This window comes from Telmatherina bonti, assembly GCF_933228915.1.
Source record: "Telmatherina bonti genome assembly, chromosome: 11".
Lineage (NCBI taxonomy): Eukaryota > Metazoa > Chordata > Actinopteri > Atheriniformes > Telmatherinidae > Telmatherina > Telmatherina bonti.
The window spans coordinates 24,642,711-24,764,606 of NC_136629.1; the positions used below are offsets into that span (position 1 = coordinate 24,642,711).

General features: G+C 37.2%; 5 protein-coding genes across 6 annotated transcripts; 2 read left to right on the plus strand and 3 right to left on the minus strand.

The window, feature by feature from the left end:
* Positions 1-16,245: 16,245 nt before the first annotated feature.
* mlip (muscular LMNA-interacting protein) lies at positions 16,246-55,546 on the minus strand. Of its 2 annotated transcripts, XM_079249005.1 has the most exons (12): positions 55,382-55,546; positions 46,042-46,167; positions 40,335-40,472; positions 37,907-39,502; positions 36,890-36,961; positions 35,757-35,834; positions 35,602-35,685; positions 35,443-35,478; positions 31,979-32,026; positions 30,741-30,803; positions 30,495-30,617; positions 16,246-18,540 (listed from the first exon to the last, which is right to left on the minus strand). In XM_079249005.1, the coding sequence occupies exons 3-12, from the start codon at positions 40,431-40,433 to the stop codon at positions 18,319-18,321; spliced, it is 2,421 nt and encodes an 806-aa protein (XP_079105131.1). In that variant the 5' UTR covers positions 40,434-40,472; positions 46,042-46,167; positions 55,382-55,546; the 3' UTR covers positions 16,246-18,318. The 2 variants fall into 2 exon arrangements, with proteins under 2 accessions (XP_079105131.1, XP_079105130.1); XM_079249004.1 differs by lacking the exon at positions 46,042-46,167.
* Positions 55,547-66,449: 10,903 nt separating this feature from the next.
* lrrc1 (leucine rich repeat containing 1) lies at positions 66,450-91,221 on the minus strand. Its single transcript, XM_079249309.1, has 14 exons — positions 90,765-91,221; positions 81,900-82,017; positions 80,642-80,720; positions 79,143-79,232; positions 76,431-76,487; positions 76,266-76,329; positions 75,539-75,613; positions 73,955-74,099; positions 73,454-73,572; positions 71,730-71,813; positions 70,218-70,333; positions 69,694-69,866; positions 68,411-68,553; positions 66,450-67,291 (listed from the first exon to the last, which is right to left on the minus strand). Exons 1-14 carry the CDS (start codon positions 90,921-90,923, stop codon positions 67,133-67,135), a joined length of 1,581 nt encoding a protein of 526 aa, XP_079105435.1. The 5' UTR covers positions 90,924-91,221; the 3' UTR covers positions 66,450-67,132.
* Positions 91,222-93,781: 2,560 nt separating this feature from the next.
* Positions 93,782-98,683, minus strand: eloal (elongin A, like; the record flags this gene model as incomplete). The annotated part of the gene is made up of 11 exons (XM_079248774.1): positions 93,782-93,843; positions 93,991-94,097; positions 94,593-94,707; positions 94,968-95,148; positions 95,976-96,073; positions 96,163-96,330; positions 96,404-96,497; positions 96,579-97,479; positions 97,573-97,685; positions 97,772-97,828; positions 98,603-98,683. 11 exons carry the CDS (start codon positions 98,681-98,683, stop codon positions 93,782-93,784), a joined length of 1,977 nt encoding a protein of 658 aa, XP_079104900.1.
* Positions 98,684-99,238: 555 nt separating this feature from the next.
* On the plus strand, positions 99,239-102,494 carry klhl31 (kelch-like family member 31). Its single transcript, XM_079249139.1, has 3 exons — positions 99,239-99,353; positions 100,090-101,289; positions 101,375-102,494. Exons 2-3 carry the CDS (start codon positions 100,121-100,123, stop codon positions 102,105-102,107), a joined length of 1,902 nt encoding a protein of 633 aa, XP_079105265.1. The 5' UTR covers positions 99,239-99,353; positions 100,090-100,120; the 3' UTR covers positions 102,108-102,494.
* Positions 102,495-107,840: 5,346 nt separating this feature from the next.
* On the plus strand, positions 107,841-118,571 carry gclc (glutamate-cysteine ligase, catalytic subunit). The gene is made up of 16 exons (XM_079249138.1): positions 107,841-108,416; positions 109,270-109,382; positions 111,090-111,272; positions 111,552-111,665; positions 111,846-111,904; positions 113,548-113,684; positions 113,844-113,918; positions 115,084-115,200; positions 115,867-116,005; positions 116,101-116,213; positions 116,303-116,395; positions 116,475-116,579; positions 116,716-116,797; positions 116,880-116,989; positions 117,437-117,557; positions 117,648-118,571. Exons 1-16 carry the CDS (start codon positions 108,267-108,269, stop codon positions 117,827-117,829), a joined length of 1,893 nt encoding a protein of 630 aa, XP_079105264.1. The 5' UTR covers positions 107,841-108,266; the 3' UTR covers positions 117,830-118,571.
* Positions 118,572-121,896: the final 3,325 nt, after the last annotated feature.

Sequence of the window (121,896 nt, forward strand, 5' to 3'; positions counted from 1 at the left end):
GGAGTGTGGGATAAATGAATGTTTATATTTATTTCTTCTGCAAAAACGTCACCATGAAGCATGATGGGAAACACTGATTCTCATCCTGCAGGAAGGGATGGAGCTGCAGCCATCTTATTTGCCAGGCTAAGAGTGTGTGCAGGAGCAGCTCTCCACAGGTTGAAATACTATCTTGGAGTAGATGTTCAGCTGCCTCAGAATCCTGGACTTGAGCTGGACAGAGAGGCTACAGAGCCAAACTGGACCTCCATATTGCAGGATGCTTAATATGGTGGCACTGCAGAAACTGAGTCTCCTCAGAGAATAGTTCCTCTGCTGTATTTTTTGGAACACGGTGGAACCATGAAAGGGCACTGTCCACGTGCACTCCCAAATATTTTAAGGATGCAGACTGTTTAATGGATTTAATATGTATTATGAAAGAAGCTGGTGTGTGTTTTGTGGTTCCAAAGATGACCTCCGCCGTCTTGGTGGGATTCAGTATAAGGACATTTTAGTCACACCACTAAACTACACTGATCATACTGTCAAAGAAAGTGTCTAGATTCCCCTCCTCAGTCAACAGGAGCCACAAGGTCTGTGTCATCAGGGAATTTGATGAGATTGTGGTCAACTGCACTGATGACACAGTCATTGGTGTAGATCAGACATGTCCAAAGTCTGGCCCCCGGGCCAATTGCGGCCCATGGTCAAATTTTTACCGGCCTGCGGCCTCTATCATAAAATCAATAATATGCGGCCCGCCAGCACTGTTGACCACAGTATAAAATACATGTGTACAAAAAAGCTATTTTACTTTTCACCAAAAGATGGCAGTAGCCCTGTGGCCGCACCCTGGCTGCCGTGACCCTTGCGTGATAGTTTCAGCCACGTCCATTTCTAACATGGCGACTGTAAACAAAAAACGGAAAGTTGACACGAGGGCCGCCGCTTCCAGGACAGGTGGAAATTGGATTATTTTTTCACTGAAATACGAAACAACTGTGTCTGCCTAATTTGCCAAGAGACTGTGGCTGTTTTCAAGGAATTCAACATCAAGAGGCACAACCAGACAAAACATGCTAGCTACGACAAGCTAACTGGGAACGAACGCAGTGAAAAAGTGAAGCAACTGGAAACTGTTTTAACGGCACGGCAGAGCTTTTTCACAAGAGCCCGTGACTCAAATGAAAATGCCACAAAGGCAAGCTACGAGGTGGCAACGCTGATTGCAAAGCACTGCAAACCTTTCACTGAGGGTGAATTTATTAAAGACTGTGTGATGAAAATTGTTGAGAAAATTTGTCCCGCCAAAAAGCAAGAGTTTGCCAATATTTGCCTGGCTCGTAACAGCTGCAGTGTGACGCTGAGCATCGCAGTCGGCACCAACAGCTCCCTCTTGTCAACTTCTACCGCCAGCTGGATGAAGGTAGGTTCCAAGCAATTCAGACATTTGCTAAGAAAATGCTGAGCTTGTTTGGCTCCACATACATGTGTGAGAAAACATTCTCCGTTATGAACATTAACAAGAGCCGCATGAGGACGAGACTGAGTGACTCTCACCTGCGTGACGTCTTACGCATCAAAACCACTGCTCCTGAACCAGACCTGGACTACATACTGCAGTCAAGATCCCAGTATCACCCTTCACATTAGTGCAGGCAAGATATTTGTTAAGTCCTCTGAGTTGAATAAATTCTTAAATCTCAGTTAATTAATTTTTTTGTGATGGTCAAAATCACAGTTTAAATATGCTGTGATCACTGTTTTGAATTTTGTTTACAGTGAGCATATAATAGTGAATAATATGTAATGTTTCACATGAACTTAGATATCCTTGATAGTTTTCTTCATTTTTTGTGGTTGTGATTTCGGTAAAAACTTAATGGAAAAAAAATGTAAAAGTAAAAGTATGCCATTTGCAATTTTTAAAAAAAATCCAAAAAACGTTCATTTGTATTTAATGTTAATGGTTCAAAGAATGTCAGGCTGAATAGTCGGCCCCCACACATTTTCACCCCAAATCTGGGGTGATAGTAAACAGATAGTAGATAGTAAACAGTAAAGGTGGGACTCCATTGAGCTTTACCAGCTTCTGTCTGTTTGTGAGGAAGGAGTGATACCAATGAACAAGACTGGGATCAATGTCCAACTGCTGCATTTTGAAAAGAAATATAGCTGTTTGGACTGTAATGAAGGCGGTAAAGTCAAAACATCGCACTCTGGCATATGATTTTCTTGTCGTGTCCAGATGTTTAGAAACAAAATGGATGAGTGTAGCAACTGCCTCTTCAGTACTGCATCCATAAACAAACTGATAAGGGTCGAGTTTGAACTAAACCAATTGCCTGTAATTATCTTTAAGTAAATAGCATAACACTTTCATCATTTCCATCATAAAAATGATGACTTGTTTTCAATGTACAACGTTATTCGGAACAATAACAGTTTTCCTGAATTAAATAATCACACACAAGTATTTAAGTTAAAAAAAAGACATTATTTTCCAGTAAACACTGTCAAACAATAAATAAAACTATTTACAGTTATTGCCAAACAGTGTGCTGTTTAATGTCACAAAATAGTTTCTTTTTAAGAAAGAAACTTTCTTTTTAAAAAAGAAACAATTTTAAATGAACACTTAAACAAAAAGAAGGTCTTGAGATCTCGCATAGAGGTCGTTGAAATGAGTTTCCTCCACAGGGTGGCCGGGATCTCCCTTAGAGATAGGGTGAGGAGCTCGGTCATCCAGGAGGGGCTCAGAGTAGAGCTGCTGCTCCTCCGCATCGAGAGGAACCAGTTGAGGTGGCTCGGGGCATCTGGTCAGGATGCCTCCTGGACGCCTCCCTGGTGAGGTGTTTTAGGCACGTCCCTCTGGAAGGAGACCCCAGGGAAGACCCCAGGACACGCTGGAGGGATTGTATCTCTTGGTTGGCCAGGGAACACCTTGGGATCCCCCTCCGCAGAGTTGGCAGATGTGGTTAAGGAGAGGGAAGTCTGGGCTTCCCTGCTTAGGCTGCTGCCCCCGTGACCCAACTCCAGATAAGCAACGGAGAACTGATGGATTAATGGACTTAAACAATAAAAACTACTATTCACAAATATTTATGTGCAAGTAGCATAAATGCAATGTAGGCTCCTTCTCCTTGAGCCATTTCTCTTATGTTACTGTTTCTTGGCAATGCACTCCATGATGTTTGTTGTGTCCAGTGGTCTCTGTGCAGAACTGGCCAAACTTTCTTGGAAGTGTTTGCTGTGTGTACGGATGCTTAGATCTTGCCCCAGCATCAGGAGGATGAACATGGGTGGCTAAGCTGCTTTATAGATTTTTGGCCTGGTATGCTGGCAGCAAAAGAATAATGGGGAACTGTCCTGCTGTCATGTGGTGGCACAGGTACTGTGGCAGGGGACTCTCTGGGTAAACAACATCTTCTTCACAGCACTCTTAAGCAAGATTGCCCGCTGTCTCGGTTGAGCCAGCGCCTCTGTACTCTGTCGGATGTGGTAGAAGTGCTCCTCGGGTGGCTGAGGTACAGCTTGGAGCAGACTCGACTCCTGGAGAGGATCAGAAGCAACAAGCAGGGCTGGAAGCAATGTGATGCCCTGCGGCAGGATGGCCCGCTCTTGGTCTTTCACCCTGCTGTTGTGGCAGATGATGAGGGTGGCTTGATTTACCTCATCCATCTGTATGAAAACAGTTACACTAATGTGAAAAAACAGCAGAGTAAAATTTTAAGAGATACAGGTTTTTTATTACAATTCATAGTTTTCTTATAAATAGATTAATATGTATGCCTAAATACTGAAAATACAATAACAATCTGCAGTAATAGTGACTGTGTTTGGTCAGGAGTCCAATGAAATGGACTGTCTCTGACACCATGGACCCCAGCATGGTGTCAGAGAAGCCAGGGGTAGCCAACTCCAGTCCTTGAGAGCCACAGTCCTGCAAGTGTGGGGACTTTCATTGCTGTAAAATACCTGACATACATCAGACTTGATTATTAAACTCATTTTTTAAATTATTTTTTTATTTTTTGTTGTTCTTATTGTTTTGATTGAACATCTCATACCGCTGAATTTCATCCTCTTAACTGTTTTCCCCTTGTCCTCATTCCCTCACTTCTCATCCCTTCACTTTCTTCTATTTTTTGTTTCTTCCCATTTATTTTCATCTTTCTTTCTCACCCAACTCTTTTGTCCAGCATTAATATGTAGATTCAGTAATAGAGAAATTAAAATAGCAAAAAATAATTCGAAACACTTTGGCAAAGCAAATTTGTCCGGCACGACACAGGAGCCAGATCACCATTCTGCTTGCCATGATGCTGTATAATTCATAAGTCAGCTAATTAACCATTGACCTGAGTCAGCCATTACGGGATATTATTGGTATCGACCGATAAGTATTGGACATCAGCCATTAGCCAATAAAATAACAGGTGCTATGTTGTGATGAACCTGCAGGAATATCATGTTGTCACCTGTGATTTATACGACTGCAGTCCAGCGAGAACTGCCTGCTGCTGTAGAAATCACTTTGAGCTGTTTGGGTTTCAGTTTCTTGGAGATGATGTGGAAATGTATTCCTATAAGGTCCAGTATGATGTAAAATACAGCAGCAATCTATCTCACTACCTTCCACAGAATACCACCTGATCTTTTCCAGAATGTAGAAAAACTAAAAATGGAACAACTGAAATTATGTGTGCTGAAAAAGACCAGCTGTATCCAAAGTACATAGAAATGATCATATTTCCTTTTTTTTATGTAATAAATAATAAAACTTGTTTTAATGAATACCCTCATAGTTTAGGAAAGGGCTTTATGATCATAATGGACAATGTTGTTAACAAGCAAATTTTCAAAATTGCCGTCTGAGCTATTCCTGTGTTAAGTGCATCTGATATATGCAAAATAAAGATTTAGCACAAAGATATAATAATTACCAGAGTTTTAAACTGAAGGTAAAGTCAAAAGTGACCATTTCTGTGAGTTGCTGCAAAAAGCTTTGGTTAAGTGTCAGATTTGTTAAACAACAAGGCATTTAGTGAAGCAATTAAATGAATAAATGTGGTAGAGCGTTACAGAAGAGAGGCTGAAAAATCATGGTAATTATATTAAGTGATGTATTGTTTTACTATTTTCCGAGCTTTTCTATAGTTGTGGCATCCATATGAGTTTGAAAGTATTATTGAACTGAATAACTTTCTTTATACTGCTTGCGTGGAGCTCACAAAGATTCCAAAGTCAAAGATGACTTATTTTAGATATCAGACTTCTTTTTTTTTTAAACCATAAATAAGTGTTGAATGTTTTTTTTTCTTGGTAAACTGGGTCAGGATCTCATAAGGAAATTAATGAAAAATTGTATAGATTGCCAAAATTGATAACGACATTGATATTTGATATGAATTCCTATTCAATAATATACAGAATCATCACTCTCAACAATAGCCTGTGTTTTTCCATTTTTTTCTTAAAACAAAAAAGATTAATTGCTTTTAGATATTTCATTTAGTTTTTTTAGAAACATTGGAAAGTTTTGTTATAAGAGGATGATAATATAAAAATGACTGACGACAACAATTAAATGAAAAGAAAGGAGAAAGGACGTGAGTTAAACCAATAGAGTAGTATTCGTGTTTGAAAATAGAATCTAAGAAAAGCTTGACATTTGACAATCTAATTAATTCATTATGATTTTCATACAATTCATTCAAAGCTGCTTTGATTTTATGTAAAACTGATTTTACCAGAGTAGTTCCAGTATTATTTGAGTTTGCATTCATCAAGCATCATTTGTGAAAAAAGAAACAAAATGATGGAAGATCAGTTTTTTTTCAGTATTTTCTTTTTTTCTTTTATCTTGCTATGATTTACTTTAGACTTTGTGTAAAATGTGATTAAAGCAAAGTGCAATATTCAGTTATAATACTGAAAATATTACAACGGCAGCATGTGAATTGTTTGAACAATTCACATGAATGTTTTTGCTTTTTGTTTCATTGAAACGGAGACATACTCATTTTGAAATAGATTTCAGGAAATCTTTTAAGATTAATTAAGACAGGGATTTTACCATTGTTTATAATGTTTGGGAACAAAATGAGATAGTTGTTGTTTGATTGGCTTCACTTCTCTCAGCATTTAAGGGTTTCCTCTGCTCCTTTTGTTCTACACCATTCTAAATGCTGTCAGTAGATAACACGTTCAGTGCAGTATGCTGCAGGTATTTTCAGGAAAAACACCTGCATTTGTATGTATGTCCTTGTATCTATAGTCTCCTGAAAACTCACATAAAACTAATGTAACCTGTTTGATGGAGTGAGCTGTTCCTAAATTTGTCTTTTGTTGGTGTTGCTTTCACTAATGCACTGCTGTAATAACACAGATTCTCTTTTGTAAAGTCTGCTTTCTTAATCACCTGTCTTTAGTCCAGAGGATGCATCGTTAATATTACACTCATGAAGTGTGTTCAGTGATGATATCAATCATATCCCCTAAAAACTACAGCAATGAAGCACCTGTGTCATTTATTACAAATGAGTTGAATATTGATAGTTTGCCTAAAGCAATCAATTATTTCATTTTTCATGCACTCTAAAATATAAATTATTACATATCTTGCTCTTCGTTCTGACCGCAGTTTGAGTTTGTCCAGGGGGGACAGTATGTGGCAATATTAAAAACCATTAAATCAAAAATATACAGTAAAGGTTTTTTCAAAAACCCACCAATGCACAAAATAACCAGCGAAAGCTGATGCACAATAGACAACCAAAAGTGAAGGGTGACACTCTTGGTGAGTCAACTAACAAAGGCTTACACAAGAAATAAACAAAGCACAAGTTTAAACACAGCAGTTCAAAGATAATCAAACAGACATCTCGATCACTAGCTGTGACTGAGTGGCAAGTTGTGACACCAAGTCCAAACCAACCACAGGTGCCCTGAATGTGGGTTGATAGCAGAGCTCAGAAGGGGGTGGCAGAGATCCAGCTAGGCAGGTGGGAGCGTTGGCAGCCAATCACAGAGCAGCAATGTCACATGGTGGCAGCACTGGAAGGAATCCAGGGGCAGCCAGTTCCACGGAAGCACATGCGCCGTCTCCATCTGCATATACGTAGTCCACAAGGTGACATGCCAAGGGCTGTAACGCTCTTCAATACTGGAGTAATAAATAAATAAAATACATGTTTTGATGAACATGAAATGGTCACATAGTTAAACATTTTCAGCACAATTATCATAGAAACACATAAAATTACCTCAATACAAATGCAGAAGACGGATATGAAGACAGAAGGAGAGTTTCATCCATCCCCAGCATCAGTTGTGTGTATTTTGTCTGTTTTAAAGGGGATTAGCTTTCTTTCATTTGATGCAGAACCAAAATAGCACCAGGAAATGACAGGGCAGTGTTGAGTTGTATAGCTGGCGAAAAAAAAGGAACAAACCAGAGAAGTGGAGGAAAAGGAAGAAGTTGATTCAAAAACACAATGAAAGAAAGGATCCATCAACAACTGTTGACACGGTGGGAGCATTTGAGGAAACAGTGTGAGTGTGTGAAAATGTGAAAGAGAACTCAGAACAATGTATGGAAATGTGAAGGCAGCGACATGTAACAACATTTGAAACAGATGTCCCCAATTGTGTACAAAAGGGAGAATAAATGCCTTTACCCTTAAATGCTAAAAGTCTTTAGCTAGATCATCAGTTTTATCAGTTTCTTCAAACAAGTTGGCTGTTTAATTTCAGTTGTCACATTTGACTGTTTTTTGTCGGATATTGTCTGTAATGACATGACGTTTCATGATAGGTTTCTGGTTGTGTCTTTAGCTCTAGTTTCCTGTTTTATTTTGCAGTTTTTCCCTGTTCACTTCCCTTGCCGTGTTTTCTGTGTAGCCTTTGTTCCTGTTCATAGTTTTCACCTGGTCTGGTTAGTTCATCCATTTCACCTGTGTTTTGTTTTGTTTCCCAGAATTTATAGTCCTTGGTTTCAGTTCTGTTTGCTGGTTCATTGTGTTTTCTTGTACTAGTGTTTGCTTCAGTCCAGTCCAGTCCAGTCCAGTCCATTCAAGTCCAGTCCAGAGTTGCATCATTTAAACTTCTTCATTCTGCATTCCTGGTGCTGTTCCTGCATTTAGGTCCTCACCTCCACCACATACTGACATCATCACAATGTAAATTGTTGCTGAGATGATGCTTCATAAATTCTGAATTATGATAGAGATTAGAATATGGTAAAGATAATGCAGATCAACATATAGAATTGCATTAGATGCTGTATTTACTGACTCTTGGAAATCTGATGTTTACCAGAATTCAGGTAATTTAACATGAAATATTTGTAAGCATTGACTTGGCCTTTCTGTTTATACACTAGTGTAAAAACTTATATGTTCTGGTGGTTGTTGTGTTTGCTGTCTTGTCTGTATGTTAAAGCTGAAATATTTGCAGCAAGGCCCTCTGTGCATCTGTGGAAATTTTCCACAAAAGGCCCTTGTAAAATCTCAATAAAAACACCAGCAGGTGAGATTCTGTATGAACGTTTTGGTAATTATTCTGGAGCAGGGATAAGAAACTGTCCTGGAGGGCCCCTTTTCTGTAGGTTTTAGACATGTTCCTGTTCCAGCACACCTGATTCAGATTAAAAAAGCTCCAACAGCTTGTTGTCAAATTCTGTACAATGACTCATTAATTCAAGTCAGGTCTGTAGAGACAGTGAAACATTTTAAAGCTGCTTGGATGCAGCCTCAAGGACCAGGTTTGCCCATCCCTGTCCTGGAACATTTCCTGTTGCTGTGCACATGAACATGTGTGTCTGATAGTGAGAGTCTGTCATCTCCTGCAGGAGGCTTTCTATTGACACCTACAAAAGATTCAACATACATTTGGTAAAATTCTGTTGTGTCTGATCTAAAAACAATTTTTTAAACAGAGTGGTGCCTCACTATCCATTGATTTGACATGTTAAAAACTAAAAAAAGACAGTATCTTTAGCTCTAATTAGACAAATATCTAATAGCTTCCATGTCATGGAGCCGATACTGAAAAAAGCTTTTTATAACCTTTTATTTTTAAATGTTCGAGTGAGATGTGTGAGAGTGATTTATGTCCAGATTCAGGAGATCTTCAAGCTGTCCAATGTCTAATACAAGAAAGAGCCCATCCCTCGAGAACCTTGAACATTATCAGCAATGTTTTAAATTAGATTCTGAAGTGGATTGTGAAGTGAACTGAAAATTGATGTAAAAAACCTAAAGCTAAAATTTCCATTAGTGAGCTGCGGCTTCAAACATGTCACTAAAGACTTGAGAAGACTTGATAATGTGCTGATATAGCTTTATAATATGTACTGTAAGAAAAACTTCATTACTTTGTCTATATCATATCATGGACAAAGTGAATATAATTAAATAGGATTCATTCTATTTAAAGAAATGGACTGATCAATGGATCGGCTGACTGATTGTCAACACAGATATGAGTCAGAATCTTTACAAAAGCTTTTTTGTTTCGTTTTCAAAAAGCAAAACAAAACATTGAGGCCAAGTATGTTAGCGTGGTGACTCTGTGGCTTTAACGGACAAAAGGAAACTGTTATTATCGCTTCTTTTTAATTACAGTTAAATCTATGAAAAACATCCCTCCCTCTCCATCGTTTATGCTATCAGAACTAAGATAAGCCAGAAGAGACTTTGGGAGTTTGTAGATGTGAGATAAATGTATGATTGACAGAATGGATGAGAGATGTTATGCTGTTTAATGAGATTATTGAGTGTATGCTTGTACAGATTCATAGAAAATGGACCCAAGATGGATTCTATATTTAACAGGGCCAGAAGAAGAGGAAATCTGGCTTCATACCACTTAAGAAGTATTAACTTTAAAGCAGGATTTAAACCAGTGAAACTTGGCAGCTGATGCGAACAGGATGGAGTGGTTTTCTACCATACTACACTACACCACCACACTAATGCTAACATGAGGTTTGGATTGTTAGCTCATCTGCATGCCTCTGGGCAAGACACTGAATCCTACATACCATGACTGAAGGGAATGCCAGCGCAAATCTGTTTACTAATCAACAGTGACAACTATCACACGGCTAAATTTCCCCCTAAAAGCTGTCATTTATGGTCAAGTTCATGATCATTCAGTTGCTTCATAAGATAAAACAGGATATACCCAGTAAATATACCTAATAATTCATTAAGTAGTCAACAATTTTTAGTAAATGAGTAGCTAAGCAAATGTTGTGGCCCCTTTTGTAAAGTGTTATCAATTAATTTAAAAATATCCAAATGAATCAGCTTGATGAGTGTTTTTGTGTGCATGCTCACATTCATGTTACAGATGCAGGTTAAGATGAACAGCTAAACTAAAATAATTACCTTGCAGGAAAAAAAAAACAGCAAAAAGTTACACTCCGTAAAGGACTGTGTTGCAGTTATAGAGAGAAAGACCATTTAAAAGTAACTTTTATTAAGTTCTATAATAAGTGTTTGTGTTGTGTGTTGTCCAAACTGATGTGCGTGTGACGAGGTATAATTGTTTCCAGTGTATGTCTAGCATATGTTGCATCCTGTTTTGTTAGTAAGCTCAAAGTATCATATAATGTAGGCTGCTAATGATTAAATATCATTAGCATTGATGTTAATATTCATGAATATTCAGAATAATGAACCCCTCCAGCTTCACAAACTGTGTAGTTGTGATATTTGTGCCCTTCTTAATTCTTGCTGGAACCATATCTTTCAGAATAGAGAGAATTACATGAGTTGCTCCTTTTCTCCAAAAGTTTATTTTCTCCTTACCCACAGTCATCCTTTTCTGCATGGCTCTGATGCTGGAACAGGTGTTGCTAGAATGTGTATCCAAAAATAAACAAGCCAATCCAGATAAAGCCAAGCAGTTTTGAATGAATGAGATCAAAGTGGCTTATAAGAAGCATTACTGGCAACCGTGGAGACGTGTGTTTGCCATAAAACTTTAGTGCATCTTGCCAGATGGATTTTTTAAACTCTGGTTGGTTTTTAAGATGTGCATACTCCTCACAGCATTTTTATAATTTTTTATTTAAAGTATGACATAATTCAGGGTGAAGTAACCAGAAAATTTTGTGAGTTTAACCAGAGTACGGTATTGACCAGAATAAAATCAGAATATTACTGTGCACGTAATAGCTGTTTTCTCAGTGCAGTAAAGGGAAACCTAGACTCTTTACATTTTTTTGTCCCTTCTAAGGTATTATACTAAACCTTGGACCTCAGGTCAACAATTTCACTATATAATTTCTGTGTATACTACATAACTTTAGTCCTGTAGTGGGTAGGAAATTTAATTTTATTTTGCTCAGTATTGTATTTTTCTACATGATATTTCTGTTTTTGATGGAACAAGTTTTTTTTTTCAGTATAATTGAGTGTTAGTTGCAAATGTATGTTATAAACATAGGTGATAGAGCAAAAAGAAAACAAAGTTTTTATTACATCTTCGTAATTTGCAGAATCTAAATGTATGAAACTCCTCTCTCATCAATGGCTTACAAACTGCGTGGAAGAACTTTCTCTTTAATATGTCCAAATGCACATACATGTTTCTATCCCCGTGCATTTGGTCCTAAAATTCATAGGGTCACTCCTTAAAGTTTAATTCTAACTCTCACCTGGACATCAGCAGTCTTATAGAATTGCATTGGCGAAACATCGTTTATGAATCCTTGGTGATTAGAATGAGAGTAGGCCTGAGGAGAAAAGTTTTATCTATGCCTCAATCCTTCTTGAAGTAAAAGGAGACACTTGAAGGAACTTAGGCTATAAGGAAAGTCAGAGCTTTCCACAGTTTGCAGGATTCACCCTCCAGGAACCTTCATTCTGTAGACCTACTCGGAAGTCCATCTACTAATTATGTGCAGGCATTCTGAACCACAGCTGAGCCTCAAGCACAGTTGTTCTCTCACTGATACAAACACGTCAAGCTTCAGAACAGCAGCAGGAATATCCAATATTCACTGTAGGAGGCTATATATAGACTGTAAGGAGGCAGATTTGATGTGTTATGAGGATGTGCTTCCAACAGCAGCTGAATAAACTCACCCTTGCCAAGACAATGGTGGTGCACTTTTGTAACTTCATCCTTAAGTCCATGCTTTCTACTTCCATCACCATCTGGTGTGCTGCCACTGCTAAGGACGAAGGGTGACACCCAGTCTGCTGAGAAGCTGAAAACCTGGCATCTTTCCAGGACTTGGCCAGAAAAGGTCATTGTCAATCCCTCCCAACCCGGCCACAAACTTTTCATCCTTCTCCCTATGAGTAGGAAGCTGCAGTCCATCAGGACCACAGCCTCACATCTTAAGACCAGCTTCCCATCTGCTGTTTGCACTTCTCTGAGGCCTGCCTCGACATAAAGACACATGTGCACACACGTACACGCACATACACACTGACACCCTTTTATTTTCCTCTTTTACCATCATCACCACTCACACTCTTTGCACTGTACTTATAATTATTTATCCTCACATCTGTCTTTATTTTTCTGCTAAATGTTTGTTTTTGTCAGTTAAACTTAGTCTGTTTTTCACGGTGGTCCATGTAAATGCAAACTTGTTGACATTAAAATCTTATTCTGCAGTAGACTTTTATTGTTTCTTGCACTAATCTCACCTTTAAGTTTCTCTTACTGTGAAAGATCTCTACAAAAATAGTTTGAATGAAAACATCACAGAAGTAATGCTATTCTTCTGCTGTTGCACTTTAGCATATAAGTTGATATTTCTTTACACCTAAACATTTTACTTTATTGTGCATTTAGAAAAATAATTGTGAGGAAAAAGTACAATATTCACAGATAAAATAATTGATCCAAAACTATGTAATAATACCCAAAAAGTCTGTTTAATTCATTTGGAACCAGGTTGTGAAAATGTGTTCAAGTGACTTGCTTTTTGTGAGAAAGCAGCAAGAATATGCTTCCTCAACAGATTCAAACTAAAGAGCTGAAAGTGGATGTTGTGTTTGCTTAATATTCCAAATTTTTTGCCAATTGACAGAAGTATTTGTCAAATATGTCTAATCTTTTCTGTTTGTGAAAGAAGCTGAACAAAGTTTGACTGTGTCTCCTGTGTTGAAGCCAAAAAAAAGAAGTCAGTTGGTTTAAACGTGCTCAGGTTGTTAAAAAATCACCTTGACTCAACCAGAAACTCCCATGTCATCATCTCCTGAAATCTGAGTTATTTTCTATGCTTTTGCAGATGTTGATGACTATTTTTAAATATGTCATCAAGCGGTGTTAATTTACTTGCATCTCTCCCAGAATTGAAAAGCTTCAAGAAGTCTCTTCATTTACTTTCTGCCATCCTGTTTCACGTAATAAGGCCTTCAGTGAGGATTAGGGCAGGTTGGTCCAGCTGGACTGGATATAATTATAACATGCTCAGGAGGCTTTTCATCTCCTTCGGCCTGAATCTCAATTCCACACTCCTGTCCACTAAAGCCCTGACAGATGAGACCAGAAATCAAATCCAACAGCAGTCCAAACCCTTGTATAGTGCAATTAAATTGTAAACTCCATTTCTAACATTAACATGAAATTCAAGATACAGCAGTGTGAGAACTTGCCAAATTATGCTCAGACTTTTTTCTCTCTTTTCGGCTCAGTGTCTTTAGACAGCTGAATCTATTGGCACCTGCTGCTGAAAACTGTTATAATTTGGTTCCCAACTAAGACTCAGCAACACACCAACAAAAGAAGTATTGATTTCTGTACGGCAACCACCTGAGGCATACAGCAGAATAGAATGGTTAAAATGTAAAATGTGAATCTCTATAAACTGGTTACCCATATGTATTGTTATCACATTAATAGTGATATAAAATATCAATATTTCATTATAACATTTACCTTAAAATGCACCACCCTTTTATTTCAGCTATCGGCTAAAAGGTTATTAATCTAGACATTTAGATCAATCACTCATTAAATAAGTTTGTCAGTCTTGCTCTATACAACCTTTATTACAAACCAAGGAACTCAGACAGCAGTTCAACTGATATGAATATTTATTTAACTAATCTACAGGCTATATGAGCTTAAATATAAATGACAAAAATAAAGAAGTAAAATAACAATATGAACTGAAAATATGTAAATATGATTTTCAGCCCAAATTCATGTGGTAAAGGAGTGTGAAAGTGGAAGAAGAATGAAACATTATTCAAACTGTAGTGTTGAATAATTAATGTTCAAAAGGAATGAAGAAAGGATTTCTGAATTTGAAAGAGCTAAACTTAAAACTCTGATTAAGACATAGGTCTAAGTTAATTCCTGAGTAGAAAGATTAAATCAGTAGCACCACTTTCTGACCCATCAACCGTTTTCATGGCATTTATCAGAGGGAATTGGTTTTCCTTGGAATGTTCCCTTCGGAAACCCACTCACAATCAGTTAGATTGGACTCATCCAGGACTCAGATGCCCCTCTTCCCAGCTGCAGCTGGGTTGATGCCGTCTTCACCTGGTTTTTTCCCAAATGTTTGCAAAATGCTCAAGCAGGCTGCAGCCGGCAGAGATGCAGGTACATTATCAACAAAAAATAATGTAATCCATCTGTCCCTGGTAGTTTGGTCTGCTGATGAAGGGAGAGAAAAACCATTGTTGGTTTTAGCAACAGACAACCGAGCAGTGGACATGGGAGCACTGTTTCCACATCTTGTTGATAACTGCCCAGCAGGTGTTTTCAGGCATAGAAGAGGTGTGTGTTTAGGCCTAGAACATTTATTTAAGGATTTATGCAATTACATCCCAGAGATTTTGTCATGCCCAGGAGCAAATAAAAGAAAATGTGCTTGCGAGACTTCAGCCTTGTGGACAGTTTTGCTGTGAACAAAGGACCCAGAAGGAAAAACTCGACTCTTCAAACTCTTCAAAAGAAAGGCTTCTTGGGGTGTTATCACGTCCGTCCGACACCAATACCCAAGTTTTAACTTGAAAAAGTGCAATTTCCAGGTGATGATCCCTTTAACACCAGGAGTGCTGCAGTCAAAAACAGCAGAGAACTACGTGTTTGATCAAATATCCCAGATTTTTTTTTTTTAAAAAAAGGTAACTATTAATAATTTGCACTGTGTGAAGTGCAGGACTGGAGCTTAACAGGTTGGAAAAATCAAATGTCACTTCAAAGTTTAAGCTTAGATTTTAAAGAAACATAAAAAAAGAAAAGCATTGTATTTTCCTTCCATCCATTTCTGCCTCTGGTTCTCAGATCATTTCTCCTGCTCAGTCTCTCTATATTCAACTCTGAGTCTTAGCTTGGTTCTCCATTTCTGTCCTCAGCCGGAAAAGTGTGGAGTGTCCTCTCCAGGTCGGGAATGAGGTCTTGCCCCAAGAGGAGGAGCCCAAGTGTCTTGGGGTCTTAGTCGTGAGTAAGGGACGGATTGAGCACAAGATCAACTGGCAGATCAGTGAAGTGACTTCCCCGGTGCCGTGATGAAGAAGGAACTGAGCCATAAGGTGAAGCTCTTGATATACCGGCAGATCAACATTCCTACCTTCACCTAAGGTCACTTGTAACAACAACACAAAAAGAAAAAGTTTGTGAATACAAGTGGCTGAAATTTGTTTCCTCTGCAGGGTGGTCAGACTATCCCTTAGAAAATGGGTGAGAAGTTCAGTGATCCAATAGGAATTCAGAGTAGAGCTGCTGCACCCGCACATTGAGAGGTTCCGGATGAGGTGGTTGGGACATCTGGTTAGGATGCCTCCTGGAGATTGGTGAGGTGGTCAAGGCATTTCTCTCCTGGTGGAGATGTCTGGGGAGAAGCAGGACACACTGGAGGAATGACATGTCTTAGCAGGCCTGGGAAAGCATTAGAATCCCCCAAGCTGGCAAATGTGTCTGGGGAGAGGGAAGTCTGAGATTCCCTGCTTAGGCAGTTGCTCCCATAACCCAAACTTGACTATATCCATCCATCCAGTAGAAATAGATGGATGGATGGATGGATGGATGGATTGTCCTAGATTTTTTTTAGTGATTTAAAACAATAAGGGACAACAGTGTATGACACAACATACTGTAATATCAATAGTTACTCAAATCAGATTATAATATTAAGTTGTTTTGTTATTAATAAAAAGAAAAGCATAAACCACAAGGATTCTAAAAAATCAAATTGGATTGCAAGAAAATTTAATATAAACTATAATTTTTTATTATTGTTTTAAACTATTTTTCAGTATAAATAGACTATTTTTCTATGCCTACTCTCATGTTTAATAAATAGTCTTTGGTCATAATGAATGACCAACAGTGGTATTACATATTCTATACTTTTGATGTCTTTTTGTTCAGAGGAACTTTAAGACAGCACTAAAAGAATCAAATTCATTTCCAAGAAGACTACTAATCGCAATTTGCTGTCCTGCAAGTCTGAATTTGGACAATGACAGTTTCTTTAAGGAAGCTGCTTTAATTGCACAAAGTAACACAAAGAGCTTTTGTCCTTCATAATTTCTTTGCTTACATACTGTTTTATCTTGGTGGTGCAGAAATGAAAGGTTTGTCCATCAAATGAGTAAACATGGTCTCAGATTAAGAAACTGTTTGAATTGTTGCACAAATTTTAAATGTGACTGGCAAGTGTTTGTACATCAAGCCTGAAACAACAAAATGACAATTCTGTGGACATGTGAACTTAAAAACATGCCATTCAGTACTGCCCCTTTTAGCTTTAGCTTTACACCAGAAAATTTTGGATTTCTAGTCAGGAAACAATCATGTCATCATGTCACCACCTTTTAATTGCCTTTATTTAACTTGGACTGTATTAAGGAAAAACGCAAAGTCCTTAATTTACTTAATTTATTTGCTTTATTTCACTTACTTTGTTATTTCCTCTTGAAGCGGTCTGATGGAATTGTAACTCTGCAAAGATTTTCTGTGCAGCAAGTTTGCAGGAGTGTCAGCTCTTTATTGGTTAACAGCTGTTCACTGTTGTCAGCCTCTTTGTCAGACAAAGTGTTACATACAGTATAAGTCAATATGATACAGCAAGCTCACTGCAGGACACGGCAGTTCCAGGTGTCCTTTGTTTTCCTTGTCTACACATTTTAGCTTTTTGCAGCCAATAATGGAACAACAGACTAAAAACATGTGACTGTGATTGGTGAATCATTTAGCTCTGCACAGCAACACAATCCCCATTTGAAACATGACATTGAAAGACAAACAATAATGTTACATTTGTACTGCAAAATACCTACATAACTGTTTTATTGATTTTGTGACATTGATCATTAATTTCTCACTGTACAACTGTGAGATATTGATTTAATTGTCTTAGAAGGTGCCACCAAAAAACACTGAAAATCTTTTCACATTGATTAGATTTCAGTGAGAAGCCAGCATTTAAAGATCAGAGACAAGCAGGCAGTTAGTCTGCCAAATAAAGCTGCTAAAAGCTATTTTTGTCCATCTTTTACTTAAGGAGTCATTAAGTTCAGGCATTCTAATGTACATGGTGAATCTGTCTCTATTTGTTAAAGTAAACTTGAAAACAAAACAAGCTACAAGAGAATGAGAAGATTGACAGACTATAGCAGCTGCTCTGAACCTTTTCAAGTCATGACCCGAGAACAATGAACCTCCCCACCTCCCTCCAATCCTGAGATTCTCACATGTCTCAGGTGTTGGTGCCTTCTATAGATTAGTTGATGGTGCAGCTTTAGGTGATCCACTCTGACAGTGTCTCAGCTGGCTAGAATACTTATCTGATACTGATCAGCTTTCTATGTTCTTTTCTTGTGATAGACAACAAAACCACTTCAAGATGTTTCAGTTTGCAAGCACAAAGCTCCTTTTGGTTAGATTGTTTCTAATTCAGTTTGATATTTAATGCAAACACATGCAAACTTTAACTGTAACAAATACAACCTATTCTATTCAGGCAATGTAATGCTTAGACCAGGGGTGTCCAAAGTTGGCACTCAAGATACTGTTGGTACTCAAGGTACCTTGAGTACCGACATTGGACACCCCTGGCTTAGATCATTCCCCATGTCATTTTATTTTTGCTAAATTACTGACAGCTATCTTAATAACATCTCTGGAAGTCCTGCACCAAAGTTTGGAATTATAAAACTAAGGAGTTTAGAAATTAAGAAAAAAGCTGTTGCAAGTAGTTGCATCATTTCTTATCAACCCTTCATGTCAGCAACGATAAACAATCGTACAGTATAACTCATTTCCTAACCTTGGTAAGGTGCTATCTTGTCTTTGATCAACGTCTTAGCAGATTATCGTTCAGTGAAAACGATTAGAAAATGTACTATTTTATATATGAGTCTCAAAGGCTTCCATATGCTTCTGAGCAGTGCTGAAAGATGTCAAAGCTTCTTTGCCCAGATGATTGATCTCCTCATCGGGCTCTTTAATGTGCAGCTCACACACAGAAAATGAACCTCTTTTTTCAGGCGTCCTCTCCTCGTTCAGCTTTTTCCCTCTTGAGCTTGTGTACAAATCTGTCTGTTCGTCTTCAACACTCGTATTTTCTCCCTGAAATAGAAAATAACACCATGGACTTGAGGTTAATGACTTATATTAAGACAGACCAGGGTAAAGTGAACAATATAAATGTTTAAGCACAGAGAAATTCCCAGAAGATTAGTTCATTCACATATCTGGTGTGACTATTTTCAGCATGCCATGAAATTGCTTCTATTTCTTTTGGACACTGGATCAAGCTCAACATTGGTTGTGCGTTTTAAGATGATTGACAGATCTGGATCAGATTTTGACAGCAGCCCAGATGTTCTAAATTTGCTCAGTCTATAGCAAACATGAACATTTTAATCAACACATAACAGGGAGGTATTTTACTGAGCAGTTTTTCATCTTCACAAGGGTATGAACATTTCAAAGTGTTCGTCTGGTAAATACTCAATTACAACATTGTGCCATGGTGGACACTTTTATATCGAACCAACGACTTTAGCAGCTCTAAGCAATAACATTTAAAAGCCTAAATCAGTCAGAAACTGTTATACTGAGCACGATTTCTGCTCTGCAAAATATTGACTGAGATTTTCCTGCTGGCAGAGTTCTATGAAATACTATTGATTTCCATCCAGAAATATACACTGAAGCCTAAAATGATGACGATTTACAGAAGTTATATAAAACAATCATTTCGTTGACAGCCTTGTCCAACATATGGACTAAGTGAGAATGACTATATGGCCACATGAAAGCTGTCTTACAGGCTGGGTATTTCTAAATTAAGATGTAACATGTTATATGTAGATGATGTCTGCATCTTATTTTGTGTACAAAAAAGATAGGAAGCCACAGAAATTACCGAGTAGATCGTTTCTGTGATGAACAGACCAATGTTGCAGATGAACCATTAACTCTGATGTACAAAACATGAGTGGAAAAACTTTGCCAACTTTCAATGTAGGCCATTTTTTCAGATGACCATCTGCTGCATCTTCTTTAGGACACTAAGTAAGGTTTAGACCTGTTTACTTTTCTTAAATTCAGATCTAAAGTCAGGAAAATCACAGAGGATGACTACACTGGTAAAGATGCTCTGTTCTTTGTGTGTGTGTCTCTGTGTGTGTGTGTGTGTGTGTGTGTGTGTGTGAATTGCACCACCCAATTTCATGATAAACCTACATGATTGGTATTTAGTATGTTACGCTACCTCTAATAGCGAAATAGCATGTGGATCATAACAGTCTGAAAAAATCTATGTTAAAATTCTTGACTTTTTTGGATTAAGAGGCTGTCCTCAGGGGTTTGCAGAAGGTAACAGTACTGAAAGTGAGTGGCATCAGAGCAAAAATGGCAGTGTTAGTCATCATGGGCCTTTGTATTGGTTTAGCATACTTCTAAGTGGTTTAAAAATAAATAAATATCGAGAAAGGTAGGGTTTAATCTTATGCCCAAAGGCATTTGCACATCAAATTAGAGAGGAAACCAGTAGATTTCTGCCTGTTTGATGTACCACTGAGTATCATTGCTAATGTATTTCTTTTGAGACTAATTTAATAACACTACTTGTATAAACACTTTGTGAATTGTAAAGGCGTAGAAAATGTCATTTTTATTATTGTGTAAATATGCAGGCATGCAAGCATCATGAAGAGGAGAATAAAACATCAATGACAACCTGAACAGCTGAAGTATTAGATTCTGCAAACAGAAACAGTCAGTCTTGTCAGATTCCAAACATTTAACAGGAAAGGTGACACAAATGTAAACATGCCTATTTCCCAGTTTGATTGCTTTATTCATTTCTATGTGTGCATTTCTGGCATCAAATTCTAAATTTGTTTGCACTCTAAAAATAGTTATGAACATCATTTGCTCTGTACTTGTGTCACATGTTAAAACAAATTTCCAAGCAACACATCAGACTTTTAATGAATTTTAAAAAATAAGAGAGAAAAAATAATTTAATGGAAATAGGGTTTGTTTTTGTTAATCACTATTATTAGTAATCAGCAGTATTATTTCATTATCACGACTAATATTTGTGTGTTTATTTGCTTTTTTGTCACTTTCTCCCTTAGCACTTTTATCCTCACACATCTGCTCTTCCCCTGCCTTTTACAGATCTTTTGACAAACAACTTCTTTTTTTTTTTTCATCAAACAACACTGGATAATTGCAACAATTACAACACTCACATCTAGTCTGACATTTGAAATGATGTGGCAATAACCAGTGTTTCAGCAAAGAAAGCAGAAACAAAGGTTGGGACATTGTTCAAGAAATTGAAAACCAACCAAGCAGAAACATATTTTTCATTAGTTTGTTGGGGTTTTTTTATAGCTATACTCTTTCATTTTGCTTTGGAGACATGCCCCAGTTAAATCAAAGTAGAGGAAGCTAAACTTTCAGAATACATACAACTTAAACATAAAATATTCATACACTGTGACTCTGATGAAGACTGAAGATGAAGAAAGATGCATGAAGACAGATGAAGAAAGATAACTAACAAGGACCGAGACAGAAGTGCTAAAAGACTAAATCTGTGTCACAAGAGACAGTAGATATTGAAAATAGCAGAGTGAGTGTGTTGGCTTTCAGATGATGGCTTAGTTTCACTAGGAATACCTTAACAGCTGACATTGATAATATTTTAACTCCCGATCACCTACCTATCAACTTGACAGGTACAATGTAAACATCACTACCCTTCACAAAACTAAGGCATTTCTATAGAATTAAGTTAAACGAGTTATGTCGGTACGTACATTGACAATATGTAAAGGTCAGATATCTACAAAAGAAGGTAATAAGAAAATACATAGCCTCATTTACTTCTAAAAACCACATAAGAAAGCTGCAAAAAGAGAAGAAAATAAGTTCAGGTTAAGCAAAAGTCTGCAGAAACCAGAGGAGGTTTCACAGTTAAATAGTTTATCTTTTTATTCCTTTGAAGCTGACATATGCACATATTTTCTATGTGAAAAGCACTTTTCTTTTTTTTAAGATTAAGAGTTGCGGGGTAATTTACACATCCATTCTCATGTGGTGCAGGACTCACAGCCAAGTGAATGTCACTGTCTGTATTTTATCTTTATTTTAATGTTCTCAAACACACTAAATGATTTCACAGCTGTATGCATTTTTTCATAAAGTGAACACTCATTAGAACCACCTAATTTGATTTTCACAAAAACTAAAAAGAGACATTTTGTGTTAAATTAAGTGAGCGTCTTCATTTTTAGTAACCACTAAGTATTTCACTTGCAGTGATTAAAGACTCCTGCTGTGGAAAAGGAGGTTGCAGATGACCATTAAAATGTATTGTTGTAAGAATATTTGTCACACGATCAGTTTTAGGATACTCCATGTCCAAAATACCACTTTATTTATCATGTACTGTGTAAAATCTAGGTTTAAGTTATTTCAATATGTGGCGGTCACTGAGTAGCTTCAATGAAATCTGACTTCCAGCAGCTTGGAATTATAAGACTGTGATAACACATAGCAAGATTGCAACCACAGGTCCATTTGTCCGTCTTCCTCCAAAAGCATAATTTCCAATAGTATTAAACTTCAATCCAATACAAATAAACTTTAATGCCATCTCAAGATGCTTTACAGACAGGGAAAAAAACCACATTGAAAGCCAATTCATAATAGCCTATTAAAGGAAATCAACAGACAGAGTTGAGTTAAACTTGGTCTGACTCCAATCAATCCATATAAGTGCAGTAAGTCACAATTACATTTTTACTGACAGTATTTTAATGTGTTGCGTTTTTGGTTGATGCAGATGTTTCCTTCATGTTTAACAGAGTTCAACTAAAATGCACAAAATTACAAAGAATATGTTTAATTGAGCTCTAGTAGTCTTTCTCTTGTTGGATATTGTGGTGTGTTTTCCCACAGTTTGTCTTTGACTGGGATGTAGAAGCTTGTTCAGTGGCAAGATCATAATAAAAACATCTGTGCAGTTTCTGCATGAAATGTGGTCCATGGTGTTAAACATCTCTCTCGTAAAGTCCTTGTTTAGATCATTTGATTAACTGATCACGGCCTCAGTCTGTCTATTAATTATAAAGTGTGATTACTGACTGACATTACAAGACTGACTTTGCTATTCTTAAATGAAATCTTCTGTTTTCTGTTAAATCTGTGGGATTACGGCTGATAACAGCTGGATCAAATTGCCTGGCAGACAATGGGGCTTTCCTTTTGTGCTAAGATGAATAATAATAATTTGAAAGAAAAGAATGTTCTTTCTAGTTATTCTCTTGATTAGATTTGTATGCAGGTATGCATTTTAAAGTCACGGAGTCAAAAGTACATGTCCCACATTGCACAAATTTATATGCATTTGAATAGACGGTAGTTAAAGCTGTTTTAGTTGTTTCCATCTGTATCAAAGATACAAAACTATGCAGATTGTATCCAAATGCAGACATGACAGAAATAAATTAAATATTGAATAGTTAATGTAATTATCACACATCAAATTACAATATAGAAAAAGATTTAAATTTCCATTTCTGTTATAACTCTACATGGCACTCATATTACTTTATAAGCAGACTCAGTAATGATGGTTAGTTTACTATGTGATAAAATGATAAATGATATGAAGAAAAGCCACAACGGCTGTATAGCTCACAAATAGATGACTGCGTTGAGAACAGGAGGAATTGTTTTGCACACCTTGTAAATATTGCAATATATAACTCCCTTTGGTTCCAGTTGTAATACTCGTCCTATGAAGTTGCATGTTGCAGCTTGAAAACTTAATATTCTACAAATAGAGCAGGGAAATAAGCTACATGTATTATTGTTTGTGTCTCTGGAGAAAAATGCTGTCCTTTCTCATGAAAAACAGTGATTAGCATCAAAGCTGTCATGAAAAGTGACATTGTAAATCTCTTTCCTCCACAGAGCGATGCTGAAAGCATGTAATTTCTGTGACGGGTAAATAATTGAATCTCATCAGTTTTGTAAGTCAAATTTTTGAATATTTTGTTGTGAACTGATTCAGTCAATGTTCCAATTGATGTTGTATTTCTTTAATACAAACATCAAGGACTTCTGGTGTCCTTGGGGTGTATGCTTCAGCTGCTCTCAGTCGAACCAGTCACCCTAGCTCTTCCCATTCGTCCTTTAATGTGCACATCCTGCTCCTAAATATTGATCTATATATGAAAATGAAAGTTTTGTTACCCAGTCTCATCTGTCCTGAATCATCTGGATGACAACAATACTTTATTGTCTGGAAATAACAATGTTTTCTTTAAATCAGATGAGTCACATAAACAAATGTGTTTTTTTTAATGTGAAAATAGTTTCTTGTATTGTAGTAAATGTTCAATGCAGTTTTGATTATCAGCAGCTCAGAAGCTAAGACATAGTTTAATAGGCTGCAGAAAAGTGACATTGATTCACAAACATTAATTCTTAATATCCATGTGACCCAAAGCAGACCCTTGTGCCAGTACCAGTTCCCTAATGCTTAAAAATGTACATATTTTACGATGCTGCAGCCAATGATAAAAACAAAGAAAAAATCCAATCCTCGTTCTTAACTGGCAATGAAGCTGCCATTGTGCTCCAGGTTTCATGAAGGGTTGAAATGGTACATGGAAATAGAAATGCAATTATCTAAAGATACATAATGTTAGGTTTTGTCCCTGACAGAGTTAGCTACTGGTATGGCTACTAATGAGCTGGTACTGGTAACAAGGAAGCTGTCAGTATGCTGTCAAATGTCAAAACTACTTAAAGGAGCCAGACAGTGAACTCATGTAGAAAACATTTACACTGGATTATCTATTGTCTCAGTCACAGAATACCATGTACAAGCTAGCAACTAGAATGCCAATGCTTGAACATCTGGCAGCTAAAATTACAAGACAACAAAATTGTCTGCTACTTTGGTAAGAAAGCAAGTCGCTTCGTAACCAGCACTAATATTTTATTAACCAGTTCATTTGCTAAAGCCTTCAACCACAAGTATAAAGTCTCTGCTGACTGCTCAGCAGTCTTCATTTTGGCTCTTTTACTATTTCTGAGCAGCATAGGCGCCTGTTTCATGGCTGCTTTGGAGCCTAAGAACCTTTGGACAATACCAAGCACCTATATAGGATTAATGGTAAAGTCTGGCTGACCATGCATTTATTCCACATGCTCGGAAGAGTGGTGTTAGATTTATTGTTCTGGTAATGTTCACTGGTGGATGCTAGCTTTGACAAGTGAAGATTTAAAAGGATACCGTGTAACTTTGGACCCAAACATTAGCCTAATGTAAGTAATAATAGATGATTTCTGGCGTGAATATTTGGTTTAATACATATCAATGCTCCAAGGGGAGCTACCGGCCCATTCAGAAACCAGACATTGTAACTTTGAAGGAGCATTACGTCTCTTGTGGAATCATGTGACCCTGAGGGCTTTGTTTTACCTTTCCCTGTTTTGAAAAACAGAGGGCTCTGCTTAAACTACTTTTTCCTTCTCCAACGATAGTTTGCGATGGCTAAACATAGTGAGAAGGTGAAAACAATGTCCGAGGAGGCAAGAAAGAAAAAATGGGAAAGAGATCGCTCCACAGCAAAGACACAGTCAACCTTGGCAAAGAATTTGCTATTGGAGTCCGAATGCAAAATCCACTTTCTGTTTGCCTCAGTTTTATTCGACCGGTAAGTTAGCTCTTCACGTTTCAATAGCCACATCGATCGTATTATTAGCTGTTCTTTGTGTGCTTTCCTTGGTGATGATGTGTGCATAAAGTGCAAAATGACTCATTTGCCAGTGGAAATCCATTTACTGGCCACACTATTGTTTAGGCTGCAGGATTCAAATTGTGTGAAAAACATAGCAGCTTATAGTTTTCATACGCTGTTCAATAAGAAGCAGTACTACTGTAGCGTTCCACAGTGTTTTTAACCCTGGTCCTCAGGGACCACTGTCCTGCCTGTTTTAATTCTTACGAACTCCAGTACACCTAATGCAGATTAACTAAACTGCTAGCTAAGTTCTATGAAAACCTGATAATGAGCCATTGATTTCAGTCAGGTGTTAAAGTAGGGTTACCTACAAAACATGCAAGGCAGTGGGCTCTGAGGACCTGGATTGAGAAACACTGGGCTAATGTCTTCACAACGATGAGTTATTGGCATGAGTTTTACCAAAGTTACTGTTTCATCTGATACTCAAAACTACAATTTATAGAAAAGCCTGTTTAATTTTGTTACAGTGTCATGTGGTCTGTGGGAAATTAAAGGTTTAGCGCCCCTAAAAGCCAAAAGTTACACAGTATCCCTTAAAGGTAAAGTATGTAAGATTTTCAATATTTTCAAAATAAATTAACTAAAAAAATAACAACAATCATAATTAAATAGTTTTTTAAACATGTAGGTTCCAGTCTGTCCATATTTGATGCGTTATTAAATTACAAGTTTAATTAATGACAAACACCCTTCTTGAATGTTTTCTGACCAGTAAAAAAAACAAATACTTTTTTCCACCAGTAGGGTGAGTATAAGTTCAATTATTGCAGAGCGGCTCTGAGCTACAGCTCACAAGCGATTCCTGCCCTCATTGGAACTAGAAGGACGAGGGGTGAGGGGTGAGTTTTGCTCATTACTGCCAACCTGTGGTCGTTTGTGGAGGTAGCAGTTTTGTGGTTTTGCTCACGACCTGGTGTTTGTCACCTGGTGGTGGAAAGAATCGCCTTGAAATCTTACATACTCTGCCTTTAAAATAAAAAAAATTACAAATTTGTGATCAGGAACTCCGAAAATGAAGTAAGTCCATCATTTCTACAAGTTAAACCTCCAACATACCAGTACTCCCAGCTGTGCCCATTCAAGCTGCAGCAATATTGAAGACAAAGGCATGTTGAAGACGCTCAGAAGAAGGGAAGGAAATATCAAACTAGCTAGAAAGATGAAATTCACACGGATAGTTTATGAGGCAAAAAAAAAACAAAGTATTTTATCAAGTTTGTACAACTGCTAAAAACATGAACGTCGCGCTTCCTTCAACAACAATCAAGAATTGTTGAAAAGATGGCTTCTCAAGCTGGGCTGTAGCACCAACAAATCAGATGCCATAAAAAGTTAAATCTGCCTCGAGCTGCTGCAGGAGTTGTCTCGTCCACTAATGCAGATGTAAATGCCAGATTCCAGAGCTTTGTTGGCTGATTTTATAATTTATCTAGGATCTTGGACTTCTGAGGAAAAACACACAAGTCTAACTTGCTCCAGCTGTTAAACAGCGGCCCATAGACATAGCATAGCTACTGTCATTGCTGGCCTGTTAGTAGAGCAAGTGGTTATCACATGATATCCTTATGAGATGACTGACATCATGGCCCGTGATGTACTGACTTGTCCAGGGTGTAACCTGCCTCTTGCCTGTTGATTGCTGGGAGAGGCGCTGGCTTTCCCATGACCTTTAATTGAACTAAGCAGTATAGAAAATGAAATTGTGAAAACAAAACAATGCGGTGAAAATGATCATTGAAGGGATAAAATCAGCTAAAGTTTTCTCAGAGGCTGTGGATGAAACTGCTGATCTAACAGTGAAGCAGCAGGTGTCTACCTGCCTTCATTTTGTTACAGAAAGTGTGGAGACAGACGAGTTGTTTGCCGGCATTTATGAACTTCTCCTATTCTGTAACTGCAGGTGCACTTCCCCTGTTTAAAGATGTTTCAATGAGATTTCTTTTTTACTGACGAGTCATACATCCAGAGGACAGTGATACGATGGAGCATGTGTCTGGCATTAGGGCGGGGCTCCAGGCCCATGCAGGGCCAGGAGCCTCCAGTGCAGAACATTTACTCCACTGCACATCATGAATTTGGTTATACATGATGTTGCCCAAAACGTTTCCCCTTGTCACAACTTTATGACAGTTATTCGAGAAGTGATCACCTTGATCCTCCTTACAATCCAGAGCTTTTGACTACAGTGCGCTACCAGACTTTCTGAAGGATTTCACTTCAAGGACTTCACTTAGCCCCTTTTACACTAAGGAAATAATGCTGAAGTTTTTCTCTCCATGGAAACAGTCAATGTCACACTCCAAAAGAGTCAGTTACATTTGCAGACAGCAAGACAGATGATCGACACACTCAAAGAAGGTATCAAAAGAATTCGAAGATATCTGGGAAAACACAACAACAGCAACAAATGGTCTGAGCTTCAAAAGCCAAACTGAGCCAAGGCCAAAAGAAATGCCCCATCGGCTGGATGATGGAGGCACTCCACCACACAGCTTTCAAACACCATAGGAACTTTACCAACAGCAATACTTGGAGATGGCTGCACAGTGGCACAGTAGTTAGCACTGTGGCCTCACAGCAAGAGGGTCACTGGTTTGATCCTTGGCTGGGGAGGGGTTTGGTCAGTGGCCTTTCTGTGTGGAGTCTGCATGTTCTCCACGTGCATGCGTGGGTTCTCTCCGGGTACTCCGGCTTCCTCCCACCATCCAAAGACATGCATGTTAGGTTAATTGGTTACTCTAAATTGCCCCTAGGAATGAGTGTGAGCATGAGTGGTTGTTTGTCTCTCTGTGTGGCCCTGCGATGGACTGGCGAGCTGTCCAGGGTGTACCCTGCCTGTCGCCCAAAGCCAGCAGGGATAGGCTCCAGCTTCCCCGCGACCCTGAATTGGATTAAGCGGTTCAGAAAATGAATGAATGAATACTTGGAGATTATCAATAAAGGCACAATGTCCATGGATTTTGTCCTTCTGCATTCAAACACATTCTCGGTGTTGAGGGTTTTGTGTCTGAAAAAAATTACTCCAAAAACATCACACAGTTTTTATGTTTATGATTTGGATGAAATCAGAGTCACACTGCAACTAGCTTCTTGCTTTGTACACACACACACAGTACACACCAGCAGAAATATGGTGCTTAGCATGCTTTACAGTCTGGTACTTTATGTAAGAGAAGATGCGTCTTCTCAGTAGCACATCTAGAAAGCAAGTTGTCAGTAACATGATAATCTCTCAGTGCTAATACTGGCCCTATTCAGTGGGTCACCAGCCTAGATCCAGATCTCTCTATGTGAATATAAATCTGAAACAATGATCCAGTAGGTAGCTGGATGTAGACTGTGTCCAAATGTCCACCCTATTCCCTAATCCCTCATTTACTGCATAAGGCTACACTATACAGCACACTACATAGTACACTCCTTTTGTTGACAATTAAGACAAAAAGCTAGATATTTTCTACTTGTCGCAGACAACCTGCTGTCACCACAGCAACCATTATGCGCCGATCCAAATCCAATCCAAATTCATTTGAAAAGAAAAAGATTTTCTTGTATTGTATTTTATTCTTTCTTTGTTACATATTTATTCAACAAATAAGGATATAAAATCAATGATCTGTAGTTTTTTTCTTAACTTGCTTTGACGTTTGTGTCACTTCCGCTACTTTGAGCTGCTGCCTGCAATGCATTGTGGTCTACATTGACCCATCTAGTGACCATTGATGCTCACTACTTTTCAAGATGCATTGTGGGTAATTTTTCACCAGTCTGAATTACAGCTGACCTAACTGTTCTCTGAATGACTATAGATCTGTCTGCAGCCTCATCAGCAGGATTTAGGACTGCACTGGGTAAAGTGAACTTAACAGGAGTAGTTCAATTCATTAATACCAAAATAAAAAGAAATACAGTTTCCAAAAGTCCTTCTATATCAGTCATTGGTAAATTGTATTGCTTCCAACATGATGGCAAACCAGACAGTAGCTACTCCAGCTCACCAGTTTAATTAGTTTGAAGATAATGTCTGTAAACAAACCAGAAGCTTTCTGGCTTTTGAAGGTAAATTTATCACTCAGGAAGCCAAAGAGTTGAAAAAACCAAGAGGAAATAGAAATGGAAAATTATGAGATACTGCCATGAAACTGGCACCGACTCTTTCATCAAATACAGTAAAATCATGTTTTCTGGGTAAAATGTTCTGTTTGTTTTTTTGTTTTTGTTTTTCATGGTAAAGATACAAATGCTGTTCACTGGAACTATAAAACAATGTGGGTTTTTTTGCTTATTTGTTTTGTTTTTTGGTTTGTTCTGATTCTATGGTTTGGGGATTTGGGGGATTTATCCAGATATTCTGTCTTTTCTTTCGCAGTTCAATGGTTTGATGGTGTAAAATTAATAAATTAATGACTTCATTATTCCCTTAAAATATACAATACTATGCCTCATCTGAACAGTTTTCTTTGTTTCTATTTTTTCTTAATTATGATATAATTTGATGGAAATCTGAATTTTTTAACTATTTTAGCTTATTTAATTAAAATCCTCATGAAACAAATGCTTTTTTTCAGACATATCCTTCAGTGTCAGTGAATGACTCTTGGCATTTTTATTTTCATCATTTATCTCAAGGCCCTGTTTCTGCCTGATATCAACATGTCTCTGATGAGACGATCACGAGTAGACAGCGCTAAGTATGCCAATTTAAACTTGGTATTAGAATGACAACTTGTGCTCCCATCTCATTTCTCTGCTTTGTTTGCACCCATCACCACAGACAACCACCTGTGGGACCATGTCTAGAATAAATGTAAAATTAAGCCATAGCACAGAGATGATGTGATGGAGGCAAAGTTAAACAAATAAAAGGATCAGGTGACGTTGATGGTTTGTTGTGTGTGCATCTTTGTTGCCTTCAAGACCAAAGAAACCTGAAAGTCTACAGTTTTTATTCTGACCCTTCTGTGCAACAAAGCCTGAAACAACAGATACTGTTCTGCTCTTTAACTTTACTGCCTGAAACACATCAATACAGCTTGTAGACATCTTGTAGCCTGCAACAACAGAGTCACCATTCTGACATTTTACATTTAGTGAGGTTTTCTGGTAGGTCAATAAAATGCCAGGACCAGAAATATGCCAAAAAGGGATGAGAATGACTGATAAGAACAGGACAGATGTGAATATCTTCATATCAGCTAAAAATAACACCAATATATGAAAAATTCCTCCAACCCTTACCTTTTTCTTTTCAGTTAGAGTCTGCTTGAGAAACTGTTGGAAGGAATTTGGATTCAATTTGTCTTCAAGTTTTGCTGTGAGAGTCGAAATGGCTGTCGTTGGGCGAATCACCCCAGGTTTAGTCTGATAAAAGAAACCCAAGGTTTGACAACATTAAGGGGTTAAGTCAGGAAGGTGGGTTTCCAAAGCACTCGCTCAGAAATCTTTTAAATTCAGCAGGAGAGGCTTGATTAGATTGAATGATACCTTTTTGGGATCCATCAGTTTTTTATCTTCACGGATGGACGGGGGCAAGCTGCACAAAGATGCCTGAAAAAAAAAATAAGGAAAAATGATTGCAATCCCCTTATAGCACTGAAATACTGATGCTAGAAAGCAGAAAGTACTCCAAGAATCAAGAAGGCATGCAGTCTCTTGCCATTGATTCCTTTTTAACTTATATTAGAAGACTACTTGCTGTTAAGTTGGTATTATGATGCCCAATGCTTAAGAAAAGAAAAACAAATGAAAAATATTTAAGTAAATGAAAATTACAATAAAAAATAAATAACAAATGCATTAAAAAAACAACTGAACTATAACTAAAAGGAAAACTGAATATGTTTATAATATACTTATAATATATTTATAACTGACTGCTGTCATGATGTGATTAGTGAACAGTTTATGTGTAAGTTCAGGATTACAGAGAGGTAATTCACAATTTACAAGTAAAATAAATCATTTGTGTGGCCATACAAAGGGGAAAAAATGATATTTTAGTGACATCCTTGAATCATGTGTGAATGTAAAGCTGAAACAAATTTCGTAAACAAGCCTTTGAAACCACAAACTGTCATGTATTTCATGTCTGTTTACTTTACTGCCTGTTTAGACTCATGGTGAGGTGAATCACAGAGGTGGAGCAACAGTTGGAAAAGTCAGCGTAAATAGGCAAATTAGAGCCAACAGGCTTAAATGTTTTCTCTAAAGTTTGGATTTTGCAAGCACCAAAAGACTTCAAGCATGTCTAAACCTGTAATTAACAAGCATTTATAAAACTGTGAAAACCTGGTCATAAAACATCCACTAAGCTGTATTTCGATGTATTTATGTGCCACATGGCGAGCTCTTTTAGCTCCTGTTTTGGAGTTATAGCCTGCACTGTAGAAAATCACGGATGTTCCTATCCCTCACACAAAAAACCTCTGATGTTTGGCATGATTTCCGACCTGCTGAGCTGTTCCCTTAACATGGCGAAAGTGCTCCAAATTTCCTCAAAGGAGAAAATCTTTGATTATGTAAATGTTGCTTAAATTCAGATTATATGTTGACATGCTGTTCAGGATCTGCCACATGAATGTGAGAAAAGAGAGCATTCATGTGATAAAATATTGATTGTTACAGGTTGTCACCTTGTTTCCAAGGGGGGAGGAGGGGACACAGTTCTGGGAACAAAAAAAAACCCACATGCTTTAAATTTACCAGACGAGACTCAAACTCACATATTTGGTTTCACGCCCCAAGGACTTTGGGAATGATGAGTTTTTATGCTGCAAGTGAAAAAGAAGCATGAGAAAGAGCATATCTTATGGGAATGTGGAACAGTTTCACTAGCAGGACTCTAATTCAAATGGTGAAGGTGGCTGAAAACAGAAAGAAAATAAGTTCTTGGTAGAAATACTTTAGGGCTCTCTTTTATGTTTCTCAACAAAATAAAATTGCAATTCTGTTATTATTATTATTGGGGGAAACAAATAGGTTATTGTTTTCTAACTCATGGAATTTTTTTCATCTTCAACATGTTTTCCTCCTCCTTGGTTAAATTTATACATGACTGTCATGTAAGTCGTGAATTCGGACAAGTGTTTACATTCATATTTACGCCATGGTGTCTTTGATGACACTTTAAAATACTTGTTTTTTCTGGAAACCACAAGAGCCTCTCTCCTTTGATGAATAATGAATTTATTTTTCAGCTTGTGGGCGAGTGATTATTCGCTCAGAATTCACTTTCATACCATTTCCACTTCATGTGTGAGTAAACTAAAGAACAGATGATTTCATTTATAGCCTGATGGTTACAGCAGCTTTTCTTTTACAAATTTTTTCTTTTATGATTTACAGTTTTAGTTGAGTTTGGATTTTTAGTCGCAACTCATATTCATAAGTGTCATGAAGCTGCTGGTGTTCGAACCACTAGAAAGATAAAGCATTTGAGGTCACGTTTAACAAACTTGGGTGTTTGCGAGTACTAAAACTCATTGCACAGGCAAAAATAAATGAACAAACTGATTTTCTAACAGCGTGCACTGAGGGCTGCATCTTTCAAAAGTGCAAAGTTGGCATCTGCATTCAGTTAGAACGTCTATGTCAATGAATGGGGCGTTCATGCATGTTTTGGAAGGAGAAAATATAAATATATTGATTTAGTACCTGCAATGGGATCTATCCAGACCGATGCAATCCTGCACATAATTCTGTTTAATATGTCTCAAAAGGATGTGCAAAGAGTCTGTGTGTGTAATTGCACACATGCCTGTAGTTATCTTCACGAGAAGGAGTAAAAACAAAGCAAGGAGATGCGGAGAACACGTTCTTTTCACCCTTGTGTAAATATTTTTGGGATAAACAAGGAAACAGCCATCAAACATATTGCTTATCCAGCTGTTGCTGGAACTCATGCTAATGGATTGGAGAAGAGTCACACATAGGCCTACCTGTAAATGACAGATATTGCATGTTACAGCTGGGATCCTCTATCCCATCTTTTAAAATGTCCTGTTCAAGTCCTAAATGCGACAGGTTGCCTGATGGTCACGGTTATTAGGTTTCCACGCACTCCTACCTCTTTTATTCGTTTATTATATGCTAAATTTTCCTTTGCTAACATCTTTATACCTTTTTTATCATCATCCCCTGTTTGCAGTATTTTACCGACACCATTAACTTTTTCATAAATTTGCTGCCATGCAGTACAAGATAATCAAAGTGGGCCATGTCCATTAGTGTGTGACAATACAAAACCACTCAGTCTGCTGCCTATGCTCTCCTTGCTTAGTCACCTATTCAGCATGTCACACTTTGGTTAAAGCACAGTAGCCAGTAGAGCTCATCACTAGTGGCGTATCCTCATAATAAACATCATATAACATAAAGTGATGTTATGTTAGAATGCAACAGTTAAATGCTTTTCACACACATTAAATACTTTGAAGAACGATTGCAAAGAAGCCGACCACAAGCGACGCATGTCAAATGTTTCGTGGGGGTGACATAGCAGATAAAAATATTCTCAGCTACAGAGTATGACATGAGAACAAAGTCAGGGAAAGCACATCTGGCTACGCCAAGGACAAATCAAAATCTCAACTCAACTTTACAGGTGCACTCCCTCAGGCTGTCTCCACTGGAAGGTCTGTTCAATCCTTTAGAAAAGCTAACCTTTATTCTCATTTCTTTATCTTTTGTTGGTCTTTTCTGAACCCATTTTTGTTTTTGTTTTTGTGAGCCATTGTTATCAGCTTATTTCTTGCTGTGTGATATATACTCCAGTAATCCATATAATTATCATGACCCAGCATGTCATGCAACATCCTTTTAAGCCATAAAATAATCTATTTATTTTTAATATGCATAATTTATTCAGTTTTTATATTGCATATTTCAATTCAGGGATGAGAGGGATGTGAAGTTCATCTCAGAATTAGCAGGCAAGAGGCAGGGAACAACCCAGACTGCTATATTGGTTGGTTAAACAGGGGGCCTACAGCTGTAACTCAAGCTGAACACCTTTGCATTGTGGTTTTGATCCACTAGCTCAACAAATGTTTCATCATTAATGCTTTCAGATTTGCAGGAAAGAGTTGCATCATTTGCCAAAGTTATCCATCTCACCTTCTTCTCTATCTAACCTGCTTTATATGAAATCAGGACTGTTAGAACTGGATGTAAATGTAACTTTTTTTTTGTCTGCCCAGAATAAGTCACTCTTGCAAATGAGACTGCTTACTGTAATGGAACTATAAATAAATGTTACATCAAAAATTTCTTGCTTCTTCTCATTATTTCCAACTAGCTTCAGCTTCAGATGATGCACCATTTGCTTTACCTCAGAAAGGAGCAATTAAATCATTTTCTTGTTTTTTTTTTTGTTTTTTTTTTGTTTGTTTGTTTTTTTCGCTTTGCTGTTAACATTATTTCATTGCTTATCTTAGCAAACAATATATAACAATGTTATTGTACCAGTTCTTCATTTAATGGTTTTTCGGCCCAACACCATTATTTGGCACTTTTTCCTTCTCTATCGGTCAAAAGTTAGAAATTCATACTTGTTATTGAATCTATCAGCAGTTCAGCATAAACTGAAAAACAAACATTAGTGAAAATTAGCCATATAATGAGAAGCTGAATTGAGTGACAATGATGTGCAGACTACCAACAGTTCACGGTTGAACTGCAGACAAGGGAGAAGTTAAGTTCTTCAGCTCAAATATCCTTCGCCAATTTGGTGTGTAGTCTGAGCTCTTAGACAATTTAACACTACTGCTCCTATGCTGTAATAATGTACTGTCAGGGTCACTGAGTACTAAAAATTTCAACACAGGCAGACTCTGAGGAAGTAAGGGGCACAGTAGAGTAGAGCACTGTCACTATACATCCCTTAGGTGATCAGCTTGAATAAAGCAAAGGGAGAAAGGGGAGCTGCTGTAGCATGCAGTCTCACTAAAGCATGCTACAGACATCAGATAGAAAACCTCAGAAAATTGTGTCACCTTGTGGATACAAAAATACAGTATGTCTTCTCATAGTGTAAAACCAGTGGGTTGATTTTGAGCTAAAAACTTAAAAAAAAATAAAACCAAACCACACCAAAAAAAAAAAAAAAAACAATAAATAAATCTTAAATAAATAAAACCAACAAACTAAAAGTTTATGAGACTTGTGCAGCAGAAGAAATGTATTTTACCCGGAAGCCAGCACTGGTCATCGGTGGAGTTGAGGTCTTCAGGTCCCAGAGTGTTTTTCAATTTTAAAAGAAAGAAAATCCCATTAGATTAAATGCTTTACGATATATCAGCATTTGTTTTACTGTATATTATTATTGATAATAAATAAATGAACCCACTGCTGGAATGGAATTTGCCAATATCTCATCAATAACTGCATAAAGTTCCTCTGACTGCTGCCTGAGTTGGGCAGGAGAGCACATCTGTCGAAAGAATAAAACTGTTAATAGATTTCTGTGCCTGTAAAAATCAGCAGCAATGTATTCAGTAATACCTCTGCATGTGTGTCCTCAACACATGTGTTCAGTGTGTCACAGGGACTCTGCACTCTCTCCACCTGCTCATCTATTACCTGTAAATGCAAACAGTACATTTCAGACTCCCTGCAAGGATGGGTGTTTTCTACGAATGAAACTCCACAGTTCATTGCAAGATATCTACTTCTATTCCTATCTTATTGTGTATTTTGCAAAGGATTCCTTCATGTGCAGCTCTGTGTACTTCAGATACATCATTTTGGAAAGAGAATAATAAAATGGATTGCCATGTTTTTATGTCTCTGAGCTTGATTTCCCTTTTAAAAATCATTTCTTTGTTTTTAAGAAGCCCTGCATAACTTTCAAATATAAAACTTCTTGCTTCTGACTCTTTTTGATTGCACAGTGTCATTTATTATGTGAATTTCTGAAGCAATCAAGCAATTTGCTTCACTGCACCACATGTGATGTTTGACTTTTGTCAGAGAGCCAACAGTTTTGCCTCAGCCCCCAAAGAAGAGTCGTTTCTTTCAGCTCCTTTTTTGTTTTTTCTTGTTTTTGTTTTGTTTTTCGTTTGTTTGTTTTTCACCCAAGCTACACAGTCCAGCGGCCAGACCAAGGTTAACGTCACAAATTAAATAAAACAAGAAAAATATCAAATATACTTTAGTGCAAATTATGGAATAACATTTTATAAACAAAGGAAACAAATGGCCTGGTTTATTTATTTGTAACTGAATGAAGCGTGTAATTAAAAAGTAGACACGATGTGTAAAACAGTGATGTTAAAGGTCGTAGGTCTTTTTTGCATCATTCAGATGCAACATGGAAGCATGGTTAAAACATCTGAACATTTATCTTATGAAAACCTTTGGACAGAGAAAACTGTCATTTCAGTAATTACTCCTACAAATACTTGAGCAATCAACAAGCAACAGAACCCTCTGGCATAGCAGCCTATTTCATTGGTACTTTTTTAAAACCTTATTAGAATTAATTGCTTCATTTGCATTTTAAGAATCCCCTACGCCAATAATTTTTATTGCCTCTAAAGCGAAATAAAAATAGTCAGACTTAAAACAGTCTCAGCAGATATTTAACAATATGATAGGATGAATTAGTGGGATTAGAGTTAAATATGAGAACTCACTTGCTGATCCAACAGAAGGGTATTTGTGGGAATTGCAGCGAGCGACTTGTAGCTTGACTTAATCTTGTGCATCTGGTGTTTGTGGAGAAAGAAAAGTTGACAATTTATATAAAAGCATGAGATCAAATTTTCTGCATTTTCAAAAAAAGGTAAACCTTGAAAATGTCACGAGAAAAATCACTATGTGCTTTCTGTTCCTTTGACCATGCCACATATCACTCTGCTGAAGGGCTTCCAATCATACTAAACAACCAACAGTGAAGTAGCAAAATACTGAAACACATTGGGCTTCTTTCAAAACGGTACAAACAAAGTCATTTTCCAAGGCTGTAAATGCCAAGAAATACTTTGATTGTGAAGAAAGTACAATGGATGTGTGCTGATCATTTATATCCCCCTGGTTGCTTTAAATAAATTTAAATCCTTGTGGCCATTAATTAACATTTTACTTTGTGAAATTACTCAACTTAAGCTTTTTAAAGCTGTGTTTTTGCAGCAAGATAGTTGTAAATCATTAGAATTATGTGGAAATTTCTGCAAGACACTAATCCAGGGCTCCTCAAATCCGGTCCTCAGGGGCCACTGCAGGCCAAACTCCTGCAGGTTTTGTGTTTTCCTGCTTAAACACATCTGACTCAATTTAACGTGACATTTAGCAGACCTTGACGAGCTGTTGTTTCCATACTTTAGGACAATATGTGTTGAACAAGAATTGGACCCACACATACATAACTAGAGAGGCATCTTAAACCAGCAGGAAAGTGGCCCTTAACAACTGGCATGGGAGTCATGCACTAACCGATAAAATATAACAAAAATCAATAACTGTTCTTGCAAATACGAGCAAAACTTTACTACGCAAAGACTTTAGTGACATTAGTTATAAGCTACACCATGTCAGAACAATTTTTCAGAATAAGCAAAACATGTTAAATGATAATCATTTTAGTATTAATAATTGTTTTGGGTTTTTTTTTTTTTTTAAAAAGTCATGTGTGTGACAAGTAAAGCATCTACCTTTCTTTTTTTACCCTCCCTGTCACTGTAGTCTGAAATTCTACTCCCCGGCCTTGGGGAGGGCGTGGAGCGCAGAGATAGAGAAGGAGATGGGGTGAAGCCTCGGGCTGTTGCAGCAGGAGAGGGCGTTGGTGTGGGGATGCTGGTGGGCGATCCGGAAAGAGAGATGGGAGTGTAGCGGGAAGAAGATGAGCAGTGCGTTTTTTGAAAAGCCTGTGATGGTGTAACACTTCTGGAAACTGGACAGTTCCTCTCTGAAGTGCTTTCTCGCACCCTGCTGGGGTTTTGGGAAAGAGGGAGATGAGATGCTGCGTCTGTGTGAGGGTAGGAAACAGCGATGCGTGACTGAGAAGGCTGAGGATGAGGAGGAGAGGCAGGCAGAGATCTCAGTCGCTGAGATAGCAAGTGGAGCTTTGACAGAGATGAATTCGGTTGGCGAGTCAATTTCTGGGGTGCAGAGGTCTCCTGCTCATTAATAAGTTTAAAGGAGGGGGAGATGAGTTTTTTAGAGTTATCATCTGAGTGGGCCTTGAGAAACATGTGTGTGTTGCTGGGCTTGGAAATGGAGCTGTGTGTACTTGCAGATCCGGTTTTTTCATGCTTCAACTGAGAAACAGATTTGGAGTTTGAGAACAGAGGCAGAGGGCTTTGGGGGAGTGTGTTTTTCTTTAACAGTGGAGGTGAAATAATATGCTCCCGTCTAAGATCACTGCTTGAGCTTATTTGTTCAAAACCTTTATTATTCTCATGAATCTGAGGGTATGTCCTTTTGTGCACACCTGACTCCACTACTGGGGAAACAGTGGTGCACCTACTGGGTTCCTTGTGAACACAGCTTTGACTATCTATAGATGATGATGAGGAGAACTGAGAGGAAAAATGGAGGGGAGTGGAGGCCACACTGGAGGCAGCTGAGCATGCATTGCAGAAAGACAGGGTCACAGGGTTAACAGGCCAGCAGGGGGTGTAAGGCCTCTGTAGGGTAGCAGACAGGACAGGAAGACGACCTTTCCTAAGGATGGCCGTGAGGAGGGAGAGGCGGGTGAGAGGAGGCCGGTGCCGGGGCGTGGGTGTCTCTGGACACACAGAGGAGGACAGGCTGTCACAAGATGAGAAACAAGTTTGAGGGATGTTAACCAAACTAGAACCAGGTGCAAGAAAGTGCCTCTTAATCTGGATGACAGCAGGAGAAAAAACTCCAGAGCAGACAGACGAGCAAGATGAAACAGTGCGGCTGAAGGAGACAGGAGAGGTTACAGAAGAAGGCGGCATGGCAGACCAGCTTCTTTCTTTATCCAAGCCCTCTGAGAGGATGGATTCCCTGGATGAAGCCGGAGTGGGATACAAGTCTGTGGAGAATGTAGGACTTGTCCTGTCTTCTGACATGGAGGCTGTGTCCGCAAAGCAGCCGTAGCTAGCGTCAGCATGTCCAGAGTTATCCCACTTCTGCCAGGAAATGCCCCTTTGTTTAACAGCAGCTGTTTCCATGGAGACCATGCCTTTGGTTAGGTGGCTGGGTGTATTTTCGGACCAAGCGTTAACAGAAGGAGAGGCTCTGGTTAAAGGGAGACTCGCATGATCATGTCGAGAGTTCAGCTGAAAAACAAAGATGTTTGTGTTATTCTTTCGACCCCCCCCAAAGGAAATGACCTCAAATAAACTCTCCTGGGGAATTCATAAAAGTTTCATCTGCAGCTCTACATTTGTTACAGGTTCAGTTATGGAAGATTTATGAGAAAACTTCAAAGAAAACGGACTGAAAAAGTTTCAGTGAAAATAAACTCATCAGAAACAATCCACAATTAAATGTAACACTATACTACTATGACTATATATATATATATATATATATATATATATATATATATATATATATATATATATATATATATATATATATATATATATATATATACATATACATATATATATATATATATATATATATACATATATATATATATATATATATATATATACATATATATATATATATATATATATATATATATATATATATATATATATATATACACACACACAGACACATATATATATATATATATATATATATATATATATATATATATATATATATATATATATATATATATATGTATATGTATATATATATATATATATATATATATATATATATATATATATATATATATGTATATGTATATATATATATATATATATATATATATATATATATATATATATATATATATATATGTGTCTGTGTGTGTGTGTGTGTGTGTGTGTGTACTCACACACATAGCGCCACAGTTATAAAAAAAAAAGCAAAAAAACCATCATTAAAAGGAATTTACAGGCACGAATCATAAACATATTCACATTGTAACATGTCAATTGAAGCCTTTAATTGTGTTGATGACATTACCAACACTAATGTTGTACTTACTTTGGGTTCAACCTTCTCCTGCATCATTTTCCCCCTTCCTCCTTCCAAAACGTCCTTGATGAAGACAATCTTTGCTTTGAAAATCTTCCCGTCTGACATGTTCTCCCTGGCTGTCCTCTCATGGGACAAAGCTATGTTCTGAAAGAAGAAAGTGAAGCAAATGTTTAGGTGGAACCGAGCGAGTGAAATCCGAGAAAAGCCGAGGTGAAATTTAGGGAGCCTCTCTGAGCGAAGGGGGTGTGTTTGGTTACACCACATGCCCTACACATATAATTCACATGCACAAGCACATGTCCTGCTGACATTTGTGTAGCGCATGCCTCATCTGGAAGGCCAACCCAGGCTCACTGTTCACACACAACTTTTGAATGTAAAGTATTCAGAATGACAGCCTGTTTATTTTAGAGTCAGTCAAATCCAGTCAACTCTTTCACTGCTGTTGAAGGTGCTTATCATCAAGTATAGGCTACTTTTCTTTCATACAGCCAAAACTTGGGTGAATAGCATTCAGAATAAATACAGACATTATCTTTAATGCTGACAAAATAAACTCTCAAGTAAATGTTGTTGTGGAGCAATGTAAGTCGAATATAAGCTGTAATGGACAGAGAATAGCTCAGAGGTCACTGAAAACAAGGCAGAGGACAAAAAGAAAAAGAATCTTCTGTACAAGAGAAGGAATGTAATGAAATCTTAAAGATTCATTCATTCCTTCATTTATATTGTTATCGACATTAATATTGGTGTAAAGACTTTGTCAGCTTGTTCATTAAACTAGCTTTGCGAGATACATTCTCAGTCCAATTCAAGGTTGCAACGGGTGCTCACACGTAACCCCACCACTAACAGGAGAGGCAGGATAAACCCTTTACAAGTTGCAAGTCTTATTGTTGTTGTTGTCATCATTATTATTATTATTGTTGTTATTATTATTATTATTATCCATAATAATAATAAAAATAGTGTTAGAATAATACATTGCATTTATATGTGCTTTTCAAATCCTTGATAATAATAAAGAATTTAAAAAAATTAAGATCTTCCATCCTTGCAGTCATCGCATCAACAAACCTGTCCGGCTTGGCTGCACTGCTTTTGGAGTCTGCTTCTAATGACTCACAAAGTTCTCATCTGATCATGATTAGACAGTAGCTAGATGCAGTCAATTCAAATGGGCCTGACTTTTTTACAAGTCCTCCAATGAAAATGACAAAACAGATGATGTGTTCTTTAAACCTAAGATCTGACCTATTTTGCCCTACAACCTGCAAGCAACAGGAAGGAAACATGACTCCAGTTCTTGTTTTCTTCCAATGCAAACATCCCCATCATGGATGCCATGTTGTTGCACTGGTTACATGTAATTAAACACAACATGCTTATATGCAGTGAGTTTTCCAGTGTACATGTACAAGTGGTCTTATGTAATATGCATAAGAACAGGTACAAAGCTGAAAAATATAATTGCTTCATGCTTTATTATTGAGACAAACGCCCACATTTATGATAATCTTCATTGTAAAAATAAATCGAGCACCACTTTTCTCAAGACATGCTTCAATCTTCTGAACAATTTACAGATTCTTATAGAGCTGTTCTTTTGCTGTTCTATGAATAAGCATCAATTAAAAAGAAAGAAAGAGAGAGAGGGGCTGTCAGAACTGTTGATTTGGATATAAATGACAGCTTTTGTCAAAAATGTCACCATGTGCCTAAGTGTCAAAAACTTGGAACTTGTGAATCATTTAATGTCTGTCATTTCTAAAGTAGTATTGTTTTAATGAGGGTATGTATGTATGTATATGTGTATATAACTGTAATGAGCTGAAGTTTCAAAATCTTCTAAATCAGTTGCCACAGAAAATCTGCTTTTGTGTTCAAATGCACCGTAAGTTATGAAGCAGGGACGATACTCAGATTCAAAATGTTTACTGCGCATTTTTACTATGCAGAAAATTAAAATGCTTTACTTACCTGTTTTCACGTCAAGTTATTTAAACAGCTAAAGGCAGTCTCTGATGAGCAATGGGCCAAGGACAAATACTCTATTAAGATTTCAATTTGAAATTAAACGAGTTTTCTGTTGTAGATCCCTGTTTATGATGGCCCTTGAGAAAATAATGTAATATATGTAATGTAATCATTGAGATTACTCTAACAAGTTTAATACTGTGACAGGCAAACATTAAGGACAAATTTTTTGACTGTATGTCATTTTCTGTGATGACTGAATGATTAAACTATCAGATCCAACATTTTTAATATCTTACATGTAACAATATATGTTTTATCTTCATCTTTTTGTCAAAAGCAGTGAAAAAAATAATGGCAAAAAGAAAAGAAGAAAAAAAAGAGTATCGTTTTAGGGTCTCTATTTGACAATATTCATGCAAGTCGACCCATCACAAGTCATAAAACTTTTTAATGGGCATTCTGTGATTTGTTTTGGGGGATTTCTGGGCCCGTTTTGTTGCATGAAGTTTATGGAAGAAAAATCTTTGGTGTATGTAGACATTTTTTTGTGATGTTTAGGTCAAGCACCAGCAAAGATCACAGCAGAATTTTAAACTTCAGCTTTCACTTAGGGGATATTATTTTTTATGGAAACCATCCTCTTATTAACTTTTAAACAGTGGGACAGAATTTTCCAGAAATTTGCCTCTTCAATATTTAATTTTATTTTTAGTATTTTTGTGGTCAAAAGATTGATAAGGACATTCAACTTTTTCATGTTAAGCTAGAAGCACAAAGAGAGCAAGACAACAGCCAAGCCATTGTAATCTTTTGTTTGCAATGACTGTGGGTATTATTTGTAATAAATGACTGTAATAAACCCTTTAAAATATTTCTGGATAGGTGGTCATCAAACCCAAAAATCCCAAAATCCAATCACATGGTTCTTTGTCCATTTCTGATATTTCCTCAAAAGTTAGATAAATCTACTAATAACTTTGTTAGTTATGCTGCTAACAGACAGACAATACATGATATCTGCCTTACCAAGGTAAATATGAAAATTACAAAAAAAAAAAACAACATACATATATATATATATATATATATATATATATATATATATATATATATATATATATATATATATATATATATATATACATATATATATATATCAATAAATGTTCTAACATGGATTTCAGTGAACAAAATGTTTAAATCTTCTTCACTTATACCCCTCCCACATACTTTCACCCAGCAATACCATTCAAAGCTCACATTCAGATATTTTAGATTTCATAAAAGAGTTTCTTGATTGAAACATTTTTCTGATCATTCTTGAACTTTTCAAATTTTCAGCTAATACAGCCAACATCCTTCAGCATAGAGGGTTCAGCAGAATGGGTCCACATGCTTTTTCTTTTGCAAAAGTATTTTCTAGTTAATAACCATGTATATGCTTTTTTTTTATATATGTTTTCAAGTAAAATACTTTATAGCATAGATAAAGTTAAACTTATGATTATTATTATTACTGTACTAGGACTCTCCTTGAAGTTTCAGCAATGACTGATCAAGTCTTTACATCAAAGTGCAGAGGCCAGTTACAGATTAGGCTGCAACACTTTGTCAAAGTTTATACCTGCGATGTACTAAGCCTGCAGCCACTTCCTGCTATCCTACCGGGCAGACTTCAATGTCTGGTGAATTTGGAACTTCCCTCTGTGTGCCAATTAGAAACATGGCTATGGAAGTATTTCTATAGGTGGTCTCCTTATGCATAGTCTTGCGTCAGTATTTGGAATTTGCAATTCAACATTTAAATTTTAAGGTGTTGCAGAAATAGCTACAGATGTGAAAGGAAAAAAAAATTACACTGGAAATGGAATTTAGATAAATAAATCCAAGAGCAAATTGTGCAAAAGTCCAATGAGGCCAATTTAGGTGGCAGTGGATCCACTCTGGTACACAAACTAACAATGCACATTCATGATAGGAAACCATGTGGCTGAAGAAAACATAGTCTTTTCCTGTGTTACAGCTGCTCCATCATATACCATCAGTTAATAACATAACAGGCTCCCATTCCTCAGGGTAATGACAGTGGGGAAAGTTGAGAAAGTAATGGTGCCCCCCCCTCAGTGACAAAATCTTTGAAGTCTACATGCAAGCAGCCCAAAACTAACTCCAGGCACCAAGTACAGTGCTGCTCTGATGCTGATGCTGGATAAACATCCATCAGCACTATAAACCCTTGAGCAATCAGCACCAGAGGGGGTCAACATTAGCCTCCAGGAGTGGAAGCTTTCAATAGCACTTCTGCATTAAAGTACTAAAGGGAAAGTAAAGGTGGGGTCACCATTTGAAAAAATCCCTGATGTATGTTCATCTCTTGAGATTTGATGTTTTGTTTTCTTTTTTTCTGACATCTGTGTAAAAGCGTTAAATTCATATTATCAGAGCTGAAGAACCCAGATTAGCGCCTGTACCAATCTGAGGTCACTCAGATATCTGTTGATACAACCTGGCCTGCAAATTGCAATTTCTGGTTTTTAGTGGCACCCTGTAAGATATTACAAAAGTTTCAAAATGGGTTTTAAAACTGAAAACAACCAGTTGTTGAGGTGGAAATTCAAGACTAAACCTCTATCAGTGAAATTTACAAACTCAAATTCTGTATTGACGACCTGAAGCTGAGTCAGACTGGGATTTTTGTTTAACCAGTCATGCTTAAACGCTACAGGTGAGAATAAGACTGATTACGCCCAAATAGCGAAGAACTTTTGTACACAAACTTTAGATATGATTAATCACTTGAGACAAGAGTCATTTTAAAAGGCTGAGAAGTTGATTAATTACATTTTCTGCCTCATGGACCTTTTGGAGTTTGGGCTTTACTATCTATTCAGAAGGTGTTAAAGTTCAGAAAAATCCCATTTCCATAGTGTTGTAATCATTATTAGCTGTTTTGTACACCATCACATCCATACATATTTCCTCTCTCAGTGGAAAGTGTTAGAAAACACTTTCCACTGCATTACAAAACTATGTGGAAAACTTGACGAGAATGATCAATTTTACAAGTAAAATAAACAGAAAGAAATTGCTGAAATTCAAGTTGTCATTATTTTTAGCCCTTTAAAGCCTGATCTAAAAAACAGAAATTTCTTCTGTTTTTCTTTTCTGAAAGTCTTTATTTGGCCTTTAAACGAAAAGTAAACAAAACAAAAACAATTTGCATATTTGTATTGTTTATAACTGTGTGATATGTCAAAATTATTGCAGTGGAAAATTTTTCCGCTGGGGATAAGACAAGTTTCAGATTGTATACAACAGGTTTTTGAGCAAAGCTTTTCCCATAAAGTTAAGCAATAGGTTTCAGATACTGTCAAATATGATACATTCAGCATTAAAGTATTAAACAGACGCCGTCTAGTAATTCAAATTCCTAATCTTTACAATTTTGTTACAATTACTGGGCAAACCAATAGAAAGGTTGTTTTAATACAAATTAAATGAGTTGACTCATCTCCACTTCCAATGAATGACTCTTCAAAATAGCAGGTATGTCAGGATTGGTTATGGGTAAATATGGACGACAGAGATGGTAAGCATTAAAGATGCAACATCACACCTTAATTGGCACCATAACCACAGCACATACATTTATCCTGAACAGTTATCATTTTATGCTGAAATAACAGCAGCAGAATGCGGCACTTTGTGACTTTCTGTGTGTGTGCTGCTGTGCCTTATCTGTATCTCCTGTCAGATTTTCAGATCTCCTCTCCTCAGCAAGAATGCCTTTAATTGGTCATTGTTGTAGCACTGGCAGAAATGTGTAAGTGGGGGGCTTAGTCTGCTCTCCCATTCATACCTGTAAAATGGAGGAGAGAAAAAATATTGTCCTTGTGTTAAATGTTTGGAAGAAAATAAAAAAGTCCTTTGTAGTTGAGGGGTTACTTGCAGAAAATGCAGAGTCAAATATGAAAGGACATCTCTAAAGAATGGCTCCACACTTCAAGGATTACATAATATTTTAAGCCTTCAACTCTCGACATGCTTTCTCACAGCTGAATCTCTTTCTTCTTCACAGTGTTATGCAACTCCACCCTGCCACTAAGATCTATCATTGCACATACACACGCACACGCAAACTTGGTAATTAAACACTCTTACGTTCAAAGCCACAACACAGCCCAACACATGAGGAGGGTTACGTTGTACTGAGCTAATGTTTCCATTCTGTCCTTAAGATAAATATGGCGTCACAACAAAATGGATATGTTGTATGTAACTTCACTTTGGACTGTCAAGGAAAATATCAGAATGTGTGGTGCCGTTCTTGATTAAATCAGAACTCATTCCGCGGTAAGCTAAACAATTGAGATTTATAATGCACAGACTAAATCAGTTTTCTTTACTTTATTAATCATTAATCCTATACAAACAGACTATGAGCAAAAGTAGCAACATAAAACAAAAGTGATGTGAAGAAGAATTACAAGTGAACACTATTGGACTGAAAAGCAGACAAGTTGTCAGTCTTGTAACTCCACACCCTTTAGCTTTCTAAAGGGGACCTTTTTTTGTTACAACTGGTGACGGTTTGACAAAAATCTGTGTCTGTATTCCTATTTGTAAGCATTTTGTATAGACGAAGAAAATAAATTTGTGTCCAAACCAACCATTTTTATGTATTGTGACAGTTACACAAGCTGTTAGGAGACTGCCCTGTCTCATTTGCACTGGGAGCAGAACACACTGTCTTCAGGCTGTGGTGCTAGTTTCACTGAAAGATGATGTAAGTTTTGTAATTATTTTAGCAGAAGAAAAAGATGCCCTCAGCAGGCTGTCGTAAAAGCTTGAGCTTGTATGCTGCTGGAAACTGAAAACCTGGTTTAGGACAGGGCATATCAAGTAAGTATAAAACGTTACAAGTTCTGCTTTGAATTATATTTATCTATAACTGGTGACATAATCATGGACCATATTTCTAAAAAATGCTTTTGTAGTCATTTTAGGTATTTTGCCAAAAGTGGTTGTGTCTTAGGGCTCATTGAAGCTCAATGATAAATATGAATATACAGTATATAAACTATGGGACCCCTCTGTCTGTCTTCTGTGTTCATTTCCTGCATATTTCCATGTGTTTTTGAAGAGCTTGCAAATGGGTACCCAAATACAGCAAATGGAGCACTACTGGAAATTGTTGTGGAAGGGTTTTGCTGTTCAGCTCACATGTGATCAGCAGACAATAAGACAACAATAGAAATGGAATTTTAAAAGCAAAGTTAACCATCACTGTGTTTGCCATTGTCTGAAACTTTCCTTGCAACTAAGACATTAACACTGAAGTGTGCATTGCTCTCTTGTGGATATATTACATGCCAACATAATGCACACTTGGGTAGTATTTGGGTAGAGACGTTTGTTGGTATTTAAAATGGACTATGTATGTAATTTGATAATTAATGACTGCTTAGAGATATGAACTTCATTTAATCTGGCAATGGTGCCCCCTTTCACGGAAAAACCCGTTGTCTGCGAGATGTATGTGTAAACGTGGTGGGGAAGGCTTCACCTTTCCACATCAATCTGCATCCACCAGCTGTAAGCCATTAAGACTAAACAGAGAACCTGATAGTTGGGCAGGTGTGCCTCCTCCTCAGTCCTTTTCTTTTGTTTCATACAGTCACATTCATCATACAGTCACATTCATCAATGCAGGCAGCCAAAAAGTACTTGCACATTGCAAATATGATGAATATTAACTGAACAATTTGGTTGCAGGCAAACAACACCACATTTTAATCAGAAGTTCTGTTTAGGCAAACCGTCAAATTATTGAATAAAAAAGCATTACAATATTGTCACCGGGCCTGCACGGTGGTTTGGTGCTTAGCATTGTGGCCTCACAACAAGAAGGTTCGATCCTCAGCTGGGGTGAGGCTTGAACAGTGACCTTTCTGTGTGGAGTTTGCATGTTCTTCCTGTCTATGCATGTACTCCGGCTTCCTCTCACCGTCCAAAGCCATGCATGTTCAGTTAATTGGTTACTCTAAATTGCACATAGAAGTGAGTGTGAGTGGTTGTTTGTCTCTGTTTGGCCCTGCGATGGACTGGCGAGCTGTTTGGGGCGTACCTTGCCTTTCGCCCGAAGACTGCTGGGATAGGCTCCAGCTTCCCTGCGACCCTTCATCTGGTTAAGTGTTTAGGATAATACATGAATGGATATTATCACTGCACAATTTTACAAAAGCACAATCTCCTCAGTTGGGAGTACATCAAAAATATGTAAATGTGACGTATATTTGGTCACATAGCATTTGTTCAAAAACATTTTTAAAAAATGGATTAAGTTTGTGGGTCCTGTACTGACCTTCTGCTTATGTCATGGTAATATTTGTTCATTTAAAAAAAACTGTTGGATTTAATGTTATTTTAGACTGTTCACTTTGCATGCTATTTTATGTTCATGTTTATGAATGTAGGAAATTTTATCTTGCTATTTTTTTGTTGGTTTTGTCTTTTTCTTTTTCCTTGTCCAGGGACTGAAGATGTAAAATAGCTCTTTTGCAACACATTTAAGATAATGTACATTGATGTACAATATCACTGCCACATAAACCAATAAACTGAAACCCATCCAAATACAAAATGAATTATAGATAAATTATTATAAACAAACACTGCAGTGGACAAGGTGGGTTCAGGATGTATCCTGGTTCTTGCCAGATTCCTATTCTTTCTATTCCTATTCTTCCTATTCCTAGAATAGTTCATATTCTTATATTTGTGTCAATTTAAAGCAAAGCTTTTAGCATTAAATAATGTTTTTTCACAACACCTGTAAAATATGTTAAATCCAAGAGCACTGGCACACTTGTGAAATTTAAAAAGAGCTCAGGTAAACTTTGATTTGATAAAAGCGACTCTTTCTGCACCGTTGATGTGTTCTGCACTGTGAATGTGGTATTACAGTCTCTCAGATCTTACTTAGCCAGTGCACATAATTACAGTCAGTAGCATTTATTATGGGTTATTCCTCAGCCTGGCCACCCTGCTGAATTTTTAAAAAGGTGAAGCTTCAAACTGGAAACTGGAAATATTCACCTCTACATGACATACACACTCAAAAATAGAGGTACCAGCTTGTACCTAAAAAGGTACAAATGCTTGTCGCTGGGGGTGTACTCTTTTGAGAGACATTTCTGTACCCTTCAGTTCTGGTCTAGTTTTGTACCTTATCAAGTTCAACCTCACCTTATCAAGTCATGTTTTTTTATGTTTTCCACAGGATTAGGCCTGGTCCATGCCACTTAGCAATATTATCTTATCTTTAATCTAGAAATAATCTTCAAAAACTCAAAATACTGACCAGCCATACACTTAGTTTGCAGCACCTGACCTTCATTGTCTGGTGTAGTAAATGACTGTTAAGTAGTACTACTGTCATCACTCAACTCTGCTCTAATTTGTAACATTACAGCCATTAACATTACATTTTTCAATGCTGCAGGTACCCTTATGGTCGAAATGGTACAAATTTGTACTTTATGTCACTTTGAACCCTTTTTCATACTCTGAAGGTGTGCTTCTGGTCTCTTAAAGACCAGTATTGTACTTTTGAGAGAACATTTCTTTAAAATGTACCTATAGGTACAGAAATGTCCCTATCTTGTTCCTCTATTTTTGAGAGTGTATATCAAGACTTCTCTTATAGGATTACAAATGGAATAAAGTCAACTTTAAAATAGAAAGCTAGCATCTTGACATTGCTGTGGTGAAGTGTGCTGAGGCACTTATCCAGTGCGTAATTTAGTTTACTACAGTGGCAACATAGGTTCCTTTGCCATTAGGATTCAAAGCCATCAGGCGTGATGGGTGAAAAAGTCCTCAACTTTCCCTACTGCAGCAATCACAGCACATACTCATCAAAAGAGCTTATCCTGCTTAATTACACCTCTTCTCTGCTAATGCAATCAGGTCATCTACGAAGTGCAAACTGGAGTGCAAGGCCACTGAAAATTCCTTCTCTAATCAGTTTATCAGCGTAGGTTATTGCAGAACATACTTGATGCCATTTTAAAAATTAATCACACAACTCAGGCCACTGATATTGACATATTCAGTGAATTTAGGTCCAGTTTCATTGTAGGACACAAGTTGACCAAACTTATATCTTGTAGTAACAGCTGATTGTAATAATGGGAGAAGATAAAAAAATAAAAAATAAAAAAAAGTAGCTTCAAACCTAAAAAACAAAAAGGGAAAAAAAATACTATCTGGTCCATCACATCCTCTGTGAAACATGTAGCCTTGTGTTATTCCCCCATTTCTAACATATTCATTTTAGTATGTCACCAAAATAGTGGTTTACATTAGATTTTTTAAAACAGTATATCCATGATTATATCCATGATTCTTTTGCTTTTGTTTTCACGTTGTTCTTTGCAGCCGTTCACAGCTGTCTTGTAAAACAGCTGATGAACCTTCCCTCCTGCTACATAATGCAGCTTGTGACTCTAGAACCATGTGTTATTTTGAAAGCATTTTTGTCCTTGATCTGATACTTTTAAACACTCAGTACATATTTAGAAAATCAAAAGTAAACCAGTGTTACTGTAAGAGGTCATGGAAGCATTTTTCATGTTAAAATGAGCATGAAAGTTTCTCTTTAGAATTCGGTCACCATTAAAGAAGTCCAGTGAGAGCCATGCCATAGTTCAACATTTTAATAGACCCACATCAGCTGCAAATTGAAATGCATGGCTTATTAAGGGGTTTTACAGCTGAGTACTAATTAAGTGACTTAATTAGACCCTTGTCATGTATAGTTCTTAACCAGCATTGCTTGTATCCCACTTTAAGGGCTTTGGGCCTATTCAGTTTATTTTTATACATCTGGCATTGATGCCACATTTTCACATAAGGAAATACAGCAACTATAACAAGATGAGAATTATTTATCCATGAGAGGACAGAGTCTTTAACTGGCGGGAGAGAGCTCATACTGCAGGTAGGATCCAAGATGGATGCCCAAAGTCAAAAGTGGGCCCATCACTGAGAAAGCTGTAAACGTTCTGGGTGTCTTGAACTTAATGAAACCCAGAATAAAAAGGAAAAGGAAAAAATAGCTTTAATAAACAGTTCTGCACATTTGAAGAATGAGTGTACTAAATGTATTATGTCATTCTATCCCCCACAGCTTTGTTTGAGGATTTTTAGTTTAAACAAAAAAAAAAAAAAAAAAAAAAAAAACAGGTGCTAAAAACTTAAATATTTTCAATAAAAGCACTTATTAAATCCACTATTTCTGGTCAGACAGACCACTTAGATGTGACAGCGTAGCCATGTTGGGCCTTGTGGGTATATTTTGGGTTATTTGATTTGTTCATTAATTTGATTTTGTGTTGCAGGCCTTGGCTGATGGCAGACTGGGGACTGCTGGCCATCATCTCCATACACCACAAAAGCCCCAAAAGCTTACTGGGATGGTCCCTGGTCCATCTAACCTTTAGGGCCATCTATTTGCTTTTTGTGTCTTATTTAGTTTAGTTAAGATTTACATTTGGTGCCTATAAGCCGACCACTTTAAACTGCTTTCTATCAGCCGGTGGCGCATAGCCATCATGCTCTTGGGAAAATAAATACGGAAAGTAGAGCAGAAAGAGTTCTCTAGAGGAAATGACTACGTATGTCATTGGTGAGAATAATTAGCTGATAATCCTATGCTTCTTAAAAGCTGTTTACCACAATACTGCCATGTAATGGCTGAGTTTTGTCTAATATACTGAAGGAATCCAGGTTTTGTGTGAGTTCTGAGCTAGAAGTGTTGATGGTAATGGTATGGCAATGGTGTGTTTGTTACATGGGCTGGGGGGGTGGGGGGGGATTTTTTATTTCTGTGACTTAAATACTGTTTTGTTATTTTGTTTTTATAGTATGTTTTGCCTAGCACTATGTTTCGGTGCAAATAGCAAGAAGTATTGTGACAAAAAACCACTGCAACAAAAGCAGCAGTGGTTTTTAGTCTTCTTTTATTTATTTTATCTATTCATTTATTTAACTATTTATTTATTTATTTATTTTATTGCAAAAGCAGCTGATAATGTAATTTAGTGACATGTTACTGAGAGAAACTGTCCCAAAAGAGAGTTGTTGTGGACATCCATACTGAATGCTATGATGCCAAATGGATTCAATGATAATTTCCATTTTAGAAGTTGTTTCAGATGCAATTAAGATGACTAATTGGTTGAAGCTGACACCTGTTTAGTTTATAAAGGTAATGTTTTAGGTAATTGACCTTGTCAGAAATGAGGACTGATGAAGGCTCTTTAGCATTTTTCTATCTGTGATGTAAGCCAAATAAACAGCTCCATGTAAGTACATTGTTTTCCTGATCTGGTTACTGAGATGTGTGCTCCTCTTTTCATTTTTGTGAAATGTGAAAACTGTTTTAAATAATAAAATCATCATTATTATCATTTAAATAAGAAATGATTATTCAAATTATTTTAAAAATGTTATTTAATCTTTTCCAGTATTGAAATAAGTGCCATGGTTCAACATTAATCACCCTAAAGCTGCAGCTTGTTTAAGCACAACCAACAAAGTGAGGAAAAATGTTGCAAATCCATAGAAGTTTGAAGTACAAAAAAAATAAAAAATAAAAAAAACTTGTTCTTAGTCTGGGACAAAAGGCTCAGTAATTACACAATAAAACAATTTATCATTTCTACTTAAATTCGTTTTTAAAACGGAATGACTTGTCCAGTCAGGCACTGCTGCCCTATTATAAAGCTACATTTTATCCATTTTTCTTCATTTGTGTGCAATTTCTAGTTTTCTTGTCCGATAATTTCTTTAAATGTACCTCAAGCCACACATTATTTATTCTTAACAAAGGCCCCAAAAAGAAAACTGTATTTCATGGCTTCATTGACAAGGATTCTCTGGATCATAAAAGCAGCTCATTGTAAACTTTTTTACCTCAAAACTCTGCTTTTCTGACTCATTTTGATGGTTTAGTGACATTTCTCATGTACATTTCTGTGGCCATCGCTACCCAGCAATGCCAAAGGGTGATGGACTGCACTCTAAGCTCTGCTTCCAGGAGGCTGTGTGGCATGACAGGTGAGTGTCATTTTACACACCACATCCCAGCAACGGGATGGAAAAACATTCTCCACTTTGAACATAAACTGTCATTGTAGTGTAGAATAGTGAAGCCATATTTGCTTAATTCAAGCAAAACAGAATTCTAACTTTACACTTTTAATTAGGATGCATATGTGCAGTGAGATTATCAAAATATTTTAAATATAAATACAAATTCCATGTAAAATGACAATGACAAGATTTACAGCTCAGAAATAATAACTTTTTGACTTGGACTGTTCATTATGCAATTGATAAATAATACTTTTTAGTATTTTAAACTAAGGACTTTCATTTTAATGAAGTATTTAGTAGTTGAGTGATAAACATATTTAATTTAGGTCATAAAAAAAATCTCAATATTTCTACTTTTTTCTGTACTTGATGTGTTGATGCTAAATGTGAGACCTCAGACTTCTTGGAGCTGTGATGAGTTGCAGTCATATCCAGTGTATCAGCTCTAAAAAAAGCAACTCAAACACATTCTTCAGCACAAATAGCCTTCTTATAAACTTGTTTTTATCTTTATATCATTGCGAAACCACCTTGTTTGCTCTTCCTCTGTAGTCATAGCAGAATAAGTTTACACCATCAAAGATCAAAACAAGCACTACTTGCCCTGGAGAGCTCCTCACTGTGAGTGTTGCTGGGGCCATGCCGTCCTCATAGTTCACATTTCTAGTTGGTGCAAGTTTACTGTGTTACGCATCACCTCAAAGCACTTGTGCCCTCTCCCATCTATTCCATGTGGCACGTCAGACCCTTCTTAAAGTCCAAAAAACAGGCAGCACTAAATCCCTTTCTGAAGGAGACCACCATGTATTGGGGTTTTCAGAGGGCCTAACATAAACAGTAACCGACAAGAAAATGACAAATGTACTTTAGGGGGAAAAAAAAAACAACTTTTCTACTAAATGGATTCAACAGATGTAACTTTTTGTGAAATTTGTCTTTTCCCCTCATTATTCTTAGCCCATTAAAGCTTTTATTTCCAAACATTTCGCACCAGTTATTCACACATTGTCATCTGTGCTTGCTATTCAGCGCACACTTCATTTCTATAATTACAGCTTTAAGTCTGAGATTGCTGAGCTCCATGATGGTAAAATGTATATTAGTGTAGTCGTACTCCATTGCATGCATAAATAGATGGGTGTATCACCAAGTGAAGAGTTTAATTACAGACAAGCACAAAACCTCTCCCTCCAGAGAAGATAGTGCATTCAAATATAGACCATTTCCTGCTGCTCTGAGCACATTTAATCCTCTGAGGACTTCAAACACTTATTTGGATTGCAAGTCTCATACAGAAGGAAAGAACTAAACAGGAGAACACATTTCATTCATGTAATTTTCAGTGACAACAAATACATTTAGATAGATTTAGATAGATAGATAGATAGATAGATAGATAGATAGATAGATAGATAGATAGATAGATAGATAGATAGATAGATAGATAGATGTCCACTTTTAGCTCATAATTGTTTAATTTTCTTAAAAAACAATTTGTTACATATACTTTAATTTTCAATCCTTATAACCCCTATGATAGTTCTAGTAAGAATTCAGATACATCTGAAAACAGTTGTTATTTTACCCTGGGCTGATGGGAATTAGCAGTTTGAGCATCAAGTAACAGTTTGACTATAATCTGTCTGTGTGTTTATGTGTGTTTTGCTGGAGAGGGGGCAGTAGCTGGAAGGTGGGACTGTACTTCAAACAACAGTGCAGATTCAGTGAAACTCAAGTTTTTTTTTTATATATTTTTCTACGTCTTAATTTAGTATTATGCTAAAATATCCAGTCCATATATTTTAAAAGTGAGTACAGAGCAGTAGAGATGTTTAATTTCTTTCTATTAAACACCTAAGTGGATGGTCAAAACCCTTTCAGTAGAAAAGTACATTTTCAAACCTTCTTACCTTTGTTATACTTTTATTCAAATTGTCCATCTCCCTCTTATTCATTTCCAGTCAGCAGTCCAAGATTCATAATCAAAACTTTAAATGGGATCAAAGCAAAAGTCCATGCCAGTATGGAAACAAGGTCTTCACTTTTCAGCCCCACTCATGAAGTTTAATGTGTATCACAGCTGGTCTGTGTGCACGGACCAGCCGATTCCTTTTTATAGATGCCTAATGGCTACAAATAGCTTGCAGACAGCAGTCTGCATGCTGGGAACCAGAAACAATGCACACATCAGGAACCACAAGCAGCACCTCTGAGGAAAATCAGCCCTTCCATACTGCCATTTTTTTTAACAAGCATTTATTTCTTGCATTATTCACAGAGAGATTTATATTAAAATTCAGATATTAATCAATTTTGCATTTCATTAAAGATGAATTTAGTCTTCTTAGATCAGGCTACACTTCTTATTATATAAAGCAATATTAGATTCTTATTAGATTGCCAGATAATCTAAATCTCAACTAGGCAGAAGTTTAATGTGACAAACATGCGTGTGTGTGAGTGTGTGTGTTTCCAGTAATGAGTTATCTTCTAGCTTGAAACGAATTCTATTACTTGCTTGTTTGTCACTGGATCGACTTTTCCGTTCCCTTATCAGTGAGTGAAAGCAGACCTCTGGAGTGGCTGCTAATCCTTTACGCACACTACATTCTTCATTCCTGTCACAGCTGTTCCTGTCTGTTCTCACCTCACTACTCCCCTCCCCCCGTCTGTCTGTGTCACGCAGAGAAAATTACAGTAAGACGCAGTGCAGTCAACATTGCCGCCTCCCTCGTGTTTCCTCTTGTGTTGCCTGTTTGTAGGAAGGCTGTAATTTAGTATTCATCCAGAGGAATTCGAGATAAAAAGTCTTAAATATCTGAAGTGTAAAGATATGGAGTATGACATTGTTCCTGCAACAAGTCTTAAATTACAGTCTTAAACTAACAGCTATCATTTTATCCATTTTGTAATCATAAAATTATTCAAATTTTCAATTCATTCTGGTGGAAGCCACTCAGACTTTATTTTTGATTGATTTGTTATCAAAAGAATTAAAAAGCAAAGCTCTAAGTTTGATTTTTTTGTATTTATTAATTGCTTTTCTTTACCACTTCAGGGTTGTGGGGCATTGGAGCCATCCCAGCCATTAGCAGGACCCACTCAGTACATTGCAGGGCCACAAGAGACAAACAGCCGGTCACACTCAATGCTCACTAATACAGAAAAGTTAACGTAGTGTAACAAACTAACCTAACATGTATGTCTTTGGACAGTAACAGGAAGCCAGAGTACCCAGAAAGAACCTATGCATTCATGGGAAGAACAAGCAGACTCATACAGAAAGGTTACTGTTTAACCCCGTGGTTATCATGGTTGCCAGTCTCAGTGAGTAAATCCCATTTCATGGGGAAAAAAAAAGATACAAACTATTTTTTTTTTAATGTTTTTTTCTATTTTAAAAATATATCATGCCCTGCGATGGACTGGCGAGCTGTCCAGGATGTACACTGCCTTTCACCTGAAGACTGCTGGGATGCGCTCCAGTTTTCCCGTGACCCTTCATTGGACTAAGCGGTTAGGATAATGAATGAATGAATGAAAAATATATCATTGTAAATATCATGAATGCCATGTGCTTTCCTCCTCTCTCTCTGTTAAAAGGATGGTCAAGCAAAGCAAAAATAAAACCCTGCCATATTCAACTCTCTTAAGTGTTCGCAATTGCTTGTGAGATTGTGACAGGGTTTTGATTTTGCTACTTGAGTTATGCAGTTCTTTAAATGGATCATGATATTGTGATCATCATTTTAATAAGACATGTGCGTGTAATTTATGTTCCATATTAAAGCTGAGATACACAGGCACACACATGCACAAAAAATAGTTTACTGGTTGGTTGAAACCCTTTAGATTGTGAGTTAACAAGTTTTTTTTTTGTCAGTTTCTTAGCAGGTATATTTCACCAGACGAGTCGTGGTTCTTATACCTTGGACAACGGGGCATTTGTGAATATTTACAAATGTACAAACTTAAATTTGCGTATACACAAACACACACAGATGCCAAAAGTGCAGAAGTTTAGTGTAAGCTATTTACATATTCTTTTTAGTTCATGAAAAAATATTTAAATATTTGTTTGATATCAGTATGCAATGTTTTGGAGCTCTCAAAAGATTATTGAGTTTTGATTAAAATTCTTCAGTCATACAACATTTTTGAAGAAAATGGTGAGACTGCTGTTGTGAAAAGGGTCATTTGAAGCTTGAGCAAAATAAAAATGGAAGATTTTATGTGAATTATGTGTTTTCAATTATTGGATTAGTGTTGAGGACATCTTTCTAATATGAAACTGTTGATGTCTTTACAAACATATTTTAGAATCGTACTGGCCCCCGGAGGACAATACGTAGAGCTTCCACAGTCTATATAATGGGGTTGAAAAAATGTAAGTAACCACGTCATAAGATAATGATCAATATTTATAGGGATTTGGTGCTGAGATGAGAAAATGTGTTTTTCTGGAAGTTCCTTAGTTCTATGGTGGATTTATACAAGCAATAATACATTTTAGTCAAAACATGCAATCCACCAAATTTATACGGTTCTTGTGGAATGACTCCAATGCATTAGTTCAATTCAAACCAAATTGAATAGATGCCCAAACAAATAAAAAAAATTATAGAGATAAAAATAAGTCAATAGTGGGGTGGTGGGGAAAAAAGTTATTCGGTCCTATCCACACATTAAATGCGTAAATTCAAGCAAATTTATTGGTTAAAGCTAAACCGGACCTTACAAAGTTTAATTGTAATGCAAGTGTGTCCAAAATTGGTCTGTGAGAGCCGATGGCCTGCAGGTTTTCCATGTATTCCCATTCCAACAAACCTGGCTCATACAAAATGGATCCATCACCCAATGAAGTTCTGCACATTCACTGATTTTTTTCATTCAGGTGTGTTAGAACAGGGATACATGGCAAACCTGCAGGATCGTGGCCCTTGGGTTAACACCCCTGTTATAATGCATAGTGTTTCAGAAACAGGCCTTAGAGTAAACTAGGATTAGATCCGATCTATACTAGTTAAACTGGCACAAAAAGTTCATTTCCTAATCTAGTTTTAATTAGTTTCAGACTACAGAGTTATGTAAAACTGATAAGAAAACCTTGGAATAGAGTCCAAAAGGTCATTAATGTTGTGAAACTCAAAAATTAAAACAATGGCAGCGGTAAAAAGAAGTAATTCAAAATATTTGTATGATAAGATGTTATTCAAACTAGTTGTGCCATGTAATGACATATAAACCAATTAAGGGGGGGAAAAAAGCATTTGGAAATATGTTGTGAAAACAACGCAAATAAAAATGGAATCACAACTAAAATATTTCTTTCCTTCCTTTCTAAAGAAATTCCTTCTGGGTTTTTTTTTTTTGTTTGTTTTTTTTTTTAAATACTAATTTTTGGGAACTGAGTTATTTGTATGCCTAACTTTTTTTTCACAGGAAAAAGTATTAAACAGGTTACAAGATCTAGCCCAAAGTGACTGTGTTTCCTTTAGACTTCCTGCATTCAACTCTAAACAGAGACCCAAGAAGTGAACTAAAAAATTGCATGAGCAAAAATTTAAATATCTAAAAGAGGAACATGAAATGAAATGAAAATTAATTCAAGTTGATTGAATATGAAGTTGGGAAAAAAAAAAAGCTGCAATGTAGAAAAGACACTAATGGCACAAGTGTGATTAACACTCATATCAGATCATACGAAGAGTAAACGTCAATTTTTTAATTAAGATATGAGTGAATGATGAGTGAATTTCATTGTCTACACACTATATTTAAAACAAGCTTGGTTCTTCAATCATGTGGTTTCTATTTTGTACACAGCAAACACAATCAAATAGAGAGCAACCAACATCCTCCTCCTCCTTTTCTGAAAGCGACTTTTCAAACTGAAGTGCCGCATTGTGGAAACGTCACTTAGTGCAACTCCTTCTCAGTCACGGCTCAAGCAAAGATGTTGGCTTAAAGCATTTCCGTTATACATTCAAAAGTGTCCTGGAAAAGTTATTTAATCAAAATAAATAAGTGAATTCTTTCTGTCTACAAGCGGTCCTGTCACAGAGCTCTGTGATGCATAATAGTCAGTATTTAAAGTTTGTATATCCCAAACATTTCATAGCAGAAACTAAACCTACCCTTTTAAAAGATTAGTTTAAGAATAATTTAACCTTGATTTCAGAGCCTTGTCTCTGAAACTGGTCCTAAAAGTTTTTATTTAACTGTTTTTAACAAAAAGTGGGAATGGCCCTGTGATGGACTGGTGACCTCTCAAGGGTGCACCAGTGATTGCTGGGATAGGCTCCACTTTACCCGACCTTTAATCGGACTAAGAGGTTTGAAAAATGAATGAATGAATGAAAAAGTGGGAATGTTGTGCATTTTACGTGTTCATTATCTTTATCACACCAGTTCCGTTCTCTTTCTCATGTGAGAATAGTTGAAGCGGAAGTAATTGCCACGTCAAAATCCATGTTCCCTGGGGGTTCTCCCTGTTGACGACTTTGCTCACCTATGTAAGATAACCATAGTTTGAAAGGAAATTGCAGGATTTTTCAAGCTGGGTCTCATTTTCCAGTACATCTATGTGTAAATTATTACAAGGCATAAACATTTTATGACCCCTACTGAGAGACTGTGAAGCTGGAAATTGCTTTATTAACATCAACCTAACCTTAAAAGAGAAGAATAAAAAAAACATCATCGGATCTATTATTTCAGGCATGCAAATCTGGGAAATAATATAAATCAGTTGCTTAGAGACACAAGCAGTTTTGGTGTTTCAGTGGGTTCATTTAGACAGCAGGCACATTTTTTTTCTTTGATTGTGCAAGAGCAACAGGGAGAAAACCTCTGTTTACATTTGGCAGTAAGTACACTAACATTTTGCCTTTGAGTAGACTGCTGTTTCCTTAATGTCATATGACTCTACTCTGGTACGTGAGCTCCAATTCTGATTAAAAGTGGGGTTTAAATAAAAAAAAGTGGCCACAACTCTGCTTGCTCACATGTAGGCACAACTTATATTTTTTCTATTGAAATGTATTATATATAGAAATAGTTTCAAAGAGAAGCTTTGAAAGTGGGAGCAACTTGCAGAAACACAGAGACTTTACAGCGCACACTCTGGGGCTTAGTTCCACTATCAGGGTAAAAATAAACAATTTTTCTCAGAAAATCATGCTCCTCAGAAGTTGTGCTTCAGCCTGCAGGGTACAGAGTAATGCCATCCCTCCTGTTGTGGTAGCTTTAAGGGTTAGCCTCTGGGTTGAAATGATTCTCACAGTGATAGACATGCATTTGGTTGTATGACATCTGTCAGGTAGTGTACACATTCAGTTTGTAAACAAAAGGTATCATAAAATCAGTAGATCCCAGCTAATACTGGATTTATAAAGCAGACGCTGATCTATAGTTTTATTTTATTCTATTCTATTCTACAGTCATTTAGTCGACGCTTTTATCCAAAGCGACTTACATTTGAGTGAGAACAACACAAGCACAAAATCAAACAGTATAGGACATCATAGGAAGGTGCAAGTGGACTGTCCAGTTAGACGCAGGTCCTTACATAAAGTGCAACAGGCTTTTTTTTTGTTTGTTTGTTTTTTTGTCTGTTTTTTTCTTTTGTTTTTTCCCCTCCCATCCCATAATATCACCTACAGTGATACACGGTAAATAAACCTTCAGATAGATAGATAGATATTTCTTTATTTCAGACAAAAAGAACACAATATAATCAACAGGTTTAAAAAAAAGTTGAAATTACTATAGTCTGAAAAAGAGCAGGATGAAGTAGATAAATAAGTAGACGTGGCTGTTTGCAATGTACAAATGGTACAAGACTGTTCTTTTTGTAATAACTTAGCTGAGGTTAATTCTCGTCATTGGGTGTTACAACCTGGGTGCAGCATGGCTTGTAGAGCACAGTGGCGTAGTTCTCTTTCAGTTCTCTCTGGGTACTCCAGCTTCCTCCCATCCACAAGACATGTGTGTTGGGATTAATTGTAAATTGCTTTGATTGAAAGCATCTGCCAATTGACTGTAGAATAGCACACAAAACAAACCTGTTGCAGGCTTAATGTGGGATGATTAGCGTTTGCAGTAGTAATAACACTGTAGTACAAAAACATTCATGCAGACACAAAAGTTTTGTGTTGTGCCTCATTGGTTTTATTGTTTTCACAACAAACCTAAACATCACTGTGGGATAATCTCACCATAAAACCAATAAAAAACACAATATATTTCTACTTTATTGAGAAAATAATCACTGAAGATTCAAGCTGTGGACATGAGAATATCCAAGCTGTCACATCAATCATAAAATGCAGTACATATACCATTTCTACATTCAAGGCTTTAAAAGCTGAATTAAAAAATTCCTCCTGCAGTTTTATTTGGTTTGTATTTAAAAAGAAAGAAAAAACATGTTCAAATACAAAATTATGTTCAACCTGTCTTAATACGCAGCAGGATTCAGACTCCCTGCTGTGCAATCTGCTCAGCCATGTGGTATTTTATCTTAGGACAGATTATAAAAGGTCTAAGAGTTTCACACTGTCACAGGTAGAGACGCTTTAATAGCAGCCATTCATAGCATACACACAGTGGAGTGAAAGAGAGGTAGGCAGCTTTAGTCACTGTTAAATGAATTATAATTAGATACTGTATATCATTCAATATTAGTGCACTTTTTAGTCTTTGTTCAGAGAAGTTTGGCAGGAAAAACCGTTTTTATACTGAAAAAAAGCTTTAAAATTCATTCTGCTTGCAAATTGCTTTAATGTACGTAAAACTATTAGCAGCAGTTATAGTTTACAGACAAACAACCTTACAGTAACAGTAAAAAAAAATAAAATAAATAAATAAAAAGCTCATTCTGACAATACGTTTAAAATAATCCTCCATAGTTATATCTCTGAGAATGTGTGTTTCAAACACTGCAGCCGGATACTCCTAACAGTCTCTGTCCTTCATGTACGAAGCTCCAAGTTGAGGCGAAGGTGTGTAAAAAGCACTGTCGCAGAAGTCAGAGTGCACAAGACTGCCAGGGCCGTCTAAGTCACGAAGCAGCTCTCTGCTGGGGATTTGCGTCAAGAGCTCCACATCTTCATCTGAGGTAGAGGGGTGGGTGAGGATGATCCGGGGTATCTATGGGATGATAGAGAGGGGAAACAAGATTGGAGGAGGAAATAAAGGAGCAGTCATGTGGCGTGATGGGTTTAAATGTTTTGGTTTTCTTTTGTTTTAGTTTAGTTTTGTTTTTAACTCAGAAAAAGGCAACAGTGATTGGTCATTTGAAAAGAGGAGAAAAGGAAGTAAAATGAAGTAACAGTGAAGGTTTTAATAAGAGATTTAAAGGAATCGGAAATTTGCTTACTGCCATCGTGTGTTTCTCCCTTTGAAGTGAACCCTTTTTTAAAACCTCTGCCTGCAGTTCTGACAAGGTCCTCTGCAGATCTCTCTCCAAGTCAGACTAAAAAAAAAAAAAAAAAAAGAAGAAACACTGAATGGAAAGCAAACACTGCTAGAATTTTTTTTCTTATCTAGAATATCTGACTTGAGACATGTTCTGAAAACAATGTTCATGCTGTCATCATAGTAAATCACCCACAAAGCTGTTGCCATTGCAGACAACCACCTCGATCTTCTTGGACAAACAGTCTCCCGCGCTCTCCAGCTGGGACTGTTTGCTTCTCATGCCTCCGCTGTCTTGTCGAGGCAGCTGTCGATCCGTTGAGTCTGGAGGATCCTGAGGCACGTCTGGGTCACACAGCTCGTGAGGTAACACCCTTTCTCTTACCACTTTCATTTTGATGCAGCTCCCAGCATTCCTGAGGGCACTGACCGCCTCATGGTGGGTTGCCCCCTGCATGCTGAGCCCGTTGACCTGGAAGGGCAGAGGTCAAGGCATACAATTAGAACAAGGGTGAAAGCAGCAGCGTGTGTTAGACATGGAAGTCAAGTCACACACCCAGCAGTGGGCTTACCACAAAAAACAAGAATAACATGTTAAAAATTTATCTCATCCTCTGTTTCCTATGTGTCTCTTATATTGGTCTTAGTCACCCAGGGGGAATCTAGGCTGAGTGTTGGTCTTATGATGCCCCCCACTGGTGACAGGAGACGCAACATCTGGTAATTCTTCTATTATATAGGACACAATGTCTTGTTTCAACTAAGGCATATTTTACATCCTGACTTGTATATTTGCCAGTCAATGATTCAGAAATTCTGAAAAAATGAACCCCCCACCCCCCTACCTCCAGCAATCTGTCTCCAACATGGATTCCAGCCTTTTCTGATGGCCCCCCTTTAGCTACTCGGGAAATAAAAATACTCTGAAATGAAATAAACAACACGGATGGATGGTTGTAACAACAATGTACTCAAAGCTTTTCCAGTTGGTATATTTGTTCAAGTTGTAAGTCGGCTTTGATATTACCGGTATGACCGTGAGATGCTTGAGGCTGCTGCTTCACACAATCATTCAGAGTCAAACATAGATGCTTGAATGGAGGATGAGTTATGTTGCAAGAGATTGAGTAATACAGACTCCTTCATCACTCACCTCATCATGGTCTTTGTAAGGCAGAGAGCCTTTTCCACCCGCAATGCTGATTCCCAAACTACCTCTCTGGCCAGATACTTTGATCTGTAACTAAGAGAAGAAAAAAAAGTGTCATCACATGTAGAAAGCCAAAATTATTTGTAGCTGCAGTTTTGGTTTAATTGGCAGTGCACCAGTTCACAAACTGGATTTAAGCAAATGCAGGTTTTCCCATTTGAAATTAAAGAAAGATACCGTATGAATTTACTTTTAATGGCACTTGGGAAATGAGTGGCTCCTGAGGAAAGGTCTTCTCGGGCACAGAAGACGTAAGATACCCTGTGACCGATGGGATCTTTACATTGCTGACAGGGTCTCCATGGAGATCAGATTTCTCATGAGGAGCTCTAGGATGTGGAAATTTCCTGCCTTCTTGGGTTTCACCTCTTTGATGGTGAAATCGACTTGATGGTGTTCCACTCTCTGACAGCTGCCCTGCACTAGTCTGGTGACAAAAAATAATTTGATGCTTTCACTGTGTGCCTGCAGGGTACATCAGTAAAATCTAATCTTACATGCAAAATATAAATAAAATGACAGCTCGTCAACCAGCGAGTTTTTCCAGACAGTCTTTTGACACATCATGCACAACGACATGTCGATAAGTAGAAACCAGCAGCAGGTCATTACTAAACATAACTCTTCAGATCAAAAGCAATCAAAATAAGCAGCGTGCTCTGGCTAAGCAGAACAGGAACTGAAACACAGACCTCCTCAGGTGGCTCATTTTCCTCTGCGCTCTTCTCTATGCTGCAGCACTGACCACATGCACGGTCGCTGGCAGGAAACATGTGCAGACACTCTTTGCTTGCCACCCAGCTGAAGCTTGGGATGGCCCAGTTTTGGCAGCTGCTCCTGAGGGACGGGTTAGTATGAGGATTTTGCAACTCCTGGAGATGATCAGAAGGCACCACCTGCTGCTGAAAATTTAATTTCAATGAAGGATATAATCAGTGACAGAGGTGTATCAGCGTCCCTCAATTTGAATGCGAGTGTATGCTGCTCAGGTGTCAAGGTAGGATGTAAAGCACAGCAAATTAAAGCGCTGCTCTCTCATTCACACGCCATGCTTTTTTTTTAAGCAAGGACAGGTTTTAAAGCAGTATTTTCTTTTAGTTATTTTATAGATTTATATCCAAAGCTTAATTTATTATTGCTCTGAGTGAATGAGAGGCAAAATAGATGCAGTCACACTGAAAAAAAAATAGATCAGGATCAATAGCAGCTTTTTCAATTAGTGATTTTGTATTAAATACTTTGCAGTTTTATCAATATATGTTTAAGATTCATCCATGAAATTGATTAATTAAAGTGTGCTTCTTATTAACAATAAATGTTTTAGCCTATGAATATTCGTGTTAGTGTGTGTGCGTACTCTTTGGAGCTTTAGCTCCGTTTTCTGTGTATGGTGTGTGTTGAGAAAAAAATCAACATGCTACTATCAGTACAACATGCGGCACATGCAGGGTGGATGCATCACTTGCTGCCAGACCAATGCAGGAACATTGTGCATCACGCGACAGCCAGAACAAGGAATGACAAGGTTAGAGATAGATACTTTATTCATGGCAGAAATGTTTTAGATTTGTTTAACAGCCTAAAATTAAGCCATTTTAAATCTGGTCTAGTATGGAAAAGAAACCAAATTTGCCTTGAATTTTTTTAAAGCACAAATTGTTATCTTCAAACCAGCTGACATGCCCCTTCAAATTACTTCAAATATTTAAAAGGAATAACACGCGTCATTTAGTGTTGCATGTTTTTTATTGATCAGTGGTTTAAAAGTCATCAAATCTCAAGGTCCATAGCCAATCTGAGATCTGTTTTGTGCAGTTTGATCAAAATGAATTAAAATATAACACCAACACTTGAACCAAATTCCATGGTCCACTATTTGCAATCATTTTAAAAACAAAATACAATATATAATGTACCATATAAAAGAATAAGATTTGAGCAACGCTGAGAAGTGCATTTAAGAGGAACAGTTACATTTTTAGAGGATATTTTGCTTGTGGTATAAACCTCACTCAATCTTCCCAAAATTCTGACGATTACTCGACACAGTACTCTTTATAAAGGGAAGCAAGCTTTAAAACACAAAGACAGCTGTTTGACATCTATGTAAAGAACAATGCAAAGCGGTGAAGTACAGCTCATAAATAAAACGGCACTGTCACATCTGCATTATTACATTACTGATGGGTCATTAACATTGATGTGCAGTACTTACATCCACATTTGACTAATTTTATCAAGTTTATCTATTATGCAAAAATAGCTCTCAACATCTTACAAATCATCAAAAGTCATCCAGTCACCCAAAGAAAATGGACTCAATAAGACATTAGTGGCAGTTTTGTTCATTGCGTTGATTAAGAACAAAAAAAAAAAAAAAAAAAGATGTACCAAGTTTGGGAAAAAAAGAAAATAGGTTAAAAATCTGAAACAGATGAAGAAACTTGCTATACAATTTTATTTACAACTGAGCTGCCAAAAAAATATAAAAGTCGATATTCACAAGAGATTTACAATAATCTTTAATCAGTAGGTCCCAAAACTCCTGCTTAGTTTGCCCAAAAAGTAAAAAGATGTTTCCACCCAGTGTTTAAAAACAAATGTTCAACATATTTCTGACGGTTTATAGTGCAACGGTCTAACTTTTTTTTTTTTTTTTCAAGGAGCCATTAAAAAAGTTATAAATCTTATGTGTATTATATTATATTATACACATTTATATTTTTATATATATATATATGTTTTGTTTTCTTAAAAGGAGCATCTCTCGGTAGATTATTGCTGACATTTAAAAAGCAGAAGGCACAGCGGCCATTGTACTCATAGCATGTTTTACACAGGGCTGGAGAGGGAGTAAGGTTGCAGGTGCCCCAGGTTTAAACACAGAAGGAGTAGGCCACATTGGGGTTTGTGGGTAAAAGAATAAAAAAGAAAAGAAAAAAAAGAAAAAAGGATAAAAACACAGGGCTGCAGGGTGTTGCAGGACAATGTGGTGAGACACAGAAGGTATAAAACATTTTTGAGGTAAAGGTCACACAGATGTGGTCACTCTGTCTGCAGCGTTATTGACCTCATTTTTGTTGGAGTCCAGGCCTTTCGCTGCCTGCATGTCGTTGCGGATGTTCTCTGCCACTTTCTTCATGTTTTTCAGTTCTCCAGGGTGAGGCGTGGCCCGTCGAAGTAATGTTCCCTGTATTAGCAAAACAGATAACGTAAGTAATTGTTTAATGTATGCTGCTAATGTGAACAACTGAGATTATTCAACAGGACATGGGTAAAAAAGAAAAAAAGAATGAATAAGGGACTCTTCAAAGCCTTTGCAGGACCACAAGAAATGTAGCAGTAAATTCCAATGTGGTTTAGCATCATGTGTAATGGCCCTTTCAGGTCTGAGATCACCCTGCAGTAAATCTGATTCAAGCCCTGTGTGCTGGAACCTCTATATTAGTATTAGCCAGAGCCGATACTGCAGGAACCAAAATATTTTACCCTCACCTGTGTAAAGGACAGAGTTTATGTTTAAAACTCAGTTTTAGGGTTGATTACTCTGTTTTATACTTTAGGATAGATCGGTGAGGTTAGATACTTAACCTTAGATTCAGGTTAAGTAAAGGATATAGCAATCAGCTATGATGGTTTGGATTGGACCGTTTGGGATGCTTTCTGCCCCACAAAGCTTGCAAAACAAGCTTGGATGATAGTAATTTTCAAAAACAGCCATGGATATGAATGAACAAGTATTATTATATCACAAAAGTCCTAAAAAATTGCCTGAAATGTAACTAATTTACAAGCTGGCTGTATAGCATTTATCATCTGGCACTAAGGCTTAAACAAATGCTTAAACATGAATTTTTAATCAACCAATGGGAAATAACAGCAAACATGCAGGTATTTTTTTTATTTAACATACAGGGAGACAAACTACTTATGTTACACTAAGACCTAATACATTAAGTTGCTCTGACATTTGGGGTCTGTGACCCACAGTCTGATTTCTTCTAGGCCCTGAATTCTCCAGTTCTGCATAGTTCTAGGTCAGCGCTTTGACAAAATAGATGGGCCTAATTTGGTTCCAGGCCTAAAATCTATTAAAAGCTTTTAAAGGCAATAACATCTTAACTAAAATGTGCATTTGGAGAATCTCAAACCCAAAGTGTTGATGTGGATAGACATGGAGCGTTTGTAGGAGAAATTCACTGTAGGTTTGGTTTTATATCAATCAAATGGTATTTTATCTCCTGCTTTACCAGTTTACATTTGCTTCATCATTCTTTTTAATCGCCCAATCTCCTCATGCTGCCCTCACCTTGTCGTCCTCTTCCTCATCATCATCATCATCTAGGAAATGAATGGCACTGATTCTGTTCATGGGTTTGTTGTCCCACGTGTCATCTGCCATATCGTTCACCAGACTCTCCAGAGCACCGAAGCGAGCGAGGTTATCAGACCCTGGGGTTGTTTTCAAAAGACACAACATATTTCGTTTTACTTGAATTCAGCCACACATAGAAGAGCTTGAAGCTAAAAGAAAATATATTAGCAGGTCAAAATCTAAGTGATCGTTATCTGCGCTACTACAAGAAATGAGTGCAGTAACGCAACCCCAGCGCTAATAAGAGAGAGACTGAAACTGACAGATCACGGTTTCAAATCCCAGCTTACTCGCAGGATTACAGCAACACAATCTCCCCTGCCCCCAACCACTGCCTCACTGGCCTGACCTCCACAGGTTTTATATCTGCATTTCTACCACAAGAGAGAGACAACACTTGACTAAACAGATGCCTAACTTGCCATTTCTCTTTAAAGGAGGAAACTAATGCTTTTTTAGCAAAATATTTACCAGAGATTCACAAATAACAATGTACACTAAGCTGTGAGTGACTCACAGGAAAAAGAAAAGAGACAATAAAATATTCAATCAAGCAGAAATAAAACTGACCCTTAGTTGCATCTTCATACTCAGTGGGTGAGGCTTTTTGTTCCCCATTTTTTTTTTTTTTGCCATTTTTTTTTTTTAAATAGCAGCCGGCCAGCTGCCACTAAGCCTCTTTAGCTGTCCAATCCACAGCATTTCTGATAAATATAACCAAGGAGGGCCTCTAGGGACAAGTTAGAGTCTGATCTGTTGAAGGCGCTGTGATCCTTTACAGAACCTCATAATCTACAGATACTGCAGGATCAGAGGGTGCGGAACACACTGTGCTTCCCCAAGCAAATCATCTGATAAGACCATCAAAACCACAGGGCACTAAATACTCATAGATGACGCAAGAATCGAAGAAGATTATTACTCAAAAATCACCAAATGATTTCACTTTTACAATGTGTGTAGATCCCTATGGCATAATTTCTTGGCCAGGTGTACCTCACAAAGTGAGACAGTAGTCTCACAGGATTTTCTGCTTAAATAAAGGTTGTAGAAGCTCATTGGGGGTTGGTACCTGCATGTACGTACACAAAAACAGAAAAGACGCATCTATAGTATTTCATTGCACAACAAGGTATGAGAAAAATGTACATTAAGTGCACTTGACATAACAAATCATTTATGAGTATTCAAAAAGGCCCCCACTTTATGGATACTACCTTTATAGTCTGATTCGCATGGCTGTTGTGGCAGCAGCACACAGGTGAGCACCTCCTCGCCTGAGTCAGGATTCTTGTCCCTCTGAAAGGTGAGAAGCGGCTGCGACTGGTTTTCTGACAACCATAAGGCCTTCAGTTGCAGTGTAGTCAGAGATATCGGCAAGTGGGTGAGACTGAGCACAAAGAAGAAACATAACTGCTGCATCAGATGACCACATAAGTAAATGATGGCTGTTATTTCCAAAACTTCTGCACTTCTGTGGGAGTGTTGAGGTGATACAAGGGTGCGTGGGGGCTTTCCAGGCAAAGAAGTGGAAAAGCTTATGTGTGACTAAAACAGCAGACATTACTGCAACGTTCTCTGAAGACAAAACTTGTAGTAAAACACGTTCAGGCAGGAAAGGAAAACCAAAACAACCTGTGATTAAGGTCCTCAAAATATCAGAAATATCTCTGGGCTTTTCTTGTTCTGCACGCCTATCTCTTCCTCTGCCTCGTAAAGAGCAGAGTGTTTCTAAACGTACCGGTTTCCTGAGACATCGAACACATGCAGCTCTGTGGCTTGTGACAGCTCTCCTGGTATCCTAGTAAGTTTGTTGTCTCGCACACAGAACACATTGAGACTACTGCAGCCTCCAATCTACAGAGGACAGAGAACAGAAACATGATAAATAATCTGTACTGTGACTCACATGCAGTTTTATCTAGTACAGTTACACAGTAAGAAATGTATTTGAATTGAAACTATGCAAAGTGTGATAAAAAATGTGTTTTGTTTTGGGTTTTTTTTGTTTTGTTTTGTTTTTTTTTTACTACAAACTCAGAAAGTAGAGGAAATCTGTAGTACGCATTTGGGCACTTTGCCCTAGAATTAGTGATCATAATGGCAGACCAATTACATGTCAATGGGATGCAGCAGGGAAACCTAAAATTAGGTACAATTAGGCCACAGTGCCAGACATAACAAGACTGGATGGCCAGCGGAACTCCAGCTGTTACCAATAAATTTGTTCAGACACACATCAACAGGAGTTCAGGTATTCTAAGATTAATCATGTTTAGATATGTGTTGGTTTAGGTAATATCAATTTATTGGGAAGAAATGCCGAAAAGTAGTATATGACATTAAACAAAACTGTATAAAAAAATGTCAAAGAAGATGGTTTGTTTCAGTGAAACAGAGTCAGAATCCAGTAAAAGTGTTGCGAGCAACAAATCAACAATCAGTAGAATCAATACAGCTCTGCCGATGGTCAATTAGGTGCTCGAGCTGTGGTTATACTGTGGTTACGCTGTGTTTGGTGGAGATGTCATGCAACACAGGGCTAAAAAAAATAATAGCACTGTCGCCTCATCACTCGGGCCAAGTGTGTGCTACTGTTAGTTTTCTCTAAACACTGCAGGCTTTGCATCTTTAAGACACAGTGGCATTGTGTTGCATTTAAAGAAGGCTTTCAGCTGAAGCTTTAAACCAAGCATGACTTCACTTAGACAAGTGGTTGCAAAGGAATGTCACACGCAAACACAATGGAGACACTGAGACAGAGCTGGGGCTAAACCAACCAGAAGGAGAAGGAAAAATGAAACAAGAGCATGACAAGTGAATGTATTGTCAAATCGCATGAGAATAAACTTTAGTTTCAGCTTTAATTCATTCCTAATGGTTATATTATAGTTCTAAGTTTGATAATAGTAGAGTGACTTAACAAATCTACATTAGCATAGTTAAAACAGATTTGATATTAGCTCAGTAAAATAATGTTTGCAGCAAGTCTGCAGTTAAGCTGCATCACCCCTTTTCATTATCACTACAAGCAGTGATGTTTTCTGCTTAAAGTAACCATTTCTGCAATTTTGAAACTTTGCACTTCAGGAATTTCTAAGCAGACCATATTCTGTGTTGGCTGCAACATATTTAACTATAACTTGTGTGTAAGGTAATAGATATAAGTCCCATTTTCAGTTGTAGCTTAACTAAATACCCGCTTCTCCTGCTTCTAAACTGAATTATATTGGTTGGTGTACTATAAACTTACCTCCTTGGGTAATGATGCTATCTGGTTTCTGTCACAGTTTAAGTTGGAGAGACGCTTCAACTTGCCAATGCTCCAAGGCAAACTCTGCCAAAATGATAAAGCAAAAGAGTGAAATAACATTGACATGTGCTGATGATTAGTTTTTAATTAATCATCCTGATTTGATGATTGTATAGTCATCGAGTGACGTACAGTTGAGTAAGACTGAATGCCAGACAAGGTAAGTTTGTTTGTATGGCACCTTTCATGAACAAAACAATTTCTTTACATAAACAAGTGTAAACAAGTGCTTTACATAAAACATTAATAGCACTGCTGAGATAAGACCACCAGCTTTGTCCGTGTTTATATGGATATAGGCATGAGGAGAAACGGGTGTTAGTGATAGACTGGAAATTCTTTACATCACCACGAGTTGTCACGCACTGCTTTTTAGCCATAATACCTCATCTTTAGCATTCTTACAAAAGAAACAGAAAAAACAATAAGAGTTTTACTGAGAATTCATTTGTATTCACATTGATCCGTTTTTACTAGAAGTGGGATGTTAAATTTGTTACATGCTCCATGAGAAGAAAAAACGTTGTTCTTGCTCTCAAGGCCACAAGAACAAGATAATTCTTTTTCATCTGGTCCATTCATTCTCAACAAGAAGCTCCGTCCGCAGCGGTGGGGGTGGGGGGGGGTCCACGGCAGGACGAGTTTTATCATGTGGCTGGGTGTGTTTTAATGCCACATGTAAAAATGTTTGTCTTTTCTTAGTACCTCAATCAGCTGTTTTATCTAAATAATCATTTTACCTGTATCAGCAAAAATGCGGAAGCTGGAACTTTTTGCTTTGTGTTTTTCCTGTTCACCACGCCCACCTCCAATGTCAGACCAATCACACAATTCTTTCTCGGAGCCCCACAAGAAAAAAAAGTTCTGCAACCTTGATGTGTTGAGAACTGTCTTCAATCCTCCGTGAGAAATAAATGACATCATTTTTCTTCTCAGGGTAAGTTTGAAGGTACTTCTAGCGACGCCATTTAAAAAAAAAAAAAAAAGCAACAAACAAAAAGCTTGGGGTGGTGGTCCTGTCTGAAGTTATATGGTTGCACATGTTTATTAATGTCAGAGTGTAGGGTTTGTCTCCTCATGCGGGTTTATTTTCTTCACGTGTCATAATCCGGGAGATTTACAGGAAAAATGCAGTGCTGGAAAGATGCAGGAAAGACGGGTAAAAAGACTGCAGTTTCCCAGCCAAAGCGGGATACTTGACAGGACTGGTGTGCCCTTCCTCATCCAAAAGTGCCCACAGCTGCAGGCAGAGCAGGAGACGATGCCCTGCGCTCGGAGCAACTGTTATGGGATTAAAATGCAATTAATCTAGATTCATTCATTACAAAGCCTATAATTAACATGATTTTTTTTTTTTTTTTTTTTCCCCCATTGAGTCGCACACTTTAGTTTTACATAAAAATGAAAGTTTTGGGCAAGTGGCAACCAGTGCATTTAGGCATACTTGACTCTAAATGAGTACAACAAGGCAGGAGTAATTAAATCTCCCACCACATTACCTAGAAATGTTAGTTCAGTTTTGAGAGCTTAGATACATTACTTGTTAGGTATATATCTTTTATATGCGTGCATGACTTAGGTTCGGTAGTACCGCTCACTCAACACATTATACAACACATAGATCACATTTTTTAACTGTTGGAAATACAGTTAAGAAAACAAACCTGTAACTGGTTTTCTGTCAGCACAAGTTCTGTAAGGCTTTCACAGTTACCGATACTCTCTGGAAGATACATTAGCCTATTCTGGTCAGCTTTTAATATAGAAAGTTTCCTCAGTTTTCCTGCAAACACAGAAAAAAATCATACCAACCCTTAATATATTACGAGAACACAGGAAAAACTTGTGGGTATGAACTAGCCGGACACTGTTGCAACTACAGTCATGTTAAATACAGACACAAAAACACACCATTACACCACACAGTCTATGTTCCCTGGAAGAATGCAAACTAATCTTTCTTTTTTTAAATTATTATTATTTTAAATTATTATTAAGGACAAAGCAAATGTTTTCCCCATATGCGCCCATGAGTAGCGCTTGACAAGAAAAAAGAGAATGTCTAAGCATCAACAAGACAGGACTGCAAAAAGATTAATCTTACAATAACAATCTAATATATGCTTATAATAATAATACTTAAACAGAGCCAGAGGCTCTCATACCAATGGTTTCTGGAAGAGCATCAATGGAGTTCTGAGACACTAGCAGGTCAGTGAGGGAAGACAGCCCTCCCAACTCGTCTGGGAGTCGCTCCAGTTTGTTTTCTGACACATCCAGACAGAGCAGTGTTTTAATACTGCCCATCTCCTAAAGTTCAGGGCAAAGAGGCAGAAAGCAAATGAGTACACAAAAAGAGCAGCATAGTGTTATCTACACTGCCTAGCCAAAAAAAAAAAAAAAAAAAGTTGCCACCTTGATTTAACTAAGCAAATAGATGTGAGCCTCCTTTTGGATAATTATTGCATGGGCGATTATCTTTCAGCTGGCAACAAGTTATTTAACCTCCACTGCTGCAATGAGATGCTTTTCATTTCTAAAACAAACATGTCAAATGGCATCTTGTGGTTGTTAGTCTGTTCTCAGAAGAGGGCCATTCTTAAAAACCGAAAGGATTGTGGGGAAACATCATCTTCCAGAAAGAAATCTGGTAGTGGAAGTAAGTAATAATAGTGGAAGTAAGAATATTTCCACATGCACAATTCAAAGGGAACTCCAGGGATTGGGACTGAACAGCTGTGTAGCCATAGGAAAAACCACTAATCACTGATCCTAACCAGAGAAAAAGGCATCACTTTTCTAGGGAGCATAAAGATTGTTCTCTGGAGCAATGGAAGGTCATGTGGTCTGATGAAAACAGATTTACCCTGTTCCACAGCAAAGGGAGCATCAGAAGAGCCAGAAAAAGTGATGTAACCATCATGCTTAGTGCCCTCTGGCAATAATCAAGGTTTGCAGCAGCAGGTCAGGTCTAGAATCAGCAATATTATGTGCCCAAAGAATGAGGTCAGCTGACGACCTGAATATGCTGAATAACAAAGTTTTCACATCAACTGAATTTTTCTTTTATGCTGGGACATATTCTGTCATGACCATGACAGAATTAATTTGTTTCAAACTGTGAAGGAGTGGTTCCAAGATATCCTTTCCACACACAGACTGCCCACCACAGAGTCCAGACCTGAACTCCATTGAGAATCTATGGGAGAAGTTCTCGAGAAGACTTTGTGCAGTGGTCAGACTGTCCCATCATTGATACATTTAACATTTTGAGAAAAATTAAATGCAAAATTGGGTTTAAAAAAAAAAAAAAAAAAAAAAGAAGAAAAGAAAAAAGAAAAAAAAATTGTGACATTGCAGACGCTTCTGGAAACGATGCCACAGCAAATGCTGCTGCAATCAGGGCTAAAGGTCGCTTAAAGATATATTAAGAGTGCATGACTTTGGTTTTGGTGGCAATGCTTATTTTTTGGCTAGGTGGTGTATGTATTTGTCATATTCAACCTTTAAACAAGGGACTAACAAGCTCACATCCCCGTGCACTCTTCAGAGGTTAACAGAAATCCAAGACTAGATTGATATACTATTTCTTGTCAGAAATGTTTTACCTGAAAACTGAATTTTCCAATTCATGAATTAAGTCTTCAATAAATATATACATATAGATATATTTGAACAGTGGAATAATAACTATTAGGAAGACAATAAAAGAATATCAAACGCTAGGAATGCTTTTATGAATAGCTTACTGTAGGGATTTTGGTCAATTGGTTTCCATCCAGCCACAGGTCCTTTAAGCTGACCAGACAGCCTATTGATTCAGGCTATGTAGGAGGAAAAAAATGTCAGGATTGCAACGTTTAGAGCCAGGAAAATGACAATAGAAAGAGGAACAGAGCACAAAAAAACTATTTCACTGGTAGTGTACTTCATTTTCTTTTCTTTAACATGAATTCTTGTTTTCCTAAAGAGAAAATTAACTTATGAAGCTGCTTTTGGCATTGTAGCCATTTTTACTTCATCAAGATATTTTTATTGCTAGTAAAAAAAAAAACTCAAACCTCCCAGATCAATAAAAAATTATTTTTTAAAAAATAAGTATATTTTATTTTGAAAAATTAAAGCAATAAAACTAAAATAAATTTAGAATATAAGTTCAATGATCAATAAATGAAGTTATAAATATAACAAACCCTATATGAACAATTTCTTAGTCTGATTTTGTTGCATTTGCCTCTACATCATTCACTAGCAAAGTTAAACCATTCACATGAGATTACAAGTTAAAACTAAAGCTCAAAACAGATGGCCATCCTCCCTACTGCGTGATAAGACATGAAATCTGTTCTCGAGGGATGCTAATCTGCCTGTACATGGCTTGGACAAGGGAATAGGAAAACCTTCATTCTGCTCATTTTCTTTCAACAAGTTGGAGTCTTCTGAGCATTTAACGGAAAGAAAGAGGAAAAAGCTCACCAAACTATACAGTTCATTGTTGCCAAGGTCAAGCTCTTCAAGTCTGTGAAGCTGAGTTAGTGACCTGTGGATGAAAGAAAAAGAACACACAAAATCTCCTTTAAATGTGGGGGCGTAAAGTGAATTTATATATCCGTAACACACCAGAGACGGGTCAATACTTACTCTGGTAGGAATGTCAACATATTTTCTCGGAGTTCTAGTGATACCAAGTTGACAAGGCTGCAATGACAGACAAAAATAAAGATGATTGCATGTTTAAGAAGCAGAGGCTTTCTGAAGACAGCTAAATATGGCCATACGGTCTGGCTATCAGATAACAGAGAACAGGAAGTACTTTGGAGGTGTAGCAGTCTTATCAAGGCTGCAAAATTGCAGAAGCATAAACAGCGGCTGCATTCTTTAAATGAAGAGCAAAATGTCCAAATGGTTGCGACATGCCAAAGTACACGGTTATCTGGGCATTTGTGCTGTACATGTACCCAATTGATACAGGATTTTACGACAACAGCTAACTAGTATAGTGCAAAGTCTGTTCTGTTGAAGAGACGCCAGACTAAATAATCCTGACATCTTGTGATATTATAGATGGACCAGTATCCCCCTTCTTTTCTTTTTCCTTTTATTTAACGTGACGATTATCTACATACAAATCAGACATACTCTACAATCAATCAGCTGAACTGTTTTACTGTGGGAAAAGATGAAATGGTAATAAATGTCACGTAAGTCACTGCTCATGATACGATCAAATACTGACTGAGCAAAGAAGATTAAACGAATCTAATAATTTTGTTCCAACTGGTGACTGCAGTTCCTGCTCCGCCCCACTGTCATGTGTTTAGTGTTGTATATAAAACATTTTGAATTGCACATGAAATTTGATAAACAAACAAATTGTCTTGGTTCTAAATTTAAACATTATAACCACCACCCCCCAGCCCTGAATCAGTCTGACTATCGGCTACAACAAAATGAAATACAGTGGCTACTTTTCAATAATTTTGCCTTTCCAGTCAGTTTTCCTTTAACCATAGAAGATCACTGATCATCTTATCTAGTTCTTAAAACTGGGAGCTTGCTGCTTTTCATTACTTTCTCCCTTTGATAGAAAGCAGGCCTTCAGAGATAAACACGGGACATGTGTGGGGAACAGACCGCACCATGAGGCAAAGGAAGAAGAGGTAACATCAAGACTTTCTGCAAAATTAAAATAATGTTAACCACATTGTTTTGTTTTAGTTCCTTTTTTTTTTTTTTTTTAATCATTTGCTGCTGTAAGAGCTCTTGTCTGTCTTCATGTTGGCATGGCAAACAAAACCAATGAAAAGGTCTATAAAATAAGAACCTCGGGGAGGAGTCAGCATTTTACTGCAATAAAAATAATCTTTTTGAGAGGACAATGAATCAGTTCTGTTTTAGAAAACATGACAGTGCAAGTGGCAGTTTGCAAACAGACACCACAGATCAGGCTTTTACAAGGAAACGCTCGCTTTGAAGCACACTAAAAAAAGACCTAAATGCTCACCAACTTTTTTGTTCATAGTTTTTAAGGCTCTTTTTTTTTTATCTGTTTGAAGCTCCTAAAACCAGCGTTCACCGCTACAGAAGAGAATTATTAACAGTTCAACTGTTTTAGCTTACTTTAATACTATAATCATCCATGCTTCAGCAATATAGCGATTTCCACTATAATATGACAAACAGCAAGACTTATAAAAATGTAATAAAATATTAGCATTTCTTATTTAATAAAGTGTCAGATTCTATCCTACCAACAGCTGCAGTGCCTATAACTATCCTAAAAAATGCCAGTCATGTTTTGCACATCTACAATAATCACATCTTCTCAAATCAAACCCCTTGCAGCTTCAGGTTACCCTTAAAATCCAAACCACTCTGAAAAACATCCCCTGTGGCACCTTGACCTAAAACTACATAGTTTTGTTATTAAATTCAATTATAACTGAACTCAACAACCAAAGCGGGCTCAAAGGAATAAGAATGCTGGCAGACACTACTCAGGATAATATGCCATCTACCAATAAGCTTTTTACCTTTTATGAACAAAGACAATGCAGCAAGGAAAGAGACAGTGACTGATGTGTCTGGAAAACCTGCTGTTGTTACCCCCCCTCCTCCCCAACGGAATCAGATGAAGGAGATTTTGGAAGAAGTCAAGACAAAAAGAGACAACAAACACAGTCTGTTTGCTCCTGTTGCTAATAGTTTTTACTGCTTAGCTCGATCAGCTGGGTATTTTATAATGATGTGGAAACAAAACAAAGGTTTCACAGGCATTCTATTGTAACTCATGTTACCCAGCTTCACGGTAGGTCTCATGTCCTCTAGACTATTTATTTAAAAAAATAAACATACATTCACAATTGTCATGTTACCCATGTTGGAATTAAGGTAATGATTTTCCATCCTAGATGATCATATTAGGATGGAAAATCTGTAGTTTGTTACAGCAATTGTCAAATTACGTTTTACCAACATAACACTCATTAATTAGGACTTTTATCTTGATGGTTCATTTTATGTTTTTTGTTTTATTTTTTAACCTTGCATATCTATTTGGTACTTTTTTGTGTTTCAGCCATGTTTATTCTCTATCCAGTGTTAAATCTATATATTTTTGTTCTGAATTTAAGTTAAAAAAAAAAATAAAAATAATCCATATATTTATCAATGCTAGTTTAATAAGACCCTTTAAAACAATCCATTTACAAATGTCATTTATACATCCAAATCTTAAAAACTAGCTAGTATAATCATTGCTTTACATTACGAGTATATTCATTACTTTCTTGTTCAACTCTCAGAGTGGAAGGTATGCTTTACAAATATTTGATGCACAGTGCATTTACTTACTTTCCAATGTTATCTGGAAGAATCTGCAACGAAATGTCATTGATGGAAAGGCAAGTTAGATTCCGTAGCTCTGGAAAACTATCAGGTAACCTAGAAAATTAAGACAGAGAGTACATTGTGAGGAGCAAAAGTCATTTCTAGCAATAAATCAATGGGAAACTGAAGACTACTATTTAGCAGCTGTAGGGGAAAAGATCCAGTTTGCTCCTCCAAATATTTTCATTTTAAATATGAACATTTGGGCATGAAAAAATTCCTGTTTACATGATCAGACTGTTATTAGAGACATTTTGTTGAACAATTTTGGGGTATTTTTCAGTTATTGCCAGCAGCTAAAGCATACTAAATGTCTCCCACAAGAACACAGAAACCCATACACTCCAGGATATTTGTGCTCTACAGGCATGGTGACAGACATCGCTGATGTTGTCTCTCCTTATAACTAGCTTTCTAACTAGCTTACCTCATTTGCCAACTTTTTAGTTTAAAAATTCTCTTAAAGGCAGCAGGCTCACCAAATATGATTTATACACTATCATTATCAAACACTTCCTAGTCACAGGAAAATATTGCTTTTTCTGCACCCTTTGAATTCTAGTTATTTTATTTTTGGTGGCATTTATTGCACTAGTGATTACCTTTAAGCACCCTAATTGACTGTGATTATAGAGATTTAAAAAAAAAAAAAAACAGTTCTGCCCAAATCTCCCATCTGTCACAATGTTCTGCAGCTCTGTGATCCACCATCATTCCCATGCGTAAGTTTGCAGTTACATGTGCATGTAAAGCTTACTCATAAAATTTCCACAACTTAAATTCAATGTTTAATAGTCCACCAAGCCAAATGGAAAATACACTGCTTTAAAATGATAACAAAATCCTTAATTATGTCCTTATGCAGATTTTTTAATTTTTATTAATTTATTTCTTCCAAATGGCTAAAAAAAAAAAAAAAAGAAATACAGACTTGGTCGATGATATTATACCACATGCTTGTGAAGCTGCAGTTGTAACTAGACCTTTACTATTTAACTGTTAAAACTATAGTGATGTACAAGTGGAAAATTTGGTTACAACTGAAAAAAAAGAGAGCAGTGTGTGTTTGTCTTTCAGTGTGCATGGGCATGTGTGTGAACGTATTAAACAGCACAGACTTTGTTTGCCCTTTATTGCCGCCTTCTAAACTCTACACTGTAAAGGCATGTGGCTCATGCTGAGGTGTAAATTACACTTGGTCTCACCCACAAAAGAAAACCAGACTGTGCACAATCTGCAAATTTGTCTGGTGTATAAATGCAATGTTCCCAATGGAAAAGAAAACACCAACATAGCTTAAAAACCACAATAACAATATATCTCTGAACAGAAAATATGCATTGTATCCGTTGTCTATATAACTATTCTTGGCATTTGTAACTTAAATTGTCGTCTGTATCAATACCCTAGAAAAAAAACTTTTTTTTTTCATTTTTCAGATGAGACATCTGTCAGGGAATTACCTTGTTAATGGATTCCCACTGAAATCTGCCACTTGGAGGGATTCGCAGTAAGAAATGGTATCTGGGATTTCAATAATATCTGAAAGAAAAGACAAGACTTAACACTACGAGAACCCAAAAACATGTGGAAATAAATGGAAATAAAATCAAAATGTAGAGATCTGCAAATCTCTGGAAAAAGTATTCAACAAATAGAAATACTGCACCCTGACACCCGAGAAAGCCACACAGAAAGCAGGACACAATGTAAAGTATATGTCTTAGTACGGCTACCTTCAAAGTGATGATGTACCATTGTGGAAATTGTGATGTTAAAATGTCCTACAACGCCTTTCAGTGGATAGTAAGTGGATTTCTCTGTAGCAGGACAAATCGGCTCTCATGAGCACAGCAGATGGTGTAGATATCACCAAGCCCTGATCTGCGCATCAGGACCATGTCCAGTAGTACACCTATAACCTGATGGATGCCATCTTTTTTTCCCCCCCAATGAAGAGCAACTAGAGCACATGATGGTCACAACAATGCAATAATAATTTTCAACTTTGTCCCTTACAGAGACATTTCTCTGGTTCCTCTCTTTTTATATATTATATATATTTTAGATTATAGTTCTCATACACAATGGAGTCCAAACTTTATTTGCAAACATTCTTCATTAGTTGCTGAAATATCTTTCAAACAATTGTTTGATGCTGAGCTTAGCTCACTTTGACATTAAACAGCACTGGTTTCACCTGATGGAACCTTGTTTTTTCCCTAAAAACACATTACTCACATTAAATAATGCAAAATATTCATATGAATTTGTTTATCCACTAAATATAATATGTAAATTATTTGCACATATTTGGAGACATTTGGAGACTACAATGTACAGTAAGCCTGCTCCTGTCATATTAGCATTTACGGTTTTGTGTTTACAATGTGTTCATCTTTTAACCGAGAAAATAAAAAACTTGCATTGCTGTTTAAAACACAGTCAGGACTTGGCACAAACTTATGTGGTTTTTCCAGCCAAAACTCTGAACAGCTTTAGAGATTTGGGCTAATGGAAACCATGCTTTGTTTTTATGCATCTTTGTTGCATCAGCTTCATAAATGAAGCGTAAATCTGTCAGTGTGATTCAATCACTGGTTTTAGCACTGTTGCACAACCCTGCATACTCGGAGTTGTGAATACAACACAGAAATACAGCTCTACGTGTTATCACCTTCGTTTTTACTTCTGTGCAATGCAGATTATTTCATCTCTCACCATTTCTAGAGACATCCAGTTCTACCAGTTGCATGAAGTTGGCTATTTCTGATGGAAGTCTTTGGATCTCATTGTCACTTAGGCCCAGTTTGCGAAGCTTCACTAGCTGGAAAAATGGCTGCAAGGGAAAGAAGATGTACATTTGGTTAAAAGCTTTACAAAGCATAAAATTTGAACACAACACTTTAGAGATCATGGACTGATATGAGAATGCCTTAAAAGCAAAACTGCTCAAATCCAGAAAAATATTGCACAACTCAATCTTCTCACCAACTAACCATGATCTCACTCTTGGATCACATGCTACAGGATTTTGCTAATAGAATTAATGCAACAGAAAGACAATCTCGGCTAAATGTATGCTGGAGAAAAATGCTACCTCTGTGAGGAAGGACATGTTGTGCAAGGTACCTTTATTACCATGCACACAAACACCATTAAAAAGCTATAAGTAACAACTTGCCTCATTCAAGAGACTACAAAACTAACCCTAAAAATATCAGTCTGAAAATTTTCCAATGTTAGTTACTGATGAAATAATCGAGATTTGCACCAGTGCTTTACCTCCAAAAAGACTAAAAGTGAGACTAGATAGGAATCAAGTCTTTTAATAACTATTGAGAAAATGGTTTTTCATTCATGAATCGGTTACACTGAAGCACAACTGGTTATGATAATCAACTATTACATTAAAATTAGTATTTTTTACGCGTATTGCTCATTACATGAGAAAGAAAGAGCCTGAAGGCAGTTTTCACACACTGACATCCTTGACAAGAACAGGCCGAACCTTGCTTTTCGAGCCTGCCAACAGTAGTTACCAGTACTGCTTCAGGTTCCTTTAATGTTTCAGCATAAGCTGAAGAACTCATTCATTTCCCCTCAGGGTTTTGTATTTTCTTGCTTTGCTGGTGACAACTGTGCCAACTAGAGGAACATAGCAGCTCACTGATGGGCCACTCCCTACCAAAGCAAATACTTAAGTTAAATCTTAATTTATACCAGTTCCTCCCCCCTACTATTATGTTACTGCCCCCACTAGAAGGTCAAGTTAATTTAGGCTATTTTGATCTGGTTTTCTGGACAGTCAAACAAGAATCATTTCAGGTTCCCTTTAGAATTGGTTTATATATATTTTTTTTTAAATTAAAAATAACTGTAGAGCCTGATGTTATTTATCTGATTTACATGACAACATATCCCAGCTGCTCTCTGTGTCCATGGTGGAGTTCCACCTTGATGCCAACAGACATGTGCACACACACAAGTGATCATACATCAGCAGACAGAGTGTATATTAGAAAACATGTCAATCAGTTGAAAATCAACAAAAACAATTTCTTGGGTTTTTTTTTTTTAAAACTCTTTAAGAGAGGTGAAGATGGAAACATTGATTCTCCAGCAAGGAGCAGCTGGGGTACTTCTTTGGCTCCGGTTTTACGCTAAGAATGTCATGCCCACCACGGGAACATGCACAGCTAAACAGTCTGCATCGACCACCAGTGTAGTCCGAGCTGTTTTAGATATTAAAAGTGGGTCCAGTTATTTGTGCGTTTTATCAGCATCAACACGATATCAGTGGTTTGAACTCTAAGAATATTTAGAGCAACTTCACTGAATGAAGGACATTTTAAAAGTTCAACAAACGAGGAAGTTTGGAAACGAGAATCACTTCACAGCTGAGTGTAGCTTTTACATGATGTTTTATATTATGATGCTCGTCCTGTTTGATTTGTTGCTTGTGTTGTTTTCACTCTCCGATGTTAAGTCGCTTTGGAGAAAAGTGTCTACAAAATTACTGTAATCATATATATTATATTCACACAGTAATGCTGTAAAGGGTAGGTTACCCATCATAACTAGAGAGTTACATGACTCAGAACCGCTGAATTTAATGTTGCTAATATTTACATCTTATTCAATAATCATGTTTAAAAGTTCCACTTATTTAGGTGTTTAAACAAGTTTGATCTCGTTTTCATACAGAAACCTGTTCTATTTTCACTCCACATTGGATCATAATGCTATTTTAAGGGGTGCAAGGCTTTCAAAATGTCTAAGGGAACACTTCAGTCATGCAAACATTAGTTTTCAGATATTACTTTTTCTTTTTTTCCCTTTTTGTTTTTTAACTGTGAGGAGGAAACCAGATAACTGTTCCCCCTTTTAGTTCCCTTTAGTCTGACTGGTGAGGAGACAACACAGGAAGCTGATGACTGACAAATCAGCTGTACATACATTAAGCAGAAAGTCGGCCTCAATGATAACTTATAAAAAAGACGTAATGATTAATCCAGTTCCTTAACATTTAACACCATCGTCTTCAAACTATGAACAAAATGCATCAACTGGTAAAGAAAGTTAGAACGCATGCAACATTACAGCACACGGCCAAATATTCAGTAGATCGGATCAGACTATCAACTAGGTGTGAATGCCACCTGCAAAGTGTGTTTCTCATTATCAATGGACCATATTCAGGCCCATACATATTGTGTGCACAATAAATAAAGCACAAGAGTCCAAAAGTCAAACTCCACCCTATTATAATATACACATGCTGTTTAAGACTGTTTAATCTTTCATTTGATCAAGCAAACAAAGCTGTGTGTTAAGTTTATCTAGGCTTTTGCATCCAAACCAACTACATCTGAGTTTCACATTTAATTAAAATGTGTGTGTGTGTGTGTGTGTGTGTGGCGGCAGTGACTGATTTCTAAACTGGTTTTTCAACCATAAGGAACAGCTCAAGATTGGTTTATTGTTGTTTAATGTTTATTGTCATTTCCAGAACGCTGTTTTTAAATAAGACCTATCAGATCTGAACTCAACAGCTTCTTTGAGGAACGGAGGTTGCATTAAGAAACTCAAACAGGTTCACTGTTGAAAGACACAAAAAAGCCACGCTTAATCTCTCCTTCTGTCTTATCAGCTGTCTGGCTGCAAAGTAGCAACAAGCGTCAAGTCCTGCACAGATATACTGACAGCAAACCTGTTCTTCCTGTTACTGTCACTCTGCATTCACATCAGTATCCCAAGCAAGAAAGAAAAAGAAAAGAATTGTTCATATATGACAGAAAAAATACAAAAAAAGGGCCTGTCAAGAATACAATAATATCTCAGGGATTTTTCCTGATTCCCACTTAATATTTGTTTAATTCGATTCAATTCAAATTTATTTTTATAGCGTCAAATCACGGCAAAGCCATCTCAAGACACTTTACAGACAGGGGGAAAAAAAAAATGAAATTCATAATAGCCTATATAAGGAAACCAACAGATTGAGTTGGAGACTCCAACTCAATCTCCCATCCCGTTTAGTGGATTAGTTTACTATTGTTTTTTTTGTTTTTTGTTTAGTCTCTATAATGCATCATTTCCATTTATTGGAGATAAACTTTCTGCAAAAAGATAAAATAAAAATAAAAACTAAAAAACAAATGCAATAAATGCTTTAATGAAATGAAGGCATAAGTAAACTATATCAGTAATAAATGTCTGTTGGAGTTTAGTACAAGTTTCCTGGTAAGGTCACAAGTAAATTACCAGCATTTACGCATGCCGTATTGTGTAACACAGCATGAGCTCAAGTTAAAATACTCCAAAGCATGTGTCAAACAGTCTACAACTACACAACCTTTATGTCACCTCTTCCTGATCACACAGGAGTTAGTTTGACCATCAAAGTCCTGCTTTGGCCTCCACCACACCACTTTCTTTACCGCTTCACACACACATCATAAATCTTGCAGTTTCCTGTTTAAACAGATTGTTTCCCCTTTTCCATTACCACGACTCCCGTAGCCCATCACATTTTCAAGTTTTTACCAACAAAGATAGCAAAACAAGCATATAGTATGCTGTCCTAGAATAAACTGCAAATGATACCAGCAGGTGTATGTAAATTAGAGAAACCAATAGAGTTGTAGTATTTTTACTCTAAATAGTTTGAACAAAGTACTGATTAATAAAACGTTTTAAAAAAAAAGGTATTTTTTGCTTCAAGGGTAGCATAATTCATCCATCTTAAAAATGAATCTCTATAAACTAAATATATTACATACTATTATGTAATATATACTGATACTAATTGCTGAACATACTGTTTGCTGCCATCTTATCATACAGACAGACAGGAACAAAAATACTGGCAACCTTCTGGTAAGGGGAAAAACATCACTAAAGTCACTGAATAAGCTGAAACGTACTAAAGTAATAATTAATACTAATTTTTTTAAAAATGAAACAAAAAAAAAAAATCAGACAATGATTTTGAATTGTTGTTCAACAACATTATGTTAATAAACAAACTTTTGAAGACAACCTGTGCAAAACTATCTGCACCTCTATCTTAACACTTTGAGGCAATTAAACGACTTCTGTCACTGCCAACAGATATTTCAGCCCATTTCTCATGAGCAACTGCTCCAGCTGTCTCAGGTTTGAAGAATATCTTCTCCAGCCGGCGTGTTTCAGCTCTTTTGACAGATGTTCAATAGAACGCCACTTCAGAATAGTCCAATGTTTTGCTCTTAGCCATTCTTGTTTGTTGTCAGATAGTCCACTATGGCTCAAACAAATCTGACCCTGATGTACCTTGACCTTGGAGTTCACCTTCATTGTCTTTGGAGATTATTCTTGGCTCATTGGTTACCTTCATATCATTCCTTTCTTAAATTTGTCATCAATTTTCCTTTTGTGGCCATGTACATGTAGGTTGGCTACAGTCCTGTGGACCATAAAGTTCTAAATAATATGTGCAGCGGCAGCCACAGGAACATCAAGCTGCTTGGAGATGGTCTTCTAGCCTTTACCTTCAACATCTTCAAAGATTTTATTTCTAATCTCCTGAGACAGTCCTTATTTGCTTTCTTTGGTCAATGTTCAGTGTGTTACACACCATGTCACAAAACAGCACAGGGGCTACTTGTCACGCTTCAAATAGGCAGACTGATTACAAGTTTGAAGAGACCTGCGATGCTAATTACAAGACACACCCTTAGTTTAACATGTCCCTTTAGTAAACTGTTTTCAGTCTTATCTGGAAATGCCAATCTTTTGCCCAAACCTGTTTCATTAGTTTGCTGATTTAAGTCATTCTGTTGAACAATAGTTCAAAAGCAATGTCTGATTTTCATTGGTTGCTTTTCAGTACATTTGTATTTATTGTTACCTTTGTCAGTTTAAGTTGTTTCAGTGACATTTGTGCGGCTTTCTTTCAATAACAGAGGAATGCCAGAAACTTACTGTCACCTCATGCATGCTCAGGGTGGGGGATGAGATCGAAGTCTACATTCAATGCAATCTTAACTAGGCTTTATATTATGAATCAGCTTGAACTGATGTGTGTGTAAAGCGTCCTGACATGGGATTGTTGCGAAGTGGTGTCAGACACATTTTCCAATATCTGTACACAAATTAACTTTTTAAAAAAATCCCTTCAAGCTCTTTGACATAAGTCATTGATAGTTGTTGTTTTGCACCTTACAACTTCACCTGAACATGAAACAGTGGAGACAACATTCATCTTTGAACTAGTTGAACTGGTAAGAACATTTCAGCAGGCACCTAGTCTTGCATTCCTGTTCTCCCTTTGTGGCAAGTTTCTTAGTTTGAGGGCTGTCTACAAGTAAGGACTGCAAATTTAAGTAAAAACAAAGTGAAAAATCTGAAATACTGAAACACAAGTTATGGTTTGCAAATTATGTCCACTGCCTCAATACAACTAATACATGAAGGAATAAAGAGAAACCAAAAAAAAAAAAAAAAAATGAAAATGAAGCTACGAAACATGCCATTACAATCCCCTGCTTTGTGTCACCATAACTTGGCAAGACGGTTTTCTGTACAAAACTATTGAACATCTGCTGAAATTCGACTTGCCTCATCTTGTCCCTGCATAAACCATTTCATCTTGCTGTTAAAACGGTCTTGTGCGTGTTTTTATCTGCCTGCTGGTGGGAACTGTTGACTTGAAGTATGCCACTGTGTCCCAACTTAGTTGCGTCATAGTTGATAAAATAATAAAGTTAGCGGTCAGCATCATAGGAAAACCACCTCCAAGGCAAATATGATGAAGCCACAGAGCGAGCTCTGAAGTTTATCCTCTTGGACATTGCTTGAGTTCACTCAGCAAGCATTGATGACATTAGTTACATGCCAAAGAGCATAACTTTTTTTTTTTTGTCGACATGCAAACAATTCATTCCCCATCCTGCAAACATGTTTAGAATATTTGTAAGCCGAATACAAAGAAGTGATTAAAGTATGATGCAGTGGTTTGTGTCCTGCTGCAACGGGAGTACACCTGCTAATTACACCCTTGCAGGCAGAGAGAGTTTGTTTTTTTCCCCTTCAGTATCAAGTCTGTCAAGTGTAATGCCATTTCTGTGAGTTGGTTTCTGGTTTTATTTGTCTGTACTTTACCATTCAGGTCATTGATTCACTATGACTTCATTAGAAAACTCTAGCAGAAACAATTGCTCAAATGAGGACAACAAAACACATAATGCTGTCTTTGTTTTCAGTCAGAATACCTGTTCCTGAGCTTTTCTTCAAAAGACAAAGTAAGCAATGTAGCGTGGTCATGGGACGCTGCTCACATTTTTGCTGTTCAATCAAATTTTTGTGAACACACCTGGCTAATATTATTTGGAGTCCATTTGGCTTTTTTTAAGGACATCTCTAAACCAAATCATCATTGCATGTGAAATTTCTTGATTAAAAAGGATGAAGCTGAAGCTTTCCGTAGACTTACACAGATGTAAATATAGAGGAAAAAATAACCAAGCTTTCCATTTGATACACAATGCCTCAAGTTATAAGGTCAGGAGAGTTTTTCAGATAAACTAAGGCTTATACTTTGTCCACTCGGCTGGAACAGCTGTGAATCTAATAACTAATGTACTGCACCGTGACTTAAAAGTAAAAATGCCTAACAATTTCTAAAGCTTAAAATACACTCCAGAGAGCTTAACTAGAAATGTTTTCGGCAACAGAACGAGTTTCACAGGGAGTATTTGAGAGGGTTTGTTACATAGACATCAACTATGTAGGGAATGTTGCAACACCAGGCAGGATGATAGTCTGAAAACAACGCAAGTCTGGCGTTTTCAGTTTCAATCAGACATAAAAGAGTTCTAAAAAAGCCTTTCACGCCCATAGGAAATAACAGGTAAATCTTTTAAGCAGTATCCCACTTAATCCAGAGCATAGAGGGCATATGTAAAAAGACCAAGCTTTTCTATCCACACCGCCTAAAGTCTATCTGCAGTTTCCTTATGAGATTTTCTAATAAACAGGAATAAAGTGGAATAAAATTCAATCCTGATGTCATTTAAAATTTGCAAGACTGCCATGATTATAACTGTGACTAACTCTGGGTTTGTAACTGACAGGAAAGATGACCCCATGTACTCTATATGAAAATGACTAAGTGAAAAGATGTGTGTAAGTTGACTTTTCAATGGAGATGTCAATTTTTTTAAGTACAAAATGTGAAAGCGATCAATCAGCTACCTATACACTTGTTAGAGACAAAAAATGGCTCAAGCTGTCACAGCTATGACCACTGATTACTAATAGTAATCATCAAATAACTGGATTTAGCCTCTGTTCAGTAGACATTACTTGTTGCTTTATATTAGTGACCTTTGACTGTCCTTCAGTTTTTGGGCTGACCTTTTCTATTGAGATTACAGCCAAAATGTTCTTTTTATGAGACTTCTGTGCATGACTTTACAATTAATCCATTACAATAATATCAATAAATGTTCAGAGACATGTAGACAGTAAATATAAACTGTATATTTTCATTAAGGTAGAAGAATAAACTAGAGATGACAAGATGCCAGTTCTCCTTGTTTCATAAAGCTGTCATTAAGAAAAAAGGAAATTATTTTGAAGATACTTAATTGCCATTTTAATTATCTGCGGTTGGACAAAATTAACAATATTCCTCCCAGTACAACAGTAACGGTCACCACATCTATCCCTATAATGACTGAAAAACATTTGACAAATTAACTGAAAATGTACTCGCACGTTACCATACTGTTAGATGAGATTACTGGTCATATCACAACAGATGTTTACCATGATGACCCATTTCATATCCATTTTACCTGATTTTGTTGGTAGCCATAATACAGCTATTGCAACATGTCTATCTAGGGCTTCCAGCCACATGTCAAAGGTTGAACAGATGGCTGCTGCTTTTGTCAAATATATTTTCAAGGTCAGACATAAACCTTTAGTTTACAAAAATAATTTAGCTGAATTAACAGTTTAATTATATTGGACAGTAGATGTTGTTTCCAGCTTGATGATCCAAAGTTATTTCTCCCAATTCGTAACAATCAGATCTGCTATGGAATAAGTATTGCTACTACTATGGCTTAAGCATTACCAGGATCATAGTTTCTGACATTTGAATAAGTCATTTTTATGGGATCATAACATGACATCATAACAGTGTGATCTGCATTCAGTCCTGACTTTCTTTCAGGTTGGAGCATCAGTTTAAATCAAAGTCACGGCTTTGCAGAAGGTTAATAATGTTATACACTTGAGATTCGTATCATGCATATGATCAAAACCTAAACTCAAACTCATAGTTTTAGTCAACCTGTGGAAGGTTGTACGTGGAAATTTTCCACGTACAGTGTGCCTGCCTTGCTGAGCTGGCGTTATTATTGTACCCAAGTCCCAGCAGACTCTCACGGGATGCTTGTTCAGCCCAGTTAGCAGCTCTGTCAGAGCCACTATGACTGGAGGGACAAACTTCTTATTAACAAAAACACACTGTGCTATCCTCCGTCTGGACCTGCCGTTTACACAAGCCAGCGGAAACTGATCTCTGCTTACCTTGGGCAAGTCTCTGAGTTGGTTGGCATCCAACAACAGCTCCTCCAAACTCCGTGCGTGGCGATAAATCTCATCTGGTACATACAGCAGGGAGCAGTGGCGTTTATCGATCGTCTCAACGTGACGGTTGCACCGCCACAGGGGTATGCAGTGAAACATCACGGGGAGGTGGGAATAAATCGCTTATCCGAGTGGTAAACAATTAGCGTGGTGGTAGGAGGAGGAGGGGATGCAACAGATTGCTACAGCGAGACTAACCTGAGCTCAATTCACCGCTAAAGCACACGCGAGGCGAAACTAAGGCAAGTAAATAGCAAAACTCCCGCTGTAAATAAGTCGCGGTAACGTTACTGCGCTAACCTTCGTCAGGTCGCTACGAACATGGGAATAACTCTACGCCGCTGGCTTACTTTTTGTCATTTGTGGTAGGCACCTGTTTTTTTTCTTCTCTTCTCACCCCCGCCGCAATTAAAAGCTCTATTTGTAGCATAAAAAATACATGCTACATCTCAGTGTAGCAGAGGGTGGCATTCTGGGGGGGTTTTTCCGTCTCGTCCCGGAGTTAATTTCCTCTCCCGTCCAGTTTCTGACCCGGAACATTCACTCCCTCATTCCTATCTTACGTCATCGCTCCATGCTGCTCCTCCCTCCGGTCCCTCCTCTGGATGGCCCAGTCCCGCACAGGACCGCCGCCATGATGGGGCACACACGCCGCGGAGGGATCCACGGAGCGGAAATACACAGAATACAAACATGTTAATTATGCGTTATTAATTACCTGAATGCCTCCACCTATACTGCCAGTACACAGAAATTGAACAAGTTCTGTTATGTACTGTTTTTAGGTATAAGCACTATGGAATAGCCTACTTATGGAAAATTTAAGGCATCTCTAATTTAATTAGTTTAGCGCGTCAAAATTTTAACGCAATTTTAGTAACTATGCAGTGCAACTTTATTTATAGAGCATTTCAAACACAACAAAGTTGACCAAAGTGCCATAATGTGCAGAGTTTAAACTAAGTTTAATTATAGTAAACAGAACACGAGGTGATTTTGTTAATAGTTTTACTCTTTAGCTGATTAAAGTGAATTAAAATAAGATTTTAAATGCATCACTGGTATCTAGTTTCTACACAGAGCCCACCAAAATTATGTGACATGTGCAGTGAAATTCCTATATTGGTAGGTATACTTTTGTATTTAAAAAAAAAAAACATAATGGTAAACATTTTCTTCTTATGAGGAGGCTTTATAGAGTATTTAAAGCACTTAACTTTAATTAAAACATGTCCCAAAAAGTTAACATGTGTATGGTCCTTTTTTTTCTGGTATTGGTGTTTCTTGGCTATAAATATTATGCAGCTGAAGAGCCTGTATAAATCATTCCACATCTGCAAGGAAAATGCATTTGTAGGATGAACAGCAGATTTAAGTTTGAGGTAATGACAAAAACTTTCCAAATCTTCGCCAATGCCAGACCGCTTATTCTGCCGCTGAATGTCATTCACCATCAGGCTGTCTGCACTGCTGATAAGCAATATGTGCTGGAGATATACAGGAAAATAATGTTGCACCAAAAAGGCTTTTTAACAATAATAAATTTATTACTAAGAACTTAAGTATTGTTGCAACAAAGAAGTTTTGATCACATGTAATTAGCCTTACCTTTTGTTTCAAGTTATATTTTTATACTGTTATAAAATTTAATGTCCAAAGGTGACAAAATCTGCATTCAGTAAGGTGTGACCTCCTTGTGAAACTATAATGCAGCTTAATGTTTCCAGCAAGTGTTGACCAACTTCACCTGTGCAATGAACTACAACAACTGGTCCACCCCCGCTCTCTTTATCTGTCCATAACAAATAAACTGATCAGTAAATTGAATGGAAATCTTTTTAGATAACCCTTAAGCTTTCTGTACACAAAACAATGTCACCTTGATTCCAGCTGATGAAAGTCCATCTCCCCTTTCTATCCTTTAAAGCTTCATAGTGGGATACCTTCAGGTAAAGGTCAGGGTCAGCTACAATGAATGCCGAGGCATTACGGTGGAAGGACCTCTTTAACAATCAGGTCAGGTTAACATTGTCTCCAAGGTTAGTTTGGCTTAGCTTTATCAGAGAATTAGCAAGTAATAAGATAGTCTGTGTGAGGTGAGCAAAGTGCAAAGTGTTTAATACCCATTATGTGATTCAGTGGATCAAAAGGTAAACGTCTTTGTGGCTCTACATATATAAGCCAAACAACCTGTTAATCCACACTGTCACCAGGATTTTTATAACTGAGAAAAATAAATACTTTTTTTTCCAACACCAAAAGGGTTTAAAAATCTACTTTAATTTCACTTGCTCTATATATTAGAAAAGTGAGAGATGATCAGCATACTAAACAAGAGGATGGATAAGTGAAGGAGTCTTGACTGGCTCATACAAGTGCCTCCAACTTTAACAACATAATCATTCAAGCTTATACAGAGGACTAAAATGTATGGGAGGGATTCCTTATGAAAAATCCCATAATGGAAATCTGTGTTCATAAAAGACAACAAAGGTCATTATGTGAAACAAGCTGCTGGGATGCTTTCCATGCTGGAGTGAAAGTACTGCTTATAATTCACAGAAATTATACAGAATATTGACTGAGTCTTAATGCAGTTTTCAATTTGATGTTGCACTGAAAGAGTTCAGAGAAACATCAGTATTTACTGTTTATGTTGTCTATTGTGTAATTAACAAAACATCCTCTAGAGGGAGCCACATCCCATTGAATAACCTGACTATTTTAACTTCAACAGGCTGTAAACAAGACCATGTCAATTTGCTGACTTTATTGCCCATTTCATAGTGAAGACAACAGAGAAAAAGAAAACATGGCAGTTGCCTTAAGGTCAAAACATTTATCCAAACAACAGAGACTAATAAATTAACAAAGGCCTACAGCTGTTGAAAGTTAATGAATAATAAAGTACATATTTTGTACATTCACGCACCGTAAATAGGAACATATTCTAACATTTATCTGCGTCCCAGCTGTTTCCTGAATGCCTTTAAAGACTTTGCCATCATTGGAGCAACTCCTGTTAGAGCAAGAAAAAACATTCACACATTTGTCAACAAGAACTTGGTAAATAAATTATCTGGATTTGAAACTATTCCTCCCCATTTGGCTATATAAAACAAAAAAGAACAGTTCTGGGGAAGATAAAATAAACCATATAGCTCACGTGTTTTTTTGCGCGAATCAGGAGCATAGCTTCCCCCAGAGCTGGTGCTGCTGGACTTGTTGGGTTCATTATAACTGGACCTCATCTGGTTGTCCTGAACCTTGCTACTGAAACAAGCAAAAAAAAAACAAAAAAAAAAAAACACCCCAACAGCAAATTGGTCAGTAGGATAGGGGGGTAGGAAAAGTACACATAATTAAGAAAATAAATATATGACACATTACAACAGTTAACAGTTATACAAAAGTCAACGTCAAACTAGAACTAGTTTATCCAGGACATTGCTCCAATTCCTGTTTGTCAGATCTTACCCTAAAAGCATTTCCCCGCTGTTATTGCGAGTCTCCAACAGGTGATGACCCTGCTGAGCGCCAATTGTTTCATGATTACTTTGCAGTTATGCTTTTATGTGGAGGAATCAGGTGTTCGTGTTTTGCAGAAAATAAACAAACGCGTGTAAACACCCAAAGCATCTCATATACCGGAGTCATCAGTCATTTTGAAGTTGAACAGAAATGGTACATACACTAAAAAAATAAACTTTTGGGGAAACAAAATAAGCTATTTTGAAATCTCGCTACCTTTAGGAAGCTGACGCCCACCTGCATTTAAGCTGATGAGGCTGCTGAACAGCAGTTCCGTGAATTTCCTGCTGAATTCGCACGTCTCTTGGTGGCTTGGCAACGGTGTGAATAAATGCCATCTTCACCTGCCGCCCTAAAACGAGGACAAAAAGTATCAGCATGAAACATGATTCTTAAAATATACTATATACATTCAGCTTATTGATCTTATTGCAACCAGTTCCACTTTAACAGTACAAAATGCCTGAATGAGGCAAATCTGACATAGCTGAGTCTGTGGTGACTGGATCTGTAAATATTTATTTTACAAGAACGCTGTATAAATGTGAAACCAAATGCATTGTTAACACAGTCTGCTCTTTTTAAGCAGATTGCTTCATGTTTAGCACCCACCCTTCGGCTTCTTAGACTGTGCTGAGACAATGGTTTTTGTCAACCTTTTGAGCTTCTTTTCTCTTTCTTCAGATAGCCTGACATACATCTCTTTCCATGATTCATACTCTTGAAGTTTGAAGCCTTTGAAATCTCTCTGGCAGTGTTTTCCCCACAAGTGGTCAGTGACTCCTATGTAGATCTGTAAAAGAAAAAAAAAAAACCTAAACTGTGCAGTCAAAATCCTTCAAACATTAACAAAATTTTGCCATTCATGACCCTGATCTGCTGAGTTTAGGTAAACTTAACCTACAACCATTTCAGATTAGCTGACACTCCGAGGTGGGTGTAAGTAAACCTGCTCATTAACAACCACCGTCAGATGTGGCTCATATTGGCACATAATGCATGGCAAAGGAATAAGCCAGTTGGGTTCTTCAGCTAACCAGTGTGTTCAAAGGATTACTAATCAAAGAGAGGTGAAATATATGGTAGTTAAAGTATCTTGGAAAGAGCTGCTCTTCCTGGGCTTATATGTAAAAAAACACTAAGTATGTGTCTGATACTTCTCAGTATTCCAGGGTCCTGAATGGACCTTAAAAGATTAACAAAAAAAAAAGGGATATGAACCAGTCTAAACTGGTTGTTTTGATTTGAGTTGCTGTGGCACTCAGTGGTCATGTTGTATATTATCCCTTTATAGGGGGAAGGTAAGCTTTATCAGGTATGATGCAATGATGATGCAATCCACATCCATAATGTTTGGTCGTTTTTGTCCAGATTTAAATTAAGAAATTATCATTAAAAACTAAAACATGTTCAGATTTCAAGTAACATTCAAGTGCTGCTGTTTGCAGATCAGGTCCAACATTCACCAAGTGTTCATAGTTTGTAAATGATTCCAGGAAGTTAGAAAATGTGTGCTCCACCCACAGTGGGAGTTAGGAACTGAAACCGGTGGGAGATACCAAATGAAGTGACCACAAGGCCTTCATCGGTGCAAAGAGTATGAAGAAATCACATTCTTACTGGGTTGCATTCCTCAATGCGTAGCAGCTGTTCCGGTGTGCATCTCTCCAGCACTGGCTCCAGAAGTTCAAATGGGACTCCACCAGTTTCATAGAGTACTGAGAAGAGATCCCTACACCTCAAAACACAACCCAAGAATCTGACAGATCCCAGAATCTTGCAAGCTCTCTTACAGGATTCTACTCACAGTTAATGTTGTTCTGCAGTGTGCGGATACACTGTTGATACAAGCTCATCATGGTTGGTAGGAAAAGAGTTTTGGCTCCAGAGTACACCTGCATCTTCTTGTTCAGTCGCTGACCGGTGAAGACTGCAGACTCTTCTGAGGCATCACAGAGATCTGGCTCCTTTTCAACTTTAAATTGGAGGACATGTCAAATAGCACAGCAAGAAAAGAGAACGCGGTGGTATTCATGAACGGAGATTACCTTTTCTCTCATAATAGTAATCAACACTTGATGTCTTTTCTAGTTCAGGCAAAGCAGCAGGTAAAGGAACATCCATCAGATGCATCAAAGACTCCTAAGGATTCCACAGTATTAGACATTCGTTACCAAATAAAAACCATAAATTGCAAAAACAAAGCTTTTCTGACAGTTATACCTGTTCTGGGGCGGCACCAGGTAAATCCACAGGTTTCATGCATACATCTTTTGGTTGCACTTTTGCTGCAATCTTGATTTTTTTAGAAGATTTCTTGACTCCAGTTTGCTCTTTTCTCTTCAAAGTTTTCACATCATAGTTCAAGCAAGATTCAAAAGACATGGAGGGCTCTTCTTTCTCACAGTTACTCGACTTGTCTTTGTGATTTGTTTTTGCCTTTTTGTGAGGCGAATGTTCTTTATTTTCATAGTCTGGTTTGGATTTCTGAGCATATTGTTTCTTTTCCTTTTTTTTCTTTTTTCTATTTTGGGCTTCTGAGCTCCTCAGCGCTCGTGAAGATCCATCATCCTTGGCTGCTTTTAACATTTTTGAGTGTTTATTGCTGGATGAAAGAGACTCCTTGCCTTCCATTGGCCAGTCTTTTGATGGCTTCGATTTTGCGTTTGACTCTCTTTCGGACCCAAATCTTCCCCTCTCAGAGGTATCTTTCAACTTCTCTCTTGAGTCAGATCTAGATTTTTTATGAGCGCCCTCCAAATTTGTGTTTTCAAGCAAAGAATCCCTGTTTTTCTTCTTCAGTCCAGAGGACTTTTCCCTTTTCTCCTCCTGGATGTCATATTTGTCGTTTTGAAAGATTTTATGGTTTTCTTGTTGACTTTTTTCAGATTTTTTACTTTCCTTAACATTTTGTTGTCCCTCCCGACAGTTTCCTTTCTGCAAGTCAGCTTTCTGACCACGCGTTTTGAAGGGGGTCTCATCTGAAGAGTCTCCATTCTTTCGATGGTAAGTGAAGAAGTTATCCTTGACATCATCAGGTGGAAAACATCCATTGTCTGAACAGGTTTGTTCATCTCCGTTTTTAACAGAAACGCTTTCTGACAAACCACCACCTTCTCCACAGCTGCCTCAAGTGATGATTCAAGATGAAGATTTCACATAAATGCACATAAAAATTAGGGGGAAAAAAACATTTTTATAGCTAAATACACTTCACCTTATGGTTTCCTTTGGCACCAGTTTTTTCCATCCTTTTACCAGTGACTTGGCAAGTTCTCCAGCCTGTTTGTGTCTCCGCAAACAATTAACCGTTTTGCCAATTCCAGTTTCCTAATGTGCATTCAAACTCTCAGTAAGTGCACTCAGTTAATTATGAAGGAATGTAATCACAGAAAATTTGCTTTTCACACACTCACAGCGAGAATGTCTAATGTGATATCCAGATCTTTCAGTTTCTGCAAGATTTTCAGAACCTGCAAAGAGAAAACAACACAAACAGCACTGTTTATACCACCAAGTCATTGTGCACTTCATGACTTTGATTAAAAGTCAGTCAGTGTGCTTAAACGTGATTTAGATGCATGCTTGTGACTAAAACTTAAAAAACAGGAATGTGTGCTACATTGAAGAAAAACTGACACGCCAAATACGGCAGCTCTGGTTTTGGATCGCCACAGTTGCTGACGGAGTATTTAAAGCAGAAGCTATGTATGGGACCTTCCACACCCACTGGATGTTCCTCCTTTTACTGTGTACTATTAATGGGAAATGCTACTGCTGGCTGCTGAACTGAGTAGTATGTCTTTACAACTGATTCAGGAGCTTATAAGAGGAGGAGGGGTGGGGTGGGGGGCGCTAAAATCCGTTGATTTAAAAGTGATACAAAACATTAAGTTCAAATTTGAGTAAAAGAGTGCTTCAACTTTCAATGATGATGGACAGCAGCCACAAGCTGAGCAACTGGGGGAGCTGCCAAATTTAGCAGCCGCAATTTTAACAGCTTGGCCCTCCCAGCAAAGTGTTTTCAAGGCTGATCATAATCAGAGCTCTCTGAGAAGATGTAGCCAACACGAGTAACTTAGCTTTCAGAATTGGACAAAGAGGACACTCTTCAGTGTTGTGGCGTCAGCAGGTGACGCAACATTTACATTTCACTTAAACAGGACTTAAACAGTTCTGAATGTGCACAACTGAGTCAAAGTGGAGATCCAGTGGAAACTTCAGCTTGTTGAATAAATGGTATCTACCGTAGCAGGTTCTGCTGTGTCTGCCAGCTGAAGTTTGAAGCGCATGATTTTCTTCACCACCACGTCAGAGCTGCTGGCCATCACGGTGACTCACGTGCAACCGCCTGCGCACACCGGGCAGCGCGCGCCCGTTGATGACACTATTTTTAATGGGCGGGACCGATGGCCTCAGAAAACGTATCCGTCTTTATAATGGCAAATCATTCAGCCTGAAAAGTGGGATATGAAGTATAAGCTATAACTTTGCTGCTACAGCAAACTGAATGGACACAACAAGCTGATAAAACTGTTTCAACACAACCACGTTAGATGTAAAACCATTCAAACGAGAAATAAAACAGTTATGCTGACATGATGCACACAATGTGACCAAAAATGATTGTAGAACCAACTCAAATATGATCCAAATTCTTTTTTTTTAAAAATAAATAAATGTATGTATAAGCAAATAAAATCTTGTTTTTGTCCAAATAACAGAAATCCTGATAAAAATAAAATAGCCTTTTATCAGTGATGATAGTGAAGTCTCCCCTATCAACTGATTGGAGACTATTGTAGGACATTATGAGTTGGGGGATATTCCTGCTCCCCACATGCATTGCACAATAGGCTACTTGATAGGCACTCACTCCTCTAGAGGAGGAGTTATGTGCATGTCTCCTTCTGCAGGGCTGACGGTCAGTCTCTCTCTCCTGCTCCAGTAACTGGAGGTGCAAGTTCCTTCTTCACCAGCCTCAACTTCATTTCTGAGGTAAGTGGAGCTTTCCAGTACTTGAATAATTGGCATATTTTAAATGAAAATACTGCTTAGGACAGAAAATACATCTAAAGTTTGTGTTGTTCAACTTTAATAAGTTTTATTTGATAAATAAATTGTATAAAACTGCTAAATTGGGGGTAAATTTGCTGAAAAAAATGCTGAATTGTAAGACATAAATAAGAATGTTTTAAGCTTCAAAACTGCTGGGTTTATTTTTTTATTTGAGAGGGAAATTTTGGGTTTTTTTTAATTTACATTGAACATTTTTGTCTTGACGTGTTTTTTTTTTTTTCCTTTGGCTGCAGGCTTCATGTAAAACTGGAACAATTCATTAGAAAAAGGAGACAAATGTTTTTTTTATTTTGAACTAAAGTAGTGAGAGGACACGAGGCCTGACGCTCATGTCTGAAAGTCTATAAAAGGAACGTCATGGGAGAGCTGTCCAGTGTTGCTATTCCTGGACAAGCTGCTGATAAAACATGACAGATGCAAAGAGGGGTCATGTTTGTGCAGTCACACTCTAGCATCACCTGGTCGCACACATGTTTTCAAAGTTGTCAGCGACCATTTTATTGAAATAAATCTACAACATCTACGAACAAAATAGAGGCAAATAAAAAAAAAAAAAAAATAGTAATAATAATCAATTTGAAGTCTTCTGTTTGCCATGTTGACACTTTTTTTTTGGCTAACTGTGAAATGCATGCGTGTGTATGTATATTTTCAGAAGGTCTGGGCTGTGTACCGCTGCTACAGCCATGGCACCCAAAAAGAACAAAGCGACCAAAAAGAATAAGGGAGACATTACTGATATAATGGTTGAGAGCAGCCCCATTAACAAGATCAACGGGTTAAACACTTTGATAGAAGGAGGAAACGGCTTCAGCTGCATCTCCACTGAAGTTACTGATTCTGTGTACGCCCCAAACCTCCTAGAGGGTTTGAGCACCATGAGACAAGACAGTTTCCTCTGTGATCTCACAGTCGCCACCAATTCAAAGTCATTCGACGTCCACAAAGTTGTCATGGCCTCCTGCAGCGAGTACATAAGAAACATCCTGAAGAAGGACTCAACCCTCCATAAGATCGACCTGAATGACCTCTCCCCAGTTGGCCTCGCCACTGCAATCACATACGCCTACTCAGGCAAACTCACCCTGTCGCTCTACAGCATCGGCAGCACTATTGCTGCAGCCATGCTGCTGCAGATCAACACTTTAGTGAAAATGTGCAGTGATTTCCTCATGCAGGAGCTGAGCGTGGAGAACTGCATGTATGTGGCCAATATCGCCGATGCCTACGACCTTAAAGAAACCAAGGAAGCAGCTCAGAAGTTCATGAGGGAGAACTTCATTGAGTTTTCTGAGATGGAGCAGTTCTTGAAGCTTACATATGAGCAGATCAGTGAATTTCTCTCGGACGATTCCTTGCAGCTCCCCTCTGAGGTGACAGCCTTCCAGATCGCCATGAAATGGTTGGACTTTGATGAAAAGAGGTTAAAGTATGCGGCAGATCTCCTGACCCACATCCGCTTTGGCACTATCTCTGCCCAAGACCTGGTGAATCATGTCCAGAGTGCGCCTCGAATGATGCAGGACCCTGAATGCCACCGTCTCCTTGTTGATGCCATGAATTACCATCTGCTGCCATATCAACAGAACATCCTGCAATCACGCAGAACAAAGGTACGAGGTGGCCTCAAGGTGATTCTTACAGTTGGTGGACGTCCCGCCTTGACAGAGAAATCTCTCAGCAAAGATGTTCTCTACAGAGATTCAGATAACGTGTGGAATAAGTTGACAGAAATGCCAGCAAAGAGCTTTAATCAGTGTGTAGCAGTCCTGGATGGCTTCCTGTATGTGGCAGGTGGTGAGGACCAGAACGATGCGAGGAATCAGGCCAAACATGCTGTCAGCAACTTCTGCAGGTAACAACTAATTCATTCAAATCCAGCAAATGTCACATTAATTGCTTTCCAAATGAAAACTGTAAATCCTTTTTGCATTCTTTAGGTATGACCCCCGTTTCAACACTTGGATTCACTTGAATAACATGATTCAAAGGCGCACCCACTTCAGCCTCAACATCTTCAATGGCCTCTTGTTTGCCATCGGAGGGCGAAACGCTGATGGTGTTCAGGCCTCTATGGAGTGCTACGTGCCCTCCTCCAACCAGTGGCAGATGAAAGCTCCCATGGAAGTGCCTCGCTGCTGTCACGCCAGCACTGTCATCGATGGCAAGATTCTTGTATCTGGAGGTTACATCAACAACGCTTACTCCAGGGCTGTGTGCTCTTATGACCCCTCTACTGATACCTGGCAGGATAAGACCAGTCTGAGCACACCCAGAGGCTGGCACTGCGCCACCACCATCGGAGACCGAGCCTATGTCATCGGCGGAAGTCAGCTTGGAGGGCGTGGCGAGAGGGTGGACGTCCTCGTTGTAGAATCCTATAACCCTCATAACGGGCAGTGGAGCTACTGCGCGCCTCTTCACACAGGGGTGAGCACAGCCGGTGTTTCCATTTTGAACAACAAGATATATCTCCTCGGAGGCTGGAACGAAGGCGAGAAGAAGTACAAGAAATGCATTCAAGTTTACAACCCTGACCTCAACGAATGGACTGAGGATGATGAGTTGCCAGAGGCCACAGTTGGCATTTCATGCTGTGTTGTCACCATACCCACACGGAAAACACGGGAGTCCAGAGCCAGTTCAGTTTCATCAGCACCAGTCAGTATATAAGAACTTAGATGATAACAATGAAGTAGTTTACATGTCTTTAAATCTCCAGTTTGTCTGTTGAATTAGTTTTGTTTTTGCACACTCCTATAAAACAGACAACTACTATCTTAAGAAAATATTTTAAAAAATTAATTATTAAATTAACCCATAAGAACCCAGCGTGACATATATGATACATACGGTTTCTGAGACATTTCGCATCACTTTATGGTGCAAATTTACTCAAAATCTGTGGAACACAATCAGATTTTTGTCCTTTGCCCCTTAATGGACAACAGAAATCAGAAGATTATACTATAAAAATTTTGACACATCACCTGGTGGTAAATAGTGTATATATATATATATATATATATATATATATATATATATATATATATATATATATATATATATATATATATATATATATGTAGTATATATATATATATATGTATATATAGATATAGATATGTATATATATATATATATATAGATATAGATATATATATAGATATAGATATATATAGATATAGATATATATCTATATATATATATATATATATATATATATATATATATATATATATATATATATATATATATATATATATATGTATATATATATATATATATATATATGTATTGTAAAAGGGACAAATAATGAAATCATATTTAAAAAACTGGACATATCTGACCATTTTTTCATGGATTGGGTCTTTATGGGTTAATTTAAATTAGACACATAATTTAAACAATTAAAGCTGATTGATTTGTACATTTGGTATCATTGATACTTGATTATAGTAATAAGAGAGACAGGCAAACAATAGTAAATAACTCATTTGATCATGTTTAGACAAATTTCCTTCTGGGGCCAATTAAGCTGGACTGTGTTCATTCGTCTTTGTGCCAACATTCATATACAACATTTCATATACATTTCATATACATATATATATATATATATATATATATATATACATATAAATATAAATATATATAAATGAAACATCCACAAATATAAAACTGTCAACATCATCACATTTAAGATTATTTTAGCTACTATACTTGAACAAGATGAAGTTGGAGTTAGAGTGAGTGCTGGTGGTACCTACCAGGAGTAGGAGCATGTGATTAGTGTTTCCACACATCACACTATAATTGCAGTTTCTCCCCATATATCTTATGTACATCATTCAGTTGTCTTCTGTTTATGTTGCGCAACGGCCATAAACATCATGTGTGTAATTCAAACACATTTTGTTGGAGAAATGAGGGAATGATGAAGGTTAAACGGTATTAAATGAGGGACTAACATACCATTTTGTAAAAAAGAAAATACAAGACAGGAGTGATTTTCAGAGTAAGAGTTTTTCCCGAAGTCACAATTTCCCTGACTGCTCATGTCTTTTCATTGTATGTTTGTTTTTAAATTAAAGCAATGAGGTGTAAGCTACTCTGAGCTTTGTCATTTATTCATGTCCATCACTGATAACTTCTTAGAACAATCAGGTTTTATCGAAGTAGAAGGTTAGAAATATAGCATGCAAGAAGAGGCTTTATGAAATGTTGTTAAAGGCACTTTAAGATACATAATTTTTTCATGTTTCTCACTATTAAACATCTCAACTTGGTTATTTATATACAATGATAAAGGGTTTTTTTTCACTACTGGCATTTTAATACGTTTACATTTTGAATATGGATATTAAGTAAGATCTCAATTAAAGTTTACAAATTTTCATAAAGTTGTTTATTGTATTAGAAAATGACTTTCCTTTTTTCCCTTTCATTAATCTAACAGAGACTGGATGGTGTTGAGGGGGTTAACAACACCACTGTTTTACACCAAAAAGGTACTAGGGGTGTAACAATACATCGATCAAAATCAGTATATTAATCATGTCAACAATGAGCCAATGGCATGATTCCAAAATCTAAAAAAAAACATAATTAATTTAAATGTTTGAGCACAATAATAAATGTTAAATGATCTTCTAGTTGCTTTTGTGATTTTTATATGGATAGAAAAGAATGTGTTTATTTACCTGTAAAATCATTTCATATCAGTTGATGATTCTAAATCAAATTGATTTGAAGTCAGATCGGGACTGAATTTGAGATATCAGCAAGCATCAAATCTCTATCCATATAATCCATACAATATCATATTTTTTATATTTTTTATTTATTTAATTATTTGCACAATATAAAACCATAAATCTAAGAAAAAAGAAAAAGACAACAAGAAAACCGATGGTGGTGGTGAGATAAAAACACCTTATAGGGTTATGAGATATCTCACCTTAACATTTAAAAAAAAAAAAAAAAAAAAAAAATATATATATATATATATATATATATATATATAGAGAGAGAGAGAGAGAGAGAGAGAGAGAGAGAGAGAGATATGTATATAATACAAAACATTACACATGTAATAGAAAAACAGAAAATGGAATCAGGTATGCAATAATATCAAAACATACAATAAACTATAAAGATAAAAATACCATAATGAATTATCATATTGTGATCAAACTGGTGGCTTGGACTCCTAGAAGGTATAGGTTGAACCTTACTTTGCACCTCTGGGTGTTTGTATGTTCTACTCCATGGATGCTTCCTAGAACTTCTGTACTGGTCCTGCAATAAACTAGCGACTTATTCAGGGAGTACACTGTCTCTATAGTTGCTGGGATGGGCTCCAACCCAACTCCAACTCCAGCATGGACTGGGTAAAGGTAATGGGTGGATAGACTAAAAGAGAATGTCTTATAGAAGAAAAATAGCCGAACACATATAAAAATGTGACTGATGTGGCTCACCTTATTTTCATATATGTGCTCTACAAAAGACCATTTTTTTTTCTTTATCTGTTGTTTTTTTTTATTAAAAATATATATCAATGTCATATATAGCTCAAGATCTAAAACAGCAACCTGATATATTTTTAACAGACTTGGATGGTGTTTACAGCAGTGTTTGTAGCTCAGGTGGAGCAAATGTAAGGCTATATTTCTGTATTTCATGTGATTCATTAGGTGTGCACTACATTAGCTGTTGTGAACATAACAATCTTCATTTGACTCTTGCTAAATAGGTAATCCTGTAACAACTTCAGCAATAATTAAAACAGCTTCTAATTTGTTAACGATTCCAGAGAGAGCTACAGGCCACTCAGCCATACTGCAGTGACAACATGAAAACAGAGCCTGTGGCATTAAACAGAAAGCACATAAATGCACAACAACATCACATGCACAATATGTACAATACATCATTTCTTTGGGGATCAGATGTCTTTTTTTCAGCCCTAGTCCATTAGCCGCAAAGAGTGACAAATCACCTATTCATTACAAGGTTCATTAGAGTGCATCTTTTGGCAGTGGGCAAAGCTCACACAATTGTATATCATATGACTCCTTTAATTCCCTGTAACAGAGTGGAAACCAACACCCTTTTTATTACCTATGTAATTTTAGGAAATCTATAAAACTTTAGATCTTTTTTTATTATATGGGAGGTGTGATCAGATTTTTCTTTTTACATGCTTGGTCTTGAATGAACTGCAAAATAATTTTCTCTCTCACTTAGCATTTTGCCTTTGAATGCCTTTCAAAACTACCCTTAGAGGAAGCGTTGTGCTGTTTAAAATAATCTTTGAAAGGTGATAGAACTTGATGTGGATACAGGTGTGGCCTGTGTGCCATATGCCTCACTTCATTTACCATCTCCCTTATGTTGCTTTTAAATTTTATTTAAAAGCAAATTTTATTTTATTTTATTTTATTTATCACATTGTGCACCATGTAAAAATGCTTTTGTTGCAATCTGACTCCATGGAAGACATGATGTATCCCAATGAGGGATTGCTAAGGAAAGGTGCATTGCAATTCTTATCCTTATCTTTAAAACTTGGTGTTATGGACTTGTTGGCACAATGGCACCTATTATGTGCATTTCTGGAGCCGTTACGACCCAGCATTGCCCAGAGGCTGAGAAAACACACATTCCAGCTTTTTCATTCGGGGTGCTGCATGACACTGCAGCCAAGTTTTGCTTTATGTATTTCATTTGTAGAGCACATTTAAATAAAAGAAAAAAAAAATCTGTTGACCAAAGTGTTGCAGATAAAATCCATTAGTCCACATTAAAACAAAAAAAACCTAATATAGCTAATAAAATTAAATACTGGAATAAAAAAGCAATATTGCAAAATAGATTAAATACATCAAAATTCCATAAATACGTATAAGAATACAAATAAAAATAAGAAATACATATAAGGCTGCACCAGTGTCCACATGAGGTCTGTTAACAAATAAGTACAATGTAGTACAAAGGAGTCATTTTTAATGTGAAGATATTACATAACACAGAGATGTCCACATCTTCACCGGCCAAACCAGACTAACAACAAAGAATAAATTAAGATAAAGTGGTTAAGTCATACCACTTCAGTGTATACACAGTATATGCAGGTACTTTTATACACATAACCTCTCTCAGATCTCTCTGCTGAAAAGAACACAAATTTAGACTCAACATGCGAGCATATTTTCCATCCAATTTACATAAATGTGGTTATTAAAACTGCAAAAAGATTATTGTGGTAGACTGTTGTTTCAGTTAATGTTTTGTGCAGAAAACAGTTCCATGCACGCGTATAGCAAGTCTCCAGGGTCTTTACTATAGACTGTGGTTGTGTTAAACTGCCAACTCCCAATTTATCTTCACAAAGACTTTAAGTAATTTTACACATAAAATAAATTACTGATCAATTTACTTAATAAAAAAAAGCACCATCAGCATTAGGTAAGCTGCCTAGAACTACCTAACATCAGTTTGTGTGAACTGTGAAAGTTGCGCCCATTAACCTCTTCCCCATATCATAAACCCACACATAGAAACAAACACACTTTGTCCTGAAAATAAAATGCTGTGTCATTATTACAACCATACTTCTCCTAATGATAATGTTGCATTAAGGTACCCATAATTATGCTGATTATTTTCGGACTCTAATCATAAACATGACTCATTAATTCTGAAGTTGTTGAAACTGAAAAACAAGTAAATGTTAGCAGATGCAAAGGAGACACCAGGGGAAAAAATTGCATAAAAAAATAAAAATAAATTAATTAATCAATTAAATAAATAAAACTGAATGGACCTAGCACACAACTGTTTTGAACTGTAATGTATTGTTTGATTTAATATCTGAGAAAGATTGCAAAATAATACAAAACAACATAATTTAGAAACCTTGATTCAAAGTCATTGTTACAGTGTTGACACAGTTTAACATTTTCATACATATGTCTTTAGATAGGCCTTGTTTTAGTCTTATAAGATTAACTATTGGGATATAAAATAGTACCGTTTCTTTATTTCTCCCTGTATTTTATACTTTTCCTTTTCAGTTTTGCCTTGTGAAGATAATTTTCCATTAAAATTTCAAGCTAATTAAAATGAAAATGGATAACACGTTAACGGTTTTTATCTAGAGGGAAAATACAGAAATTTCATACTGGTTTAAAAAGTTTAGGTTCTTCTGGTATTTGTGAACATACACTGCCCATATTCTGACTGATTGACAGCTCAGAGGGAGGAGCAAAGCAAAAAAAATAATGCTGAGTCATTGTGGCGTCACTCTGCTCCGCCTGAAGCCATCACGTGTGTACAAGCAGGAGGGCGTTTATATGTACAGCACCGCTCAACTCTGGGAATCAGCACTGTTTCGGCAAGTGACTTTACAGCACCGGTTCACCTCGCTGCTGTTCCACCACAGAGCTGCGCACCTACCGCCTCAGTCCGCGGCTGTTAACTGAGCCAAAGCTGCCAGACACCGACACAACTCATTCAGCCTGTTACTGAGCTTTACGCTGCTAACAAGACATTAGCAAGTGATGAGCAGGGGCCTGTTTCTCTTGGATGCCCAGTAAAGGTTACTCACTGGGTACGTCTTTTAACAGCACCGAGGTACTTTGCATTGTGCCTTTGACCCCTCCCACGCCACTGTTGGGATCCAGACCCTGCAGCTTGCGTGGAGCGAGACTTCATGCTAGCTTCCCACGAGTTGGATCAACTAGCTAGGTAGCTAACACTCGGCGTGCAGTTTGCGGTCTCAAAGCAGCCACAGCCGTCAGTCGACACCTCCATCCAGTCTGAGCCATGGGTTTGCTGTCACAAGGCTCTCCGCTGAACTGGGAAGAAACCAGGAAGTATGCTGATCACATCAGAAGGCACGGAATCATTCAGTTCCTCAACATCTACAACAAGGTCAAGGAGCGTCAGAAAGATGTGTTGAAGTGGGGAGATGAGGTAAGAAACTGTGTTGTGTCTTTAACCTGAACCTGCCTGGACAGTGTCTGTCAGATATGATGGTTCTGGATGATGCAATTAAGCTCCTTTTATTGACATAGAACCTGATTTTATAATTGTATGCTGATTTAAATATGCTCAATTCACTCTGTGAACGTTTATGTTGTAATGAAAATCCAAATGTGTGTGTGTGTGTGTGTGTGTGTGTGTGTGTGTGTGTGTGTGTGTGTGTGTGTGTGTTGGCTGGATCGCAAGTTTAAGTTTAATGCAAGTAATATAGGTGCTAAAGCAATGTTGCTTCCTGAATATTGCTGTATTTGTAGCAAGTCTAGATATCATAGATATCATGTTTTGACTAACTAAACATTTCTGTTCACAATGGTCTTTTTTTTTTTTTTTTTTTTAAAGAATTTTTCTATAACATCTGTTCTGTATTGTAATCAGTTAATATAAGTTGTTTTTACATGAGGGAAAATCATGCAGTAACAGTCTCTGACATATCTCCTACATGATCTGTGGGTTTGGCTGTTTGGTTTTAAACTTTCCAGCTTGTTTCAGTGGCTTTCAAAACTTCAGCTTGAACAAAGTGTTTGGATTTCTATCGATGCGGAATGCTGTTGTTGCAGATTAATCCCTGTTTCAGACAGGGGATTACAGAGCACCGGAGTCAACGTCAAAGAAACATAACTGATGAATCGGAGTTGATGTGATGGCGTAGTCTGGTCTTGAAAACCTGGTCTTTGTGAAGCAGTTCACTGCTGAGGGAAAGCCTGTTTTGGGGATTTAGGTGTGTGTACTTTTTGTTGTGAACTCATGCTGTGATCTTCCTTTCTGTTTTTTTTCTTGTTTTTAGGTTGAGTACATGTTGGTGGAACTGGACGACAAGGATGAAAAGGTTCGACTTGTGTTAAACGGCGGAGATGTTCTCGAAACTCTTCAAGAACAGGGTGAAAAAACTAATCCTAAGTAAGTTTTCCCTGCATAGTGTGTGAGTTGTTCAACCAGATATAAGAAACTGTTGCCATTTTTGTACTTTAAAACCTAGTTTGCCTTGATAGTGTTATTACTTTGCATTTGACTTAAGATTTTCTTGTTCACCCTGTCAAATATGTTGACAAACACTGGAAATTTTAATTTGTAATGTTTCAAAACAGTTCCCACAGAAATGTCTCGAATGCCTGTGAAAAGCATAACCAACTTAAATTAGATTCTGTTTCTCAAACCCTCTTGAGGGCATGTAAAAGCTTGATTTGCTGAATTATTAACCTTAAGTGATTTTAACTGTAACTATAAAACACAGAAATATTTTTTTTTCTCAAACTAAGTCATCTATTGCAGTTTAAATTCGATAGTAATAACACAAACTATTGTATACATGTTGTTTCGTGGGAAAGTCCTGGCATTATCCAAATATCCATTTGGAGTGTGCGTACTTTGATGCTTTGGAGTGTGGTTAGAAAAAGAACACTTCATGATATGTTTTAGTATTCAGTCAGAAAGAAAATCATCAAGTAGCAGAGTTTAGAACACACTGCTTTCATTTATTTACTAAATGAAACATTGTTAGGGTTATGATGTTTAATGAAATTAAGTTATTGAAATGTTTAAATGAAATATGCTTAATTTTCCTGGGGGGGGGGATTAGGGATTTTTTTTTCTTTTTAAAACATTGTTTCTACTCTAATTCCTCAGAAATGTGTTCCACATTGGAGAGTGAAACCCTGCACTACTCTGTGCTCAAAGATGTTGCTTGACTTTCAGATTTGAGTCTGATGAGAGAAGAGTTTTGATTTGGTTGGATTACTTTTATGACTTACTGGGTTGGCATGTTGCTGGGAGATCTTTGATGACCTGGTGGGACCACTTGCTAAAAGAAGTCACATAAAGTTAAAGTAAATCTACCTGTATTTACGTCTCAAAAGGCGCAAGAATCTCCATCATAAGAAAGACCAAGGTGCTCTCCATTATCGATAGTTGAAGCCTTAGTGTGCACATGCGGACTGGAGCAGGCAGGTGGGTCTGCAGCCTGTTGTTATCTGTCTGCATGATAGGAAAACAACCTAATTAATTTCACTTCTGGATTTGCCAATTACTGCATATGAATTTTAGTTAACGCACTCATGAAAAATAAATTACATGCACAATATTTCAGCTCTGAAACAAACATGATTGTGACTTTTCAGCATAGTTGTATAAAGAAAAACTTTTTCTTGACAAGGAATTAGCATTCAGATCTTCTCGTGGGAATCCCGCTTGTGTAAATGGCATAAACACGTTTTTAAAGGAGAAAAATTCTTTGCAGGTGCTGTAAATGTTTGTTCAGGCTCAGAGTGTTTTGCTTGCCCACTGCCTATGACGTCGATCTCAATTTGTGTATCCAACTTCACCCAGGGGAAATACCAGTGGCAGTGACAATAGTCGAGCCCATGCATTCCTCGTTAGTGCCCCTCTGATGCACACACCAAAGAGCACGCTCTGAAGCGTAAATACGTGGCGTTTGTTTGCCCTGCCGGGATTACAGCTGCCATATCATAAAGGAAGAGCAGTCGGCTTATTCAATCAGAAAGGTCATCGTGATACAGAGACCAGGACCTTCTGCCCGGCTTATGTTTATTAAAAAAAAAAAAAAAAAGGGTTGTTTTCACACTTTTTTTTTTCTTTGTGTCGCTGCAGTCATCCCACGCTTTGGAGACCAGAGTATGGCAGCTATATGATCGAGGGAACTCCAGGGCAGCCATACGGGGGCACAATGTCAGAGTTCAACACTGTAGAGGGCAACATGGGGAAGAGACGACAAGAGGCATCATCTGTCCTGAACCCCAACGAAACCCTCAGCACCATCACCTCGTTTCCAAGGTGATTCAACATGCATTAATCAAGCAATTCTTATTTGTTAGTAGTTACAGTGTTGAGTTGGAGGTGCCTGCAGCTATCTGCATTTACATGTTGATAATTGTAATGATTTAGATTTGCAATAAGTAATCAGTCAGTTGATCTATCATTGTATAGACTTTTATTGTGATGATTGTTTCAGATCATTTCACTTCAGATTAATTTTCCTCTTTTTTTCCTGATAATATTCCCCTCAGTTGAGGAAGTAACCAGCTAACTGATGTATTTTTATTCTTTATTCAGGTTAGGGTGCCCTGGTTTCACCAAACCAGAGTACCGACCGACTCCTGTCGAAAAGGGAGTGTCAAAGTCCCTTTTTTTCCCAGATGAAGCCATCAACAGACACCCAAGATTCAGGTAAAGTTAGTAAGAAAACACATGTGCTTATGTGCATTTTTTTATATTTAATATTTTATTATCAGAAACCAATTTTTATTTTTTAGATAACTGCTGGCATGCTTACAAACACAATTGCTGTTGGTAATTTGCACTTGGAATTTGAATATGCTCATTGCTTTTCCCTCTTCCTCCTTTCAGCACCCTGACCAGAAACATACGACACCGAAGAGGAGAGAAAGTTGCCATCAACGTTCCAAGTGAGTTTGGTTTTGGACAACAAAAGCAGTTGTGTAAAAAATGGCAGGCAGTGTTTGAAATCTTAAAATATTGTAACATTTATGGATTTTCCTTGTTGCTATTTTGAACCAATCATCAGTTTATGTATGCATTTAAGCACACACACAATAGTTACATTTCTTTTTCTTCAGATTATTCCCTATTCAGACTTCTTTTGTCCATTTTTCAGCACATAAAATCTTCAGTTATTTCAGCCGTTCAGGGATGAAAAGGTTTGGCTCATGCAGGACGTTCCTGCCCTCTTTCAACTTGATATCTTTAATAACTTTTATATTATTAAGATTTTTATTCATTTAACTTCTTTGTCACAACATTTTGGCAGAAAAGCACAGGCAGAATCAGAATTCAAATATATTTGAAAGGTAACTTTTTTTTAGGTTAAATGTAGGAGTTTGAGATGTCTTTAAATAGAATTCAAATATGCAGTTCAATGGCAGATTATTTGATTTTACTAAAATAATTGATAGCTTTCTGTTATCAGGCTGACCGTAGCAGACAGGTGGGTCTGCAGCCTGTTAATCTTCAGTATGAGAGGAAATAACCTAACACGTTGTAGTTTTTAGACATAAATAATCTATCACATGAGAAGTTTCAGCCTTTTCTGCTCATTTTCTTACAAACCTTAGTTTTTTGTGTTTTTTTTTTTTTTTATCTGTCACGATAAGAAGAAAAAGTTTAGTTTACAGATACAAACTGTACAACAAATTGTAGCTCAGTTTGGTAGCTTTCAGCAACCATTGCTACCGAGGAGCTATGACATCGAGGTTTTCAGCTACACGTCTCCAAACCAGAGATGGCTTTAAACCCATTGCACAGATATTGAACAACAGACCAGTGTGTTTAATCGTAATCAATTTTATATAACTTTCACACTACAGTGAGGAAAGCTACATCAGTGAATGTAGTTTAGCTATCTGCTTTGGCTATATAAAATGTTCTGATGGCTTCTATGGATTTGTCCCAAGGCAACAGAGTTGGAGGGTTGTGCTCCACCTTTAACACAGCTCAGCTCTGATCTTTTAACTGCCAGAGAACGCAGCCATGACCTGGATGGATATGTTAACTTAATCTTTTTTGACTTTCACAATGACTCATTTTCAGACTTCAACAACCGATTTAAACTATTTTTAGGAAATTTGAAAATTTTTCTGCACAATTTATTTAATCCATTCATCATAACACTTTAGCTTTTTCCTCCAATGCTGTTCCGCCAGATGATGGACTGTGTTTCAGCTCCCAGTTCAACAGTTTCAGCTGCTTTTGTGCCCATTACAATTATTTATTCAGCATTCAACCATTCCAGCTCATGTAAGCACCAGTTTGAGCTCTACTGTTAACTTCAACTCTATAATTGCTTCAGCAAGTGGATTTGAGCAATCTTCAACCATTTTCCTCAATCTTAAGTTCAGTCATTCAACATGTACACTTTCACACTGCTCTTCTGCAAGAAAAGCAAATTTTCTAGTTCTTGGTGTATTTTTTTTATGAGTGGGGTGTAGTTTGTATTGCATTGTATTTTCCCACTAAAAGTGCTGCTTGATGGGTTTCAGTTGTCTTGACTGAAGGAAAAACATAAAATGTAACTCTTGCTTTCCTATTTCAGTCTTCAAAGACAAATGCACTCCATCTCCCTTTGTGGAGGAGTTTCCTGAGGATGATGGTGAAGCAGCGAGGGCGGCTCTCCCAGATCACATCTATATGGACGCCATGGGCTTTGGCATGGGCAACTGTTGTCTGCAGGTAGAGGAAACGGGAAAGCATGACATCTCAGAGTTGTTTGTTCTCTGATGAAAATATGTAACCTGAACTGTTTAGAGCTTTATTGTGGATTCAGCTCTACAAGCCTAATATGTGATTTATAAATGTACTTCAGCCTCCTTTTTATGATGCTTCTTGCAGGTGACATTCCAAGCTTGCAGCATTGATGAGGCAAGATATCTCTATGACCAACTAGCAACATTCTGCCCCATTGTGGTAGGTAGATGCATTGGACCCATCGCATATTATGTAACTAACCTCCTCCTCAGCAAAATTGTTATGTAACAGCAAAATATAGTGATAACATTGTTATATTTTGTTGTATAGGTGGGACTGTAACATGTTATTAATGATTAATTAATTACAGAAGAATTAACACATATTAAATGAATGTATTTAATTGCAGAACGCTTGTCAGTGCACAACTGCCTGGTACACCAGGCACCTGGTACACTGATGCACATTGTAGACTTCTGCTAAAAATTTAGCACTTTGGCTCTGTACTTAGAAAAAAAAAAAATCAGAGCTTTATAGTCACTTTATTTAAATAAAAACAACTATTAACAAGTGTAGCAACTTTTTCCGGTGCTATTTAAGACTTTAGGTGAGTAACATGACAGCACATGTATTTACTCCTGTCTGTGAACAGAAGTGCTGGCTGCATAAGCCCCGCCCCCACCCAAAAGAAACCATAGAACAGCTTGGTCCTCACGCAGCATCCAGCCTCAAGCTGTCAGTCAGAGCCAGATGTGATCACCTCTGCTGCATGACCAGACTGAAGCCACAACACACTCTGGCTTACTGTCAGATAATAATGTAAATTTAACTTCTTTTTGTCCACACTCTTCATTGATAGGAATTAATATGACGGTAAACCAGCCAGCAGTGAGTGGCTACTTTGCATGTTTCATTTTTAGTCTAGTCATGAAGCAGAGGTCTCCTTTTATTCATTTATTTGTATAAATGTATGTTTATATCCTTTATGGGGTTTTTTTTTGTTTGTTTTTTTTTTTGTTATTTTTTTCTTTTACTGTCATACAAAGTCGAAGGTGCTGTAAGTGCAGGGATATCTTACCTTTCAAAAGGAGATGAGTTTAACAAATTATTTATGAGAAATTTCATTTTAAAGTAGTTAATTTAAAAAATGAGCAACTTTTTAGGGGATTTGTATTTTATTAAATACTTTTATGCATTTATAGCTCTGTCAGTTCTGTTGCTAGTTTGTTGCTTCGACCTTGTTAATTTTCTAATGTTGTGATATGGTTGACTTGCCCATCTAGCTTTTCTTCATAATTTTTTAATGTTCACTAATTTCTGTATTAATTGAACCCATATTTTCTTTAAATCTGCCTTCACTAAATTCAGCTTTTGCTCTTTTCAGATGGCGTTGAGTGCAGCTTCGCCTTTCTACAGAGGCTATGTGTCGGATATTGATTGTCGCTGGGGAGTTATTTCTGCCTCAGTGGATGACAGGACACAGGAGGAACGTGGGCTGAAAGTGAGCAGAAGATAAACACACCCCAAAGGGGTGGAGGCACGAGACATTCAGAATATAACAAAAAATGACATTCTGTTCAAAAGAAGAGGATTTTGGAGAATTAACTATTGAAATGAGCTTTTTATAGATTTCCTAGAGATCATAGCAAGTCCATCATCACATCCCCATGAATTGCTGAGTGACAGACAAGCTGTGTACAAAAATGTAATTAAAGACTATTAAAGCTGCCATTTGCAGTAATGTATAAATGAAACTTGCATCAGTAATTCAGTACAAAGTCATCATAATATTACACAATTAAAAGCAACTAAAATGTAGCTTTTGAGACCTCAGTAGTTGACTGTAGTAATTTATTCAGTTCACTAACTTAGACAGAGATAATAATGTGTTTAAGTTCAGTGTATTTTGCAGTTTCTTTTGAGGCCTTTGTAGGTGACATTGGAAAGTGTTGTGTTTGAGGGTGTAGTGAAAATGTAAACTTGCAGATCACATTATGAATATTAAATTTCAATTTTCTGTAAACTAACCTTAAACAGAAAGGTTTACAGCTGTGGCAGTGAGAGAAGCCTCAGAACATTAGCAAACACAAGCTACTTGTACAAAGACCATAACCAGAAATTTATTTTCTAAGATTTTGTATGGATTTCCTTTTTTTTTGTTTTGCAGCCTTTAAAAAACAACAAGTACAGGATCTTCAAGTCCAGGTATGACTCCATCGATAGTTACCTGTCTGGCTGCGGTGAGAAGTACAACGACATTGATTTGACGATTGACGAGGAGATCTACAAGCAGCTGCTTGGTGCAGGTACTGATGTTAAGAATAGAAAGAAAATGTCTGCCATGATGAAAATCCACCTCTAGATGTTTGTACAGCTGTGAAATATAAAAATTTGTTTGCAGGGATTGACAAGCTTCTGGCTCAACACATCGCTCACCTCTTTATTCGAGACCCGCTCTCTGTGTTTGAGGAAAAAATACACTTGGATGATGAAAATGAGTCTGATCACTTTGAGGTAAGAATGTCTGTATTCCACACACAGTTTTCTATAAGGATCCAGACTGTTCTCAAGAAGAGATGTAACATCGTCCAAACTTCCTGCAGAACCTCCAGTCAACCAACTGGCAGACGATGCGGTTTAAACCTCCACCTCCCAACTCTGATATTGGCTGGAGAGTTGAGTTTCGCCCCATGGAGGTACTTAACTACAGTCAAACCTGAAGGCAGGGTTTATATGTAGTGCTGTTGGCCCAAGCATTTATTTTTTTCTTTTCAGGTGCAACTAACCGACTTTGAAAACGCTGCCTATGTTGTCTTTGTCGTCCTGCTGACTAGAGTGATCTTGTCTTACAAACTCGACTTTCTGATCCCGTTGTCAAAGGTGATAATAGCCACATAGTTTTAGTCTTATAAAAAAAAAAAAGAGAAATGCAATCATGTTGTTCTGATGTTTGCATCCAATGATCTACAGAGTTTTTGTGCACTGATGCAGAATTAAATGCGTTTTTTTTTTTCAGGTTGATGAAAATATGAAGGTGGCACAGAAGAGAAATGCTGTCCTGGAGGACATGTTTTACTTCAGAAAGGACATCTTTAAAGGTGGGTTCAACAAGAAGTGCAAGTCGGTGTCTTCAGTGTTTGCATCTGATAGGAGTAACTGATGAGTACTTCCCATCAACAGGTTGCAACCCAGTCCTCGATGGCGCTGCTTCTGCTCAGAATGGCCTGGAGACTGATGGTGGTAATGAGGAGTACACGCTGATGAGCATTGATACTATCATCAATGGAAAAGTGAGTTTTGTCTTGCACTTAATGAGTCGTTGGGTCATGTTACAGAAAGTGTAACAGTGAGTGGATACTATGCACTTGGAGTTGCTGCTAAAATGATGTTCAGCCATTTTTTCAGACAGATGAGTCTTGGTAGGGCGTTGGAGAGAGATTTATCCCAAATTTTTTAATTTAAAGTGCCCCAAAATCCTAGTAAAACAATATAAATTTAAACTGGTCCTTTAAATATATTATTTTGGTTCCTAATTAATAAGAATAGGCCTTATGAATAAAAAAAAAAAAAAATAGTCCTGTTTGCTTTCCTTCTCCATCTGCCAACTGGGTTTGAATGATTGTAGAAATACTTTGCTTTTGAACGGCTTCATAGAGACACCAGAACTGGCTTTTTTTTTCCCAGCTTATTTTATACTTCTGCTTTTTATTACTACTGTCTTCCACTTCTCTCTCTAGGAGGGAGTATTTCAAGGGCTCATCCCAATCCTGAACTGCTATCTGGAAAACATGGAAGTTGATGTGGACACCAGATGCACTATTCTGAATTATCTAAAGCTCATCAAGAAACGCGCCTCAGGTAAATGCATCTTTAAAATTCAAAGCTGTGTTCCTGTGTATGCAACTCTATTTCTGACCAGCCTTTTCCTCTCTTGTTGATCTGAAATAGGTGAGCTGATGACCATGGCCAAGTGGATGAGGGAATTTGTTGCAAAGCATCAACAGTACAAACAGGACAGCATCATAACCGACAAGATCAACTATGACTTCTTCAAAAAGTGTGACAGGATTGCGAAAGGCGAAGAGCAGTGCCCTGAGCTCATTGGAAACCCAGTTAATAAGTTCAAATGAAAAAAAAAAAAAAAGGTTTTAGGAATGAGTCAGTAATATATGAATGAGCATGTAAAGAAAGACCAAACTGAAGAAGTCCAATTGTAAGAGAATGCAACAGCATGTGAGTCTGTGTTGCACAGCAACACACCCGAATCAAATATTTGTATATAAACACTGTATGAGATTTTTATGATTACAAAAATATTTTAATAGGATGAAGACATTGCAAAGGGTTGTGTAATAGAAGATCAGATGTGTATTTATTTTTGTCTGAAAATGAAGCATATCTGTGTGAGACTGTAAATGTAGCAATGAGTTGTACAGTAGTCTGCTTACCAGCTTGTCTCCTGTAAATACTGTACTTCTGCTCTCAAAAACATTAACACTTTTGTGTTTTGTTTTGTTTTTTTTCTTGACAATGGCTTTGCTAATATTTGTTTTCTTTTGTCTCCCCTTTTTTCTGCACTTAAGAGAAAGTTTGTTTTGCTCTACTGAGTGTAGTGGGACCTTTTAAATAGTGTTGCAATCAAGTGGAAAAAGCTTACCATAGTTTGCAATGTGATGCTGTTTGGAAATAAATCTGTAAACCTAGAAGTCAGTTTGCAAACTAAGACTGTGGTTTTTCTGTTTTAAGGAGTTGTATCAAACATGCACAGGAGGTAATATTGCAGCTATTTGGAGCATTATTGAGACTATGTTTCATTCTTCAGAAAATTCAGATGTCAGGTTTAAGCAGGAAGCTGCAGCTCTATTGCATATTTTGAACCAAACAAACTAGAGTTCAAGATGTTGAGAATGTCGGACAGTATTTAGTCCTTTAAATCTTAGAGCAAGGTTATGAACATGTTACATATTGACTCGAGCTACTGCATTCATCTGAGTTTTTGTGAAACTATAAATGTCCACCCACAAGATGGTGGTATTGAACCACTTCTTTTTTTTTTTTTTTTTTTTTTTTTTTACCCTCCAATTGCTTCAGTTTGATCTATTAAGTATAGTGATCATAGCTGCTGCAGGCTTATCAGCTGTCCACATATCTCTGGGATTCACTGTACTTTTACCAAAAAGCAGAAGTAAATAAATGTTGATTTGATTTTATAGAATTGTGCTTAATGCTTAATCCTAATGCCCAACTTGCACAGTTCTATTTGAAAGAAATCCGCCTTTGGTTTTCATAAACTACTACCAATAATGCAATTTGGTAAAGGAAAAAAAATTATGCCATCTCAATGACCAATATGGCATGAGGAGCAACCAACCAATGACAAGCCTGCAAAGGTTATTCCAGCTCAACAGTTCTTTATTAGTGTCTTTGCCAACAGGAGTATCAGCAGAGATAAGACAAGAAACTTGATGAAGTAATAACTGCATACAGTGTTACACTGACTCATGTTTAATCTTGTGTGCACACTTGAGACTGAGCATAAATCCATTCAGATATTTACACATTTGTTTTAAACTTAAGTTATGACTGACCAGCAATCACACAAAGGTGGTTGTATTTTAGATTTTTTTTTAAATATTTAGTCTGCTTCAATGAAAACCACTAAAATTAACTATTGTTTTGCATTTTAATTTTCCATACAATGAAATGCTCTTTCATTTTTTCTTCAAATTTCAACAGAACTGATGCACAGAGTTGGCACTGGTCCAGCGATGCATAGAGGTGGTGGGTAGATCAGGCCACCAGACCTGACCAATCAGAGCAGCTGACTGTGCTTTTCAGGAAAGTGGGCTGCCTCTTTAACCTGTTTTTACTGGAAATCTAAATTGTTGTCAGTGTGACATATAGCACTGTGCTACCATGGAAACCTATAACAAGAAGTTGAGTGAGTTGCGAGAAATCAAGAGTGAAGACTGAGGTCATTCTTTAAGTTGCAGCAATAAAAAATAAAAACATAGTGTGCATCAGTATTGTGCTTGCAAATGTTTTTGCCATTGCAATTTATCTCACTTCTTAAGACATGCCTTATAGTGGTGTTAATTTCCGCAACCCACAAAGAAACAGTATAACACTTAGTAAAATTCAATCTAAGTTATAAAGGCGTTGGTAAGGAAATGGCCAATAGTGCATACTATTCTTTTACCCACTGTAGTTTTAAAAATGGGAAAATACAGCTTTAAATGAAAAATGCTGGTAGTTGGTAACATGTTTGCTTTTTTTGACAAAGTATCAAAGTGTGCTCCTTGTATCATGTTGCTAATTTTTCTTCCTTACCAAAACTGTAAACTTCATCCTGCTTTAACAAGCATGATCCTTGTCCAGTGACATCTGTGACAACCTTATCTCCTTGTCTACGGAGTAAAGGCCACTGAACAAAAGAAATTCGGAGAAAAAAGTCATAATTCTGACTTTAATCTTACACTTCTGAATTTTTTCTCAGAATTTCTTTTTTTTTTTTTTTCAGTGGCCCAAATACTCTTCCATTCATTGTCCGTGCTGGCTTTACACTAAAAGTATTTTTTAAATTAAAGGGCCTGTATTAACCAGTTCTGACAAAACCACTTACTATACAAATTCATAAGTGTGATATAATGTGTAAAAACAGCCATGCAACTGACTGTGAGACTGCAAGGGCTACCATATTTTTAGTTAAATGCTAATCTCAATAAACTAGGATGCTAGTGCTCAGCTGGTACCGTACCTGCTGTTGTCTAACTTTCTCCATTAACATGCAAACAATGGTTTATGAACACAAAGTACAACTAAGACTGATTAAACATTATTGGGCAGGTTATAATTATCACCTTGTGAGTCTGTGAATGTGCATTTATGTGAGTTCTCATAGCAAATTGTGGCACTGGAGATACTGTCTGTTGCAGTAACAACATCAAAATGAGTTTTACCAACAGTGGCAGGTCTACATACAGAACAGCCATGTTAAAGACATATCAGTGAAATAAACAAGGCTGATTGTCTTGTTACATTGCAGGGTTCTACAAGGGAAACTGGATCTTATCCTGATGCTTACACAAACATCCTTTCAGACAAGCACATTATTTGATGCAATTATACTGTGTCACGAAGGACAATGTGACCAGCATGACAAAAACTCACCAGCAATAGTTCAAGAAGTAAATAAAGAATCCAAAGCACTGCCCCATCCTTTAAATAGCCCAAATCCCAATCTGATTGATCACAGGAAGATCAATAGAGCAAGCTTTATGCACAGAGGCCAGACCTCTCATCAGAACTCAAAGGATTTGCTGTTAGCGGCCCAGTGTCAAACACCAGAGAACATCCTCTGATGCCCCGTGCCGATTACCTAATAGATCAGTTTTCTGGCAGTTCGAAGAGGAACATTATGGCTGTGTGTATCTCTGTGTTTGACACATATTGTCATTCCAATTCAATGGGTAAGATATGTCCAAACCTTTGTTTCAACTGTATATCTGGTGGATAAACACATAACTTGATACAGAAGTTGTAGCCTAAGATCTTATTGGCATTATGGTTGATGTTATCACACTGCAAATTGATTTCAACCTGAAAATTTTCTTTTTTTTTTAACCTTGATAACATTTGCTGTTTGGTAAATTCTTTAATTCATCTCAATAAGTATTTGAATGAATAAAAATGATGATGTATTGTAAACAAAAGCTAATGTAACAACTTGCATCTGCTGTTAGACAATGCTGCATTGTAAAGGCCAGGGAGGAACCAGATTCATGTGACAATTTAAAAGTAGCCCGACAAGTCTTGCAGCATTTTGATGTGCACTTCATACTCCTTATAGATCAGCTGTTAACACTGTGACACATGCATACAGATGTTCTTGCTAGAAAACTTTTAGGAATGTTTTTATATGGTCCCAGAGCTGAAAATGATCACAAAATGTTTTAAATGGTCTGCAGAAAGAAGCTGTTCTGTCAGCCCGGGTGACAATTACTTCATCAGTCTTTTTTTTATTTTTGTCGTGTCTTTCAGGAGTCTTTACTTGGGCGAATAGTATTCTCCCTTAAAATCCAGCCTTCAAGCTCCATAAAGAAGAAATATGGCGTTTTATTTCATACTGATACAAATTACACTGAAACCTGCCTCTGTAATGCAACAATGCAAATGTTCTACATTCACTAATGAGCTG

Excerpts from the sequence above, each read along its gene's own strand:
- mlip (XM_079249004.1), bottom strand. The coding sequence starts at position 55,426 with ATGAATAAGAGGGAGATGGACAATTTGAATAAAAGTATAACAAAG. Across the intron at positions 40,473-55,381 it reads TGAATAAAAGTATAACAAAG|AACATAGCTTTGTCCCATGA; the intron begins GTAAGAAGGTTT and ends TTCTTCTTTCAG. Across the intron at positions 30,804-31,978 it reads TGGGGCGTGAAACCAAATAT|GCATCTTTGTGCAGCTTGCC; the intron begins GTGAGTTTGAGT and ends TTTTTTTTTCAG.
- lrrc1 (XM_079249309.1), bottom strand. The coding sequence starts at position 90,923 with ATGTTTCACTGCATACCCCTGTGGCGGTGCAACCGTCACGTTGAGACG. Across the intron at positions 75,614-76,265 it reads ACAATGAACTGTATAGTTTG|CCTGAATCAATAGGCTGTCT; the intron begins GTGAGCTTTTTC and ends CCTCCTACATAG. Across the intron at positions 73,573-73,954 it reads TGCTCTTCCAGAAACCATTG|GAAAACTGAGGAAACTTTCT; the intron begins GTATGAGAGCCT and ends CTGTGTTTGCAG.
- klhl31 (XM_079249139.1), top strand. The coding sequence starts at position 100,121 with ATGGCACCCAAAAAGAACAAAGCGACCAAAAAGAATAAGGGAGACATT. Across the intron at positions 101,290-101,374 it reads GCTGTCAGCAACTTCTGCAG|GTATGACCCCCGTTTCAACA; the intron begins GTAACAACTAAT and ends TGCATTCTTTAG.
- gclc (XM_079249138.1), top strand. The coding sequence starts at position 108,267 with ATGGGTTTGCTGTCACAAGGCTCTCCGCTGAACTGGGAAGAAACCAGG. Across the intron at positions 111,905-113,547 it reads AGTTGCCATCAACGTTCCAA|TCTTCAAAGACAAATGCACT; the intron begins GTGAGTTTGGTT and ends TTCCTATTTCAG. Across the intron at positions 116,990-117,436 it reads ATACTATCATCAATGGAAAA|GAGGGAGTATTTCAAGGGCT; the intron begins GTGAGTTTTGTC and ends TTCTCTCTCTAG.